The sequence below is a fragment of the Coturnix japonica genome, chromosome 3 (genome assembly GCF_054131305.1).
Source record: "Coturnix japonica strain WE chromosome 3, WE-NBRP24, whole genome shotgun sequence".
Taxonomy (NCBI): domain Eukaryota; kingdom Metazoa; phylum Chordata; class Aves; order Galliformes; family Phasianidae; genus Coturnix; species Coturnix japonica.
In genome coordinates this window covers 21,935,200-22,046,360 of record NC_140665.1, presented here as the reverse complement: position 1 = coordinate 22,046,360, position 111,161 = coordinate 21,935,200, and the positions used below count along the sequence as shown (strand labels likewise).

At 41.2% G+C, this 111,161-nt stretch overlaps 2 protein-coding genes across 6 annotated transcripts; both read left to right on the top strand.

Moving 5' to 3' along the window:
• Positions 1-24,259: 24,259 nt before the first annotated feature.
• SUSD4 (sushi domain containing 4) lies at positions 24,260-85,174 on the top strand. 2 transcript variants are annotated; one of them, XM_015857237.3, is made up of 8 exons: positions 24,260-24,948; positions 59,208-59,420; positions 66,579-66,758; positions 69,800-69,988; positions 80,967-81,158; positions 81,618-81,762; positions 82,821-83,203; positions 84,089-85,174. In XM_015857237.3, the coding sequence occupies exons 1-8, from the start codon at positions 24,354-24,356 to the stop codon at positions 84,115-84,117; spliced, it is 1,926 nt and encodes a 641-aa protein (XP_015712723.2). In that variant the 5' UTR covers positions 24,260-24,353; the 3' UTR covers positions 84,118-85,174. The 2 variants fall into 2 exon arrangements, with proteins under 2 accessions (XP_015712723.2, XP_085397308.1); XM_085541182.1 differs by lacking the exons at positions 66,579-66,758; positions 69,800-69,988 and having other exon boundaries at positions 24,282-24,948.
• A 2,496-nt stretch (positions 85,175-87,670) lies between these two features.
• Positions 87,671-107,417, top strand: TLR5 (toll like receptor 5). 4 transcript variants are annotated; one of them, XM_085541179.1, is made up of 4 exons: positions 87,671-92,296; positions 97,095-97,295; positions 101,209-101,320; positions 103,645-107,417. In XM_085541179.1, exons 3-4 carry the CDS (start codon positions 101,304-101,306, stop codon positions 106,232-106,234), a joined length of 2,607 nt encoding a protein of 868 aa, XP_085397305.1. In that variant the 5' UTR covers positions 87,671-92,296; positions 97,095-97,295; positions 101,209-101,303; the 3' UTR covers positions 106,235-107,417. The 4 variants fall into 4 exon arrangements, with proteins under 4 accessions (XP_085397305.1, XP_085397306.1, XP_015712717.2 ...); XM_015857231.3 differs by lacking the exon at positions 101,209-101,320 and adding an exon at positions 94,137-94,243 and having other exon boundaries at positions 92,186-92,296; XM_085541180.1 differs by lacking the exon at positions 101,209-101,320.
• The last annotated feature ends 3,744 nt before the right edge of the window (positions 107,418-111,161 follow it).

Sequence of the window (111,161 nt, the reverse complement as noted above, 5' to 3'; positions counted from 1 at the left end):
GCACAGAAGGTGTGCTCCTCTTCAAGCTCCTTTTCATTCCTTCACTTCAGACAATCCCACTGAACCTGACTCAACGCTGTGTGGTTCTTCATTTCCATACAGCTCAGACAACCTGGCAGGCCTGGAAGTGCTAAGATACTGTGAGCATGCTTTTCCTCTCCATTTTATTGAGGATGCATCCAAAATCCCAGCCTGCTGTTGTTGTTATCCCAGCTTAAGCTTATGGGCTGAAAATTCAAATGAAGTTCATAAAAGCGAGTGAGATTGTGGGTGCAAAAGGAACCCGCATTCCAAAGCTTTTGAAGTTCCTCCACCACTAATGATGTCCCCAGTGATAGTTAATCTTAAAGTAGTGCCCTGCTGCTGCCTGACAAGCTTGTTGCCATGGTGTCTGTCTCTCTCTGTATAACTGGCACGTACAGCATAAAATCCTCCCCTCCTTTAATAGAGCAAATTACTCCAGTTGTTAGAATTGGCCACTCATTAACTCCTTCCTCTGTCTTGGAAAGCCTTGTTGTAGCTCCCACCTGAAATGCAGGATCCCATCGGCACAAACCACCTGTGGCTGAGGGCAGGAGGGCTGGCTGGTGTGGTGTCTGGCAGGGACTGGGCATACCAGGGTAAGATGGTGGCACAGAAAATAACCTGTAGGAACAGTCCCTGGAGGTGGACGAAAGAAGCACCTGAGCAAGTGATGGAAAAACATCCAGAAAGAAGCAGAATGAGTCAGCCTTCAGCGTACAGGAGCAGGATGATGCCAGGAACTGGAGAATAGTGTTTCTTCTTTGGTTCTTGCTTCTTTCAGGGAAGAAGACGTGCATTTTGTTCATCATACACTGGGCTGACTCAGAAAATCAAGTGCTCTTCTCTTATTTGGAAAACTCGGCAGACAATACTGTTCTAATCTATTCACTCAGCACTAACCGTGTGAAAACTCCATCGCTCGAGAAATGATTCATGTATTTCTTCTAATTCAGTTCCTATTCATACAAAGGAGGAAAAAAAAAGCAATAATGCTTTCTTGAAATCCAAACTAGCTGCTCTACTTCTCACCATGATCCCTCAAGCAACCTATGTTGCCTAGACTAGTTTAAATGGGCTGTCTTGGTCTTGATCTTCCCGTAAAGGCAACAATGAGGGACTTCTTATTTCATCTTACAGCATTTCAGTTGTCCTGACTTTTCCACACCGCTTTTTATATCCTCTCCCTTATTCTCCTAATTACAGAGACGGTCACATTTGTATCTCCACTGTATGTTTTAGTTTGGCTGATGTGGTAAAATATTCCACCATTCCTCTCTTTTCATTAAAACAAGGAGGGGGAGGGAGGAGCTCCAGACAACCTGGGCTATCAGTTGGGTTGTGGAGTGGGACATGGTAATCTTTTCTAGAGTTTCGCTTGTGCTGCCTAATTCATACCTAATTCACCTAAATTCACACCTATTTTCTGTGTTTCTTTACTCAGCCCTGTAGCTCCATGGGGACACCACTGAGCTTCCCCCAGGGATGGCCCTCCCTTGGCAACGGCACAACAGACTATGCAGAGAAAATAAGCAGCTTCAGCTCCACTGAGGGCCTCCACTTAGACTTAAAAGCAAAGCAGCTGATTTATTGCCAGATGTGGTACCGAGAGGCATGGTTTATTGGGCATGGTGGGATTGAGCTGATGGTTGGACGTGATGATCTTAGAAGTCTTTTCAGCCTTACTGATTCCATGATGATCCATTTTTAATGCCATCAGTGTAGGCTTGACCAGGAAAGAAAACCTTTTACTAAAGGCTTGGTACCAGAAATGCACTTGGCACAGTCACTAAGCTAACTAGCTTGCATGTATTTGCTAAGCCATGTATGTTCTCATGGGCTGTAATCATAACTTTGGACTGCTGCATAATTTGCCAGTGCATGTGCCAAAGCAGATAGGAATCCTCAGTATTTTAAGAGGCTTTGTGTCTGACGCAGTTTACAGTAAACTGTATTTTAGAAGTTCTCCATCCTTGTTCATTAATATTTAGTGAGTCAGGATGAAGAAATGCAGTGTTGATTCAACAGAAAGCTGTTCTCCTTCAGTGGTGGTGCAAGGCTAAGTGGACCAGCTCAGATATTGTTGGGTCTTCTCCTTCTCTGGCCCCTGGTGGGAACCTCCTGTCTCATGTAGAAGGACATTGTGTTGTGTAGCTGCTTCTGGGGAAGCCCTGGCTAGGAAATGGGAAATGTAAATGCAAAAAAAACCCAGGAAAATATGCTCAGTTTCAGAAAAAATCAGGAAAGAATTAATGAAACAGAAGAAAGGAGGTTAAAGTGACATGAGGAAATGACAAAGGAGCAATCTGGTCTCTAATTTGTAAAACATCTTCAGTGAAAGTCCTGAGAGAAGGCACTCTCTGAAGCAGCAGTTGTGAACTTAATAATAACGAGCATGTAGTTGATTCCAGCAGAGAGTGCCAGCCTTCTGCAAGTTAATTTAACTGTAAGTCGTCTTGCTTTTGGGTTGGAATTTTTCTTTTACAGTGCTTTTACAGGGACTGATAATGTTTGAATTTCAGACATGCTGGTCTGGTGCATGAGAGCTTGAAGGAGGAATTATCTGACCTGAATTTTAGTGCCCAGGCTGACAAGGGCACAAACAATAAACAAACTTCTTGTAGAGAGACAATACATTTTGCAGATCACATCCTGCCTCATATGGTAACACCAGTAAAGGGGGAAACTGGGACTTCAATAGTGGTGTGGGTTACCATGTTAGTAACACTAACATGGTTAGTAATTTCCTTGTGTTCTGCCAATAAGCAGACAGATTCAGCCTTCAGGCTGAGTAGTCTGATGTTCTGTTCTCCTTTTCGCTAGTGGCTTCCAGGGCAGGGCATCCTTGCTGTACTCACTCAGACTGCCACCACCTGAGTTTAGAACCTGACTGAGGACCTCAGGGCTTAGACTTGCCTGTGTCCTTTTGCCATCTGCCTGTGGGGATGCCTCAGACTGGAGGTGCTGCATTCCTTTACATGTGCAGAAATATTATAGATTTGACAGTTTGGGGCATCTAGCTCAGAATCAAGGACAACCAAGTTCCAAGTACAAGGTGTGTTTCTAGAAAGAAGTCCTCTGAGATGTTCAGTCCCAGATACACATCACAGTATGTCTGCAGCACATCAGGAGGATACTTTTCTTTTTGAAATGAAGTGATAGCAACACTTCCACCTGAGATGTGTCTATGGGGAACTTGTTTCCCTGCCTCACAATCTTTTCTTACCCTTGGTGATGCAGTGGTTTAAACCCTTGAGTAGGATGCAATAAGCTCTGTTTCAAACCTTTCTTTTCTGCAGATGATTCAAATCAGCATCTCCTTTCCCCAGGACAGGCTCTACTACCTTGCCCTGTGGTGGTCTTGGAGGGGATGCTCCTCTCCACTCCTCCTCTAGAAGCTACACCACTGCATTAAATAAATACAAATACTCAGTAGCAGAAAAACAGAAAGCCAAAGTGAGAGGGCACCCTGCAGGTGGTAAAGACTCTCCATAGAGCTGTGTAGCCCGAGGTCTGAACCCCAAAATAAGGGCTATACCATTTTGGAATGTAATGGCACTTCATAATGGTGATGTTCTGTTGTAGGGGGTGGGGGTGGGGGGTATGTGTTTAAAGACAAGATACATTTTCTAAGTGCCACACACGGACAGGTCTTGAAATGTCAAGCAGTTGTCAAATTAGGACATTGCTTCTCCAAATTCCTATACACTGAAGAGCCAAAATTTTTACAGATGTCAGGAGTATTATTTTTCCATTTCAGTTTTGTCTTAATCCAAATGAACACTTCAGCTTTGGGATTTCTATAATTTTAAAAGGGTGTGTAAGGTAGCATTGCCCAGATGCCTTTATTTCATTTAGAAGTAGATGGCATTATAATGGTAATTGGCTTAGGGATGCTTAGAGAGGAAATCTTTCCATCCCTGAACTCAAGTTTGTTACATGGATGGATGGAGACAACTAAATCAGAATGGAAGCCTGACAGAGGGTGTTCAGTTAGAACCTGATCAGACCATGGAAGTTTGCTGCATTGAGCAAAAAGTGAACTATGTTTTTTGATATTGGTTTTGGTGAGTTGGAATATTTTAATATGTGTAGTAAAATATGTTACATGCCATTGGAGTGGTCAATAGAGAAGTCTAGGAATACAGTTCATTTGGAGTCATGTAAAACCAATTAAAATACGATCAGACCTTTAAAGTACCACAAAACCTAGACAAGACTTTGCTACAGCGTTTTCAACCTGCACTCCCTGAACATTTACTTCTAATTAATTTTCTTAATTGCATAACAGTGCACTTCCTAATTACACCTGGGGAACTGGTCTTGGATTGTAACAGGGTCTTTATCTATTGCTTGGATTGTTCCGGCTGTTGCTTTATCAGCGTACTCCCCAGCCTAATTTTGTGCCAGCCTTTATGTCTGTGAGCACAGACTGCTTGGGGAATGCTCGACCGATCCTTCAGCTGATGCAGCTACATCTCCAAGGACCAGATGGATACCCTTATTCACACTGAGATACTACTTGAGCAGTGCCATTGAAAGCGATGGGATGACTGCAGAGACACTTACTGCTTGATGTAAGGGTTTTGTGAAGAGCTCATACAAAGAACAGCCAGAGGAAGCAGTTCACAATGCACATTCACAGTTTTATTGGTCCTACAACACCCAGGAGGTAGACTATGCGTTCTTGAGTGCTACCTAATTTGGAGACATAAGTAAGTCCTAATCAACAGATGGCATACTACTGAAACATGGTGCGCAGTCAGCACCCAAAGTAGTCATTTCCACATGATGCTGACAGAAATGAACAGCCCTACACCCCCAGACACCTCTGCAACTCTCCAGCCTTTGTGGCAGACGTACACAGCAGTATAGACAGGCACAGAAAAGTAATTACAATCAAGCAGTAAAAAGACATCAATCCAAAATCCTGGAGCGAGGAATCTGCTTTTGTTTCTGTAGGAATGCATGTCCCAGTGCTGCCAAATATTTTGGCTGGGCAGTAGCATGGTTTGTTTCAACCAGATATGCATGTGACAGAGGGTAACATTTTATAGTGAATTCCAGGTTTTTCAGCAGCTTCAATGTACTTTAACATTTCCACCTCTGAGAAGAAGCTGAAGTCTGGTTCTATTTTGCCCCATTCTCACATTTACCGAAAACATCCCGGCTTTTCATAATAGTGTTCTATTATTTTCTATTCTATTTTATTATTTTTTCCTCCTTTATTTTCACATTTTGTAACACCTGACTGTTGAGCCAACAGGTTTACTGGGAGCTCTCCTAAAATTCTCTGCTTCACCTGAGGAGAAGCAGTATTCAATATAGCACCGAAGAAACAAATTTAAACCTGATCAAAGTTAATATATTCTGCAGAATATCAACTAAAGTGTAGAATTTATTATTGCCAGATCCTGTTGCTGTGCAAGGCATGATAAGTGATCAAATACTGTGAACCACACCCTCAGAGCCCAGTTTAGGCCAGTTACTGAATTGGCTGAAAAAATGTTTAACTGGTAAAAATAACCCGAAAGCAGAGGATAACTTGTAAAGGGTAAATTGCCCTTTCCTATGAAATAAAAATAAATTACAAAGTGGCAGCTTGAAGACTCCAAGATAAGCAATAAAAATATTTTGCATAATCTCCATCTTTAGCAACTGTGAAAAACCTCTCTGGATCTCAGGCTCTGCCCCAGCCCTCCCTCAAAAAGCACTGCACTGGGACAACCCACAGCTCTAACCTTCAGATCTGGTGATAATGGTGACCGTGGTTCCCAGATCACCTGAAAAAAATACCTCCTTTGTAAGTCCTCTCTCCTAGCAGCTCTAGAAAATTACTTTGGGGATGGAATAAAAACCCTTTAGAATTTTAAATAGATGTCCTGATAAAGACCAGTCTCAAAAGGGAAGAATCTAGGTGTCCAAAGGGACAAATACTTTTATCTGTAAGCACGTTTCTTAGTGAGGATAATTACGCAGGCCCTACAGCTTCCTTTTCATCTGGCTGTTTTAACACAGCAGCACATTGCTTCAGCCTGAGTTTTGTTCTGTTGCCCATTTGAGAGACCGAGATCTGCGAGACGGATCTGCTTTCAAATTGGATATGACGTGTACCAGGTGCCGCATCCATGAGCACCGCGCAAACAATGAAATCCAAAAATTGCCTTTCAGCGTTGCTTGATTAGCATTACTATAAAGCAGCAACACGGTCTGCCCAAGCCTCAGGGCACTTCAGCTTGCACTGCCAGTGGCTTTCTAACCATTGTAATTTCTAGGAGTGTGAATGGAGTAAAGCAGCCTGCAAAAGCAAAGGATGGCTGATGTTAGGCCATAGCTTGGGAAGTTCAGCTCTCTGTGTTGCAATAGACTTGCATGATTTTGAGGAAAAAATAATTTCATCTCTCCTAGAGTCTCCATTTCCTGGGCTTGTAGAATCATAGAATGGCTTAGGTTGGAAATTAAAGATCACCTATTTCCAACTATTGTCCTTTCTTCTGTGGCTTGTCTCTCCCATCTACTTAATTGAGATCTGAACTACTGTTTAGTCTGCATTTCTGCTCTAGGTTCAGTTGATGTGTTGACATGCTTCTATCTGATGGTGTAACATGACCCAGATCATCATGATGAATTGATCATAGAATCACAGAATCATTTGAGTTTGAAGAGGGCTATGAGGGTGGCATTACTGGCTCATATCCACTTTGCCATCCAGCAATGCCCCCAAGTCTTCTTTGGCAGGGATGGAATTGAGGTTACACCAAATAAAATAGGCACTGAAATTTTTTGCAACCTGGACCCTGAGTGACATCTTTGCTTTAAGTGAATTTAAGTATTAAGTTGTTTGTGAACTCAGTAAATGATTCCCCTGGTGATGTAGGAGGGGAATAAAATCTGGATCACACTTTTCAGAGTTAATAGGAGTGAGAGGAATAAAAGGTGATAAAATGTGAGTTATCACTGAAGTCACAAGTCTGATACTAAAGGTCAGACCAGCTAATAAAATATTCATTCTTGCCAGTTCAGACTAGGATGCTTTAATCCTTAAAATATCCTTGCTGAATTTACTCACATATGCCAGTGCCCATGGCTAACTCTAAAAATAAGAACGATGCCTTTCAGCTTTGGACATCAGTTGAACTACGAGGATCACAACTCACCATGTGGGTTAACTTCCTTAACCCAGAGTGACTGACTCAGACTGATTTATCCTTGCTGAAATGTTCTCTGTTTGTTCATATTCTAACTATCTAATTTCTTTCATACATATGGAATGTATTATGTCCCTTCCTATCCTGAATGCAATGCTTTTTCTCTCTAAACAGACATGGGCAGTTTGCAAAAGCTACATGGTATTAATTTTACTGACGATGAACTTTAAATCAGAGCTAATTTCTAAGCACTTGTAGATAATTCTGTGAATTAGTTTTTAAGAAGAACCCCATCAAACATACCAAATAGGTATGGACCTTTTCATAAAATAGCATAAATCTTATGATAGTCAAATTCGAATATAGTAGGGATATGTATATTTTTCTCTTTAGAAAAAAAAAAACATGCAAAATGATAGGGAGTCTAAAGATACCTAAAATGTCATTTAGAATAAGGAATTCCCCCTGGCTTTCCAGAAGGTTGTATCTTTTATTTTCACCTAAGAAGAAGAGGTGCCCTTGACTTTGGGTTCAATATAGTCATGCTGCCAGTGATTTCTACCCATGGCTGCCCATTGGAGCTTTCTTGCAGAGACTCTTCAGAAGGTGACAGCATAACACTGATAACAAGCAGCGACTGTGCATGGCACTTCCTTGCCTGCAGTGTGGGTGACACAGGCATCTCCAGCTGAGTCTTCCAGATTTGCACCCCCATGGCAATGAGCCTGAGCGGGAGAGCCAACAGCAAGACTCCTCTCCAGAAGGACCTGTGGTCCTGAGGGCAGGGTAAGCACGGAACATGAAGACAGACAGATAAACTGCTAGAAATTCAGAGGCATGGTATCAAGGAACATTATTATGCTGTTTTAAGATTATAGTGCTGTGTTTTATAAGCAGCCGACTGTCACAATGAAAAACATTTACATTTTGAAGCATAAACAGAGTCTTTTTTATTGCTAGCTTGAATCCTATGCCTTTGCAGTGCCCCAAGGCCAACATTTCACACTGATAATGTATTCACTTCTTAGTCCCATTTTATTTATTTTGCTTATTTGATAAACATCTACCATGTGTACCTGACCTGAGCAGCACAAGGTACATTTTGGTTGGGTAAATTTAATGAACTGTGGGAGGCTGGGAGATGAGATCAGGAAGTATTTGATGACAGTGTTTATATTTCATCTGGTGTCATGGCAGCTGAAGTTAAATTCTGATTAATATAGTTCAGTAATAAGTAATTGTACTGACCTTTGATTGTTGATAGTTTTTCAGTATATATCAGGAGTCATATAAGACTATGGAGGTATAATCAATAGACACCACAGGGAGAAAAGAGAGTGAGGGTATTACTGTGTTACCAAATGTACGTGCTCACTATTTAACCATGGTTCTTTCTACCACCTAACTTTGCGCAGCCTGAAGCTAATAAACCTATCATCTGGAGAGATAACATAACACTGTTTATTACAATGTCACCAAATAACTAATTTTAAGTTAATTATATAGCATCCTAATAAGACCAGCTCTTGACTCCTCACTTATAATCATAGAATCATTTGAATTGAAAAGGACCCCTGAAGGCTGTAGCAGAAATACTAAGTTATGGCTTGAACCAGTGATGGAGCACCTGGTGGTAATACAAGGCCAACTCAGTGAAGCACCAGGTGTACACAATGCTCCTGAGTGAATGGATCCACTCCTTCCCAGACGTCATTTAAGGGACTGGGTGGGGGACACTGAGGCCTGAGTAAAAGCCTTGCTTTAAAAGCAGTACAAAGGGAATGCCCCTGCAACCTTGAGAGCCCAGGCAACATTGGCTACTGGTGCAAAGGTAGGTTTTGAAAATAATAAGCATGGAAGTTTCTGCTGTGAATGTTTAGAATTTGTGTGTGAATATGGCCTTGAGAATGAAGGAATGGCTGTTGCTTATGGCAAGCAATCAAAACAATTCTTCTAGTAGATTATTTGAAGATGGGTATATGGGATTAAATGAAGGGTATGAGAGTCGTTAATTGAATAATAAGGAGTAACCAGTGATGGGTGGAACTGTTGCAAAGGGAAAAGACCTTCACAGTAGAGTTTTGCAAAGTGTTAAGTGTGAAGACAAGGAGAAAGGGGGGCAGGGTTTTATTCTCTCTTTCTGTTTGGTTTAAGGTTTTCTGTCTTCGCAGCAGGGGGTCAGCTGAAGCTCTGCTTCTGAACATAGGGAGATTTTCATTGAAATATAATATAGCTTTGAAGGAAACCCTAAGCACTGCCTTATATTTACAGCTCTGGTACAAAGCATAGGAATAACAGGCTATGAGAATGGCCATGGCAACCAGATAAGATACAGAGAGATTCTAAATCCCAGTGGCCCACTGGATAATAATGCTGGAGGCATATTCATGCTGCAATTTGTATTCAAAACCTGAATGCTACACAGAGACCATTTCCTGTACCTGGAATTCTGAACAGACCTACTAAAAGTTGTGGTTGGAAGTTAACAGACAGATGTGATCTCTTATCCCTTAATATGCAGGATGAGTCAATTCAAGGTTTAATCTTCTCTAGATAATATACAACAATCTAGAAGAGGAAGTGAAAATTGCAGAGGTAAGTAAGGAAAGATGATTTGCTTTTTCTTATAACACAGGAATTAGCAGAAAAGACATGAAATTATTAATGAAAATAATTGAATGGAAGAACATCTGCACACAATATGTAATTGAATTTTGTACCTCCTTGCCACGGGATGTTTTGGTTATCATAAGTAAAAATGGGCTGAAGAAGCAATTAGACAGAATCAGGGGAGAAAGGTCTCTCATGAGCTATTAAGCGCTGGCAAGCAGGAGCAGCCTCCAGAAATCCCTATATTAGTGACTCTCTGTAGAGTGAGGAGACAGCAGGGAAGGAGCGTGCTATGCTTATTCTGTTCCTTATGCTCTTTTCCTACAAATCTTTTATTACTCAGACTCAGAGACAGGATGCTGAGCTAAACAAGCCTTTGCTATGACCCTGTGTGGCTTATCCTCATGAATTATACAATACCCAATCCCATACACGCTATGGATGCAGTTCACATCCATGCAGAGTGCTGGCTTCTGGCCTTGCAGATTCTACTGAATATTTACAGCGAGAATTTAAGGAGAACCTAAGCAGCTGAGCTGATGGGTTCATATGATCCCATTTCACCCCACCTGGAATTACATGCTGCCTCTTCTGCGAGTGTTCTTTGGCTTGGGTGTAATTTGATATACAATTAGTCAAACATCCTCTCCTACAATATCTGTCCTGTTGTGAACAATTAGTGTTGCATAAGGGAATTCATTCTGAGGCTCCAATCTTGAGGATTCCTGTCAATTTACATTGAAAGTGTTCTTATAAGAAAGAAGCAGACAGCTCCAGCTGGAATTGAGTGGTAGTATCTGCAGATGCAGCCACACACCAGCCCACAGATAGTCCATATCTTGCTCATATTCTTGGCTTTGCCTGCTTAAATTATCCTTTTGTTTTCATGTAATTTTTATGTAAGTTATAGAGTATGCCTAAATGTCCAGGAATACTCTTATCAATATTTCAGATGTGGGTTAAGACCACAAGTAGGGCTCTTAGATACCCTAACATGCAAACCACAGGAAAGAAAACCTTTAGGACAATTTCTTCTCATCAGAGAATAGGGGGCAGTTGGTGGAAGGTTGAACAAATGCTGATCCCTGGGTGGCTGGATGGCCTGAGAGCAAGTCATCTGATGAAGGGAGGGTTTATATCCTCCTTTTGCTTCTAACAGTGGTTCTTATGGTGGTGAGGTTTTTCTCCACATGAAAGCTGCTCATGAGTAGATGGGTATCTTACAAACCCTTGCAGAAATTATTTCTTGAAAGTATGTTAAACTCTCCTAGACCAGAATGATATGTTCTGAGGGGGAGCTGGAAGAAGTCCTTGTATTGGTGCTTGGAGCTCATGTGTTGGAAATGCTATCAGATGCTGTCTTTTCTTAGCTTTGTAAAGCTGTTTAGCTGTGTTCTGGAAGTAATTGGCTTTTAGTACTCCAGCTAATCAGATCCCTTCTTGGTTTACACTGAGCTAATTAACTCTCATCTTTTCAAATTATTCCCAGTGCAGCTGATCACCTAAAGACCTCTTGTCTCTGTACAGCAGCTGCTGTCCATCACTGATAATGTGAGACATCCTCCTTCACGAGATGTCTTCCAAAACAGAACCAGAGCAAAGTGCTGAGCAGTGCTGGAGCACTGCACCAAACAACAGCCTTTTCTGTAGCTGCAAATTTTTGCTCTCTGGGGAATGCTGCCTACTATTCTGGATGATGGTTTTCTATTATACAGGCTGCGAAACGTTACCAGGAAACAAGACTCCATGCATGTGGGACAGCTCAGCTTGATTGAATGTCTTTGACCTTCAGTGTCTGATCCGTGTGTGGTAAAAGACTACAGCACTACATAGGGTGCAGAACGCAACATAATTTTACAAGCACCAATAGAACCACTGGGTTACACATTATTGTGCTTTTCTGAATCTCTGAGGCAACGGTTCTAATGCAAGGAATGGTTGAAGTAATTGAGGTTGTAAGAAGGAATCCAAGTCAGAGAACAATATTAAAACACAGGAACTGTTGGTTCCAATACTTTTGTAAATGTCAGGCACCAGCTATCATCAGCTATTTAGTGCTAAAAGATACAACGAAGTGGGCTGTTCTTCAGAAAAGAGAGAGTCGAAGACAGCCAGTGAGGTTGGGTTAAACATGTTTATGAATAGCACTCCAGGAGTTACATGTATCCAGTCAGTTGTGAATGTGTTTGATTCCCCAAAACACTCAAGACTCACAGAGAAGCTGAAGAAGTTGACTGCCTGAAAAGCTTGTGTAGACTTGCTCTACCTGATCCTAAAAGAAAGGCTGTGTTGCTCCTGTGTTATTACTTCAACTGTAAGACTGATATTCAGCATTATGATAGGGAAGGTACAAGGAAATACTATTCTTAAGTCCTTTCTTTGTCAAGGAATGATGGTATCCATTCACGAGATTCAGTTTCTCTCTCTGCCCAGTTTGTTGTGGAGAATCCCTTGTTACCTTTTTGCGTTACACTTATGCTAGGCACATAAATGACTCAAAGCCCTCAACATTAGAGTCACTGGGTCTGGAATCATTTTCTGTTCAATCCCTGACACCAAACCCAAACTTTTAGAAAGGGTCCCTTTGCAAAGCATTCCAAAACTTAGATCTCAACAGCTGCTGCAGTCCTGAGTCTGAAATTTGTCTCTGGATCTGAGTGTTGCAGCATGGCCTGCAAATCTGTCCACTATTAACCTTCCAGATGGCAAGCTAAGGAGACGTACTTCAAGAGATGGGTGTAGTGTAATTTTAATTAATAGTCACTGACCTTTAAGAGCTAAGCATATCAGTCTATGTTCTGTGCCAGATACCACAAATGTCCCAGGAAACTGCAGGCACTGGCTGGAGTGTTGGAAAGAGAGATAGGGCACATTTGCTAATGCATCTACATCTGTCTACCTCAGATTTGAAATGCTGTTTATCTGCATTTCTCTTAGATAGCCTAGCACCTTCTTGCAGATCATGCCATAATGCTTGGATGGTTTTCAAGTCTGGATTGATCATAGTCTCTAAATCTGTCCTTGAGATTTACTTGTCCCAGGACATGCATGGGAAGCTAATCAACTAATTAAGGTTAAACAGATAGAAATGTGAGGTGATAATTAATTGGGAGGAAATTTTTAATTGTATGTTTTTCTTTTCTTGCTCACATCTTTCTATTCTGTGTGATCTAAAAGTCCAGTCATGTAAGTCGTTATTCTTCACTGAGCTTCATTGTTAGGTTTTAATGATGAACTTGCTAACGTTACTGTTTCCATATACCTGTGAATCTTGGCTATGAGCATAAGAATACTTTGAACTACTACTAGTAAGCAACATCTTCAGCTTTTCTTCTGAAGATGTTTATAGCATTTTGCCATTCTCTCTATGCCTTTACATAATGGACACCTGTACCAATTACATCTAACCTATTTGATAAAACAGCTGGAGGCAGAGTCAGGATCACTACTTGAGCTCCAGACCGGTAACTAACTAGAAGGATCTGAATGGAGAAGGTTTCCACAGTCATTTAGTCTTACCCACCAACCTTTGCCCAGAGAAACTGATCTATAGTGAGGACCAGGGGATAATTAGATTTCCACCCCCACAACTTCTGAATTGTTATGACTCAGTGTGGCCAGTTCAGCTGAACCGAGTTCTCCTGCTGTTTAGGGATTCAACTAAAGAAAACTCATTATATGAATGCAAAGTAAAATGCATTATGAATTGATACAGCAGGCTTTTGTACAACAAAAAGGAATTAATAATTTCTGGCTCATCCAATTGTCTTTGTACTTAAATGGTTGCAACAAAAAAACACTCCTGTTGTAAAAATAAATTCATTTAACCATACCAGTGTGGAATTGCCTGTTTACTCTATTCAAACATAAAAGTCTTGTTCTGTGCCATAAAATTCAGTCATACAGTTTTTGAAAGGAAATAAATGGTCTGACTACTAAGCTATTAAAATCTTCTACTGCAGCACAGAAAAATGTTCACATACACACAGTATCCTCATAACAGTGGGATCTGGTATTTCACAAGGATCTGGAGACTTAGCTCCAAGCCTAGGAAAGCTGCAGATCAGTTACAGGGCAGAATCCTGGATCTCATGGCCAGGGAGGATACGTTCTTCATTAGTTACTGCAGACAAAATAGAAAATATGAATTGTGGGAAAGGTAACATTTTCCAACATCATGAACCTTCATGTCTTTAAATTTTGGTTATTCTATCTGTGATGCCTAGAAAATATCTGACTATTTTCAAGCTCAACTAGAATGAGACCACTCAGATGTAGATGAAGTAATCTTTTTGCTGTCTGTATTGGGATTCACATTAGAACATGAGAATGTGGGGAAGTGCTTTCAGAAGTTATTTGTAGAAGTTAGTGAATGCTATGTACATAATGGCATATTTTTGCAACTGGGTATGAGATACGATTTCTATTTTATGAGTATTCTGCTTTAGGCATTTTAGTACTGCTGAAAATGACAGCTTATAAGGCTTTAAACAAATTCTCAGTTAAATATAGAAATTCTTTGTTGTTGTTATTTAGCTTTGAAGGCTGCCCATGGAGGTTGTGGATGCCCTGTGCCTGGAAGTGTTCAAGGCCAGGATGGATCAGGCCCTGGGCAGCCTGATCTAGCACTTGATTTAGTGGTTGGCACACTTGCCCATGGTAGGGAGTTGGATCTGGTTGGTCTTTAAGGTCCCTTCCAAACTAAGCAGTTCTATGAAATACAAAGTTTCTTCCTTCTGATCTTTTCTCTAAAGAGAAAATCAGGAGCTGCTCTTGCCAGAGATAAAGTCACTTCAATGGAAAACTATCACTAAACCATCACTGTTCTTCATAATTATTTTCTTTCAGAGCAAGATTTTTCTCTACAATTTACAACTTCAGTTTTAGTCTGTTCAAATAAAGTATTTCCTCATAAATGAAAATAAAATGAGGATTATGCTATGGAAAATTGACTTTTTATTATCTCACAGATCAACTTTCCCAGAGTTACTGTTAGGTGTTACATTCCTCAACAGTTTCAAACAGTGTGGTACAAGCATGACAGTGATAAGAGGCACTTCTGGGTGACAGTCATAGAACTAAATCTTCTCTAATCTTCTCAAGTGTAAATCTACTTACTTCAGCCATGTAACTCTAGAGAGTGATTCCAGTGCAAGAAAACAAACCAGAGATGCATTGACTCTTTGCTTGTTTGTTGTCTTCTTTACAGTTTTACCTGGTAGTTACAGCACAGTACAGATAAGGTGAAACTGTTATTGTATAACCTCAGCTAGGACTTTGCTGTTTGAAATACCAGTATCTGTGATCAGGTATAACAGGTATAATCATCAACAGGACTTGTGTGAGTATAAATGGGAAAGCCTACAGGTTTCAGTAGCAGTCCTTTTACTACAGAGAGGAAACACAAATCCTCATGAATTTCAAAGGACCTGTGATTTAAGTCTCTAGCAGGTAAGTAAAGCTGTCATGGCAAACCTGCCCTTGCTTGGATAACAGTGAGAACCATGGTAACTTGGAATCCTAGAATGATTTGGGTTGGAAGAAACTATAAAAACCATGTAGTCCAAAGCCCTCTGCCTTGAGCACAAAGCCCCATCCAATCTGGTCTTGGACACTTCCAGGGATGGAGCATCCATGGCTTCTCTGGGCAATCTTCTTTCAGTTTAAAGCAGACACCTCATGTCCTGTGACTGTGCTCTCTGATGAAGAGTCCCTCCCCATCTTTCCTGTAGGCTCCCTTTCAGTACTGGAGTGCCACTCTAGAACTCCATAAGGTCTCCTTGGAGCCTTTTCACTAGGCTGAACAAACCCAGCTCTCTCAGCCTGTCTTGTGGCCCTCCTCCGGACTTGCTCTAACCAGCCCATGTCTTTCTTGCACTATGGGGACCCCAAGATAGTCAGAATACTCCAGAATAACCAAACTTCTGAAGAACAGGAGAACCTTTCTATGCCAGTACAATTAACCCATTATTTTTTCTTCCATGTGTGCTGTTTTTATGTGTAGAATGGCTAAAACATTGTTTTCCTCTTCCATTATTTAATTACCCCTCCCTACCAACTTTTGAGTATACTGACTAATTTAAAATACAATGTAAATAAGAAATGAAGCTGTCAAAGATAGCAGTTTTCTATGTTTACATGCCCCAGCACATCCAGGATGGCCAAAAGAGGTGCCTGGGATGGCAGTGGGGCTTAAGGGACATGGACACAACACTGGCCCCCTGCTTGCAGAACAACTCATAAATTCATCACCATTGTTTTTTTGGGACATACTCTGAGCAGCCCATAAATTGTTATGACTAAAACTGTTCTAGTCAGCATGGCAGTCAGTTAGCATTAAATCACCATTGTATATAATCCAGAAGGTAAAACCTCTAAATCTTTTAAAAGGTTTGTTCTTTTGACTAGTAATTTAACAGTCTTGTAAGAAGCTGAGATATAAGAGCTTTCTGGCAGAGAAACAGAGGAGAGGTGAAGAAAAAAACATCATGTACTTCTCTGAGTCTACCACAGTTTCTAACTGCATTTCTAATGAATCATGAACTTTGAGATGACTTATTTCTTCTTTCTTCAATCTAATCTATGCCTTGATACTGTGATTACATCTGTACAGAGCCCTGCTCCCTGACACGTGCTTTTGTTGGATACATAGGATTTTTTTCTTGAGTAAGATACAATACATATGATCAGGATTTCTGTGTGATGGACATACTCTGTTGCATTTGTTTTCCATGTTCTGGACATGGTTGTAATGACTGTGATCATCATTATTTGCTGAATAACTTATTTTCAGCACTCCCTTACATTTCTCTTGGGCTCCACTTAGTTTGGGTTTCTCACTGGCATTGCAGATATATTCTAGAAGCTTGACCCAAATCCCAAAGAAATAGATAAGAATATTTCATGGGCCTTGAATAACTGAGGATCCGGTCTGTTGCCTTACCTCAGCACAGCTCTTCTCCTCCTGGCTCAGGCAGCTTTCAGTTTTGCTTTTCCTATATTGATATTTTTCCTCAGGGAATCAGTAAGTGTTGCCTAGAAACACCTGTGTCTCAGAAACAACAGAAGTGCAGCAAAATAGCCACAGAATTAAGTATGTGCAAAAAGCCCAGCTGTTCCCACCAAGCTGAATTTGAGGAGGTAATTCACATAAATATATATATACTAATCAAAAAGCTCTTCAATGATTTTCCTCCTTGAAGGTTTTTAACAGCAGCTCGCATCGCCCACGAATTTACTAGTGAACCTTACAAATCTAATAAGTGCCAGTGCATTAATAAAATATTCTGCTGGCTTCTGGATCGGTATAAGTAAAAGTTTTAATTACTGAAATTATGCAGTTGTAAAAGTAATTTAATGAAATTATTCTTCCTATTTGCATTCACGGGCTCCCTGTATTCAGGCATTGTGAGAAGTACTAAATTGCACTGAGCTGTGGTAGAATTACTCTCAGCCGTGTAACTCTGCTGAAGGAGTGTGCAAGCTAATGGCTTCAGCTCTGAGCAAAACCAAACTGTGGGGAAGTACATTCAGCCCATTGTAAGGAGGATTAAATGTAGCGTATAGCTTTTGAAGTTGTGATCTTATGTTTTTTTTTGGTGGACCTATGACCTTGGCATAGAAAAATCATTTCCACATGAAGCTAAGAGGACTAGTTTCTTGTTCCAGTAAAATCCTTAACATAGCAGCTTTTGCATTCCCTGGTGCAGAATGCGTCCCTTGCAAATGAAGTTTTCTGGATGATGCCTTAATTAAAGTGCATTCTCTCTAATCTGAACTGATGCCTGTTTATTTCAAAACCAATCATTTCATTATGTTTTCCTCTGCTAAAAAATCTTTCCTGCCTGAATGAGACTGTAACCTTTTAGGGGCAAAGACCACATGTAATGAGATAATGATATGTTTACTAAATAGTATACTTAGAGGGAAGTTTGTGATTGCAATATTGACTTAATGTTTGCGATTCATTTTCAGGTATAGATGAAATTTTACAGTTTATCCCACATTTGCAGTCATAAATAATCTTTGTTCTCAGATTCATAAATAAATCATCAGCTGAAATCCATCCTGCCACCCAAATGGTCTCGAATTCTCTCTGACTCAGCTGTGACAGATCAAACAAGAACTCCTTGAATCAAGTCATTTGCAACAAAATTTCTCATATAAAGCTCCTCTCTTCTGTGTAAGCTTTGTGTATGTGAAAATCTGCAACAACCTCTGTGGCTCTTCAAAGGCACTTCTTCTAAAAGTGATAATGTGAACTTTCTAACTTAGAACATCCATCCTACACCAACTTGATGATGAACCCTTCTATGACAAATAAAGTTAATTGGACCAGACGGCAGCGGTCAGCCAACGAATTGTATTTGCTGCTTGCTGATATTCAAAATGGGCAAAAAGAAAAGTACTCATTTCCTAAAGGTGAAGAAAATCCAGTGAGACTGATAGTGTGAATAAAAAACATCATAAAGAGCAAATATGATTGAGAACTGTGAGCTCTCTCAAGATGAGGTCAATAAATAGCCAAAAAGCTGTGATTCCTTGATTCCAATTCCAAGAAAGATGATAGAGTTACCTGAGAGGCCTTCTAGAATCTGTGAAAATATGACAGCAGCAATTAAGAATAAGAATTGATTGGTTGTCAACTCAAAAGCATAACAGAACAGCCAATTCTATATGAGAATTTGTGAAGTATGGAAAATGGAGAGAGGGGAAAAAAGACAATAATTAATTCTTGGTGGCATAAGGCAGCTAGAGATTTTATTAGGAGCAGAGTGTGTACAGACAGTGGTAACTCCCTAAAAAGATATCACTGGAGGTGATGGCTGCCATCACCTAACATGGAATAATCCTTTTGGGAAAGGGTCAGGCTTCTCAACAGCAAAAGCAAGCCTGAGATTTGTTGCTCCAAAGAAGAGGATTCACCTTCCAAGAGAGGACTATCCATTAGTCCCTGCTTTTCCCTTACTGCCACTAGTCTCTAGTAGCTTGAGCAGGTCCAGATCACAGTTAAGAAAGTATTCTTACAGCAGAAGAAAAAAAGGTCAGAAAGAATCAGTATATGGAAGCTGAAATTCGAACTGGATAGCTGAGGATCTTATTTCCACATGGAAAGTAATTAACTTATTTGAGCAAGCTGCCACAAGATAATGGGGTGTGCTTATTGAAGCATAGGTTTAGCCAAACACCAATACTCTTCAGCATACTGAACACACTGGGCTAAATGAGAGGTGGTCAGTGACATTTAGAAGGTCTGATTAAATGAAGATACATTTAACATTACATTCTGAGAGCCTATAATCTCAAGCTATTGCCATCATCACCACTATCCACAATCCCAGCCATGCATGCTATACCTGATGCTTTATGCACTAAAAAATACGTTAACATTTCTACCCTGGAGAAAAAAGTTTGTATTTCAGCTTGTGGTCTGCAATCTGAGGAAAGCAATCACCTCACATAAATTAACATTAACACCTAATTACAAAGAGGAGAGATGCCTTAAGATGGCACTAAATAAAAAGGAATAATTAATATTATGTCAATTAACCTGTTGATGAAGACTAGACCTGGATGGATTCACTTTCCATTAGCAAGTGTAAAGAACTGAATGAATTCTATAGGGATTCAAAGACCTGAAAGCCATCATACAGTCAGTTCAAGATAGTCCTCTTACTGCTACGAATTTCAGGGTGGCCACAGAGTGCAAGAATGGTGATCATGACTTTTCTAGTTAGCTTTAGATTTGTTATCAACTCACCTGATCAGAGCTGCCAGGCAGCGAATCACAAAACACAGAACCAAAAAAAGGAGAATGGATCGCATGCAGGGAAAACCTGGATGAACCTGAACTGTTTTCTGTACCGGAAGCCAAAAGAAAGACTGAGACAGTCAGCACAGCTGAGTGGCAATATGGCTATAGCTGTGTTAAGCTACTTTCTGTGGCTACATGAAAAAAAAAAAAAAAAAAAAAAAAAAAAAAGTAGAAAAATAGAGAAGGAAATTAGAGATGACAACAGCTCACATCCAAAATCCTGCTTCTTCCAAGTCTCCTAATGTCAACTAGCCAGTATGTTATTCCTTTTGGACTCTTTCTTTTGGCTGTAACAATACACACTGTACTTAATTTCCATTGTGGATTGTTCTCTAAAAGTTTACTTCATGCCTTGGCTTTTATCATATTCATCAAGGAACAGGTGTGAATGCATCTGCTTTGTTTCTTTCCTCCTCTCCTCTCATGGGGAATCCTCTCCAATCCCTCTTTTCTCTTTTCCCGTGTCCTGAAAGAATACATAAAGCTGCTCTTTACAGGAGAAAAAAGGTAGCACACAATCACAGAATGGTTTGGGTTGGAACAGACCTTTTAGATCATGTACTTTCAACCCCCCTGCTGTAAGCAGGGACATCTCTCTCTGGATCAGGATGCTGACAGCCCCATCCAGCCTGGCCTTGAATGCTTCCAGGGAGGAGCATCCACAGCATTGCTGGGCAATCTGTTCCAGTGTCTCACCACCATTGCAGTAATTTTCTACTTTCTTAGTGGTTATTCAAATGCCTGAAGGTAAACACAGTGCAGACAGGAGATACACTCACCTGTATCCCATTGGGTCACACAGACCATTCCTTTTGCAACTGGGTGGAAAGCTTGGCTTATTGGGTTGTGCGAGAGAAGGCACCAGTTTTTAATTAAAGTTGATGAGTACCATTTGTGTTTAGAATGGTGTTGCAAATCGGATGCTGCATTTTGTGCTTGCTCTCCTCTTGTCCTGTGGGATGAGAAGTACTCATAATAGATTTAAATTGTTTCTGATCCTGGAACTGCTTCTCTTCACATTCATCTGATGGAAGTTGCTGCCTAATGGAAAGTAAGGGCCAAGCGCAGTCACAGCAGTGGTGGTAAGCACAGTTTGGCAGAAAAGGACCAATGTTCATGTGCTCATGAGCAAACCTTCCAGTAAATCCTGTGCAGTTTGGTTCCCCAGCTGGCCAGGTAACATTCTCTGTAATCTCCTCTAAGCTATGTTGATGGCAATATAAATAAGTATCATTCTATGCTAATTAAAATGCTCTTTAGATTAGGGTTTTTCATTAGTTATGTGAAAAATGTCAGTACAAAACATGTAGGGCAAACTCCACCTTCCCTATGCTACCAGTTTTTCTAATAAAATGTAATCAGTACTAATTGGTAAAACTACGTTGGTTTTATCATTGTTAATGCTGGTGAATTGGTCCCAGATGTGGTTTTATGGTTGTAAGTGATAATGGCTTAGAGAAAGAGAAAGATTTCTCCTATTGTCTTGCCTTTTACATCCAGGTGCCATCACCTCTGAACAACAGTGACTGTGTTTAAAGAAAGGGAAAGCCTCGGTGCCAGCCCTGAGCATTGGCAGGATCAGACCTCAGCTATTTTAGGGCTGCTCTTCTTGAGCCATCGTCATTGTTAGTGCTTCAGAGTTTATCAAAATAATTATCCTCCTCATAGCATATCTGCTCTTGAAAGCACACTTATGAGCCAAGCTTCTCTTCAAAGCAATCGCCTTAAAGCATTCTGTTTAGAATAATTGCTTTCCTGCAATCCCTGCAATTACTGCAGGGACGGCAATCATCTTATTCAGGAAGACACAGGTGAGAAAGATGGCCTTTTTAGACAGGGGTGAAATGAAGTGATGAAATCAAGAACTCCAGTGCAAATCTGCCTAGATTGGAGTGGGGGAGCCTCTTGTTGAAACAAACACAGAGACACTCTGAAGAGGAGATTCTTCAAGTGGGCTCTGGTAGGAACCAAAACACACTTGGAGATAGAATGGAAAATACTCAGGGATTCATTTGTTCACAAATACTAACGTAAAGGTGTTAACATCAATATTAGCTCCAAAGAAGAGGAAAACTTTCCTTGATGACAATCTGGTACGTTCGCACAGGTTAATGATGTGTATCTTACCCCCACACACCTTATTTTACTGAAATGGAAACTCATCAGTTTTTCTAAGTTAAAACAGCAATACAGCATACTCCATGTATGAAGAAATTGCATGAAACTTTTACCTGATTTACAGAGGAGGCTTAAACTGAACCGGTAAAGTCAGCAATGATTCACATATTTGTTTGAAAAGGTTTGAAAACTTGAGCCTGATAAGAATACAAGAAATATCACATATCCCAGGTTATTACCTGCTGTAACTGCATGACATGATCGTTATTAAATCTTAGTTCTTAATAGCTTTGTGCCTTGTAAGGCAGTCAGAATTCTTCTTAGCGCACCACTGCACATTTCTCCTTGTTTTCACTAGAATTTAGTTCAGCAATGTGATGTAACAGGGCTGGGAAGCAATTGCTCTTTCCTGTGGCCCACGAAAAAGGAAGCTAAGTTGTGGCCAGGAGGCCTGGAGGACATATGGCAACAATATGGACTCACAGCCTGGGGTGATGTCCTGCCAGCCAAACCTCAGCGTCAGTTACTGCCATGTTAGATTTTAGAATAATTCACTGCAGGCTTCTGGAGTAAATTGCACTCTTCCTCATGGACTGAGCACCCCTATACTCATTCAACTGCAAGTAACCTGCCTTGCTGTCTTATTTACTATCTACCACTACCACAAATGGCTTGTTCCAGTCTCCTTAGCTCCAGTCATCACTGTATCCCTTCATCCTTACCAGAATCTAGCCAAAGAACCTACCCAACAGCCACATCACTGGGACAGTTCCTTCTGACTTTGTTTATGAGCAGGTAAAACCCATCTTCATCCACTAGTACACAACTTTCTGGGCTATGTCTCCGCTAGGAAATCAGAAGTGTTCACAATACTCCTAGGCAGTGGGTTCAGCTGGCACAGGAGGGTCGATGTCCATATCATTAATGTTCATTTACTTTCTAAAACTGATAAACCATATGCAAGCTACTTCCAGGAAATGGTCTCTGGCCTATGGTATCTCCCATACCAGACCTGGAAATGTTAGGCAGCTGGAGCTAATGCTGTGCTAATAATTTAATAAAGAAAAATGAGACTGTATATCCTAGAACTGTCCGAAGTTCTCATATACAACTCATAGTTGCAGCTGCAGTGCTTAAAGCATCTACGCTCTAACAAAAGTTAGGAGAGAGGGGTTTGGAATCCCTCAGAGTGCAGAATTTCTCTGTTTCTGGATGAGAGCTCTGTGAAGTTATCCAACAAACACGGGTAGGACCACATTATTCTAAGCAAAGCCTGACCTAGTTTGCACACAGTTTGCACTGTGGAAAGCCTGAGCTGGCTGGCACACAGAGTGCTCTGCTGGTGCCAGTCACACACAGCCCTGTGTGTGTCCCCTGCTCGTGGGCAGGATCAGGCCTGCCAAATATTATCTTATATTATACCATAAGGACACATCACCTGTCACGATATAATGGCCTGTGAGCAGACTCTAGGTGAAATGCTGTAAGAGTGGGCCCGGTGTTTAGTTCTGTGCAGGGCTCCTGTTACTTGGCCTGGAGAGAGAGATCACTTTTGGGGTCGGATCTGTTTGGCTGCATGTTTTGATCAAGCAGAACCACACACCCAGGTGAGGAAGCCAACTGCAGAATCGGGGGTTAAATGGGAGCTATCAGTACGGACATTATTTCACCCATTTCTTCTTCCTCATGCAGTCTGTACCAGGGTTGTAGTGCCCCCATCCGCACTGAAATCTTTGCATTTTAATCTGCACAAAACAGGAGTGGTGCTACCTTGCTTGGGATGTTACCTTTTGCTGTTTGGACTTCAAAAATCAGAGTTATCAAACCAGTGACACAAAGAGAAGGGTCTCCTATTACAGAGAACAGAAATCGTGGTTTCATTGCTCAGTCCTGCCACCTGTAGTAACCAACAGCTTATCGCCTCGGAAGCATCTCCATCAAATAATTGCACCTGTGTCCTATTTACTCAGCTTAGGTGACCTGTCAGTAACCTTGCTGGGCTGGCTGAGGAGGTGAATGTCATCTGGTCAAGCCCAGGTGAAAAGGCTCTACAGCTTCCACATTTTCTTATTGAAAAGGAGCAGTAAAGTGATAAGAGTCACTAGGCTCAAAATCAGCAACATACTTTTTCTTCCTTAATGGAAGACCTGTAATTCCCTACGAGATGCCCATTCTCTCCAGGGGAGAGTATAAAGAACTACTCTTCTTACACTGCTCTTTAGCCAATGCATGATGCACTGACTTGAGCTCAAATCCCCCTTGAATTGCTTTAAGTTTGAGCTTGGAGGAGCCAGCATCAGGTAGCTGAAACTCGAATGGGACTCCAGCCCTATGCGTACTTCTAACAGCACGGAATATTCACCCTAAAGCACCAAGGTATGCTGTTTCCACAGTAGGGCTGTTGGTAGGAGCCCGCAGGTCTTTGGATACGGCCTTGCTTCGGGACGTTTTGTCACTAGCGTGTTTCCTCTCGTTCCCGTTACGACCTTTAAGCTGATTTCCATCCCATCGGGGTGGAATTCCATTGGGATCCCGCACGGGTCCGTCGGTCCTTCCCTGCCCAGAAGACACCAGAGCAGGGAAATGCCCCGAGCTCTGCACGCTGTAGGTGGCAGCAGGAAACATCCACCGCCGCCGTAGACATGAGACAGCGTTTGACTCACTGCTGCTCGGCGGTGAATTTCAGACCGACTCGATCTTCCCGGCCTCCGCTTCCTCCCGGCCGCCCGCTCCGCGCCCCGCTCGGGGTCGTATCCCCGCTGCAGCCATGCGTGCGAGCGGCGGCGCCTCCCGGTCCCTCATCGCCGTGCTCCCCGGGGCCGGGCAGGTGCTCGCTGCGGCTGCCCGCCGCCCCCCGCGCAGGTAGGGCAGAGCCGCGCGCTCGTGTGCCTGCGCGCGTCCGCGGGGCCGCCCGGCTGCGTGCCGCCCAGCCGCAACGGCGGAGGGGCCCCGGGGGGCGGCGCGGGGCCGCTGACGGCGCCGCGGGGAGCGGAGGCGGCGGCGGGGGCGCCCCGCGGAGCCGGCGCGCAGCCCCGGGCAGCGGCGAGGCGGCGGAGCGGAGCGGATCTCTCGTTGCAGGCGGCGGCGGCGCCCCGGATGCCCGCGGCGGGCAGAAGATGTGTCATGGCAAGCAGGCGAGCGGCGGCGGTGCCCTCCCGGCGGCGAGGCGGCGGGCGCTGGCCGCCGCGCTCTGGCTGCGGCTGGCGCTGAGTCTCGGCCCGGGGCCGGCGGCGGGCGGTGAGTGAGCGGCGGCGGCCACCGCTCTGTCCGGAGACCGGGCTGTACCGCCCCGGCCCCGGGGTTGGGGGGTTGGGGAGGGGAGCGAGAAGCGGGGAAACTTCCTCCCCGTGCGGCCCCGAGGGGAGCGGAGCGGGGAATCCCCCCTCCGGGTCACCCCGCGTGCGCCTCCCGGGAGGACGCAGCCTCAGCCGGGTCCCTGCTGGGGAGCGGAGCGCCGCGTGAGTACGGCGCGTTCCTGTTATTATTTCGCACCATTATTTTAAATAGCCTTTCCCCAGCCCGGTGCCCCTCGGACGTCCCCTCTGATCACTCTCGGTGCCAGTCCCCGAGCAGAAACGCAGGGAAGGTGGTTTGGGTCCAAAAAGGAACGCTTGGAACGTCCTTCAGCGCTCTCCTCCTGGAGGAAGGACCGAGTCGCGGTTGGCCTTTTTCGTTTTAATTACGTTTGTACGCTATCTTTTTAAACTATTGAGCCTCTGAGATATTTCGAGCAGGTACATTTAATTACAGAATTGCTTGAAACTGATTCCGTAATTAGACGTGGATTGCGGGAAAAGTCTTAAAGTAAACTGCTTTGCTGCAGAACGAACTTAGCTGTGATAACGAGAGCAGCTTCCCATTTCCACTCCGGCATGGTGATATATTTTTGTACAGGGGGAATAAGGCGGCTCGTGATTGAATCACATCGCTAATGGCAGGCAGAGTTTGATACAATAACTGCACGGGCTTCTTATGCCAGAGGGTTGTGACAAAATATTTGGGATGCCTGAGAGCCGGCAGCTCCGATCCTGAAGCATTTTCTGCCACTGACCGTAGAACTGCTGAAATACGGCCGATGAGGACCTGGAGAGGTCGCCCTGTCCATCTTCCTTCTGATTCTATTCAGTCGTAATTTTCTCTCAGGACTGTAATGCTATTTTCCAATAGAAATCTCATGACTGCGAATGTGATTCCAGCTAAACAAGCTTTTAAACTGTTGCGGTCTCTGAGAACCCCTCTTTAGAAATCAGTGGCATTTTGTGCTCCTGTGTTTCCCGTGGTTTCCTGGCCAGCTTTCATTCCAGTGTGGGGATTGCCATCCTTGTGCGTTCCACGCAATTGCAGTCGGGTGAGCTCCTGTCGTTCCCTACTTCCTTTTTATGGCTCCATTCATAAAACAGAGTGTGGCCCAAGGACCCCCATCTCCCCAGAGCCGTGTGCATACTGCAGTTTGCTTGTCAGCATTTAGTTGGCTGAGCAGTGCAAGAGGTTCCTCAAGGTGCAGTTTATGTCTCCCTTGGATGTAGTAGTTTTCATCGCAGCCTGCTATAAATTCTTCCGTGATGCTGGTTGTTATTAACACTGCTGCTGTTCACCTCGGCAATGTGGCTGATTCTGTATCAAATTATGTTTGTCAGGCATTTCAGGATCTTTCAAGACTAAAATCTTGCCCGGAGTCAAGGGAAAGGTTACACACTGACCGCTTGTGCATGGCTAAAATAACCAGTCGGAAAGATTCATTGCTCTTTCTAAGTTATTGCTGCTGTTATTTTCTGTGGGGTTGTACTGGGAAGTTACACGTTATAGAAATACCTGTAAGTGCACAGATCTTTCATGTGATAGAATATATGATTGTTGATGTTTTTTTTTTTACCCTGAATCATCCGAGGGGTAAAATAATGACTTTTGTAATTAGATCAGAGAACTGCACTTTAGGATTCCTCCTATTTTATGGCCTATTGTACCTGTGAGCGAGCTCGCTTTGCTTGCACGGCTCCCTTTGAAGGCTCAGCTCATGTTCCTCAGTCTGCGACCCAGAGTTTGACAACTTCCAAGCACTCTCTGTCACCAACCAAAGCTGTGGCTTCCTTGGACCTTTGCATCTGTTGTTTCTATGTAGATAGAAGGCACACGGCACTACCAACTGCTTTGGAAAACGTGGCCCCGCTCTCTTTATATCTTCTCATTATCTGTTAAATAAGGATAATCATGCTTCTTGCAGGGAATTTGAAAAGAGCTCCAATGACATTTAATAAAAATACTATAGAGGTGGAAAGAATTTGTTTCAAAAGATTTAGAAAAACAGCATTGACAATGCGTTAAAATAAAAAGCATCTTGCATATTAATAACGAAAATGAATGGTTTAGCTTTTTTCTGTAAATCCATCCACTGCTTACGTTTGGATCCCAGTTATAGCTTCCTCCCTTCTTTATCTGATAGGAGAGTTTGGCTCCTATAACAACCCTGTCATGACTTGCGTGACTCCGTCTATTTTCTGTCTGACTAAGCCCTATTGATTGTCGCGTCGTACCATTTCACCCCAAATCAATACTACTTATGACTCTTTTTTTTTTCCTTGTCAATAACCCTACAGAGAATAACTCTGTTTATTACATTCTGACTTTCTCCAAGAGGATCTAGCAGAAAATTTGCTAGAGAAGTGAACTTAGATGAACAAACCTTTCAGATGTCAATATGCCTGATTCCTCCCAGATGTATTTAAGTTTGCTGACACCGAGGATAAAGTAAATCTCTCATACTCCAGCTTTCATCTCATCATCTTTGTTTATCCTACTTTTTGCCATAATTCTGTAGTGAAGTAAGAAAGAAAGAAAAGAAGAAAGTAGAAGCAGGTTGGGAGGGCTAGTAATGGTAGGCTTTATTTTCCTGGGTTGGTGTTGTCCTGCAGCACTGATCCCCTGCAAGGCCCATGGGGAGGATCGGGGCTGCATCACCCAAGGGCCTGCATCTCTGTAGGCATGGAGCAGGCCTTGGGCTGTCACCAGGCCTCGTCTCAAGGCATGATAGTGCCCTTCTGGGCAGGGGCAGCGCTGCCCATGGGTTTGGGTTGGGGATGGGTGATCTGCTGCTTTTTGGGTGTTGTAATCCAGTTGTTGAGTTCCCCTGGCATGTGCTCTGCAGGCAGCATCCCTTCACATCACTGGGTGCTTTTAAGATGGGAAGCACACAACACTGTGCAGGGTGGCAAACAAAGTCAGTGTGTTGTATAGTCTTTAAACATTACATTGAATACCAGTGATACAATGCACAGTAGTGCTTTTTTCCCAATCTAAAGCTGCATTTTGGTAGCTTTGTGGTTTTCATGCGTTGCGTTGGAGTCTTGGTTATGGTTGCCTTTGGAAGCAGTGGCTACCAAAACCGGATCAGTTTGTTTTCTAAAAGTGATATACTTGGAATAAGATGAATTTTCTGTGTGGTAGTGATGAAGACCTGCACTGGAGCTTACCTTTTGTCTACCTGTTTACCTTGCTTTTAGCAAAAGAAAGCTACCAAAGTTTCCCCGTAACTGCCTTACATAAACTTTTGGCATTGTTTATAAAAACTGTTCCATGAAATGCCAGAATGAAACTGTTCTATGAAATGCCAGAATGCTTCCTGATCAACTCTCTCTAAGCCTGTAGTGAGTGTATTTTACTCACTCCCTTTCAGTGTCTGCATCACTTGTCAAGCAAAACAGTCATTTTAGCCTAGAATTGTCCACATGTTTTGCAAAATCATCAGGTAGGTTGCAGTGTTGTTCTTAACCTCCAGCTCACTGGAGGATCTGGACATTCTGCAAGGAACAGATTTCACACGTCCTGGACGTATATCAGTTCTGATCCTATATCTGCCCCATGCAGCTCCCCTTCCCTTCTCTGAGACTGAAGTTGACGTTTCGGTTCCATTTTATATTCAGATGGCAAGGCCAGCAACATCCAAGGATGAGAGCTCATCATCTGTCATAGTGGCACATCCTCCCACCTGCAGCTTTGCAAGATGTGGGTGTTAGCACCCTGCAGTGTGGAGGTATGGCCCTGATTTACCATGGGATATGGAGTCAGAGGTTAGCTTCCCCATTGGCTTTCTTGCTTCCAAAATCACAATAGTCTGTATTATGATCTCTGTGTTATGGATGATTATAGCTTTAGAAAAAGGACTTATTTATTCTTTGTTTGATTTTTCTGAACTATAAAGTAGATAAGCGATTTATTTCATAGACTTCTTATGAGGTGGTTGAAGAACCTCACAAAGAAAATGTGGCAGGAGTGAGAAATACGAATTTTGACAAACTATAAGCTGAAGTTTACTGCAGTGAATGGTTCTTTAACTCCTTTTACTTTATTATTATTATTTACTTTTTTTTAGTATTGGTTATTAATTGAACAGTCTTGTAAATAGATGAAGATTAGGAAGAAGTTTTCTTTCTTTGTTGTTGTTATTTGGATTTATTTATTTTTTTATAGCATGGGTCATATGCTTCAGGTTTTTTTTCCAAGCACCTACTTCTGGTTCAAATTAATTCTTTATCAAGGAAACACATGTTATTTAAAAAGTAGAAAGCATTACACTTGTGCTGTGCTTTTCGATGAGGTTTTAGGCATGAAAAGGACAATCAATCATCGCCCAAGTTCATATTTGCTATATGTGAGTGCTAATATGAAAGAAAAACTGAGCTGCATCGAGTGTTGAACTTAAATTGGTCAGAAAATGAGCTTGTGGGATTAAGTGGTGTAGTGTGTACAATTGGATTCAGCAAGTGTAAAAATTAGCTTTGCTTGTATATTAAGGGGGCTGAAGGTATATGCATCATACCAAATTCAGCAATTTAACTGTAAAACAGGCATCTCTTTGCATGGCTTTACATCTTCTCAGCCGCTTCCTTTGACTTGGCACAAGCAGAGCATAATGAAGCAAATTTCAAGCAGTACATCTAGTAGTTTTTGTAGCGGAGCTGCGCATCATAGCAATTGTCAACATGCACATTTGCAACTTCTGACTGTCTTACACTCCCAGCATCTGGGTTGCATGTGGAATTTGCCCAAACTGTGGTGTTTTTTTCCCTGCATATTGAGGCCAGCGGAAGAGTTTGATGCCATCTGCATGTATTGAGCACCTGCTGGCACAACACATGCATTCATGTTCCTGATAGGTCACCCTTGACTCACACGGCCTTTTAGCTGCTCCGAACTGAGTGGTGCCCATACTGGGTTGATCTTCTGCTCATTGGAAAGACTCAGTGACTTAAAGACACGTTTCACGTAAGAAACAAATCCTGTAGACTGAGAAGAGATCCTCTGGGTCTTAGTCTAGCACTTTCTTTTATAAATAGAACTTGGGGAAATACCTAATTCCTATTTATATGGCACAGCATTTATAGTAGGAATTTTTGATTGTGACTCTCCTCTAACTGAAATGAGCAGCAGATTTCCTATTCTTGTAAACTGCTACTTAAGCAAATCACAGAGGCAGCTTTTCCAGTGTAGCTTATTTGCCTTATTCCTTTATGTCTGATATAGCATAAAGCATTTTTCCAGACCCTGAAGGCATCTCCTCCTGAATAATAATAAAAAAATAATAATGAAAAATTGTAAGTTAGGGTTAAGCACTGAAAAACTGTATCATGCAGTTTCTCATAGTGAAAAGCACACATTAATGGGAATGTTTCTGCCTTGCTGGATCATGTGATTCACAATGATATTTTACACGGAAGAAGATTAGAAAATCATTACCTGTGCCTTTAAAACTGTTCTACCGTACTTCTGCTGTTAGGCAGGAGAAGAGCACCGCATGACCACAGAGCTCTGTTTGCTCATGAAACGTAAGTTATAATGTAGAGTACATAGAAGGATTAAATAGATACAGTGACTGATTCCTTGCTGATTGCTGTGAGAAATCTCTGACTGCAGGTGGTGAAGTTGTATGAAACGTGGAGATGAGAAGTGTGCCCAGGACAAGGGTGCAACAGAACTTCTAAGTAAAGCTCAATTCTGTGCTCAGTAAAAATGTACAATATCTTTAAAAAGGTTGGGTTCGCTTGGAAACTGAAAAGAGGAGACAAGGCTTACAATGGACTGAAGAAAAAAATAGGCTAGGTTGCTGAGGATTAGATTATTTCAAAGTTGGGTTATCAAGGGGATCATGAGATAGTGTCCTAAAAATACACCTTTGTGCACCACCAAAGAGAAAACGCAGAACACAATGCAACCATGAATCAAGAGAATTGCTGTTTTGCTGGACGCTCAGTCCTGAGTCCAGCAGAACAAACTGAAAAGAAGAGGCTGAAAGCACAAAGCCTTCAGATCTTTTTTGGTAGTGCAGAATGCCAGCGTGCATAGTTGTTGATTTGTCAGAAGACTGAAGAGCACTACGCAGTTTCAAGAGAAAAGTCCTTGTACGTGCTGGGAGAGAGGAGATGATGCGCAGAAGTAGAAGCCTGTAATCTAGGTGCTCTGCTCTCACTTCTGTCATTATTTCTGTGTTTCTGGAGGTAGGTAGGGCAATAAGTTTGAGAGCAGAGTTATAGAAATGGGTCTGGAAGACACCTCAGAAGCACTTGATGCTCATCCTTCAGCCCATGGCCAGGATTCTTGGAAGTATGTCAGTGAAGTTACTCAAGATTTTTTTGTTGGAAACTCTACAGTTTCCCTGGTTATCTCTTTGAGTGCTTTACTTTCTCAACCACTGAGAGGGTTTTTCTGATACCTCTTTACTTCTGATATCCTCTGCTGGTGTGCCAGTGCTGTGTCTCTGCCTGTCCTGATTAGGAATGAAAGAAACCTGACTGCCCCTACCCAGCAAAATGTCTCTGACAAACTAGCAATTAGTTAACAGTATGAGAGCTAAGACTTACTTCGTACCCTACGTTCATATATTGCTGCTGGTGCAGAAGGAGTTGGCATGGTTCTTCATGGTTTAACTTACATTTTTCTGGTTTAGTTAAGGTGACAGCAAAGTTTGTCTTTAGCACTAGGTCAGGTATCTTATCAGCAGCCATCAAACCAGCAGCCTTGCTAGTTTGGAAGGAGTTACAAGGATTTTCCAAAGCTATGATTGGAAAGAATGAGGAATGAATCTGGGGACCTCCTAATAAAAAAAGCCTGTTTACATAGTCTGTTATCTTTGGGGACATTAGACCAATCATTTGTACTTGATCACAGTGCAAACAGCCTGGTTAATCCCACACTAAATTGCACCAGAATTTGTATTTTATTTCTGTAGACTTGAGTGAATTTGTATGAACTGAATGGCCCATGGAACTTGAGATCCACACAAAAGCAAGTCAGTTGTTTAAGACTTCCATCTGTATTTGCAAATAAACAGTTTTAATGAGAGGTTTAAGGATCAGCCACTTAGAGCTGATCTGCTTCTATGCCTCAGTAAAAGGAGCACTGGTGGTGGCTATCCAGGAAGACTGTGTACTTCAGCACTCTGAGAGGCACAGGCAGCGGTGGATTGAGAATATTAGATGATGTGTGGGAAATCATGTCTTTCTTAGACTAAAAGATAAATCTGAGCCATTTAAAACAACGTGCAGAGCTGAATTAACAAGAAAGGACTGCGATGGTGTGGGGATTGAAACTGAGAAGACTTCTTGCTTGAGGAAATTGGATCTTTTAGCTGTAAGAACTTCACAGCGAGGAGTATGTCTTTCATCTGTTTCTAATACCATGTATAAGCCTACGTGCTATTACTGTGTTTGTGTAGTAATGATTTGTATTCTGAAAATCACGGGTGCTTGTGAGGCAGAGTCATTTTTCTGTATCGCTCTACTTAGACAAACAGTTGATATTTTTAGAGATGTTTTCTATGCATCATTTTACTCAGAGAAAACACAAATGATCCACTTAGAACTGAAAATAAATAATAAATAATTTGGTCTCCTGTAAATTGGACTTGTAAAATAGCTTGATTGCAATTACTGGCTTAGAACCGATCTTGAAAGAATTAAGATAAAATGGTGTTGTTATGAGTAGGGGTAAAAATGAGAGTATTCCACTGTAGTGTGGCCTTCTGGCAGTATTCAGATACCTGTCCCAGTGTAATACCCACACTTTAAAACTCTTCCTCGCCCTGTAAGGTTCACATTCCGAAGAGAGGGGTCTTTTCAGGCCTCAGCCTCTTCCCTTTGAGCCCCTTCCCTTTGAGCCCCTTCCCTTTCCCTTTGCCTTTTTTTTTGGAGGAATTGTTGCTCAAATGGCAGAGTCTATCTTTCGGGTACAGCAGAGACATTCCCTGCCTGTTGTTTATCTGCTGCAGATGCCCTCATCCAGCGTGTTTGTCTTAGAGACCAGCAGAAGAGGGATGTCCTCTAGTACTTAATTTGTCAAGACCAAAGTGATTTGCAGACGCTTGGATACCTTAGTCCAAAGTGAAAATCCCAGTGCAAGGGCTCACCAACCAGGATAAGCATATGTGAGTAGGTAGAGCCCAGCTCTGTTATACCAATGAACTTCTTGAAACGGGGTCATCATGGGACATTCCACTCTGCACAATGGCTGTAAAAAGTGTAGTAGAAACAAACACAAGAAAGAGCATGCAGACTCATGGGACAACCTTGTTAGTAAGGAGGGGCATGTAGCTGTCTTCACATACAACCATGCATCAGTGCATTAGAGTGTGCCCACATTAATCTTATGTGTAGATAGCTAGCTAGATGTCTGCATATATGCAGGAGATGAATCAGAATCTCAACAAACAAACAAACAAAAGACCCAAACCAGCAAAGAAATTGTAAAAATGTATACTACTGTCACAGACAGTTATTTTGAGATTCTTATGTTGCTTCTTACAGCAAGGTTTCTTTTCACACTGTAAAATGGATGACTGTTGCCTTTAATGCTTCCCTTTAGGAGAATATTGGATTCATGTGAGGGATGGAAAGCAGAATATTGTTGAGTGTATTTAGATTCTATTTCATTTTTTATTTAGTATGTAAGTAAATAGTAAGTAAAGGGGATGACTTCATTCCTCAAGTATATTCCATTTTAAAAATAAATCCATCAGATAAACTTCATTCATTGTGGGGAGAAGGATTTTGTCAAAACCAGGCTGAACAATGTATTTTTGCAATGCCTTGACCTGCTGGGGATTTCTTTCCAGGATGCCAATCAAAGTCAAATTTTTCAACTCTGGTTCTGCTTATGTGAAAGTTTCTTTGTTTTTCCCAACCAAGAAGATCTCTTCAACCTCCAGCCTCTTCAAAACCTTGTCCTTAGAGCAAGTAGGTCTAGGAAACAATGTTTCAGCTGTATATTCACCTTGACACTTGATGCTTAAGGTCAATTTTTGGTGTAGTGGAATCTGTTTAATTCTTTGGTAGTTTTAATAGAGAAAAAAGTCCTTCAATGCTGTATACACAAACATAGTTAGAAGAAAATCTTCTCTGTATGCTGATTTTTTTTTTTTTCTGTCTCTGCAGTCAGGTGATTCTGTTATCATAAAATGTACGGAACTGAAACAGCACAAGCAGCTGCAGCAGAGTTTAAGGAGCCAACATGAATGGCAGCTTACTGAGGATATTAACACGATGCTGCTATTCGCTACCTTGGAAATATCATTTGCTGTTTTTCACCTGATCTGAACTTCTGTGGAAATAGGATGATGCTATGGGAGTTTTCCTTTTTATCAAGTTTCCATTTCTTCTGTGAATTTCCTTTTTCCCTCAGAAGCTGTCCATTGGGCTCTGACCAGCCAGCATCACTGCCAGTACCTACAAGGGATCTTTGGCTCTTTCACTTTGTCTCTTTCACTTGACCGTGACAGTTGAAGAGGTAGGGATGATCGGAGGTTGTATGAGATGAGATTTGGCCTTATGACATTGTTCTAAAATAAGAGTCCAGATGTGGCTCAGAGGCATCTGTCTGATGTAGATGGGCAGTTCTACCAGCCCAGCTGGAAGGTTCCAGTGCTTTGCTCTCTGATGTGCTCCTTGGGATGCTGTCTGTCTTGGTACCACATTGAGTCTGTGTCCATGCTACTATCTGGTAAAATTTTCTGTTGCTGGGCAGGTGGGTGAAATCTGCCCATCTGTTCTCTGTCTTGCCCAATCCATACTCTGTGAGGAGACCTAACTGTGAAATTGCCTTAAGCTGTGTGGAGGATGCTGGCTCCTACTTCAACCAGCTCTTTGTATACACTGGTAGAAGGGATGCCTTAAAGTCCAGCACTTCCCATTTGTCCAGCTGTTTCCCAGCTCTGGGGCCAAGAATTCTTCCTTTAGGCATTCCTGCCCTTGGCTTCTTCAATATACTCAGTTGAAGAAACAGGTTTCAGCATTTCCGTAGTACCTTCTCTACTATTTTTGTAGGCTATACAGCCTCTCCTTTCAGCATCTGAAGACCACTCATTCTTGTCCTTTTCCCATGGAGCCTTGTCAGTCCAGTTATTTCCTCCCCTGACCCATTTTCAAAATAAAATGAATGGTTGGATGGGTGCCTTTTTTTTTTGGAGATTCTCTGGGAAGTTACAAGACACTTCACAGTGGCAGTAGTAATTTCAGTCTTGACTCCCATATTGAATTTGACTGTGTCACTTTTGTTTAATTTTGAACTATGCGTTGAGTTTTGAAACCTTTCTGGTGGTGATGTTCTTACTATCATTTAATGTGTCAGGATTAGAATATTTCTGTACGTATAAGCCTAATGACCCGAATTTGTAAAGCTAAACAGCCACACTGCTGCTGGCGTGACTCACTATTATTTTTAGCTCTGAAGGGGAGGTAGCAGATCAAAGGTTCATCTTTCCTTACCAGGAAAAGTTGTGTCTTTTGTTGAACGAACTGGACTTAGTGAGAGGTTTAACTTTTGTGTATCTGTTTTCAGTTGGACTTGTGCAAGATGCTACACATCTCTTTGGTTTCCTTTCATAGCAGCCTCGTTCTTTGAGTTTTTGTGTGGCAGGGGTCCTTGCTTAGACACTCTGGGACCTGAACTGTTGCTGGGAATAGTCAAAGCAGAAAAGGTGACTGATTTTATTGCATGTGGAGGAGAACTCAAATCCTGGGCTGCTCTGAGGGACAGGGCTGACTGGTGAGGTGCTGCGCCTTTTGGATACTTGCTAACAGGATGACCAAAGCAAAAGGCTTCATTCAGATTACATGGGTTTTAGGTCTTAGATAGTAGCTCATAGTGGCTATGCAGCGTATTTGATAAGGAGATTACTGCATGCACGTACGTGAACGTGAAGAAAAGATTTACTTTCCATTTAAATCACAGTGGGAAATGGCACTTACAGAAACCTCTTCTTGGGAAAAAGAATAAAAATAATAAATAATAAGAACAGTTTTTAGACCTAATTTGAATTATTTCTTAAGAAAGATGTATGATGATGAATGTCAGTTCAGTGATACTCATATGTTCTCCATAATCAAGCCTCATTGTGCTACATATGGGAGATGTATCTGAGCCAAAGAGGGCTCAGATAAAGGGTGGAGAATATGGAATACAGGGGAAGAATGTGCCTTGCATTATCAGGGGACTGCAAACTTAGATAAAGCAAGACACAGACATTTTGTCAAAGAAACGGCGTATGTAAGTTTAAAGCTTGCTCTAGGCAGTTTTAAGTCAGCCAGCACTTAGAGCAGCTGATAACCCAGAGTGGCACTGACCTTGGCAGATGCACAAGGGTAAGCTTTGCATGGGGATGACTTATTTCTTGATCAGTCACTCAAGTATGAGTGGCACTGTCTGGCATTCCTTCAGTATTGATTATGGATGTTTTATCCCGAAGCAAACACATTGATTGCAGATAGTGGAATCAGAATCAGTCTCTGTATATCTGAGCTCTTCTGTATCCATTCTGTGGTATCCTGGGGCACAGTGATGCCGCTAAGCTTATGCTGCATAATTCAATCTTCTTGCTTTTTTTTTTTAACCGATTCCTCTTTAAAGTTGCATTGCATAGAATTGGAAGCATGATTTTGCTCAGTAACTACCATCAGGCTCTTTTGTCTGATTATTGTTGGCTTTTTGCTTGTTGCATTCATGTCTGGAGGATGTCTCATGACCTTTGCTTGTGGACATGCAATTGCAGATAGTTTTCAGGTATCGTAAGGGGCTGCTTTGAAGTTGTCAGTGTTTAGAGACACAGTGGAGGCAATTTAGCCACAACGACACTATTTTTAATCCTTCTTCTGTGTGCTGAATCACTGTACCTCTTGCTAAATATGTCAGGGTCTGTGGGTGTTGAATGCTGCTGGGATGCAAATCCTTTTTCTTGTCAGGAGCTATCCAGGCTCAGGAAATAAAGTGCCACGATGGAACAGAGCTCATTTGTACCCTCTCCATGCAAACTGCAGCATTTTCTAGTTGCTGAATAGTACAGCTCTAGAGTCACACCGTAATCCAAACCCTTGTCTGGAGGGTCATCAACTGTGATCCAGTGGACGGGGCCTGCTGTCAGTGCCAAAAGCCCCATAGATATTCTCATTTTAGGCTAAATACATGAAAATAAAAATTTCTGAGCTAGAAAAATGTATCTGTTATCTGATACCTTAGGGAATCTAACAGCTCAAGTATCCCTTCTACATCTTTTATTGGGTGACTTGATGGGTTCAGAGGCATGTTTGTGCACACTGCACTGCCCACCTGCACTCCCAGCTTTCTCAGATCCTCTGCACAGTCAGAGAAGCGAAACTCAGAGGATTTCTGCTTTCCCTGCTCTTCAGAGAAAAGAAATGGTGTCAGCTGCAATACTCCACTCGGACACAAAAACCTGAGCTGGCAGGAAAAAGCAAATAGCATTACTGGTGCATAAGGCTGGTTGCAAAAGGATTCCTGGGTTTTAATAGTGGTCATTGAGTTACAGATCAGATGGTAAAGATTTTGGACAGCTGCATTTTTTTGCTTGCTTGTTTCTATGTTAGACATTTGAATAAAGGATGCAATACTGTGATGAGAAATGGCTTTATTTATAGGATTTTCTTTAACGGCATGGCCTTGCATTGTGAGATTCAAGTTCTTTGTGAGCTCAGTCTCTGCTGATAGCTCGTGATTGCTTCCATTTTGCAGATGGGACAGGTTTCCTTACTGTGCCTCAGCCTGTCTTCTGATGGCTTGCCCATAAAACTAGCCACTGTCAAACCAAGATGTTAGTATGGATGAACGCTTGAGCATATGCGTTTACACATATGTGAACACCCACTGCTTACTCAATTGCCTGAGCAGAAAATATACATTATTATCTTGCTTTTTATACATATATAATGCAGAATGCAAAGTTATGCTGCCAGAAATAGGAGCAGGATTTTGAAAGGTTCACTTGTAATAAAATCAGAAATGAATATGAAATTGGTGTGTGTTAAAAAGCAGGCTGAGTGCTGCTGGGATTTGTATATGTTCATTGATCCCTTCAGCAGGTCACCACTTGTTAGCTCCAGATCTACAGCTGCTTTCCTCTGAATGCTTTCTTTTACTGGGATACCTATCTACCTCATAGTCCCAAGACACTGACAACAATTACCAATAATTATTGTCAGTTTTGAAGGGAAAACCAGGACTGAATGGGCCAAGAGACAGCATTGCTCTCCTGTCCCTGACAGTTTTACATTGACAGCCAATTGTCACACAGGGCTGCTGCTGTGGCCTCTCTGCTGTACTTTCTGAATGTAAAGACCATTATACTTGGCTGCATCAGAAGCAAAACATCAGAACTGAGTGAACAGAAGAATTCAATTTTCAGTTTTTTTCTTTTGGCTGTATACTTCTAGCCATACAATGTTGACATTGAAAATATTTTAAAATATAATATCTAGTACATTATTCAGGTTTTTTTTTTGCCTCAATGCCAGCTTTAGGACTTGTAGTAGACTAATACCTAACATGAGAATTTTTTTTCTGCTGTACCTCATACTGTAATTTATAAAACTTAGCATAAGAGACTCTTGGTGTCTCTGAAAACTGCACCAGGTCTGCAGTTTATTTGGAAACTGATGACTTGGGTTTCATTTAGGTCCCAGAGTTCCTCCCATAAGTATTAATATTCTCATTCAGTGTAAAAGGTTTGCCTAAGGCTGAACCCTAACAAATGAGGTAACATCCTGTAGTCATTAAGGTTGGAAAAGACTTCTATGATCATCTAGTCCAACTGTCCACCTACCAAATGTTATTAACATAAAAAGAAAGTGTTGGAGAACACAGGTGTATGGGGAACCATTGATCACAGCCTGAATCTCTGATTGACCACCTGAGGCAAGCAATGAGTCAGCTGCAGGAGCACAGGTGAAGGCAATTCAGCTGTGCTACCAAAAGGAGTGGAGCCTGGCTGCACCTCTCCCAGATCTCATTTAATGGCTGACTGCCACTAAGGCAGGATCTCTTTCTCTGGAAGTCACTGCTGTGTGGAGTTTACTGTGAACCTTCAGCATTGGTGAGCATTTCCCATTTTTCATAGATTATCTTTCTATCACAATAATCTTTCATATGGAACATCAGTTTAACCTCTGTTTGCTTATTGACTGTATAACTGCACAACAGGTTTAACCAAAGGGCTTCATTTTCACCAGTGATCTCCCCAAGTTTGTAGTAAATGTAGGTGAAATCTGTGGTTTCGTGCTATCTTAGGAAACCAGATCCAACCCCAAAGCACCTTATAGCACCATCAGTGGGAAGTGACTTCTGGCCGCTGTACTGAAATATCTTTACCAAGATATCATCTGCTCAGTGTTCTGGAAATACAGGAAATATTAATTACAAAATATTCTGACAGCTCTGTATTTGTAACACAGCTGAATGGGGCTCATTTTATTTACAATACTGATGTTGATCAGAGTAGCACTACTGAACCATTCGCATCTGAATATTAGACAAAAGGCGTGTATTTTAATAATACATTCAGTACAAATTTGCATGAAAATAGTGCTGTTGCTGAAGAGTGTATTATAAAGTGCTACATAAATAATCAGCTTCTAAACAGACTCCAAGTATCTATTTATGCAACACAGCAGTTATAAAAAATTAGTTTGTGTTTTAAGACTGACAGTAGCTTATTGTGTTTAGCACCTTCGGTTTGTATGGCAGAACACTTTTCCCTTAACAACATGTTTAAAAAAAACAAAGCAAATACCAAGATACATGCTGTGCGCACACACCGTATTTAAATATAAAGTTCAGCTTGCATAATGAGCCAACTACAGCCAGGGAACTACTAAGTGCGATGATTTGTCAGTAAATGTTCTACAGTGCCTGCATGTTATACAGGTTGTTCGTATATATATGATATTATAGATGGATAATGCCACCTGAGCTACAAGATGGGTGAACTAAGGCAAAAGGGTTTCCAAATAGGCAAGTATGGTTGGCTTTACCTCTTGTTTGACCATTAATGTATCATGCTCCAAACATCAAGTTTAACAGCCCAGTTGCAGTTATTTAGTAGTTGGTTAAATAACACTGCTACAGATTTAAGCTTGTGGGGTTTCTGTGTGATATGCTTCTGGTCTGGAGTGAAATATTGTATTCTACCTGCTTATTATTCAGTTCTTCATGCCAGTATATGCTCTAGTGTTTGCTGGAAGCAGTGACTTCTTAAATCAAGAAATTGTGTTTATTTAAGTGTGGATCTTCTACCCACTCCACTTGTGATGTGCAGCTCATGTCCAAAGGACGTGGACTCAAGGCAAGCTGGGTGTGAGGCTGCAGTGTGTTCCTAACATAAAGAAGCAGCTGAAAATCAAAGGCCTTCTATTTGAATTTTTCAGGTTTATACATCAGGATTTGTAGGTATAGTCCTCACGCGGACTGTTTTGCTCAAATTCAAGAGACTGAATGATCCCAGCCTGAAAATAGCTCCTAGGAAATATTTATTTTTGTCAGCACGTAATCTACCTTTCCTCTCCCTTTTCACATGTGTTATAACTTTATTCCAGAACAAATATATAGTGCTTGATCAAGATGAAACAATTTAGCAACACTTTCAGTACAGAGTTAAAGCCCTATAGTGCAATGTAAGTAATGGAGTGACTGTTAGAAAATAAAAAGCTATAGAGACGTAAGTATGGCCTGATACTGTGGTCTGTTATTTCTCTTATCATCAGTGTTATTGCTATTATGACTGACTGAGGTGTTTTAACACAGTCTGGCTACTATTCTCAGCTGAAATTAGGAGTGGTTTGTTGCATTATTTTCTTTATGAAACACAACGTGACCGTATGCTGCCTTGGCGCAAGTAGGACCAAACTGTTAAGGCACAGCTCACGTTCTTCAGTGTCCTTGTGTTGTTGCTTTTATAACAGAAACAGATGGCTTAGCAGGAGTGTTTCTGGCCTTGGTAAAACAAAGATGCAGAAGGTCATATGAACTGGCTTTTATTGGAATATGCTGGCTATTACAGTTAGCTGTTTGACAGTTGATCCTAGATGTACATCTCCGTTGCACAGATCAGATCGAATGTCTCTCAAATGCAGGCAACGGGGAAGTAAAGTGAATGGTTTTAAGAATTGTGATGCAAAATAACTGATTTCATAGGCATATATACATTTCTGAGACATTTCTGCTTATATCTGGTCCTGAACACGCAGCAACCACATTTTGGTTGCGTAGGAATAAAATGACTGCTCTGTTGGAGGCATGTCATGGTTGCTTACATAAAAGCCATGATGGCCTTGAGACCTTGAATCTGGACAGAGAGATAAAAATATGGTTATATTTTAAGCTCCTGATTCAGTGACCTTAGTTCAACAGTGACAAAAGATTTCTGCCATCTAAGTAGGTATTAAAGGACCTCGCAAATGTGAAATGGATTTTTCATTTGCTCAGGCGCCTGCATCACGCTTTCCATCCTCGTGACCTTTCACAGAGCCAGCAGAGATGCCAGTTAGGGATGAGAAACTGAACTATGCTTGGCATTAGAAGTTAGGTGTGTGGAGACGGGGAGCTGCTGCTGGGACCGTGGAAGAAATCTGTATGTCTTCCTCTGCTGAGCATATTGATATTTCAGTTTTTAGCTTTTTATATCCATGCCAAATGGAAAATTTGATTTATGCTTTTTAGACCTTGTTCACTGTTGTTTATTCACTGTATTTTGGCTTTTCCTGTATATGACTGGGAGTAGGCTAATGTATGTCAGACACGTGATTGCCGACAGTAGGAAAAATAAGTGCTAAGAAAAGGTCTGCAAAGTGACTTTATCTCATTTTCTTCTTTATTGCTGCTGCATTAGATTGATCTACAGTGTCTTCTTTGTTCTGACATGTATTTATTCACCTTTTAATTTTCTGCATAAAATTTAAATAGTTACACACTTATTTTTATATATATCAAAAGAGAAAAGAGATCAGTGAAGATAGTAGTGCTGAGAGGGAGAGAAGAAGGGCTTTTGGAAATACACTTCTACTTTGATTACATTTTGCTTCTGGTTCTAAATATAAAATCTTTCCAAACTTTCAACTCCAGAAACCTTGTTAGGTCATATTCGCAATCAAATATTTGGCCAGGATGCCATTAAATGAGTATTTTCCAGTGCAAAATTGTAGTAAGGACAATGAAGCAGGGTTCATGAAGAAGGTCTTGCATGCCTGTGAGGTGGTCCATTTTTAATAACAATCTTAATTACTCCAGCAAAATATATTTCTTTTCCCTGCAAATATTGCCTTAGTGCATACTGAAGGCAATCATAACTTCAGCAATATTAGTGCTGCTCTAAAAGTCACAGCTGAATATGTCAGTGGGAGTGAAAGTAAAAGGTGCTGTAGAAATGTTATGAATTATTATTAAGATACATGAAAAACCTCTGCAGGGAGGAATTGGGACATCCTGGGAGACAGTCTGCAGTCATCCAAGTGGGAGAGCTGGAGGTAGCACGTTAATAGAAACGTTGTTTTTCAAAATCACCATGACATCAACTTTTATATCAAGTGCTGGGGCTGATTATATAACAGTGATTATCTTAGGTGTGATGAGCAGCTGTGTAGATGAGAGGGACTGAGATGTGTTAGGGAAGATAGAGTTGGTGGTGACACCTGTAGCTAAAGCTGCTTCATTAGGAATCCTTGTTTTCAGTGCCCTGTAACATGACAACTGTTAGGCTGAAATTTTCTATGCTTGGTTTCTTTCTGCCTTTGTAGCTTAGGATTCCTGGAAATGTTAGAACAAGATTTACAAAATATATAATTGTGCCCAATTAAGTTACTTTTCACAGTAAGTAATTTGACGTGTTGCTGTATTATGGGTTTTTGGAGCAGGGACATAACTTGCCCAGGTGCGAGGCCTGAGTACTAGAGATGTGCTTTATTGGCAGTTTGTCTGACAAGATTGGATCAAATGCCAGTGTTCAGTGCATCAGGGTTTGCAGATACTTAATACTTGCCTTTTTGCCCAGGGGAGTGTTGGTCAGAACAGAGCTGCATGAAAGAAAGCATCAGTTTGCTTTCTTAAAGTAAATGACATGCTGGAGGAAGTTGAAAGGACATTGGATTGTACACTCCCTCGGGTTACAAAAAAGCTGAAGTCAGCATTGCTCATCAGGCCATTCTTCCAGCCTGCTTATGTCTAAGCCCATTATGGATACTTGCGTTCTTTCTCAGAGCAATCACCTACTTTAACCCTCTTTAACTCTACTATGAGGAGTTATTTCAGATAAGAGGAACAAAAGCAATAATACAAATAATCATTGTTACCAGTATGGGTTCCAGTAGGGTATTTACTTTGCATATGGGAAAGAACTGAAGTCCCCTAGCATATAAGAGAAGCATCTTGAGAAAGTATGGTATGTACCACACATCATCTAGCAAAACAGCCTCGTATTTGCTTAACAACATTTTCCTTCTTTAGTAGGAACAGAAGGGAAAACATCCCAGTTCCACCCTAAGTAATCTAAAACCGAAGTTATTATGATTGTGAAGTAAAGCCCCTCTGGCAAGATTTCTTGGTTAGAAGGATGATAGTTAAGAATAATGACATGCAAAGTCTTTATATGGCAAGCATCTTCTCAAAAACAGCATAAGCAATTCAGAAGTAGTTCAGAGACTAGAACAAGTGATGAATATTTCAATAAATGCACTGCGGAAGTTACCAGACACAAACATACTATATCCTCTTTCATCCTCTGAGCAATATATGCTTTAAGGCAGATTTCTTCTGAAGAGCCATGGAAGGACTAAGGTATAAAACACAGATGCTGCTTCCTCGTAGTGTACTTTTAATATTTCATATTTTTAATGACATTTTGAAGGTCAGCTGTCTAGGGAGCTTGAGGGAGATTGTGCAAGATGTTGAGAGGTCTGAGAAAGCTCTACTCTGTTCTTTGAAGAACTCTGCTTTCATCCATCTGTTTGGCAAGGAAGCCATGATGCATATAAAACCTGTATACACAGAGGCTCTGTGCATAGGAAATAGGCTGTATGTTTTCTTTTGCAAAATCTGCTGAACACTTTGTATCTAGATATTGAAAATTTGATAGCATTTTACTACCTCAGTGTATTTCTGTATTAATATCCAGTGTTAAAAGGCTGGCTCACGTGAGTAATCTAAATTGCTTGTAGCTACTCGCTGAGATGGAAGGTTTAGTGCATTTTTAGATGAGGCAACTGTTAATCAAAGGTGCTCTTATCACAGTCTTATTCTTGTCCTTCCTTTGCATGCTTTCCATTTTCAAGGGAGCAAGTTATACCATAAATTCCATCTTTTTAGAAAACCTTTCACTGAAATAGAATTTGGTCTTGAGGCGAGACTGCTGCTTCTTGGAACTCCATTTCTCAGCTATAATTATTTTCATTAATTTCTCTGTCACTTTCAATAGCTCTTTATTATTTATAAAGTTATCAGAGGCTCCCTCTGGTGGTTATATTAACTTAAATAAGACTAGCGTTCCAAAACTAAAGAAGCAAAACCAAGAACACATCAGTCGTGCAAGAGCAGCAATGCAGTTTTACATGGAAGAGGAAAAAGGTAATTTCTTGCAGGGATAGCTGAAGAATTTTCAGCATAATATGAGCCTTACTTTACAATATTTCATTTACCACTGCTACTGAGTAGTAATTTCACGTAGGAGCAGAACACGAGATCTACTGTTTGAAAACATAGCCCCCCTTTTTGACTATTTAAAGAATAAGAGCTGTTATCTCACCTGGTGTGGAAAAAGTCTGTAAGCTTTGACTTTTCTTTAAAAAATAAAAATAGTGTAATGTGCAGATTTTTTTTTTCTTTAAATAATGATGTTGCTTTCAAAAATGCATCTCTCAGTTCCCATTTGCTTCATCTGTTGTATGTTTTTTCCCTGAGCTTTCAGATCATATGTAAAATATGGTGGTGTGAGAGGCAGGCCTGGCATCTCTGCTGTGTTCCAAAGCAGGGGCTGGTTTTAAGCACTGCTTGAAAAGTGCTGTTTATACTTGTGTTGTCCATCTATTTTTGTAGGCTATGAATAGATTCTCAGAAGGTTTTAGTTAAAATGCTATATTCCTTTGGGTCCTTGCAGTCTGCTGCTCTAAGATAGGATAAGAGGTAATAGCCCTCAGGTTGCACCAGGTGGGGGGTTCAGGTTGGATATTAGGAGAAATCTCTTCTCAGACAGAGGTGATGCAGTAGCACAGGCTGCCCAGGGAGGTTATGGAGTTGCTGTCCCTAGAGATATTTGAACCATGGGGATGTGGCACTGGGTTAGTGGGACGTGGTTAGTGGGCAATATTGGTGGTAGGTGGATGGTTGGACTAGATGATCTTCAAAGTCTTTTCCAACCTTGGTAATTCTATGATTCCCCCTCTACCCTCATCTGTCCCCAAAGAACACAGTTGTGAATTAGGGAAAAATCTCTTTTGATGGCTCGCTGCTCGGTACAAGTTTCAACAAGTCTTGTATCTACTATGTAAATAAAACCAAAATGGAGAGGTAATTGAAGGCTATTACCTGAGTTATGTACAGGCCTGGTACTCATGAGGATTTCACAGTTTTGCTGAATGTTGAGATAGATTAAAATACTTTGGAAGCTGACTCCCAGAAGAGAAAATGTATCACACAATGTCATTACAAAAAGAATGTAACTCTTCATTACTGTTATAAATCCCCCTAAAACAATTTCCTCCCTCATTTGAGCGTGCCATATTTCAAAAGTAACTGTAACAAGATGGGATTTTTGCCTGTTAGACAGAGTTTGCCTGATTACTGTTTAAATGAGTTCCAAATATATGATGCATTCATCCCAACTTGGTGTATCTCTACTTGTAATTCTTCCATACCTTGCAGAGCAGCTGACAGAGCTGAGGCAGCATCCCTTGCTGCCTAAGAGAAAACTGCAGTGTTTCAAGCAATCTGTGCTTACAGAAGCTTTAAGGTATATCAGCATTCCCTCAGTTTTTCCATGGGATACAATCCTTTGACCTCCATCTTCACTCCATTTTCAATTAGGCTTTTGTATTGCGCAAGTGGTGTATGGTATGGGTAATCATATATATGAAATGGGAAACATGCTGAGTTTTAAGATGTACATTAAAGCTAAAACCTAGAGTACATATTTATGGGTGTGAATACATGCACGTGGTGTGCAGGATATGCCCATAGCTCCTTTCTGAGCAGCACACAGGTATGCAGTTGTGCTCACATAGTCAGGCCTAATTCTAACACAACAAAGCATTCAGGTTGCTCCTCAGGCCATTTTAACGAAGGATAGTAGATGACAGTTGTCCATATTCTTGTAGCTGAGGAATATCTGGGCTATCCCTTAATTTTTATTTCAATCTTAGTCTTAAGCAGACAATGTGATGTAACAACTCCATATAATTTTGTCCAGCAGCAAGTTTCTACATGATGCTGACAGCACACAAGGTGCTGTGTTTTAAGAGAACAGTAGGTCTAAATGCATGGAGGATAGGCATGCCGTGTGTGTGGCAAAGAGCAATAGGTCAAGGTGTATAATTCACACCATGCAGCACTGTCTCAGTGTGAGAACTGCTAACTACTGTGGGTGGTTGTGGAGGTCATTTCTGTCTGACATGTGGTGATTGATGTGCCTTTGGTGAGCAGCATGTGGGCTGTGAAATGGCTTGAGTCAAGAATCAGCAGCAGAGTGGTACTTTTTGTACCAGGAACAGGTATTTATAATCTTGACAGTAAGGCAGATCACATCAATGGCAGCCTCTCTGTTTGTAGGTACAGCAGTGTATTCATGGAAAATTAATAGCAAGCGAAGAAATTCCAGAAAGTGACTGTGACGAAATGCAGAAAATTAATTAAAAGCTGAAAAATTTCAGGCCACAGATAGGGCAGATGATGTAAGAGACCACCAACTGTGGAAAGATGTTTTCTTGTCATTGGATTTTACAACCTAAACTCAAAGGCCTCATAGATAAAAACCCTCAAAGGGAAAGCAGCTGGGTCTGGCACCCAGAAAGAATAAATGATGTAAGTGGGGCTTTGAGAGGGGCTTTAAAAGACAGTGTGATGTGTGGGGAGAAATGGAGGGTGGGTAGGTGGTGTAGAAAGATAAATTTAAGCCTAAGAAAAAGCAAGGCATCTTAAAGCATATCTTGGGGAGAATGCAGAAGAAAGGTAGAGCACAGAAAGAACTGGGAATAGGGAGGACAGATGAGGAACTTGGACTTTGCACAGAAACAGGAAGGGAAAGCAGTGAAGGGAACTGAGGACGTGTGTGTCCTGGCTAGTGGCAGGAAGCAGAGGGAGTGGGGCTTTCCACAGAAGAGGAGCCAGGAGCTGAGGGTGACCCCACCATAACCATTTCTTTACCAATACAGTCCCAAAGAGTCCCCCTGGCTCCAGGGGGGCAGAGCTGGGTGCTGGTGATGGTGCTTATCAACCACCCAGATGCAACCCAAGGCACCCAGTCAAGGCAGCAGGAGATGGGGTTATGACATGGGGCCCAGGAAGATGAGGTCAGAGACAGGAACACCTAATAGTGTAGCCCAAGGATGGTTTGGGTGCACAGGGCTGAGACTTTTGGATCTCCTGGTTCATGGGCAGAGGGTATGGGCAGGTGTCCCAGGTGAGGTCAATCAGCACCATTAAGGTCTACCAGTGCCCTCAGGGTCCTGGTAAGGTTTGTATTAAGAGTGGAGGTGTTAGCAGCTCCAGAAAGTCAATTATGATACCATGCATTGAATGCCGATTTGTAGTGGATGAGTCCTATTAAGTAGAATGGCAAGAAAGAAAGGAGATTTTAAGGGAGAATTTTGGAAGGCAGCAAGGAATGGTCAAGAAACTGGGACTGGGACTGCATCAGTGTGCTTCGTCAACAGATAAGTTGAGAGTTTTGAAATGAAGCTGTTCTGAATTATTGGCGACAAAAGGTATCCATGGATATTGTACAGAATAGAGCAAGGCTTGCCTAATCCAATAAGGCCTGAACAAATGATATTAATATTAACTTCCTAAAGCAGTTCACTTCTTCTCTCAAATGAGGCTCAGAATAGTGTCAGATAGAAAAAAAAATATATTTTTCTTCTTTATAAAGGTGGCCAGAAAGTGAAGGTAACAGTATTTGTAGGCAAGTTCTGCTCATTTAACCTTAATATGGTCATTGTGTTGGACAGGGTGCTGGCTGAATGGAAACTAGGCTTTCTGTTCACCACCACATTATTAGCCTGTGCTGTTTTTGACCTGACTCTGTTTTACTGAGTGCCCCTCATGTAAATTGGTAATATACATGCCTGTCTTGGTTATACAGTGATTTGAAGGCTGATAAGAGAAGTAAGAAATGATTTATTATCACAAGATCGGTATTGACGTGCTGTAGCCAAAGTAGATACTGAAAGACCATGCTTTCTTAATAAGCTGTTTAACTATCTCTGTAGTTTGGGCTGCGGAAAAAGGTTAGAGATGTGTACACATCATAATTAGGAAGAACATAAATGTCCAAATAACTGTTTATGCAAGTCCAGAATCTTGGTATGTTGCTTGTATTAGTAAAGACTGCAATTCATCTGACGCTGGAAGGCAGACTTGGAAATCTGTGGTATTATAAAAAGAAATGACTGAGCCTAATACTTTGTAAGAACAATGTAAGCTTTGAAAAGAAAATTCCTGAATACAATCAAGCAACCCATCATGTGTGTGGCTGAAGTCTATGGTGTAAGGAGGGAGCTGGACTCCTGCATTTAAGTCCGCTTACAACATAATTCAGGGTAGTGGGGTGAACTAAGGATGAAGCATTAACTTCAGCTTAGAGTTTTTATTCTGATCACTGGAGCCTAAAGTTATTAAAAGAACAAACACAATTATGATATCCTAGGGGACTGGCATCCTTATGAATCTGAGTATGCTGCCTGTTTCTAGCAGAGCATGTATGTATGGATCTGTGTACTGCATGCTTGTTATTTTGACTAGGTTTGCTGCAGCTGTTGCTCTGCAAAGAGCCATTTAATTGTCAGGGGAAAGAGGAACTTCAGAAATCCTCAAATCTATGAAGGAATATAACTTCTAACTAAATTCATTGTATGTGTGGTTAAAACTCTTATGCCTTGAATAAGAAGGAAGAACAATCTCTTTGCTAGTTCCAGACCTTTCCTAGCTCCCAGCTAGTCAATTTATAGCACCATAAAATATTAAGTAACAGCTTCCTCTTCCTGTAGTCCTTCAAAATGATGAGAATCTGTTTTCATGATTGGGAGGGATGTGATTACTTTCTGAAGAGCATATGCCTGTATTCTTTAAATTTAACCAGTGTGTGTGATTTTCAGATTGGCTTTTATGTAAATATTTTGAGCATCAGATATCTCAGCATTACCTAATATGCGTTCACAGGAATGCTGTAAAGTCCCAGTCTTTCAAGTGCCTGCCAGCAGATTGTATTATATAAAGGGCATTAGATTTCATCTGACAGCTTCAACTTCACTGTTGTCAATGCAGAGTACATTGTAGTTTTTGGAGGTGTCAGCAGAAAAGCAAAACAAAACAAGAAGACAGAACAACAGAAGGAAACATCAGGTTTTTCTGTTCCAAAAGAATGGGCTGTTAACTCTTGAGAGGCTCTCCTGGTGCATTAATAGACTCCAAAACTGTTCTGACTCCATCAGTTTCTTCTTGGTATTGAAGACCTTGTCTCAGTGTGCTGCTCTTCCTCTTTGCTCCACTGTCTGTGGCTGAGGGTTCTTTACCTTCCTGTTCCTCTCCAGCTCCGTGTTTAGCTTATTGGGAACCCTCCTAAAACTGCTCCTTCTCGTCCTTCTCTCTTCTCTCAGTGGTAGCACCATGCAAACCGCTGCCAGCTGGTTTCCAGGCAAACATATTTTTGTATGTCACTACATCTTATCACTGTGCCTTTTCCGAGTCACTCCTGCTGTTCCTCCTCCAGTTTCTCTTCTGTCCTCAGCTTCCTCCTGTTCTGCATGAGTTCGTTGTCATATGCATAGCTGAAAGTTGGCGACTTCCAGCAGTGCCCTAAGATAGTATCTGTATTACCCACAGAGGAAAACAAAATTGGAAATCTCTGTAATCTGGGAGATTGTGAAAAGAGAACTTGGTTCTCTCCAGCTGAACAATTCACCACACTTTAGAAATTAAAGAAATTAAAAATCTTGCAGGTACATTAAGAACGAAATAAAGCATAGATGTACTAAAGAAAGGTTGTGTCAGATTAATCTATTAATCTCTTGAGGCGACAGCTGGTTTCTCAGGCGGGGAAAATGCAGCAGATAGTGTCTGTCTTGACTTTAGTAAACTGCCACCAGGGAAACTCTATGTGAAGATTTGGATTAATAGGAGAACTGCACAACTGATAAGAAAATGGCAAGAGAGGAAGCAGATTGTGTTGAAAGGGGAAATATTGGACCAGAGGGTTCTTTACACACTAAAGATTTGTAAGATTTTCATCTTAAAAACCTTGCCACAAATATTGAGAATGTGCCTTTGACGTTTGTCACTGAAACAATTTAGAAGGCCCCCTATGGAGAAGGCCTGGAAAATTGTATGTGGAAAAGAGGGATCTAGGGAACCGTAGAATAATAATAATTATTGAAGTTGAATAATTATTACTAATTGCAGTTATGTAGTTATTACTAATAACTGTGTTTACAAAGAAAGACAGCAAAGGTGTGAAGGGTCTGGAGTACAGGTATTATGGTGAGCAGCTGAGGGAACTGGGCTGGTTCAGTCTGATGAAGAGGGGTCTCAGGGCAAACCTTATTGAACTGAATTGAAGTGAATATGATTCTGAGTCAAAAGGGAAGGAATAAATATGCTTCTGCATCATCTGCCTGCCTCTGATTTTTTTTTTTCCCAGTCTTTGCACTATGGACAGAATAACTCACAGGACAGGGCACTTAAAATGAATAATTATAAGTAACAACTGTTTCACGATGATGACAGTGCTTCATTATCTGTGCGTCTTCTTTTCTATACAGTTTGGTGGTTTTGTCTTGTTCTGTCAAAATAAGAAGCAATCTTGCTATTATTCTTGTGAAGGCAAACAACAAACTAAAACTGGTGCCTAATGCTGGCAGCACTAGCAAAATATAGGCACATAAAGTCACTTTTCAACTTATAAATCAGAAGTTCTCCTTTAGTCCATACTGGGGCCAAAATCTGTCAGTGTATTTTTTTCCCATGGATATTATCTGAGTAGAAAGCCTATTCAAGTAGAAGTGTTTTACTGTGTGATCTGGAACAAAGTTGAAAGGGAATGTGGCAGTCCTCGCTTGTAAGATACCAAGTGGGCCAGCAAAACCACGGCTTACCAAATAATTAGGCAGCAAGCAATGCATCCACTTCTTGCCTGTTTATTGGTTCATTGTTAAGCCCTTGTCAAAAGCCAAGCAGATGAACTCTGCAGTGTTGTAGTCTTCCAGATTGTTCTCAAATAGTGCACATTCAAAAGAAGAGGAAGATGCAAATAAGGCATGGATGACTGTGATGCAGTTCACATCTAAGAGGAAAGGTCACAGTTTCTAATACTGTGGATAGGTGCATGCAGAATAAAGCACTGTAAGGCATAAGAGCTGTCAGAGTATACAGAAGCATCAGAGGACTTATAAGGAATCAAGTGCAAGAGCTGGAGTTACTGTCTGCCTGCTCTCGTGCATTGAGTATGTACCAGCTTTTAAAATCCCATGTCTCCCAGTTTTCTCTACTGTGCATTTTATTAAAAAGTTACAATAATTATAATATTCACATATTAATCCTGATTGTCTCTACATGCAATTCTGCTTGTTCTTAGGGGGAAAGTATAAATCAATTTCTATTTCACAGCTGAAATGCAAAAAAAATGTTGAATTACCATACTACTGTGTGCAGTAAACATGTGACACTATGTAGAGAAGTCTGTAACTGATTCAAGAGTAAATATCAGCCCCCAGAATGATGGTTCTCTACTGGATGTTGTAGGTGGCATTTCATTACTTCAGATTTGCAATGATGAATAATGTTATACGCTGTTGGCCTACGAGAAATATTACTGTAGTAACTCATGATCCATTTGTTATGTTGCTGGGTTTGTTTGTTTGTTTGTTTTGCTATATTTCCTAAGGCGATGCACGTCTAGACTAAAAATGTTTAAACCAACTCTTGGTAAAGGTAATTAATTTTCCCTAGACTACAAAACATAGGGAACTGATAAATGACAGAGCCTATAGATACTGAAAAGTACCCCTGGCCAATAACATTCTTAAAATTATAGGAGTATTGCTTTATTTTATTTGGCACTTTTTATTAGTAGCTTTCTGTGCTGTTATTAATCCTGTTCAGTGACCTAAGGCTGGATTCCCACATTGACAATATTGCAACTCTAATGAAATCGTTAGACTCATAATATATAAAGTGTTATGTGTGAGGAACAAAATACAAGTGGGGTTGGTTGATTTAAATCAAAATAATGAGCTTGCCTATACATTTGGATCAGTAAAAAGGAAATCTTGGCCTGAGCAATATGTTCATGTGTCATATGTTTAATTTTTACTTATTTAATTCCTTATGATGGTTCTTCTGGGTCACTAGGAAACAAACATGTGTTGGCAAGTGTAACCTTTATTATAGTTCCTTAAGCTGAATGAGAGGATGTGTTAGATATGTGCTTGTTTGTCGAAGGAGAGGTAGAACTTAAAGTGCATTTACTGCATCCTTGGTTTTATTATGGTAAAAGATTTTGATTTGATTGATTGATTTTTAATCAGATTGTTTAGAAAACTCATCATCCACTTCAAAGTGTGTTTGTCTGAAGCCACAATTGAGAGTTGTTCAGAATTCAGATAAAAAGCGTGGAAATAGCATTCGGACAAAGAACCACTTTGAAGCAGTTAAGATTAATCTATGTGGTAAACATTGACAAAAATAAGTGTATGTAAGCAAATTCTGTATTTAAAATCCAGTTTGAAACCTGAAGTATTATCAGTAAAAAGAAAAGAAGAAAACACAAAGGAACTGAACTGGCAGGAGTTGCTCATTTTCACCTTCTTCTTTTTCACAGCATAGAAAAGAAAAATCCAGTTTCATCCTTTTTGAAGTCCTGCTAGAGACTGCAGCTTGAATAGAAGCAATCATTAAACTGAACTAACTGTATGAATGGAAAAGAAGAAGATAATTTACTTTATATCTGCAGAAAGTTAAGCAGGCCCTGGTTTCAGATTTTCACTTATTTCTGCTTAATGCTTGAGCAGGACAAGCCTCAGGTTGGGCCTGAGCATGCACGTGCCACCATTCTAAATTCTTCCAGAGCTAAATGCCAGTATAATAGTATAGGATGCTGTGGTCTTCCTTCTGTGATAAGTTGGCTCTTATTCACCCTGACACACACCAGGAGAGCAATGATGACTCTCTGTAACCAAAATAAACTATGGTGGGAAGTGCTCGGCTCTGTCAGTAGAACCACGGGCTGATTTAACTTCTGCTTTATTCTGTTTTATTTAAGTGATGCTAGGTTCAGAGGATCACGGAGTTGCATGTGACATTTCATATGGATTCATAAATTATGCAGCCAGAGTTGTGAGACTACAAAGGGCTGGAATCAACAAATGCTTCCTGCATTATAAATGAAATTCTTATTTACAAAGATGACATAGCTGTATTAATTTTAAGGAGTAGATACGATTAAAGGGGCAGGCCTGTGCTGTTTAAGGTATTAATAAGAAGAAACTCATTTTCAAGAAGAAACTAACACATTTTTAGTGTTTCTTTGAGGTTTACTAAAGTGCTTTGCCAATTTTATTCTACATCTTCTTCCTTTTCCAGCAATTTAAAGTGTGGTTTTTTTTTTGTTTTTTTTTCTTTTTCCACTTGTATTAGCTTCATGTGCAAGTAACAAAGGGACAGATCCTGTATCAGGTTTCACATACAAAACTATAAATTGTCATCACCTCCATCAATATAAAAGTCAGCTTGTTCCCTGCTGCCCTATACTGGTAGGCACCAGCTGCAGTGTGCTGTCATCCCTGAGTTCTGATGTGTAATTGGAATGCCTAATTGGAGGCATGGCCCCTGAAATAACGATGCTGTTATGGCATCTGCTGTCACTGATGCAGTGGCTTGAGCCTGACATTTGGATGCAGATCCTTCCCCTTTCCTACTGGTGGGTGTCCTGGCCAGAAGCAGCTCTGGTGTGACTCCTGGAAAACCTCTCAAACCCTGGTTTGTCCTGGCTCTATCTCCTTGCCTTCCATTTCCCGTGCCTTCTGTCTAGGGAGCAGCAGTCGTGAGGCTTTCCAGGGATATGCCAGTTTGATTTAGCACAGGAGTGCCCAAGGACATGTCATGCCTGAGAAGGGATTTTGAGGTTGACCGTGGCTCTTGGGAGCATCTCTGAACCGCTACTCCTTTTCAGCTGTTCCTCTAATAGGACTGTGCAAGGAGTGGCTGCAGGCTGCCATCCTCATTAGGATGGCACGTCCACAGTGTCCTCTTGACATAAAGCAAGCATTACCAAGTGGGGGCACAGACATCGGCATGATGTGCAAAGCTCCTTGGGTGAGGTACATGTGGGAGCACCGGGACCTCCTCTGGTCTTAGAGGGTGCAAGGGTTGGGTGGTGAGTCAGTTTGAAGCTGGTTGAAGAACACAGGGTTGGAGGAGGAGATGACATTAAGTGGAATAATAAGAATAGTGAGTCATTGTGAGTGAGGCAGCCTTTCAGCCTTTTTGATGGTGGGTTGCCTCTCTTGGAACTAGTTGCTGCTTGCACAGCTTGCACGTTCTCTGTTGTTGCACACAGATGTTTTAGTGTCTGTGATGTGTGTTACACAGTGACTGGTTTTATTTTTCTGGTCTCACTCCTGGTTCATTTGAGGAAGAATGGAGCCTAATGATTTTCTTGATTGTATAGGTATAACTTGTGGATTATGCCCAGTACCCACCCCCAGAACTTTTATTTGCTGTTCTGTTTCTTCTCGGTAATTTGAACATCTCCCTCTCTTCCAGCAGCTTGTTGTGCTGCGCTGTATAAGGCTCAGCCAAGTGAGAAGGGATATCCAACTATGCTGAGGTTGGGAGCTTTCTGCAAGGACAATCAGTGAGGCTGTGATTCACATCTTAAACAGGGCAGGTTTTCTGAGGCAGCTGAAGCCTCAGGGAAGCTTAAGCATTAGTGACCCTTATGGGATTAAAGAGAGTTTAGATTTTCACAGGCATTTCACTAATGAAATTACAGGTTTATAATTTCATTTCACTTGCAAGGCTAGATGCTACTCTGAGCACATCCTTCCTTTCCTTGTTACAGTGGTATGTGGATAGCTCAATTAACGTCACCATCCACAAGGAAGCATAAACAGCCAAAGGCACAAAATGCTGTGCCTGTGTGGCTTTCACAGAGACAGGCAGAAACTGTTAAAGGGATGAAAATGACTTTTCCTTTGTATGAGACGAGGAAGCCCTCAGTGCTTTTGCACTTGTGGCCTTTCTGCCTTCATCCTAATAAGGCTTTTTACTGTGAGCTGGCCTAAGATAACCCACTTTAGCCGTGTTTGCAGGCTCCTCTCAAAATGTGCGTGTAGGCAGCCTGGTCCTGACACAGTCTGCAAAGCCTTAGAATCCCCCTGCTGCATCTGAAATAGAATTTGGTGATGGAGGGAGCCCAGGTCCAGGTATTGGTGCATGAGAAGCCTGTCTCCATCATACTGTCACAGCTGAAGACAAATACAGAAAGCAGGCCATATCTTTAATATTATTACACATTTTATATCACTCTTCCTTCACTGTGAGTATGTAACAGACTGAAATGAGGGTGATGTCTCTCTAGTGCAAGTGCAACTGTTTCTGAGGTAACAACATCAGCAGTTTGTCAGTGAATTGCTGTACAGCAGCTTTGGAGGCACAGAAATGCATCAGATCTCGATTGGAAATCACCTCAGCAGCAGCATGAATTTACAGGATGCAGTAAGATGTGGCGATGAGGGGAGAGGGAAATGAGGAAGACAAAGGTGGAAACTGAGAAAAAGATTCTGGGAAATGCAAATAAATGGAAGGATTCTTCCCCCTGCTTTGTTTCAGGCATATCTGAAATTCAGTTGTGGCTACATGTGACTGCAGATGCATAATTTACCCCTTGCCTTTCTGTCCACTTGACTTCTGCTGGGAGCACTCTTCTAGCAGTGGAGTGTGGCTGTCTTTGCAGCTCACTTCAGACAGAGCAAACTGCTCACAGACATACAAATGTGGTGAAGTGTGTCTGTATTACCCTGGCATCGGGAATGGGAATGGCTATATTTGTCAATGAGCAATTTGCCAGTTTACAGACTTCATTAAAGTCTGTTTTCCAAAGGAATAGTCTGTTAATGGAGATACTCATGTTGAACCTCTGATCGGAATATTTTATCGAGACTCCAAGCTGATGTGAGAACACACTGTATGAATTTGCAGATTGAGCAGTCTATCCAGTAGTGTGAGGAGCTGTTACTTTAATTCAGAACTGAACAGGATTTGGGAACTTCTGGCATTTTTCAGATAACAGCCTTCTGATATTTCAGGCATTTCATCCAGAGACAAGATGAACTGTTGTATGTGAGAGAACGTACAGTGCAGGATTCCAGTAATACACTCCATTCGGATGGACTGTAACTGTTTTACACCCCAAGGAAAGCACTGCTTATTTTTTGGTCTTCTGATTCATTTGCTATAATTTTTATCTGACCAACAACACCACCAAGTATGTAAGGTAAATTAAAAAGCCATATAAAATACCTCCACTCTATCCAGGTTAAAAGAATTGTCACTTTCTGATGGCCTCGTGATGGTCCAGCAGTAAAAATACAATAAATACCACAACTGAAGTACATTCTGTACCAGCTGCATGTAATGGCAATGATTAATTTCAATGCTCCTGAGCCTCATCAGAAAGTGTTATTGCTTGCTGTATTTTAAGCAGAATTTCTTAAAGGTGCCATGATACAGAAAGTCTTCTAATTAGATTAGTCTAACTAAGGGATTTAATGCCATAGAATATCATCCCATAAAATTGGTGCTAGCGACACAGTGCTGATTATGAAGATGGCTGCTGGCCTTACTAAATTTTTGCTGTTGAAGATACTATGAAAACTGACTGCTTTAACTGATAGGTGTTCTGCATAGTTTTTACTAGCAGACGCTGATAATCCCTTTTTTCACTTTTTCTAACTATGAAAACAGTATAGGAGACAAAGTGAAATTTCATTCTTTTCTTCCCCGGTGACTCACTGAAGGGTTTGTAAAGAAATAGAATTCATTGTCATTCTAACTTATTTTAAAACTTATTTGATATACTCTTTCCTGCTAGATAACACTTTTCTGCTGTAACCATGGCTTTCCCATTTATGAGATTGTTATGGTTCTTTCACAAGATTTATCTTACGTCTCTGGCTGAAAACACTTTTTGTCTGATTTATTCAGGTTCTAAAATGACCAAAGCAAAAGATGTCCAGTCCATGACATGATATTGCTCCTTCCGTTAAATAAAGTACTGTATCACAATTTTGAGTAGCTGCTTGTAAAAACATAGCTTTGATAACAGAAAGAAACCAAAGATGACAAGACAAAAATACTTACTATACCAAGCTGCACATCAGATATGTGTTCACTCATTTTTGACAGCGTAAGATTGACCTTAATAAGGTTATACTATATAGAAATTATTGTCATGTAAAGGGTCCAGCTCTGATGTTACTGAGGTCAATTGGTACACCACAGCTCTCAGGAATGTTCTAGCATTGCTGTTCTTGAACACTGTGCCAGAAGTTTCAAACATAAAGTGGAAAGCACTGAGACTTAACTCTCAGCTAAATAAGCTGTTGAAATACCTAGTGTGCAATACTGTAGTGCAAAGAGTGGAAATGCCAGTGGCATCTCCTTAATTGAAGTGCCATTGGTATGTGAGCATTGCAGAGGCTGGAGGTCGGGGGTGGCTGCGTGGATGTGGGCATTGATACTGGGTTCTGGCCATCCTGCTTTCAGTTCACCTTCTGAAAATGGTAGCCTGATGGGAAAGTTCAGTACAGTGACCTTGACCCATGGGATGGAATGAGGAAAGTGTCAGACCTTCTGGTGGCTCTTCTGAGCCTTTCAGTGGTTTGGGAAACAAATCTGTTTTGAAAAGTCTTCTGCTGTAATACCTTAATTCTCCCTGACTGGACGATGGAGGCCCTTTGTGCTTATGACAAAGGAAGTAGCTGAGGCTTTCCAATGCTATTATTTTAAAATCAGAACTTTAAAGGCAGAATGTGATGATTTATGAGTTCTCCAAGCACCTCTCCCACCAGCATTAATTGCCCCCCTGCTGTTTCTCCTGCAAAATTCTTTTGCTCTTTCAGTATGCAGTACTTGTTCAGTACTGTGCTAAACCATTGCTAGTTTGCAGTAAAAAAAACAAGCTCCAAAAACCTCACTTTATGCAAATGATGTTGAAATAGGTTTGATTAAGTGATAAACAGGCATTTAATGATTGCATCTGTTGGCTTTTCGTTTGTTATTTTACAGTTAGTTTTATGGATATAAATGGCTCTACAAAATCCCTTCTGCCATGAATGCTGTAATACAACACTCTCATAAAAGTGTTTTAAGAGTTTAGTAGGGCCACCAAGCCAGATTCATAGGGAAAACACACATCTCCAGCATTAGAGTGTCTTTTATTCCTTTGGTGGATGTCCTGTACAACTCAAAATCTCGCTGTGCCTGGCAGCTTGTCTTCTGTTTAAAAGCGTGATGTAGTTAGGCTTCATGCCCTTTTCTTTATTCCCTCTTCCACTCTGCTTCTGGCATATTATTATTCTTTCCAGTAACTGTACAAGGCCTGTAGAACCCAATAGTCCCCAAGAGTAATTACAGATACATTACTGTGCTATCCCCATGGGTAGATTGAGTCAGTGCTTAATTTTTGTATAGGTCAGCTGTTGAGGAATGTTCTTGCTCTTGCTTCTTCCATAGTTAACTATGTATAGTTAACCAGACAGAAATATTTCTGTCTGCCCTGTATTTGTTCTGTGGTTGGAGGCTGGTCCTTTCCCTAGTCTGGAGCACCCAGTACCCACATATAATTGATAATGAACATTAATGGAAGATGTAAGGCCTGTATGGAGAGCAACCAATGGGGAAGCCTAGACAAGGTGTGATTATAGCTGCATGAGGACTGAATGAACACAATTTGATTGTATCTTTGTCTGACATAGGGTTTGATGACCTCCATGCTTGTGCGGACCCTGGAGCTCCTGAACATGGATACAAGACACCCAGTGCAGGTGTTTTCTTTGAAAGCGTGGTTGTCCGGTTTCATTGCCAAGAAGGATACAGGCTTAATGGTACTTCAAAAAAACTTTGTGTGAGACACTTTAATGGCTCCCTTAGCTGGAAACCAAGTGATAAACCTGTGTGCCTACAAGAAGGTAAGTCAGTTTTCTTAAAGCAGTTCACCAGTGTTAGTGCTTCTCATTTGTATGTGTACCTTGTCCTTGTTGTGGTTTGTGCTGAGACACAAGCTGGAGTCTGGTGTCCATTTTAATGGATCTTAGTTGGTACATACCAGAGTTTCCCATCTATGATCACCATTCCTCTGTTAAGTTTGTACTGTGAGAGGTTCTGTGTGTGTGCCTATGTGTTGAAAGGGACATAAAGGATTCTGAAGAAAAAAAAAGTAATATCTTACTCAGTTACAAATTGATGCAGAGAGAAAGAAGAAACCAATCTCTGTTATCAGTAAACTGTTTATAGCTATTTGTTAAAACTGCCTATTTAATACTTCTTTCTGTAATATCTTACTAGGAAAATATAATTAACTTCCATTGCCACTGTTCCTGCTAATCAGGAGTATTAAACAATTGTATTTTATGGCATGTGCATGGTTCAAGTAAGAAAATCAAATATGCATGAAATGCAAAAATTTAAAGTCACTGTAGAAGTTTACTTTGAGATAAGTCAGACTATTATGCATAAAACAACTTATTTTTATTGTCGTGCATTTTTGAATTTGCATTTGGTTTTAACTAATTAGGGCATTAAATTACTCTCTTCTTCCAGGAATTTTTAGAAGCAGGATTAATATGAATATCATAAATATAAATTTTGGCCAGAAATACCTCAAATCAGTCTGAAGTGTTTATTTAGCTAAGTATATCAAAGCTATAACTTGTTCTTTATGTTGAATTATTTCGGTCAACAGAGCTATTAAAATTGACAGATGTGAAAAGTTTTAGTTAAATCAGGTGTGCATATTTTAGTGTTGTGTCTTCTCCACTGAAGACATCAGCAATTGCCTCCCTGATTTCAAGGTGGAGGAAGATAAATTCTATTTCAGGAGGCCTTCTATCATTAAATCTAAGATAAATGGACAGCCTTCATTCAAATGTAGTTACTTATTATCTGTAATCCAGAACCACTCAGCATGAATAAACTCTATACCCCTAGAGTTTAGTGGTAAATTATAGGAGGAAGTCCAAATGACAACAGTGACTACTGATATCTAGAGGGAGCTGACTGTGCAGTGTAAACACATCTTGTGGTTAAATCGCCCTACCCACAGCACTGAACAGATTTTACTTGATTTCCAGTGTTGAAATTATATGCAAGTTTGAAGAAATTTGTAGGTCATAGCTGAGAGAAATCAACTTGATAGGAAGAAAGGGGGTGATGGTCATTTTATCAGGTGGTGCTTGCTGAGGAACTTTGATACCTAGACGTCAAGTACATATGTAGATAGGATGAAACCCTGACACGAGTCATGGAATTATTTGGAGCTGTCATAATCAGTGCAGCATGAGACCAAAACATGCACTTGAGTTATCAGCCTCACTAATAATATGCATCCCTGTTGATAATTATGTCCTCAAGCCATTTAGCTACAGATACAATCAGGCTGTTGAAAGAAGAAGAGCATCAAGGCACTGATGTGTTTAGATATTGGTGTTCAACACTGTCATGCGGTACAATCTTTTTACAGACCACAAAAAGAAAACAGTGATGGAGTTACCATAATAGAAATTTTGAAATAGCACCTGTATCATCCACATTATTAAAATAAGCATTGACCTGTATTATTGAATATGAAGTGCTATAGTGGCACCTCTTCCCAGCCCCAACAGTCCAAATCTATGGAAATCTGTGAAAGAAGTTTCAGATCACAGTGCCTTCAATGGCAGAGCTGCCAGTAATATCACTGTGATAAAATTTTCCTCCAAGTGTTCTTTTATTAAAAAAAAAAAAAAGAAATTGGAAGATAAGGACGTGATGGATGATGTGACAACAGGCGCTTAGGAGATAATCATTACTTTTCAGCACAGAACAATTTAAAACGGTTGCAAGCCACTGCTCCGATCAAGCAAAGCACTTAAACTTGAGCGTAGCTGTAATTATGTGATTAGTCCTCTTAAAGTTCTATTCTGAAAATTAAGCGTACAGAAAAATACTTTTGATTATTTAGACTGAAGAGTAGGACCCTGATATAGGATTTAGTGAGGCAAGCATATAAGTGCTTTCCTGATTAATGGTGCTACCCTCAGGTATTTTTAAAACAATTCTAGGGTTTAGTTAAAAAAAAATAAAAATTCTTCTTTCCCATGCATAATATAACTATTGATTCAGAAGAAATGCTAAACAAAGGCTCATTGGCAATCATGGGACCAACCCATTTATTAAAGTGCTTTTCAGAGTGGTTCTTGTGTGTACCAGGACCAGAATCATGAGGAAGGAGCACGATGGGGAGGTGGGGAGCACAGGAGCAGAGCAGTCAAGGAGGAGTTTAAACAGTGTTTGTGGGAACAGGCTGCCCAGAGAAGCTGTGGTGCCCCATTCCTGGAGCTGCTCCAGGCCAGGTTGGATGGGGCCCTGGGCAGCCTGAGCTGGGGGGCAGCCCTGCCCATGGCTAAGGATGGGGCTCTAGCGGATTTAGGGTCCTTTCCAACCTAGGCCATTCTGTGATTGACCTATGATTTATCTATGATGTAGGTAGAAGTCTTCATTGCAGAAATTCCATAACGGCGTTTGAAATTTGTAAGGACTGTTGCTGAAGTAGGAAGTTAATATTTTAACATGTGTCATTAACTTATCACAGGGTGAAACAAGCTTTATATGACATTCACCCGGTTAAAGCAGAGGCTGATTGCCATGGCTACTGGGGTATACTCTCCATGCCTCTGCTGTTATACTGTACTTGTAAAGGTCAGACACTGCCATCTGAGCTCAAACAGTAAAAATGTTCAGTATCTTGCAGCTGATTTTTAAGTTAATTTCATGAGTTTGGATTCAGCTAAGTGTAGTTGCATATGATTTTGTACCTATGTGCTATGAAGTACTATTGTCTTTATGCTTGCTAGAATAACCTCTAATCAGAAGTTAATGGTATTTACAAAAGGAAAAAAGGAAACTTGTTTCAGAATGTAAACAATCTTAAGAACGCTCTTCACCCAGTTAATTGGGTTTTATAACTGTCATTTTTGTGAAGTGGCAGGTGATTTTAAGTGTCAGTGCAAGAATAAAGTTGCATGACTAGGCGCCAGTAAATGCACTGTCAAGAATCAGCTTGTTTAGAGTTATGCTCTCATGTTGATCTATGGCCTGTTGTGAGTGTAACTTCCATCAGTTCTAATACAGTTATGCACATAAATGCCAAAGCTCTAAGGTAGGAATTTTGTATTTACTGTTTAAGAGCAATATGTCGTGTTGTTCACACTTTAATCTAATCTTCTCCCACTGTGATAATGTGGCTGCCGAGACTGTTGCCCTACTTGTAACAAATGCTGCCTCTTTCCTATGAGATTGAATCTAAATTTACAGTCTGTGTGGGGATAACAACTAAGCTGAGAACTGTGTCCTGCTCTCCCAGTGCTCCTGAAGGCAGATGCCTTTGAGATGTGCTCAGTGCCTCATTCTCCCAGTGGCAGGGATGATGAACAGGCAGTAAATGTAATGGGCTCAAACCGTTTGGCCACAATTTCCTTGTATGACATTCAGCGCTCATTTCTCTTAGCCTTTGTCCCTGGATCTGTGAGATGACCAAAGACTTTCTTTTTTTAATCTCCATCTTTTAATACTCTTGCACAGTGTTTAATTCTTAAGCCTGGTCACACACACCTCATCATGCATGTAGCCTGCGTTTGGTATGATGGTTGCTAATCTTGGGAAAAGCCACTGGGTGCTGTTGGAATACAAGCAAAGGCAGCAAGGAGAAGGCCTTTGATATGCACTGAAATCTCATGCTTTCCATCTTCAGAATGATTCTACTAGCACATTAGTATAGATTCAATGCTACTGAAAGATAATTTGGATCTTAGTTCTTTGTTTTTAAGAGGATAGTACGCAGATGAGTTGTTCCCTCACATGGTGTGTTCTTCGTGACTATTTCCATACCCCTCCAGTTGAGTTACTTTAACACTATAGGTGCTGCTGTAAGGAGAGAGGGTGGCCCTCCTCCCTTGTGGGCTGGAAGGAACAACTCTGAGTGATGCTTGAGGCCAGGCTGAATGGGGCCCTGGGCAGCCTGAGCTGGTAGGCGGCAGCCTTGCCCATGACAGGGGATTGGAACTGAAGGGGCTTAAAGGTCTCTTCCAGCCCAAACAATTCTATCATTCTGTGATTCAATGTTCCACTGCATTGTTTGCATACAAACTAAAACACTTGGACTATTGAGTTTAACAAATCTTACATGCTAAAAAATATCCTTCTTTGACATGTGAGAGCATGATTTGCTGAAGCCATGTGTATCTTCATCCTAATGTGTATCTTCATCAAGAGTAGGCCGGGATGACATTAGTGTGGGACCTGTCAGCTTCCCCCACCTGCACAAGGACTGCTGCCTTTGTGCCTCTGGAAGAAAGGGAATGTGTTCCTAACCAGGGCATGCACTGGGCTGAAAACCATTTTAATATTCACACATTCAATATAAGCAGATTGTGTAAAAATGGCAGAGAAGATTGTAAGTCATAGCCATTACTGTTTGATGCTGGTTAAAGGCTGCGTATGCCGTTAAATGGTTTAGTGGCTTCCATGGATTTGCAGGAAAGTACTTGAAATTAAGCAGTTTATTTTCTAGGATGGGACATCTTAAAATTCAGTCACTGCTTCTCAGCTTTTCCTAGCAGAGTTTGTGCAAGCTAATCCAGTTGTTTGTGAAGAGAGGGTGTCTGCGGTTTATTCCTGGCTAGTGCTAAACAATACAAACTCAGCCAGCAGGAAACCATTTGCTCAGGAGGCATCAGAAAAAAGTGTGTGACTATTGTCATATAAAAGTCCCCTGCTTAGCTGGGGCTTGTAATGGGGCTGTTATCCAAGCCAGCCAGGATCTAGTGAGCATATAATGGTACAGTGAGCAACTTTGCACAGCATCTATCTGATTAAAGTGATTCGATCTATAGCTGTTATTTGGAATAACGAGAATGAAGTTGCTATTATAGATCATTGTTACAGAATCAATTTCCCCCGCTTTGGAAGTGAAATCTCGTATGTTACTGCAGCACAGATATAAGTCTTTTTTTCTTGTGTAGCAACAGAAAGCTGTTGTGCCAAGAGAGTGAGCTGCTCATTGACATTATCTTCTGTTATCTATCTCAGCCCTCTTCCAGCAGGGCTGCAGAGCAGTATCCCCATCCATCCTGTCCCAGCCATGGAAGGTACCAGGGGCAGCCTCTGCATGACAGCAGATGAGGTTTGCATCAGGTGTTTCTTATGGGGCAGCCTCTACTGTCTGCTTCACTTATTAACTTGCCTGCAAGAGTGAAGAATGCTCAGTTTTGGAAGGGGGATGCCTGCATTCATAGCCTAGTGCATCTTGTGGATTTCTGTGTACTGTGTCCAGTTCTGGGCTCCCCAGTACAAAAAATACAGGGATCTCTTGGGAAGAGTCCAGCTGAGGGCCACAAAGATGGTGAAGGGCCTGGAGCATCTCCCCTGTGAAGAAAGGCTAAGTGAACTGGGTCTGTTTAGCCTTGAGAAGAGAAGACTGAGGGGGAACCTGATCCAGGTCTATAAATACCTGAGGTGTGGGGAGCAAAGTGGCAAGGCCAGGCTCTTTTCAGCAGTGTGGGAGATGTGGCACTGAGGGGCATGGTTAGTGGGCATGGTGGGGATGGGCTGGTCGTTGGACTAGGTGGCCTTCCAAACCTGAATGATTCTGCGATTCTATGAAGACATCATGAAACGTGCTTGCCCTTAGTAGTTTGCATGTGCTATGCTAAACTGCAGTTTATCTTGCTTAGAGTTGCGTTTCTTAACAAGGAAGCATGTTTTTGCTTTACTTTGTATGCGCTTGCTGTAACCTGCTATGAACAAACTTGGAGTTCCCTCCACCTCTTCAGCAAGAATTGCTGCTGGAAATGGCAAAAACTTTCATTTTTATGCAAATCTCAAAGGACTTCTGAAAATTCTTTTTAGTAAATACCACATTCCTCAAATGAAGGTGATTACCTCTTGTGGTAGAAATATTTGAGAAAACAGCATAAAACAGGCTTGCAATATTTTTATTTGCTTGCTGTTATTTGAACCACTTCATGGGTTTTGATGCCTGGAAATTTATATCCCCATCTGTGTCATGGATTGACTGCTGGCAGAAAACCAGATAATTTTGATTATATTTTCCCGGTATGTGATATTTTTCCTCTCTTCTGTTTAGTCTCTCTTTGCATTCATGTGGAGGATGAACTTTGAATAACCTGGACTATTCCTTCATATCCTCTTGGCATCTCTCTTAATCTTTCAGCATTAGTGAAATGTTTTTAACTGTGCCTCACCCTTTCCTTCCACTGTCCCACAGCATCTTTCATTTTTTAGTCACTGGGGTTTTATTTTATATTTTGGTGTTTTTGGCACCAGCGTATACCATGAATTGATTATAGCACCTGATACATGTATCTCAGACAGTTAAGAGAGCCCATACCTGTACCCATACCCATACCATACTGGAGGTTTGTAGCCAATCCACTTCTTGAGAGTCTTTACAAGCACCTGAGATAGTGCTTAGTTGCTTAAAATCTCACATGCTCTAAAGGCATATGAATTCAGGCACATAAAATGGCCTGATTTAAAACAGAATCAATGAGATTAACATGAATACATTCTCAAAATGAACTCTGTGGAATGGAGCCCTGGGTAAGCCCTTGTAGCTGTACCTGATTTTCATTCTGTCTCTCTGCTAACACTGCAGTTTCCCCTTGTTCCTTGTTCATATCTGTATTTTATCTCCTCTTTCATCTTGTCCTTGGTGCTGTCAAAGAGTCTGCCGTCGCATGGACCGTCGTGTAGTCTCAGTGTGCGGTGTAATTTGCACTTGATGAATGGAAGGAGAGAATTAAAAGGAGACTTCCTAAACTATCTTAATTGTGTTTGTTTAAAAACGTCTTGGGGAATGATCCATTACTTTAACACATCAGATTCTAGTACCACACTATAGACTCTGTAACTGATGGTTAACTAGGGAAAGTATATATTTGCTGAAATGCATTTTATCCAAATGGTTTAAGCAGAGCACTTATATTAACTGATAATTTTTGCTTAAGAGCTTGATTATTGAATAGCTAGCAGTGCTATTTTTAATTAAGTCAATTTTTTTCTTTATGAAGTCACAGATTGCCTTGTTCCTCATGTTGAAGATGCAGAGATTCATAACAAGACTTACAGAACTGGAGATAAGTTAATAATCAGCTGTCATGAAGGATTCCAGATCCGTTACCCTGACTTAGACAACATGGTTTCAATTTGTCAAGACGATGGAACTTGGGATAATCTGCCCATTTGTCAAGGTTTAGTACACGAGAACATCCTGTTTTATAGTTCATGTACCTTGTCATAGCTTGCTAGTATTTCTTCCTGGAGTTGTAAGGGTGACAGTGGTCTCTTCAGTCCCACTGTAGAGTATTTGAGTAGCTCTTCTTCTAAGATACTTGGGTTTCTCCACCCGACTGTTTGCTGCAGAAAAGAAGATGCTGGTTTCTGAACACAGCCATACTTGAATTACGAATTGTTTTTATTTGATAGTTTATGATCTTACAGAGATGCATCACGTTTTTAGAAGAAGTCAAGGTTAAACCAGAATATCAGAAAAAGATTTGATGGGCAGGTGACATTTTTGTGCCAATTTATGGAGAGGTGTAAGTTTCTCACTGTAATTTACCTTTGCTTGCCATGTGCAGTGGGCACAGGTAGAGAAGATCCTGGAACCTATTCATCTCTGAGTTTTCAGCAGAATCAATAGTTGGGTTCACAGTCCATTAAACTGATTGGTATTGACTGAAAACTCAGGATTCTATTTTGGCCAGTAAAACCATTAGTTGTAGGACTTGTAATATTAGTAGTTTGGGAACCCAGCTTTGCTTCAACTGTGAGAAGTAAACCAGCTTTATTTAATGAGAGCTAACTCTCATTCTGTTAGTATTTCACCTTTCTCACATGCATGCTAGTACCGTTGTTTTTTAAACAATTCAAGCTTGGCCTGCAGAAGTGCATCAAAAGATTTTATCTGGCTGTGCTGATAAGAGTGGCTTAACCCATGCCAACTCACCATCCCTAAGAGAGAGATTAAAAAAACAGGACATTAGAACGTGCAGGTAGGTGAGGGGAACTCTTACAAGGTGGATTTGAAGATACTGTGTTTAATGAAGATCCATGTGGAAATTTTGTGACAGCCAGCATTAAGAGGGAAAGTAGAAGTAGCCCTCGGTTGTTACTTTCTTCAGTTGCTGTATTTATACAATGAATACCAATCAATTGCTACTACTCAATACTCAATGTTTAATTAGAATGACTTTAATTTTAAAAGCAGTAGAGTTATGAAGTCCATTGCATGAGGGCAAGGTGCTGGAACTGCCAGAGAGTTACAGAATAGATAGCACAGATTCCAGTATCTTCTATATTTTGCTAATTTCTATAATCCTGTTACAGATTTAACTCCAGAATCATTATTATTACTTTGGCCTTATTAGGCACTAATACTGTCAAAGGCCCTCAAGTACTTGCAGTGGGGAGCCTGACAATTACATTTATGTGGCCCTTTCTTTATAACAGGCTGGAGACTCATTGATGCTGAGATGTCTTTTTTCTGACAGAGCAGTGGGAAAGGATTGTAGAACAGAGAAAAATGAAGCCTCAGACTATTTTTGACATGTAATAGTCATGATAATTACTGATCTGGAATGATGTGAATTACTGGGCAAAAAATGTCAAAAGGAAGTTTCCAGGCAGCTGGATGTGTTTAGAGACTGGGGATTTTCACAAACCCTTAGAATTTTTACAGATTCCACTAAATCTTGATCCTGCACTGCGAAGACCTTTGTGGGCATTAAAGTGCTGAGTCAGAAAAGTGAAATCTTCCCCAGTGTAGTGCAAGCTTGGTCTTGCTTGGGCAGACAGCATTCCTCCTTTCTGTCCCATTGGAGGTTGCTCATGTCATCCTGCTCTGCAGGCTGCCTGGTTTGCAGGAGCAGTTAACACGAGGGGCATGTGTGATTGGGGTACAAGAAACAAATAGGAGATAAGATGCCTATGGTTTATTAGGCCAAGGAGATAACCCACTAGTAAAACAGCTGTTGAAGTAATTGCTTTGGTAGTAAAGTGGGCTGGAAAAAGCTTTCAAGCTTTACTTGCATTTGTTTTCATCCCTCTTCCTCAAGTGGCCATTGGAAGGAAATAATTACTACAAGTACTGTGGACACTTTCCCTTTATAGGTAGTAGCTGGGCATCCACAGCAGTGCTACCACCTTATAAGAGATGCTCTCAGTCTGGTTCTGGTTTCTCTGTCAGGCTTAACATTATGTGAGCCTTTGCGAATATCCTTCATAAATTCCTTGTAGTGGCAAGAGACCCGTTTCTGGGTTGCCATAGTGAAACTCATGCTTGTCTCCTAACTTTGTAATATTTATCATTCCCTGATTAGTAATCATCTTTCCTTAATATCGTTGCAAATTTAAATCAACACAATTATTATCCAGTGGGTCATTTCTAATACCATGAGGCCTTTATTTTTTTCTGTATTTTTTTCTCTAGTACAATATCTTCTCTAAATACCACCTCAAAGCAAGCCTTGAATATCTGTGAATAACCTGTCAGAAAGCCATGCTATCTATTCGTTTCACTGTTGTTTCCTCTTCTTTGCTGTACCAAACACAGCTGGTGACCACTTAACTGTCACAGTTGAGTACCACCCATGTCACAAATCCCTTGAGAGTAATTCTAGAGGTAGAATAGAGATGCTGACTACATTTAACATTTCTGTTGGTAACAGGTATTTTAAACCTTTGATAGTCTGATCTGAGCCCTCTCTCAGTGTTTATCATGTGACTGCTCATAGGAAATGACATCCCTCTAGGCTTTCTCAGTTTAGAACCATGAAATCATTAATTCTGTCTGCATCTCTTTTAAAGTTGTGTGCACAAGAGCAGTTTGAGTATTTAAGGTATACCCAACAGTTTTAAGAGGAGAAATAAAACTCATGGTTTATATGAATGACAGTCTTTATTTATTGAATATTCTACCTCAAAAAGGGATTGCCATCTGCTGAAGCAGCCAATATTTGTGCAACAGAATACTGCAATTTTCAGTAAACCTTCCTTGGATTTGTTGGGACTGAATCCCATACTAACAAAGCATGGGGGTTAAACAATAGAAGAGTTTCAAAAAGAATAACGTGGCACATGTATCTGAGGGAGAACATGCAGTCCTGCCATTCATGGTAGAGAAGGTGAAAAATACTGCACTCTTCAATCTAGGAATTCTTACTGGGGTGTGTTAAAATGACTAAGGTGAGCACCTTCTAATAAAAGATACCTCCTTCTTCTTAATTTGCAGGTTGCCTGAGGCCATTGGTTCTTCCTCATAGTTACATTAATGTATCTGAGTTCGAGTCCTCCTTCTCAGTAGGAACAGTGGTGTATTACCAATGCTTTCCTGGATATAAACTAGAAGGGGCAGAGTTCCTTGAGTGCATGTATAATCTTATCTGGTCAGATAGCCCACCTAGGTGCCTTGATGTGGAAGGTAAATGTCTTATTGTTTGTTTATCTTGCTTTTAATTTTGCAAAAACCAGCATGTTCAATATGATTTTAACTCAGGCTATATATGCAGTTCTACTCTGTACAATGTTCCTGAAGGCTGTGCTGAAGTCACTCGCTTTATGTTGCATGCAGTCAACTGCTGGGGTTTTCCAGTTCATGGCTTCACTTGTCTCACTTTCAGCATTATATGGAGTAGCCATCTCACTAAAGCAGATATATGTGCAGGATTGGAGGTTTGGGCGTACACTGTGATCTGATAGCACTTCAGGTGTAGAGTCACAGTAGCTGAAGGTGGGAAGGAACAATCAGCTTGTGTAATCCATCCCTTTCTTCTACCCTGCATCATGCTTTCTGATGCTCAGCTCTGTCTTGTTTGCAACATGGCAGGAGCAGAGCTTTCACAAGCTCTTGTGAGAAGCTTTTTTATACTCAGGACATTTTCCTAATAGGAAAAAAAAGATATTTTCTGTGTGAGGATTGTTTTACATGGTACTGATGTGCAGTTAGTACTGCAGTGGTGCGCAGTGGTTTCTCAGAAGCAGCTGCTAGTTCTGATTGGGGAAGTTGTTACAGCTCAGGCAAATGAGGATGCCGCTAGCACAGATTGCCAAGTATTTACTGTTATGAGATCCTCTTCTTAAATGCTTGTAACTTTGCCAAATTTAAAACATTCACATTGATTTTCGAGTGTCTGCCTGGAGCTGAATCATTTGAGAAGCTTCAGTTAAAATGGTTCAGCTATATGAGAGAATGGTGCTAGAGGAAACTGTGTTATTTCAGCAGTGTTTGAAATTGTTACAGTCATTTGAAGGCTAAGTTGAAGCATCTTAACACTGAATTTTCTTCTTTTATTCCTTGATTTACACCTTTAACTTTCTTTATGTTGTTTTTTCTTCTGTAGTGAAACTCCATAACTATGCAGAAGTTTGTTAAACTTCTTTTGAACTGAAACTTCATAGACAGTACTAAAGATATATGAAAATCAAAGAAAATTGTTTATTTAGTTATTAATATGGTTTATTTTTTTAAATTACCAGTTTGGGGTTAATTATCCATCTGCAGAAATTAATGCGAGTTAGCAATTGCCTTCTGTAAAATCAGTTATGCAAAAGATGGGGGAAAAGAAAGCATAAATTGAAGATTTTACCATATGTTGTATAAAAATTTCCTGTAAAATGTGATGGTTTCCCAAAATGTTGGAGGTGAGCAAACACTTGAAAATGTAAGGAAACTCTGGGAAAAGACGTGGATGGCCAACTGCTAAATAGAAATATAAAATGTCTTTGAGGTGAATAAAGATATTACAAAGGATTTGGAAAAATTAAAAAAAGAAAAGTCTAGCCATTAGTACTGGGAGAACATGATCTGCATATGATTACCCACCTTGCCATCTGGACTCTCCATTTTAATCTTATTCCTTTTGGAAGACTTCCAACAAGATGTAAAGGAAAGCTCTTGCAGAGTGTGAGAAGGGAATCAGGCAAGGCAAGGAAAGCAGGGGAAATTTGCTTGTAATTCTGATGCTGGAATCTAAAGCAGTGTGCGCATAGTGTAATCGAGTAATCCTGGCTTTATATTTAAGACTATGAGGGAAAACAAGTTGATTGAGATAGCAAACAGCAGATGTGATTCTATTGTCTGGAATGCCTGATTTCAGCATCAGCCCAACTGAGCACAAAAGCCGGAAATCAGATACACTGAGATATCAAAACAGTTCTGAAACTAATTCTGCAGCTAGAACTGACAGATTCTTGAGCTAAGGTTAAGCTTGAGTATGTAAAACAAAGTATTACAAGTTCTTGTAAGTAGGTTTGACTGAAAATGTAGCAAACCTGAGTAACAGAATTTCAAAACTGGTACATAAAACCACTTCATTATGAGTGGGGGTGAGGAGTCATAAAAGCATGCAACTGCTGGTTACAGAAATTAACAGAAACTGAGGGAGATGGGAGATGGAAGGAATTTAGAAAACTTCCCAGCAAAGTCAGAAATGAAGCCAAAAAAAAAAAAAGCCCACAACAATCTACATAGAGCATTAGGAAATTGCTAGAGAACAAGAGGGAGCTGGTCATGTAAGAACTGTTACTGATGAAGCATGCTACAGATATAAATGTTCTGGGAAAACAGGCAACCATACAGGATAGTTTTTGAATGATACTTCTCATGAAGACTCTGAGGATAATACAGTGAGACAGACCCTAACAGAGAGGATCTGATGTTTGTGACATTGAATGTAGGCAGAAAAAAAGTCATGAGTGAGCACTGGAGGAAGGTGTTACTGCAGGTGAAATTCCATAGCCACTTAATACTTCAAAACAGTGGCTTGAAGTCTCTAACCAATTGCACACAGGATACTTTGAAAGAAAGCTTCAAAATCTTCATTCTTACATAACAATTACTGATGCCAAATACTATAATCAAGACTGAGTTGTACATTTGATATACTTTATCCTTAAAATGTTTCCAATTCTTGATGGAACATACAGCAATACACTGGGGAGGGAAAAAATGAAAAGTCTGTCTGTAATCAGTTTACATTCAAGAGTCAGAATAAAGTAAGCAACCCTAAGCCTGAGATATTATACATTAGCACAAAAGGATTTATCTCCATGTTTCTTTGTTGACTTTGAGAAGGCTTTAGATAAATTCCAACATGACAAACTGAAGCGTGCTCTCAGGCTTCATAATGTTGAAGCAGCAGATCTCAGACAGATAAAAATCCTGTAGGGGGAGCACAGGGCAGCAATATGAGCCCTTAGTAATGTGCTTTAGCTTTTGATTAGCCCTCACAATATTAGTCAGGTGGACTTGATGATCATTGAAGGTCCCTTCCAACTGAACTATTCTATTATACTCTGCAATATTAAGACATAAAATTCATATATACTCTGATTCTGTTCTGTGCTTACAACTGTTGAGCATGCAGCCGGGAAGGAGAATAAGGTAAATATTGCAAAACAGGTTATCCAAGTTAACTGAGTTAATATTAACATAAGGCACATAACATCCTTGTTTTTAGCTGCGCTGACTGCGGTGGGGTTTCAGAATGTACTCAGTGTCTAGAGAAATACTTCTCAGAGTTGGCAATCAACAGTAAGTGCTCAAGTAGCAGCAGCAAACAACATCCGTAAGCTCCTTTACTTGGGGAGCACCTTTTTGTTGGTGACTACTTTCATCCACTAACTAAAGGACAAAATAGGCTGGTAGTCTTCCACACTTGGGATGTTTGAGTCACAGGAAGCAGATGTGATAAAATTACAAGGAAAGTTTTCTTAAAAAAAGAAAAAAGGTACTTCAATAATACTAAGGGTTTCTGGACCATAGATCACCCAAAGCTGTAGAAGCAGTGCATGTGTCTGGCCACTCTGTACGAATGTAGAGGCTGAATGTGTTACAGAGTTGCTCAAAGATGACTTGGAATGTCTGTATTTTTGTGCTCTTAGAGGATTCTGCCTTTCATCTGTAGACCTTTATCCACAGCTGGAGACGTGTGGAGAAGAATTGAATTCGGAGAGAGCAAATTGACACAAAATACTCAGCAGACAAATCATATTGTTCTGCGGATGTACTGCTTAATAATTCTCAGATCATTGAATTGCAGCAGGTGTATTTTAGAGTAAAGTAGAAAGAAAACCAGAACACATCACAGGACAGGATGATAGACAGAGGTGGACATTTTACAGCTCTCACTGGGGGTGGGATGAAGAGACAGAGAATTTAGGGAACTGTCTCCGAGTTGAATACATTGTTTGAAGATGATAAATATGATTAATTTCTAAGTGACTGCACTTCTTTTGCATTGCAGAAATCTTCTTTGATCTGTGCTGTGACTGAAGTAGATACATTCTGCACTGTTCATAGATTTTCAAGAAAGAAACAGAACAACCTGTAATCTGTTTCTTTTATGTCTTCTGTTTCTGCCTGATGCATGGGATTGTCAGAGTAAATCATTGTTTTACACCTGCTCTGTCACCTGTGTACCTTTCAGAAACTCCTTAGCATTTCCTGAATCAGCCAGACATCCAGACTCTTTTATAGAGCCATAATTTCTGTCCTGCAGTTCCATGTTAGCTGCCAGATGCATGTAGTATTTTATCCATAGTGCTTTAAATATGCTGAGGATTAGGTGGGGGAAAGCAGACAAAATTTCTCCCCACGGGCTGTTTTATAGTATTAATCTTTAACTTAAATCTGGCAGGGCTCCTCAGAAGGGAAAAGATCACTACATTGTCTAGCTTGGAATCAAATTTCTCTGTGCATTATGGACAGGTTCATTAAATTTGGCTATGCAGTGCAGTCACAGGACATTTTCCACGATTGATGAGAAGTATAGATATAGATTCTATACAGTGGAAGGTCTACCTGCTGTGTAGGTTTGTTCACTTTCAGAGATAAGAACTAACATTTAAATAGAGATAATTTCACCAAACAGCATGGGTATGCACTTGGTAACTATACATAAATAACAGAAACTGGTACTCTTTTCACTTCTTCCTAGTTTTGTAGGCAGGCTTTGAGGTATTATCAACTACTGTTTCCTCTACCACTACTATTTTTTTTTCCCCCCTAGTATCACTGTATGGGGGATGGGTCTTTGTGTTTTTCCTTTTTCCAGAAGGTACGTTTTGATTTCCTCAGCCTTCAGCAAGGCCCTGGAGTAGAGCTCTCTTATCCTACAGGTGCAGCTGGATTTAGCATTCCTTTCCTCCATCAGGTCCTACTGGCAGGTGTAGGTAACACCAAGCAGGCTCAAGAGATTATTTCTTACCAGGAAAGAGGGATAGCAATTAAAGAGGGTTATAATAATATAACAACCCTGCTATGTCTGTGCAGTCCCCACCTAAGCTCAACGAATGCAATCAACACATAAGCATCCCAATCACAAGTCAATAAACAATAGGTGTAGTTTATTATATCCATTGCTCATAGAAATTGTCACTTAACTGGGAAGAAAAGACTTCCCGGAGTGATCTTTCTCCTACCCAAGAGAAGTTTTTCTGTTTGATGATTTCTTTAACAGGAATCCATCTTCAGTATTTATCTTTGTTTCTTTTTGGGAGCAGCTGTTAACAGCAGGTCACTGGAGCACAGTACCTGATGGCAGCTGGAACTCAGGCAATCAGATGCCATAAAAGCATCAATTCTATAGAAAAATTATTGCAAGCAGTTGGCTCCACATTCAGAAATGAGGCCAAGTATTCAGTTTCTGCATCTCAGTGTCTTAAAAAGACCGTTAGTGGTCATAAAGTCAGCCAGTCTTGAGAATGGGAAGAAACAAAACTAGAACTGAGTGATGAAGAAAGCAAAATTGATCTGCTGTAAATGAGACTGTGATGTTTCAAACAGTCCTCTGTGAGTAATTAGTATAAACATTTCCTTGAAGATAATTGTGGGCATCTTGCTAAAAGAACCCTATGCTCTCCATTGGTGCAAACTCAAAATCAATTTTTGTAGTTTAAACAAAAACTGCACTTTAAAAAATATAATTTATAGGTGAAAGCTTCCTCTAAGTATGTTTCTGCTTATATATATTGTGAAATGCGTTTGAAACTGAAGGCTTTGGCAGTAAGATCAGTGTTTCACTGTCTGTGTGCTGTGGATGGAAGGATTGTTGAGGGTGACTGTGGAGTTGGTCTGAAACTCCTTGTAGGAGTTTGGCTGATTGGAACTGCAAAATGGACTCCATAATCTTTAACTCCAAGGAGCAAGGAAGCTCTATGTGCAATATATGGTTGTAAATCACCTTCTGTTTGCTTTTGGGAATCAGTTAAACTACCATTAAAACTATCATGAAACCAGTTTTATAAGGTCTCACTTAGGCTCAACCAGCTGGTATCAGTGTTAGTGATTTTCAGCAAGATGGTATTGGTCAGAGCTAGACCAGAGAAGTAAGTTTTCATTAAAAACTTGATTATTCAATTCATTTCACGCTTTGTGGAAGGTGAAAAGTGCTTTTCACTGTGCTCACACTGAAAGATTTCCCTTGCCGTTTTAGTGAGTACCAAGTTGTTGTTTAAGGGTGAGAGCAAGCAGCCTGGAGTCACAAGATCCAGGGTACAACTGCCATTGACTTGCTGAACTGTCAAGGAGGAGTTGCTTAACTGACTTTTCAGTGGAAAATAATGTGGGTGGTACTGTGAAGGTTAAGTACTGGGAGACTGGAGAACAAGGTATTTTGAATAATTCTTGCTGTAGAATAAATAAATAGATTTGCTGGCAACTTCAGCACTGAAACAGGTTGCCCAAGGCGGTTGTGGATGCCCCATCCCTGGAGGCATTCAAGGCCAGGCTGGAGGTGGCTCTGGGCAGCCTGGTCTGGTGGTTGGCAGCCCTGCATATGGCAGAGGGGTTGAAACTAGAAGAGAAAGTTATGAGAAAGTCTTCTTGGCTGAATATGAAACAAACAGGTTTCATCTTCTGTGTTATTATTAAAAAAATAATAATCAAATTGCACATACACAAGGATGTGCTTATTCAAAGATATTATAGGGAAAAGGACCCTTACTAGGCTTAGATGGGAAACTGGGTCTCTGGGATGCACACTGTGGCTTTCTCCTGCTGTAAACAGTGATTGGGATGGAACTGATTATACATATTCAATATGCTGGAACTGAATTATGGATTTTAGCAGTTCTGACATGAAAATGCAATTTAGTGAAAAGCAATTGCATCTTCCAACTGCTCTCTCACATTCTCCCATCTGGTGGCCAAGCATAGGACTGTCAGCTGGCCTTGTGGCTGTATGGGGGGATGAGAGGACTGGAAGGCAGATAGCCCGAAAGAAATACATATAGGTCACTCCAGTGTGCTTTCCAGGGCAGTAAGAATTTGTGTTCTGAGAGAATTGAGAGCTTTTACTGAGTGTCCTGTTCTTGCTTAACAAGTGTGAGGAGCTGAGGGTGCTCTGTGCACTGCAGTGGGAGGGATACATCTACTTCAACTGTGTACAAGGCAGCCAGGCGCACACAGAGCTGAAGACAGCAAGGCAGGAGGGTAGCAGTGATGAGTGAGGGCTCCCAAGTGTCTTCCTTATCATGAAGTTTCATCTTAATCTTTTTTCACTCTTTACATAATAAGAAAAGAATTGTGGTGCATTCAGAAGAAGCTTTATTTTTGATTTGGTGCAAGTGTCACCAGCACTGTCTATTCCTATGTGAAGCAGAAAACAGCTAGCCTTACACTGGGTTTTTCTGTTAACCTAGCTAACAGAGGAACCAGTATGATACATGAAAGGCTGGAGGAGAAAAATCTCTACTACACAAAATATCAAAGCTGGAAAACAGGCTTCTTGCTTCTTCATAGCACTTCAGTGGCCAGTATTTCAAGGCGTCGCTGCATTTGTTGCTTGGCTCCTGTACAAAAACTAGGCAAAACCTGAATAATTTACATCATGCTTACTCTGAGCAAAAACTAAACTACTAACCACAGTGCCACTGAACCAACTGACTAAAAATAGAATTTGAGCACTTTATGTATCTGCAGCTTCACTGTCATCTCTCTACCACTGGCTTTGAGAAAGTGATGTGACACCTTTATTCTGTGCCAACAGTGTTAATTGAGACTGTGCTAATGCCAAACGTTTTCTCTGTCTCATGCAGTCCTAGTGTCAGCAGTGCAGATTTACTGTAGCATCCTCTGAGCAGAGCTTAAAAAGCTCCTTGACCATAGCGAGTAGAAAAAATGAGAACTCCATTCATTGTTCTGATGTACAAGTGCCCACTGGCAGTGGGTGGGGAGCAGAGTCACTCTTGCCTTGTACTGGGCTGTCCCTTGCAGAGGACACCATAGATACTTCCTTTGCTTCCAGGACATCAGCACTAGGATATATTCTTGTCTTTTGTTAATAACTATCTCCTATAAGCCTGAAAGAGATCCCCTTCTCCAAGGCAATATGTGACTGTTTGGAATGCAAGGCCAGTTTTTAAGTTCTTCATCAGAGTACTAATCTTTCTGTAAAACTGGTCAGAGCAGAAAGCCCATAGCTGGAGAGACCTTAGATCCAACTGCTCCTCAGAACAGGAGAGGTTGGCTGTCAGATCCAGTCAGGAATTCCTCCCAATAGCTTTCCTGAGCATCAGCAGTGCTGAGCTTACCAAAGGGGATTTATCTGTGATATGAACACATTTGTTCATGCTTTTTATTTAACAATTTCACATTTTGACTGAGAATACTGCTGTAGAGTCTCTGTGAGCCCCCTTACATCCTGTGGCCAACTGCTCTATAAAGACTCATCCAGAAATCCTGGATCCAGTGCCCAGAAAATGTATTTCATGCATTTGCCTGAAGTCCACAGCCTGTGATTACCAAATAAGCCACAGAACGATCACTGAGGTTCCAAAAATTTTAACTTTCCTAGAAAACTTCAGTGGGCTGAAGTTTGTCACCTGAGTTTTAGTTCACATTGATCATTAATCAACCTGATCGCAAATGCATGTGGGGGCCAGTTTGCCCATGCAACTGTTGGAGGGTTCCTTAAAGTTGATGAACATAACATTCATAGGAGGTGATGAGGGAGAACTCCTGTGACTCCAAAACCCAGATTCTGACATCCCAGCTGTTAGAAGAAAGCCTTGCTTCTATTGAGCTTTAATCCTTCATTAGTTGCAGTAGATGAGCTTAGTGGTCTTTCCAAATGTAATGATTCCATGCTGTATTTTGAAACCCATTCCATTGAAACCACTGTTGTAAGAGAGTTCAATGCAAGAGCTGTTGGGATGTACAACCATTTAAAACCTTACTCCAACTCACAACGAACATAGTACAGCACTTTACAGAAATGTTTACAGACATTTTTGGGCAGCATCAGTACATGATCGTTTCCCTTGAAAAGGAGAGGGTGTCAATGGGAGGGGTGGCACCCGCTTTTAGCACAGGGAACATACCCTACACTAAGAGCAATGTTCTTATCCTCAGATTTTCTAAAGCACATCTCCATTTGTAAACAAACTGACAGCTCCGCATATGGGCTGTACCCACAGTGCATGGTTTTTAATCTGATTGGAAAATATGTCATTCCTGAGCTGGGAGACCAGCTCTGAGGCCATAGTTTATTTATTTATTTATTCATTCATTTCAATTCTGAAGGCTGCTTTGGCCCTTAATGACATTAGAAGGTTTGGGTTTTGGTGTGTCGCAAAAGGCAGCAGGTGCATGGCTGGAGAGCAGGAATTTGTTTATCAGAGCGGTTGCCCCCTGTGATAAGACATGCTCTACTTTCCCTGTAGCTTGGAGGGCTGTGTGCATCCACATGTCTCCTGCCGCCTGTCATAGTTTACCAAAACTCAATTGCAAAGGAATTTAAGTTACTGTCTTTGTTCTTATACTATAAATGTGTATAATAAAAATATATGAGGTTTCCTCACTGTAGGCCAAAACTGTTGCTTTCCAATGATTGTTTTCTTTGTAATAGAGGAATGATCATTGATATGGACAAAGGTGCTATTCTGCTATTTCAGACTTACACCTTTGCCCTATTCTTAAAAAAATTGTTTTCAGTCTTGAGTTGACCTCTCAGTAAACCCTTCCTATTTCTCATGGACCTAGAGACTTTGGAAAGTATGCAGAGTATGGAGGATGTGAATTTTTATGTGAATTACTTGCTCTGATTTCGAGTTATTACTGAGCCTTGCCAGTGAAAATACAAACAAAACAGTGTCTCCAAGGGATGGGGGAACAGACACTGCTGCACATTGTAATCAGCTTCTCTTGAAGATTCATTTAATATCTTGTGTATTTTTTTATGAAATACATTATTCATGTAACAAGGCTCGTGGAGAGAAGCAGCTGCATTGTAATTTCCGGGAAGATTCTTCTTCAGAGAGATGGAATTTTCATTCTTTAAATCAATGCAGTAGGGCTGGGCTGTGTGAGGGATACACAAGATGGAGGGGTGGGCAGCCCATAGATGGGCCCCTGATCCAACTCCTTACTGCCTTTGAAGGGAAATAAAACAATCCAGTTAGTTGAATTAAGCCCTCTCCGATCAGCGTGTGGCCATTTTAGACATCATTACACCTATTTTCCTTTGTGTTAGGAACAATGCTTAAGAAAATAATAATCAACAAATACTTTTTCAGTAAATAAGTTTCCTCTCTTATAAAAGCACTGCCTGCAGGCTACTTTATTGCTGCTGCAACCTAAGGACTGCTCGTTCAGCTCTGTTGAATTATTAATTTCCCAGCAGTGTGAGGGGGCATTTCTTCTTGTGTCGGGATCTACAATAAAAGTTCACATGTTTATGTTGTAATTCGGTCTTATTTACATAACCTCATGTACACCACTGTACTTAATTAACACAGTCTCAGCCTCTGTTCTGTTCAGTGCCTCACCTCAGCAGCAATCCTGCTGAAATCACTGGGGCTGCTCAGAGATAACAAAACACAAATAGCGCTGGTGTGGTCTTAGCCCAGTGAGACAAAATTACAGTGGCACAACTGTAATTGCTTAAGCAGCGTCCTGTGCCGAGCATCTCTTCCAGCACTGCTGATAGCAAATTTCTTCATAAAACTGAATATTTCAGAATTTAATTAGTGAATGCAATCAGCCAACTGTGCTAATGGAAAAAAAAAAAAAAAAAACAAAAAAAAAAAACTGAAAAAAACAAAATAAGATCTTACAGCTGAATTTGAGATGCTTCATAAGGAAAGAGATTGCCTTTATTCTGACCGTCCCCCTTCATCTCCATGTAGCCATTCTACAGTCATGCATGTCCTTTTCTCCCTTCCTCCCCTCACCCAGAAGCTGGAGGGTTTTACCAATGCCATCTTTCATGTCTTTAAGCAAACAGACAGCAGAGCTTTCTGGTGTAAGCCAAAAGTAGGAGGTGTGTGCATTCATCCACTGGTGCCATGCAGATGTACCCACCCACAGGGCAGGGAGCCTGGAGGGGGATTTTGAGGCACAGTGGTCAGTTGCTGTGGTTAACTTCTTTCTCCTTTTCTCTCTGTTTGTTTTGCCCAAGTTTGTCCGCTACCTCCAATGGTCAGCCATGGAGACTACATCTGCCACCCACGGCCTTGTGAGCGCTACAACCACGGGACAGTGGTAGAATTCTACTGTGATCCCGGCTACACCCTCACCAATGACTACAAATACATTACCTGCCAGTATGGAGAGTGGTTCCCCTCCTACCAAGTCTACTGTGTCAAAACAGGTAAGGAAGCAGCCTATGTTCTTCAGTAGCACACCTTCTTCTGAGCAAATCAGGAGGTCGGTAATGTCTGGTGAAACTCATTATTTCATGCTTAAGTGACAATCATTGATTTAAGATGCCATTAAATGCAGCATATTTTATTTCCTGAATGGTTCTAAACCATTTCAATATTTAGCTTTTCAAGAATATTGATATTTTAACATGTAGATAAACTAAATTTATGATTGCATGCATAAAAATAATATCACGGGGAAAAAGCAAGGTCTGGCGTCAGCGACAGCTTGCTGTTAAGGCTGTTTTGGTGTCTGGAATTAGATTAACGGGTGTAAATTTGATTCATGTATATGTATATACATATAAAACATACATATAAGAAATCTCTCATTCTAACTGGTCTTTCTGAGTATTGTTGAATTAATATAAACTAGCAACTGTGGTATTGTTGTCTTTTTGTTACAGAACAAACCTGGCCAAATACACAGGAGACTCTACTGACTACGTGGAAAATAGTGGCATTTACTGCTACCAGCGTTTTATTAGTACTTCTACTGGTCATTTTAGCCAGAATGTTCCAGACCAAGTTTAAGACACATTTCCTTCCAAGGTTTGCACTGTTTTCTTCAATTATTTTATTACGTTATTTTATTACTATTTTATTTTATTGCTTTATTAGGATTGAGGCCCTTGATTTCATTTCTACATTCTGATCTACCTGTCCCAGTGGTACCTGGGACCAACTCCTTCCTGCTGAGTCTCTGTTGTGATCTAATTGACTATAAAACAGATACTTCAGGGTTTACCACACCTTCCCAGCATAGTATAAGTGTTTTGTTTTTAAGGAAAACCAGCCTAGTGCTAAATGTCCTCATCCTTTGAAAGCAAGAACTGAAGGAGGCCAATATCTGGCAACAAAACCCTGCCATTCATTAACAGCCTATTTACATATGATGCAAACAGTTCTTTGCTCTACCCCACATCTTTCCAGGGGTTCAGACGCTTGTGACTGCTGAGTAACATCTGTGATCTCATATCCATGATACCTACTCTGCGTGGCACAGCAAATGGTGCTCCTTATCTCCTCCAAGCACCTGTTTTCTTTCCCTTCTCTAAACTGAGCTTCACATTACTTGTGTCATTTATCCGATTGTAACGGGTTCCACCTGATTGTCAATCTGAACAGATTTTTGCAGACCTGTGAGGCAAACATTTCCATGACTGCTAATGGCCATGTAGCATCAGTCTGTGCCATTAGGAAGTGTTGTGTTTCCTTACGTTCAGCAGTTGGTCCAAGGTGCTTCAGAAACCCAGTATCTAAAGGGGGTCTGTAAGAAAGAAGGGGAGAGACTCTTTAGCAGGTGTGTTGTGGTAGAACAAAAGTAAATTGTTTCAAACTAAAAGAGGACAGATTTAGGCTGGACATAAAGATTTTTTACAATCAGTGTGGTGAGGCAGTGGTACAGGTAACCCAGAGAGGTGGTGGGTGCCCCATCCTTGGAGACATCCAGGATAAGGTTGGATGGGGCTCTGAGCACCTGATCTATCTGCACGTGTTCCTGTTTGCTACAGGGAGTTTGACTAGATGGTGTTTAAGGGTCCCTTCCAACTCAAATGATTCTATGAACCCCCTGCCTTTTTGTGATTATTTTCCTGTGTTTGTCTTAGAGGCAGCCAGGAGGGCTCTGTGGGTGACCCCGACTTCGTGGTAGTGGACGGTGTTCCTGTCATGCTGCCTTCCTACGATGAAGCTGTAAGCAGCAGCCTGAATGCTCTGGCACCTGGATACTCAGCCACAGTGGACCAGGGGCATATTTTGCAGACAGAAGATCAAAGTCCTCCTGCTTATCCTGGCCCCAGGATTACAGACATGCTGCCAAGTGAATTTGAGAGCTGTGAGAGTCAATCAGGCTCCTCTGAACTGCTCCAAAGCTTGTACTCACCCCCGGCATGCCAAGCGGCAGCGCTTGCTGGCTCAGATCGAACTGATGCATCCCAGAGCACTGTTGAGGAGGCTGTGTCCACGAGCCCACGGATTGATATTACAGATGGTGAGTCACACATGGGTGCCATACATAAGTCCTTAGACATTTGCTTGTACAGACAGGGCAACAATAAAGCCGGCTGACCTGCTTTTTACTTTCACCATGTATTTCATACCCAGTCAGAGTTAGCAGTTAGTTTGCTGACAAGCTCATGGTGTCTGCATGACAAACTTCAGTCTAAGGTATGTGAGACTTTACATATACTATATGGACATGGGAGTCACAGTATGAGAACATGCAGGAGAGGACCCTGTATTAGAAGGGAGATCATCACGTATTATTGTCTGCATTTAAATAATGAGCATGCATTGATAGAATTTCATTTAGTTCTAACAGAGCCTTCTCAACTTAATAAAGAAACTAGTTAGCATTCCTTAGAGACATTTGAAGAAGTGTGGGTGAAGACTGGGGTGGAAGAAGTCTCCTGCACCGTAAGTTTGGGGCTGACTTTTAATGGCATCACAAGTGGGAGAGGACAGCTGGAAGGAGGTGGGAGGAATGATGATGATGCCAGTAAGGCTCTGCCTACTCTGAGTGCCGATTCCATGTTAAATGTAGTAGAAAGTATGTTTGCACTTATGTTTGGTGGGCCTAACTTGTTTTAGGAAACATGGATTGTCTAAGTAGGTTAATCTGAGCAACCTGATCAAGCTGTAGGTGTCTCAGTTCATTGCAGGGGAGTTGGGCCAGATGACCTTTAAGGATCCCCTCTAACTCAATTCTATGATTCTGTGATTTTCATATAAGGTATAGAATTGGAGACTTTTTATGTATTGTTCAGATTTTTGCATTTCTATTTCTATTTTTTCTGAATTGCTAATAACACTACTCTGAAAATATCTAAAGGGAAGTCCCAGTCAGTAATCAATACCATTTCTCTTTTTCCTCTAGAGATTCCTTTGATGGAAGAAGACCCTTAGCCTGAATGGAGACATGTCAACATCACATTGCATTGTTGGGTGACATGAATCCTGAGCGCTCAGAGATAGAAAAGACTGTCTGTGGATCTGGGGAGGGTACTTAACAATCTTCCACATGATGATGTCACCAGATTGTGTGCACATCTTAATCCACAGTGGAGATAACAGCGTCAGCACTCGGAACAGCAATTTTATGAATGAATCCTGGGGATTTGATGAGAGCAGATGTAGAAAAAGAACTGTGGCTTTTTAGAAACAAAATGTATATCTGCATCGCAGAAAGGCATATGGTTCTGTAGAAATACTGTTGGATTTTGATACTAACTGCCTCACAAAAGCATGTCAAAGTATGTAAATTTGCTTATAAAGACTGCTCTAAATGATCTGTGGACCTCTAATTTATGAAGAATCCTTTCAAACTTTAAAAAAAAAACAAAACCCACAAAACAACAACAACTAAACCCCTAGTCCTGAAACACACACGCAAAAGAGGAAAGATCCTCTTTGACTTTCCTGTGTTAATCAGAAAGCGAATGGTTTGGTTATTGGTTATTTTGTTTCATACCATGTCTGCAGAAAATACAACAGAAACGATGGGATTCATATGTACCTTGATGTATGATAGCAAATATATAAAAATATATATATAAATATATATATATTTAAAAACTCTTACAGAGAAAGAAAAGGAAAGACTCCAGATCTCATAATGACCTGGAGATTTTTTTTAAAGATAAGGCAGAATTTATATAATATACAATATTCAAGGTAAAGTATCAATATTTGTATTTATGCAAGACTTCTGTGACTACATTGCATTTGATAAACCCTGCTATCATAAGACCTAGAAAGCATTAAAATAATGAAATATTTGCTTAAGAAATGTTGAACTGCCACGTTTCAACCTTCCTTAAGCTTTGACAAATACATGCATTAGAGTAATCTACAGTCATAGCCCAGAGCACTGCCTTGTCCCTGTGTGCTGCGGTAGTATTCTGAGCCATTATTGTAGAATACTTTAAAAAAAATAAAGTTCAGTTTCGATTCTTTTGACTTACTGGACTGTGTCTAGGTGGCCTTTTTTCCCCCTTCCTTCCTTCTTTCACCAGCTTCCTCCTGAAAGATGGGATGACAGTAGAATCCCCCACTCTACAGCATTTTATATCCATTATCTAGCTCCAATTGGACAGACTGGTTTTATTTAGGTAGAGCACATGAAATGGGTATAGCAGGGCCACAGCTTATCTACACCTGTTATTGTTGGCTTTCCTTTCTTCTGCATGCTACACCAGAGCATTGTGCTAAAGACTGTAGGGATAGTTCAGCCTTGTGGTATCACAGGCCATTTGTTATTTGTCAGGAAAAATTCCTGGCTGCTTCATGTGCTTCTTGAAAGCCAAGCAAATTTCCCACTTTATTTATGGTATTGCGCAAATGAAACATATGTTAAACTGGCAGTGTTTTAAGGAAGAACTCACCATATGTTAATGGTAGAGATTGCCACCGTGGGCTTATCCAAAGCAAAGGGAAAAAATGAGACCAAGTTCTGATTTGATATTTGAAGTAAGTCTATGATATCTCTCTTGTAGTGACCTTCTACTTAGAAGAAGTTGCTCTTGTGTGGTTTTTTTGGTTTTTTTTTCTTTGTTTTTTGCTTTTTTTTTTTTTTAATGATTATTTAATGATTTCTTTGCACTGTGGCAGCATTTACTGACCCCACTCATGAGTTAGGGCAGCATTATGATAGACTTGAAGCTAACATTCAAGAAAGTGTTTATAAGCACCCTGTCAGCAAAGCTATATGCCAGTCAGAAACTAACTGAGGCCAGAAAAACAAAAACAGCCACAAGAATAGTGTGCAGCAGAGGCAATTATTAGCTTAATCTCAGTTATTCCCCTGTATCATTGATGAGATCATTCTCAATCTCCACCAGGGAGCAACCTCCAAAAGAGATGCTGCCTTAGTGGTGGTCAGCCCTTAAATGAGGTCTAGAGGAGGTGGAGTCAAGCTCCACCCCTTCCAGGAGCACAGCTGAATTACTCTCACCTGTGCTGCCTCAGCTGACCCAACACTTGCCTCAGCTGATTAATCAGAGGTTCAGGCTGTGATTACCAATTTCCCATACACCATCCTTTATTGGGTGTGAGAAGAAATGCAGTGATTATAGATATGGATAAGGCTGAGATACTTAATGCCTTTTTTGCCTCAGTCTTTAGCAGTAAGGAAACTGCTAAATGGAGTAGGAAACTGACCTACTATATTATTTGAACATTCATAAGTCTTGACACTCCCCAAGACTCAGTACTAGATCTGGTTTAATGATCTGGATGAGGGGAAGTTCACAAGTGAGACCAAGTTAGGTGGGACTGTTTGTCTGCTTAAGGGCAGGAAGGTATTGAAGAGGAATCTGGATAGAGAGGCCACACACAGATGTATGGCATTCAACAAAGGTAAGTGCTGGGTGCTGCATTTGACACATGCTTGGGGAAAGTTGCCTGGTAGAAAAGGTGCTGGTTGGCAGCAGGCTCAACATGAGCTAACAGTGTGTCTAGGTGGCCATGAAAGCCCATCCAACCTTGTATTAGAAAAGGTGTGGCCAGCAGGAGCAGGAAGGTAATCATCCCCCTGTACTCAGTCCTACTGTGACCACATCTTGAATGCTATTCAATTTTTTTCAGGTGAAATTTTCAGTATTGCCACCATATCTATCAGATATTGGTACTTTCTTTGCCACCTCCTTTCTTTTTAGGTCCCATGCTTTCCAGACGTATTTGCACTGTCAGCTGAAGTTCCTTATCATCACACCAGCAAACAACCTAAGAGTGCTATAAGACCAGCTTTGGAGTACCTGGCAAGCCTGTGGTCAGCTAAGTGATTTTTGTTTTGTAATGTCATTGAAGCTTGAACTTACTATAGGTGCTTTGCAAAATGTCATGCAATCTGCCTTAGCTGGTCTTTTAACAGTTTGCAAAATCTCATTCCTTATGAAGTTTTTGGACTTCTATTTCATTAATTTCTGTTGTAAAAGCTTCTGGATGATACTTAGAGCTCTACAGATTGACACTGCTGTGTGCATTGTATTGCAGACATTCAGCTAAGGAGGTCAGACAGAGTAGCTCAATAAATTTAAGTTTATGGCTTATTAGACCATTGTTATTTTAAAAAGTGCAGAATTGCACCTCCACCAGAAAACGTTGATGTACTGATATTGCTCGACAATCCTTTGATAGTTATGTACTAAATATAACTTGCAAAGGTGAAAAAGAGGTTTTACTCTTTGCTTACAGGGCTTCCTGAAAGGGTATTATGGGGAGAATACTTGCATGATTTGCATTTAGAGGTTTTGCAAGCTTGAATATTCAGGGAGAACAGAGGACTGTTTCTGCTTTTCTTTTGCTTTGGGCTGAAATTGTCAGGAAAAGCTCTGCTGGACCCTGTATCTGCACCCACACCCCAGCTTGTGAGCTGGTTCCCAGGGATGAGGGCTGCCCCCAGCCCTGGCCAGAGAACTCAGGTCACTCAGCTCCAAGCCAGAGCTTCTGGAAGGTGGATGCTTTGGATGCCCTTAGGGATTGGAGAGCTGCAAAGATCATGACAGTATGTTCCCCGTGCATGCAAAGCCAGATGGGAGGAGGAGTGCCTCTCATGCAGATCTTGAGCTGTTTTCACTCAAGCTGTCTGGATGTGAATGAAAAACAAACCCGGGTAAACCTTTGTTGGTGAGGGGAGAAGCAGCATGTTAGCGAAGACAAACAACCCGTGTGCTGTCAGCAGAGGGAGGAGGGGGTGCATACTGAGAACTCCAGGAAAGAAAAATATGAACTAGCTTTGGCATGCTGTTCCTAAAAAAAAATGAGGAGGAGGAAAAAGTGAGCAACAGGGCAGCCTTCAACACCAGCTTACAAACAAGGGCTTGACCTGCAGAGCACTGGGGGGAGGGTGGGGATGCAAGGTCTAGCAGCAACTCTGCAGGGAGCGAATCACAACCTGAGCATGACTCAACAGGACCTGGCTGTTGTGAAAATGTTAAATGTCAATGTGAGGATGTTTACGAAGAACAGTAACTTTTAAAATGCATGAAATGATCCTTCAGCTCCACTCAGCACTAGTCAGGCCTCAGCCAGAGCGCTGTGTCAAATGTTGAGCAGTTTTTTTTCCCTCTTCTAGGAAAATGTGAAGTGGCTGGAGGGGAGCCAAGCAGAGAGAATCAACAACTATTGGAAAAGCCTGCACTCACAGGTCATGTTAGAGATCACGTAGTGCTGAGTGTAAACAACAGATGACCAGAGGGGACGGAGAAATTTGGTTTTCTGTAAGAAGCATACTTTGCAAAGTAGAAGGGAAGCATCCACATAAATAGGACAACAATAATAGGCTTAGCTGCAGCAGAAACTGAGGTTAGATATTAGGAGAAACCTTCCAGCCTTAGGGATGGTTACAGGCAGGAGGAGATGGTCTGGGAGTTTGCCATAAAGCTCTGTTGTGACAGATTTCAAATAAAAAGGGGCTGACTGCATATCAAACTGATGGTGCTGGGCAAACCAGTCATGATTTATCAAAGCCAGAAATATTCTCTATTCCACCAAAAGAAGCTTTTCACGTAGCGTGTGCTGAACTCCAGTGAAATCCTGTGCATTAAGCCCTATTGCATTACAGTGACATTGATTTCAGAACTTTGTTCTGTGACAAATCCAAATATGGGATTTTCTGGGTTTTGGATCTATCTCAGGCAGCCAAATGAATGCAACCCCTCTAATACTCCCTGTGCATTAGGTGAAGTAAATCCTCTCTTGGCAATTATCTGAAGACACCTATTGAGTTCAAGGGAAAACAACAGCTCAGGTGCTGTAGTGCAGAAACCATTGTCATGTTTATGCAAAACTTCCTTCCTATGCCACAAAAGCTGCTTGTTCCAGTCTGTGCTGTGCTGCAGCTGTTGGCACAGCTTAGCATATCGGCTGTCAGATGAGGAGCAGCAAGGATGAAAGATGCACATCTCCAGCTCCTGTCCTTGGGCTCGCAGTGATTCTTGGGAGCAGAAAGAGCCAGAAAGTAAGTGAACATCTTCCCCAAGCCCAGTAGCATGTCCCCTTGTCAAGGGCATTTCTCATCCCTTCAGTGTGGTTCTGCAGGGGATTGCACTGAGGTAGGGTGAGGCCCTGCTTTGCAGTCGCTGTCCCACGTCAGGATGTGCAGCCACACACACACACAAAAAAACAAACAAACAAACAAAAAACAGTCAGATCCCAACGAGAAATTTGGAGGAGGAAGAAAGGATGCTTGCATTTTAATAAAGTCTAGGGCAATATGTGGACAAGTTCCCCATGTCCTCCAGAAGGAGCAGAGGGAGCTGTTTGGTTAATGTAACTGGTTCAAAATAGAGTCAAGCAGCAGAGAGGAAAGACATGCTTCCTTGTCTGGAGGGGTCAGCAGCCTCTTTTGCAAGCTTCCGCTTGCAAAATACTCTTCTGCTCCCCATGAATGATATGCTCTTTTGTTTTGGGTCCGTGTTTTTCATTTTGTTGTTTGCTTTCTGTTTCCTCTCTGTACATCTTTTGACTGTCCTCTTTTTCTAGCTAGCATTGCTCCTGTTTCACCCTGCAGTCTCAGACATGCTGGGATGTGAAACAAGTTGCTTAATTGCTGCACAGTACCCAGCAGGCAACATCCGATCCCTATGAAGAGGTTGCTCATATTTGCCTTCCTCATTTACACTCTCAGCAGAGAGGACAAGAAGGGACACAGCGCTCCTCGCTCTGCTGACAAATGATGCGTGGAAATCGTTAGAGAGGGATGCTGAGGGAAGCCCGCATCACTACGTGCATGATTGATCTGTCTGCTGAGGCCCTGAGCTTGTGAGCTCACTTTCATTGGCCCTGAATTCACAGGTACAGGTGAATGCTCCTCCATGAGTATACAGCCAAAGGTTCTCAAAGAATTAGCTAATATTTTAGGGGGTTCAGTGTTTGAGGTGTTAGAAATACCCTCTTTTCCAATAGCTTCAGAAAACGGACACTGCTGGCCCAGTTCAGGGAGTGCAGGGTGCACAGCAGGGCACTTCATTTGCCCGCTTCCTGGTGCTCCAGTATGGATTTGTTATCCTTGGGATAATTGCTAGAACTAAACAGCTGCCAGTTGCTGAGCTGTCAGGTTCATGTCTTTTCTTCTTTTTTTTCTCTTAAATACCTAATTAGACGAGATTTATTTTTAATGCTGAAATGCCTTATTACCATCAGCATCTGACTCCCATCTATCCACTGCTGTGTACGGGCTGCTGTTCCTGAAGCAAGAGTCTTGCAGCAGCTACCTCAGTCCCCCATCACTGTCCCTCCCTGCAGGAGCTGGCATTTGCTGCTGCCATCCCTCCTATTAATTCCACCACAGCCCATGCTGTTTGCCTGCCTCATTTGGTGCTCTAGAGCTAATGACTGCACAACCAGTTGTTCTCTCTTTTGTAACTATTACCATCGCTGCCTGTTGTTGATAATTCAGGGTTAATTACTTACTATAAAGCTTTGCAGAACAATTTAGCTTAGCTGAGCCTGTTTATTGATGAAGACTATAAATGTCTGCAGTCTGTCACTGATATAAATGTTACTGAAGGTTGTTATAACTGGCTTTTGCTGGGATGCTGCAGCAAACAGGTTGGTTTGCCCAGTGCCACAGCCCGATGCCCCTGGTATTTTGTACAACCACCACACCAGGTTTGCTTACGTATGCATTCACACTGCAAAGTGTGTGTAGCTCCAGTACAGCTCCAGCAGTATTGAAGCCAGACACTAACAGGACATTGTGGCAGTTGTAAAAAGTCCAGCGTTTTAGTTGAGCTTATGGTGCTGTGCTGACAGGTCATAAGTGCATCTTACTGGAGATAGACATGGCTACTAAAAGATTTAGGTGATAAAGGCTGAAGGAGCGAGCTTGTCTAGCCAGGAGAAGAGAAGGCTCTGGGGAGAGCTCATTGCAGCCTTCCAGTGCTTGAAGGGAGCTTATAAGCAAGTGCAGGGACTGACTTTTTATGCGGCCTGATAGTGATAGGGCAAGGCAGAATGGCTTTAAGCCAATAGAGGAGAGATTTAGATTAGATGTTAGAAGGAAATTCTTTACTCGGTTGGTGGTAAGGCCCTGGCACAGCTGCCCAGAGAAGCTGTGAGTGCCCAAGGCCAAGCTGAATGGGGCCTGGGGCAGCCCTGCACAGTGGGGTGGGTTAGGGCTGGATGATCTGTAAGGTCCCTTCCAACCAGAGCTGCTCTATGATTCTATGATTATGTTCTCTGTTTTATGGAATAAGTGGGGGAAGAATTGCCAAGTGCTCAGCCTAAGGCCACCCCTCTGGTGCTGCATCTCCAGTTAGCTGAACTGAGGCTATTCTGCATTCATGGAAGCCTTCACAGTGCGGTGCTATGCAATAGTCTTCAGCATATCATCAATAGTCTTCAGCAGCTCCAGGCACTGACAGCTGCTCACTGGGAAAGGACAGTTTCATTACACCATGCGGGACGCTGAGGCTCCAGCTGATTTCAATGAAAACAAAGCCACTACCCTCTGAGGCACCTTTTAAATTCAGCAAAGCGTTGTCTTCATCTTCAGATGTCAAATTATCCCAAATATACCCAATATCTTTGTGTGACGTCATGAGTGAGGAGGTGATGAATTGTTCTCTGACCTTCAGTTTCTTCATTTAGACTGTGTCACCAAACCATATTTTATGTCACTAGGAGACAGCAGATGTAAATCAAAGATCTGCCTGCTCTAGAATAGCTAACAAGGGAGGAAATGACATCCATCCATTAACACGAACACATTGTCTTGAGAAGATTTTCTGCCTTCCAAACCTGGTTTTAAAATGGGATTTCATACTCACAGGCTTTGTGTTGGTTTCTAGCACGAGGGGTGTTGCCCCAGTACTTTTGCTGGAGAGAAGCAGCCTCAGCCATGTAAGTACATATTTAAACACAGCAGAAAAGATTTGATTACTGAATGAGAAAGGCATGCACCCCAGGGCATTGCTCAGAGAGTTGTGTGTAATAACAGAAACTGAAAGAAGTTTAAAGACCCTTGGTGTTTGACTGGTGTTTTTCTGTTTTGCAGTGTGAAGGGAGTGTTTTGTACTTTAAAAGGAGGATGAACTAAGGCTTTAGTTGGAGAAAGAAATGAAGAACAAGTCTGTGGAGAACAGTGAGTATATGCTGAAAATGTATGGGGGAGCTGCTGCCAAACAGTGACAGATTTAAAATTCCAAATGTGGATAGATTTAGATGTAGATAGGGATGCCAAACACAACTGTGATTCCAAGAAGAAAGTTGGAAATGCAAAGAGCACAAATCTGTGGTAAATGGGAAATACTCTACTTGAGACTTCTCCATCAGCATCGTCATGGAGAATTGTAGGCTGTAGGCCTTGACCCATGCAGCTCCAACAGTGCAGAGAAACAAGGAAAGTTTCAATCATCTTTGTCAGGTTTAAAAGGAATGGGTGAGGTGTGAGGTAACAGTGTAGTAACAACCAGGCCCTTCTTGCTCCCCATTCTCTCCACCTTTCCACCTGCTGCCTCTCCTCACTAAGCCTGGCCTTGCACAGACTCACACAGCGTGACAGCGCTGCGGGCAAACCAGCTGGAAATGCAACAGTAGTGCAAGTATAGAAAACATAATCATCTCAAATATATAAAGGAGAAAAAAAACAACAAAGCAGCAACCTTTGTGGTTGCTTAGAACAGCAAGCATGCCATTTTGTGATTTCTGAAGTGATGGTTACTTCACAGACAGTGAGTCATAGCCTCTGCAGTCTCCCTCGTTTCCTTAGGCAGCACTTTCCACGGTGGGAACAGGTGTAGATAAGAGCAGTATTTTTGGGCTTTTGCCGATAGCACAAAATGAGCAGAAACTGCTGTCACATCAAAGCAGAAGATAATAGAATCCAAGAAGAGGTCATACAAATGTGAAAAACACTTCCTATCAGACAGATTGAACTCTCAGGTGCAAATGAAGTCAGGAGCAGTGGGACATCTACTGAGCTGCCTCATGCTCTAAGCTCTTCCTCCAGGTAACTCCTGGACAACAACCTGCTGTCAGGATGAAAGCAGCTTGGTCAGAATGGGCCCTGTGTGAGAAGGAATGAAAGGAAACAGGGCTGCAACAAAGACACCAAGACAAGGCCATCACCTCCTTGTAATTTCCTGTGCTTTTTCTTTTGCTTTCCTTGGCCTCTGTGTTTTTGAATGGCAAAAATGACATGTAGCAATTCAGCTGTCATTTTCACATTTGGAGAAGTGGTCAGAATGAAGCAACAAGGCATCCCCATTGAGTATGCTGCTGTTAAGTGACAGATATCTTGAATGCAAGAGGAGGCACAAGGCTGTCTTGGAGGTGCTGACTTTTGAATCCCAGTTGCACGCAGAAACTTGGCATATTGTCAGCATGCTCAATTTTCAATTTCACGGGACATTTCTTTTGGTGTTACTGGTGGATTTTGTTTTACCTTCATGTCTCCTTTTTGTTAACGCTGCAGGAATTACTTCTTGGGTTTCTGTCTCTCTTTAGCAGCTGTCTTACCTGATACTGCTCTGTGATTCCTGAGGTGTTTCCATGGGTAGAGACCTGAGTTTGTGCAGACACGCATGTGTGCATATTCACATACAAATGTCGGATAATTCAGCAACACAGGAGCCAGCACAGACCAGTATGCTACAGTCCAGTTTTCAGCTCAGGTCAGAACAGGGAGAATAGGGGGAACAGAATAATGCTTGGCTGCTTGGCATTGAGTGAATGAAGGTCTGCTCTGCATGGCCATGGGGGGAAGGAAGTTGCAGCTGTCTGTCTTGCCCAGCAGAACTGGGGTGTGCCCCATACAGGTGTGGAATTAAGGCAGTCTGGGGCTGTGCAGTCTGAAGGCTAGACCCTGCAGCTTTAAGCATGGGAGCACATTTATCTCTTACAACCTACCTTTTGTACCTAAATTGAACCAGAGTTGTGCCTAAAACACTGTCCTTTGGTGTATTTTTTGCCTTGTTTTTCAGAATTCAAAGCTCAGTAAGCTGTCTTACCAAGATCTGACCACACTAATTTCAACAGATGAAACTTCAGTCAGATAATCATCTTCCATTTTAAAGCAAGTGTTGAAATGGTAATATGGGAATTTTTAAGCTGAAGCATAGCATGTTGAGTTACTCTAATGCCAAGATTGGTAGAGAACTTTCATAAACTGATCAAACTTTGCTGATCTTTCTTTCCTTTGCTCATATTAACATAATCCTTTTTCTGATTGAACTCGGTGGCGGCCAAGGCTATGAAGACATGAGTGCAAAAGCTTTCAAGCTCAGTAAGAATGGAGCTCACTGACACATATATAGCTCAAGATTGATGCTACCTGCAGCAGAACAGTATCACTTGTAGAAGCTCATTTTAGATCCTTCTATATGCACAAAGGAAAAATAATTATCTTTCGACATGCAGAGATGTATCTTGTCTTATTCTATCCATTCTGTGGACATACTTTTGTTCACTGCTTTGATAATACCTTTCTAAGACACAAGTAATTCTCCACTCAACAGCCAACAGCTTGACTTTCAGTTTTTAAAGCAGGATGTTTATTAAGATCCCAGATTCGTCTGTTTGTTGTGAAATCCAGGTGGGGAAAAAAAACCAAACACCAAATAATTCTTGATATTTCACATGATAATTCTAACTGAGACTCAAGGTAAAGAGACCTAATCTCATTAGCTATGCAAGACATGAAAATGCATATCTCCAGAAATAATGACTTCATTACAGTGTTGATCTTCTGTGGGTAGAAACCTGCTTTAGCGGAAAACTGGGAGCAATGATCATGTATTTCACCTGCTTATTGTACGTTACAGGAGAGCCCAGAGGCACAATAAGAAATACATTTGGTAAGGCACTTACATACAAGAAATCAGTAATTTAATGCATTAATCACCAGAGCGCAGTTATAGGCCTTAATTTAGAAAGCATGAGTCATTTGCCATAGATAACCTTCTGTGGCTTAGAATTTCATAGCTCGAGTTCTTTACAGCTGGCAAACATCGTTTGCACAAGCAGCACACGCAAGGGCCTGCACTTTAGCTGGAAGCACATTTCTCCAGTATTAAATCCACTCCATTAAATAGAAGGGAGAGCATGTGTTTGGATCTTATTTCAGTAAAGATTATATCCCCGTTGCATTTTAAAGGGGCTTATAAAGATTGTAGATTATTAATATATTTTATGAGCGTGTTGAAAATGGAGTGGTATGCACTGAAAGTCTTACAAGCACAAGTATAGAAGACATCATAGCTGGTAATAAACTGTGGCAGTAAACACCCTATTAACCTGATGAAGTCCTTACCAAAACATGAAACAAATGACTATTTGTTAAAAAGACTGCTAACACTCATATTGGCCTTTTAGAACTGAACTTTCATATAAGATGTGTTCTTGCAATCACTAATATCCTTAATTTTAAATTTATAAATGTTTAAGTTCAAGAGGCTGCAAAAAATTGAGGACATGGTAAAATTCTGTGAGTGATTACGTGTAATTTTTAGTGTTTTGATGTGCATAGTAGAGAAAATGTCCTTTCTTTTCCTTTTTTCCTAACCCCATATGGTGACTGGGATCCCAGTCAGAGTTTAGCAGTGCCTGACTGAAGCTCAGTATAACTGCAGGCAGTGGCATCTGCAGGTGAGGGTATCTCACTCACCACACGTATGTGACCTGCATAATGCAAAGGGGAGCTGGGAGCATCTCTCTTCTTTGCACAGATACAGTGCAGGTAGACAGCTTTGGTTTGAGTTTCCATCATTTCTAGCAAACGACAGAACAACACGAGATGGTCGTGTAGGAGTTCGTTTTGTAATCAAAACACAACACGCTCTGCATCCACTTGGAATTACATTGCTTCCTCTGTGCAAGAAGGCATTAAAGATGTCAGCACAGTGCTGTGATGTGCACGTGATGTGTGTATGTCAGGGAGAGTATGAGAAAGAAACAGGCTGCTAAACAGACCATGGAGCTGTTTCATTTCTTTCAGGAGCTGAATGTGTCAGCATCTTTGATAGAGCCCTGTGAATTACGTATTTTAAACTCAGAGGTTTTTAATAATTGAAAAGAAAGGATTTAATTCAGAACCAAGATTTCACTTGTAGTAATAACGTGTAAGCACAGTTTTATTCAGAACTTCAGATATCCAGTTCCATCTCTTCTATTACAAAAGAGAAAAGCAGGACTAAGCAGAAAATTAGTATTATATTACCTGGGCTTAAGTATCACAACTATTTCCTCAAGCTGCAAATTTGCCCAGAACAGACAATTTTAATAACCCAAGTGATCTGACAGAATTTTGTAGCATTTTTCCTTGGCTGTTTTATTTGGCTTTATCTAATTCCCTGTGTTCCATCTAAATGCAGTATTCCAAACTTAGCACAATTAATCTCTAGCTACACAAGTACTGTTTTCTGTGGCTCTGGAATTATTCCTTCAGTGCCTGAATGCCTTGCAATCTCCCTCCTGATTTATCACAAGTGGATCACAGGCAACCAAAGAATTGCATTGATACTGTTAAAATACACATATGTACTGTTACTTATAAGTACCTAATAGAGAAGTGACAAAAATATCAGTAATTCACAAATTGGTGACAAAGATCACAGAGCAGTTTGTGTTGGAAGGGACCTTTAAGACCACCTCATTCCAACCCCTGCTATAGGCAGGGACACCTCCCTCTAGACCAGGCTGCTCACAGCCCCATCCAGCCTGGCCTTGAACGCCTCCAGGGAAGGGCATCCACAGCCTCTGGGCAACCTGTGTCACTGTCTCACCACCCTCACAGTGAAGAATATCTTCCTGATAATTAGTCTAAATCTGCCGTCTTCCATCTTAAAGCCATTTCCCCTTGTCCTGTCGCTACGTGCCCTTATAGAAGCGCACATTTAGCACTTAAAAGCTAATTCCACTGCTGCGGTGCCTGCCTTCTACAGGTGCTCCATCACAGCCCAGCACACCCCGCAGCAGGAAGGCCGCCCTCTGGAGGCATCTCCGAACTGGTGCCGCAGCGACCCGTCCCGCCCCACGATCGCCTTCCAGCCGCAACAGGCGTAACCCCACGCAGCCCCCGCCGCGGGTGGGGTGGGAAAAGAGAAGGGACCCGGAGACGTATCCCCGGCAGCCGGCCGGGAGAGGTGAGTGCCGGCGGAGCAGCGCGAGGGACGGGGATAAACGAGGTATGGGCGTCCCAAATTGCACTCAAATATTATCTGCGTGTCCCGTGCTGCGGGCAGCGAGCTGAGCGCTTACCCCTATGCTCTGCTTCTCTGGGCTTCATTCTGCAGCGATGTGAGCAGGAGGGTTGATGCTGGTTGCCCCTGTGGCAGGTCAGACCACATGCCTGTCCCGCAGGTGTCCTTCTGGACGCCCTTTGCAGCCCGTGGCTGTCCAGGTGCCGAGCTGCTCCTCCCACCTCAGCCTTCCCCCTCTGAGCCGTTAGTTGGTATCCACCTGAGTTGCACTTCACCTGTTAATAAAGCATTATGTTATCCAGCAACTCACCTCACCCCCACCCGAGGCTGGCAAAGTTACCAGGGGAGCTTCAGGTTGCGTATGAGGAAAAATTTCTTTGCAGAAAAAGTGGCGAGGTGCTGGCAGACCTCAGGTGTGAAATTCCTAAGAGGTACAATAGGCATCCAAGGCAGGACTCGATGAGGCCCTGCTTCACCTGCCTGGTTAGCAGAGGAGTTCTCTGCCCTATTTTTGTCACACTGAACTGTCCGAGCATGCAGCATTTTGTGTATGCCCAGCAATGCCAAGGCCAAGCAGCCTGCATCTAAAACTGGGTATGTAACTATTTTGATGTAAGCATATTTCTAGCTCAGACAATACCCAAATGCAGTAGTGAGTGCTGCTTTGTTTCAAAGTGCATCGATCTGCCGTTACAGTACACCTATAATTCTGTGACTTACCGCAAGGAGCATCCACCCAGGTCATGGGAGAGTTCATCCAGCTCAACTTTATGCCGGAGGGCAGATAAGACATTGTCTTCTTCCTAATTAGTGAAAAGCTTATTGCCATTCTTCAGCTTCTTTCTGAAGCCCTGTTATTGTGCAACTACTTCTTGCGTCCCAGTGAGTCCAAAGTAACCAGTGCTTCAGCACTTAGTGGGTATTTGTTGACACAGGAGGGTTTGGCACTGCATTGTACAGGTGACTCACCAGCTACTTCATGCAGGGACTGTTTCAGGCAAGCCAAGCGCTTTTCTGCCTTCTTCACTAGCTACATCTCCTGTGCACAACGGCTTTTAAGAACAGGCCTCTTTCAACTCTACTTACAGATACAGTTCGCACATTTTTCCACCTCCAATGGCAAGTTACAAATAACTTATTCTTATTTCTAGTCCTATTGCAAAGAAATTGAGAAAGTACCATTTCAGTGTCTGAAGGAAAGAGTGGAGCGGGTTTCTAACTTCAATTAAGTTGCAGCTTATGATGTTTCAATAGTTTTTAAATATATTTGTGCAGAAAACATGCTTGCAAAAGCAAATATTTTTTTGCTGTCTGTTATTAGCACCTGTCTTTATGATCTTTTAATAATTCCTTAGTAAGTACTCTGCTCAGACTGGGCTGGAGGTATGATGGAGGGACCACCATGTCACTTCCATTCCAGCCAGCCATTGAGTAATATTTGCTGACTTCAGCTACCAGCCCTTACTGCTGCTTTCAGCCTGACCACCAGTTCACTGGCATGACAGTGCTGCTTAGCTTTATTACAAGATTAGCTTTTTAGGCAAGGCTGTACCGAATTTTGCCTGTGACCCTCACAGTTGCACTCTGACTGCCTTTCTCCACTCCTTCCTTAGGGTTTTCTGTCAAATCTCTGAGTGCTGGCCTCTCTTAAGTGAAAACAAAATGCAACCTCCAACCTAGCTGTCATTCTTGATAGTTACTTCTTATCATCTCTTTGATCTTTCTCAGGTGAGAGTGCTAAACCTGGCTGCTTCTAATTACTGTGAAAGCACAGAAGAGTAGAAAAATCATGGTCCTTGAAGTGCACATGTCTGCATCTCACCATATGATCTTAGGGCATATAAAAATGAATCTAAGTGATGAACAGGAACTAGATAATTACATCCACTATTTAGCTTCTCATTACCCAAACCAGTGGTTGTTTTTTATGGCACTTATGCTCCGTCAGGTCATGTAACGCCTTATTGCTTTAGGTCTCCCATCTGTGAAAGGAACTGCCTCACTACTCACCTGCCATATAGCATGCCTTCTGATTTTAAGTTGAAAAATGTTGTTTTTGGATTAAGCATCCTATAGCAGCTCAAGGGAGAGGCTGAGGAGGTTGGAAGGGCACATTCATTAATCATCTGATTTTTTTTTTTCTTTTTAATTTAGACTGTAATTGGCCAGTGGGGCCCCACATGGACAGTTTGTGTACATTGCACAGCTTTTTACAAGCCCAAGTGCATATATTATGATGGCTTAGAGCCAGGGAAAAAGCATGGAGCCTTATTTTTGTTTCAGTAAGTAGATTTGATCTAATAGGACAACAGCATAAAAATATTCTCACAATAGCATATTCTCACTGCCCTTTATGTGTCTGGTCTTACAGTCTGTGATCTTACTTTAAGATCTCTGCTTTGGCCTAGATACGTGTCATAAACAAACTCCTTGTCAGCTGGCTTACTGTTAGATTAAAAGAATGAGGGTGCTTCTTGAAGGTCTTTGGTTTTTTTTCCCTAAGAAATTTCACCAAACATCAAATCCAGGTTGCCCTTCAGTCAGTGTGTATAATCAGTCCCTTAGATAGATGCCCATAAGTGATACCACGAGTGAAGAAAAACATGTAACATTTTAGATAAGGCTACTTTCCTTGATCTGCACTTTCTCCAAGAAGTAAAAATGACTCAGTGTTCTCCACAGCATCAGGATGTGGCTGTATCTACTAAAGATGCTGCTTTAACCACAAGGTTATAAGCACGTATCTATGTCAGGTAACAGTATGTTATATCTTTCCTACTGAAGCTTGGCTACTGTGCAAACAATGCAAGAGCTGGGAGGGCTCTTCTGGAAGATGATAAACTCCTGGAATTACAATAATGGTTGCTTAATTTTGTTTTGTTGAATTGAAAAAGCTAGTTTACCTTCAACTTCAGAGCTGAGTACAGAATTAGCACCTGATGTGCCTGTTGTCTTCATGTTGCCCGTACACACTTCTTTAGCATAATGTTGCATTCAATCAGTATTTCCTTCATTCTGCAAGACTGGAAAGCTGTAGTAAACTCTTTCCCAGTTCTTTCAGTGCCTCCTTCCACTTGGATGCGTCATTTTCCAAAGTTCAGAGGCTGATGTCCTGCAACTTTTGTCAGTAACGTTGCATGTCATGGAGAGAGAAGCACTGTGTGTCAGAAAAAAATCCTACTTAAGACTACAAATAATTCAAGTGGAATTCAGAAGCTCTATCTGGGCACGATCCTCAGTTCATTATATAACAGCTCCAGCAAACACAGAAGAGGGACAGAAGATAGAAAGAATGTATTGTATCTAAAAATCAAAACCGTAACATTTGAAATGATATGATTATCTACACAGAAACATCTCTTGACGATTGGATTTAAAACCAATTTGTCAGAAAGCAGAGGTAGGGCTCCAGTCTGTCTAGAAACTTACGCACAGAATCTATTGCAAACTCTGTAGTTGTAGTTAAAGGAGTATGAAACAGTCTCTGTTCAGTCAGTCTGGCTCTGGATATGTGCATACAGGACTTGGATTAAGTGTAATTTTGTAGACATTCACAAGCAAAACTATAGAGTGATGGTGAAATCAGTGTGCAGATTAATTTTATGTTAAATCAGTGTAATTTTTTAATACAAACCCAGCTCATTATGGATGTAAAATCAAAATGGACAATTTGTCTCTTGGGTATGGAAGGGAAAGAAGAGGGCTGGACTCTGTGCATTAATTTTACAGGCAAGAAATACATGCTGATGTTGCTTGAACCTATATTTTTCTTCTCTTTCCCTTGGGAGCTTTTGTGGTGCATGTGACAGCTAGTACACATCAGGTGAACTGATATGGTGGTTTATATCTGACCCAGGGGTTATGTGGCAGAAGCAGAGGAGGCTGCTGAGGAGAGTAAGCACGCTAACGACTACGACTCAAACCCACTTCTGAAACTGAAGTTTCCCTTTTATGTCAATTTTATGCAAGTAAGTGAACATTCTCAGCCATCAGCAAAAACAGGGTACCTGACTCATTATTTCCCTGTGCATACTGCAGCGCATTTTTGCTGGGGGCATGGGAAGGGGGATGACAATTTCTTTGTGGCTTTCCACGGACAGCTACCTCCTTTCTGGCTCATATATATTACAAAGGTCACAGTCTCAGTCCCCCTCTTCAGCTGTAGTTCAGGCCCTGCTCCCTGACAGCATATGTGGATGTCCTAAGTTGTACAGAGCTGAGATGGACAAGCACCTCTGCAGCTTCCACTCTCAGGTACTCTTAATTTCCCTTCCCATTTTTTTTGGTGCCACAGTACAATCACAGAGATCAGTTCCAGGCTACTCAAAGCAGCTGTATCTGTTTCCAGAGATCCACATGCATACTTCCTGCGGAGCCTGAGACCAAAGCTATAATACATACACTCTGTATGCATTTGCTTGCTACTTTTAGATCTGGATTGAATATTTACCTTGCATTGTAAAATATTGCTAAGTAGTAAACCCTGATTAGGACTTTCAACCCTGTAAGGTGGAATGATACAAAGATGGTAACAAAGATAGTAACAGATATTCAAAAGATTATTTATGAGGAAAAACTCACCGATATGGATGCCTTCACTGGGAAATGCTGAGGCAATCTCCACCAGGGAGGAATCTCCAAGAGATGCTGCCTTAGTGGTGGTCAGCCCTTAAATGAGGTCTAGAGGAGATGGAGTCAAGCTCTATCCCTTCTGGGAGCACAGCTAAATTACTCTCACCTGTGCTTCCACAGCTGACCCGACACTTGCCTCAGCTGATTAATCAGAGGTTCAGGCTGTGATTACCAATTTCCCATACAGACCCCAAAAGCATTTGCTGTGTTTTTCCCACTATTTATTACTTCTCCCATTCCCTTTACCTCTTATTCCTTCTCTCATCAATGCAGCAGAATGAAACAAAACCCAACATGCAGAGCTCTGGATCTCTGGTTTCTGAAAACCAGCAGTAGCATTTGAGCAATTAGAATAGTTGTGTCCTTTTTAAAAACAGCCTACAACATTTTGTTGTAATGAAGAAGACTTACAGTATTATACAGTTTGCTACTTAGAATGCTGTGTGCATAAATCATAACAATTAATGGGATTTACCTCTTTTTAATCACCAGCTTAAAGCCCAACTCTTTTTCCTGTCTGGAACAGGTATACCTCATAGCTGTTTGGTGGCCATCAGAGCTGTTTGGTTCCACCAGGATTTACACTTAGCAATTTTTAAGCAGACTGTGCTGGAGGTCACCAAAAACCTTACGCAGTCAGTAAATCATTTCAATGAAGGTTGTTTAAAAAGGGGAGACAGATGGCTGCAATCTTAATTAACTGCGGTGGTGTTGTTTTTTCTACCTACAGTACAGAAACAACTACTCTGGTGCTAATAATTTGCTCTACTCTACATCATGCTCAGTAAAAAAGACTCGCCTTGTTTTGGAGAGGTTTTTGCCTGAGAGAGAGACAGGCAGACAGATGGCATAATGCATGGAAAATCCACAGTAGGAATAAATTAATAAATGGATTAATCAATGAGATACATAAATTATGCTGTGTACCTTTTTGTATAGCTTAGAAATTTACAGTTCAGCAAATGTAGGGTTTTTTTGTATCCTGCAGCAGTTTCAGGCTACCACGTTCCTATTTTCCTTCACTGCTAGCATTAGTGCTGCCCATATTAAAACGATTTTACTACACTTTCAAGAACAATTTCACATTGCGGGGCTAATCTCAGAGTCATAGTCAAGTCTCCCTTCTAAACATTCATGGCTGCTAGGCACTACTGAGCTGCAACAACCTAATTTCCAAGTAGCATTGTTGCCAGCACAAGGAGAGAGCTGAGGAAGAGAGCAGCATTGGCTTGCCCTGTTGTGATGACTTGGTGACTGCACTTGTGCTTTGGTAATCCATACTGCTTAAAGTTATTTGGATAACCAATTAAGGAATTAAGCTAATACACCAGAGTAGTCAATTCCATGATGCAGATTAAATAGCTAGACCAAGATTATCATACTTAACTAGCAGAGTTTTGGTGCTGATCTTAAGACGTGTTGCAGTGGGGTTACTTTTCACGTCTTGAGAGCTTGTGTCTCTTCAGGACCCATATTTTGAGAGTCAATCAGACAATCAGATGACACCTCATAGACTTCAGAGAAAGTGATCTGGGATTTATCTTCATGTCATTTTTAGCATGACAGTAGTCATTTGTTCTACAACAGTTAAAAAGCTGCTATCCAACTTATTGCACAGACAGTCAATAGTGGAATTAATATTTTAATTTCTTTCTTGCAGATTCATGATGTTACACCAGCAGCTAATAATTGCCTTTGGAATATTAATAGCAGGAGATATATGTGCATCTAGGAGCTGCTATTTAGAAGACCAAGTTGCCATGTATAATTCCTGCAACCTCACGAGTGTTCCACTTGTGCCAAAGGACACTGCAAAGCTTTTTCTAACTTACAACTATATCAGACAGGTGACTGCAACTTCATTTCCACTGCTGGAGAATTTGTTCTTGTTGGAAATTGGAACACAGAAAGTCTTTCCTCTTTACATAGGAAAAGAAGCTTTCAGGAACCTGCCAAACCTTCGTGTCTTGGACCTGGGGTTCAATAACATTCTTCTGCTGGAACTTGATTCTTTTGTGGGTTTGCGACGTTTGACCATACTCCGTCTGTTTCAGAACAACCTCGGAGATTCCATCCTGGAAGAGCGTTACTTTCAAGATTTGAGCTCATTGGAAGAATTGAATCTTTCAGGAAACCAAATCACAAAACTTCACCCACACCCCTTATTTTTTAATCTAACCATCTTGAAATCTGTGGACCTGAAATTCAACAATATATCCAACCTGTGTGACAGTAATCTTACCAGCTTCCAAGGAAAACACTTTTCATTCTTTAGCCTCAGTTCTAACGCTTTGTATAAGACAGATAAAAAGGTCTGGGCCAAGTGCCCAAATCCTTTCAGAAATATTACATTTGACACACTGGACGTTAGTGAGAATGGCTGGAGCACAGAGAGAGTCCAGTATTTCTGCACAGCTATTAAGGGGACTCAAATCAAATATTTGTCATTTCGCACTCATATAATTGGCTCAGGATTTGGCTTTAATAACTTAAAAAATCCAGATAAGAACACATTTACAGGACTAGCAAAAAGTGATCTTAATTTGCTTGATATTTCCCGTGGATTCATTTTCTCTCTCAATTCTTTAATCTTTGAAAGCCTTCGTAATCTGGAATTCCTAAACCTTTTCAGAAACAAGGTAAATCAAATCCAAGAGCAAGCATTTTTTGGCTTGGAAAACCTAAAAATTCTCAATCTCTCAAGTAACCTTTTAGGTGAATTGTACGATTATACTTTTGAGGGGCTACACAGTATAATGTATATTGATTTACAACAAAATCATATTGGGATGATTGGTCCAAAATCTTTCAGTAAATTAGTAAATCTGAAAATAATTGATCTCCGAGACAATGCCATTAAAACACTCCCTTCCTTTCCACATCTGACTTATGCCTATTTAGGTGACAATAAGCTGATGTCTGTAGCTCACACGGCAATAGCAGCAACACATATTGAATTAGAGAGAAACTGGCTCGCAAATCTGGGTGACCTGTATGTTCTCTTCCGAGTTCCGGATGTGCAGTATCTCTTCTTAAAACAGAATCGTTTCTCTTACTGTGTGAAACATGGTAATGTTATAGAAAATAGCCAGTTGATTTATATGGATCTAGGAGAAAATATGTTACAGCTTGTGTGGGAGAGAGGTTTGTGTTTGGATGTATTCAGGTCACTGTCTAAACTTCAGGTTCTACACCTGAACAACAACTACCTTAGTGCTCTTCCACAGGATATTTTTAATGGTCTAACATCTCTAAAAGGACTTAATCTAGCTTCCAACCTTTTGTCTCACCTCTCTCTCGGGGTTTTTCCAGAAAGCCTAATAAACCTAAACTTGTCTGGAAACCAGCTTTTTTCCCCTAAGCCTGAAGTCTTTATGACTTTGAGTATTCTGGATATAACACATAACAAGTATGTCTGCGACTGTGCTTTAAAAAGCCTACTAGTGTGGCTAAATGAAACCAATGTAACTCTAGCTGGCTCAAAGTCTGACAGGTACTGTGTATACCCACCTGCATTAGCAGGTGTACCAGTGTCACTTCTGACATATGATGATTGTGATGAAGATGAACTCCAGCAGACACTCAGGTTCTCACTATTCATTTTCATCACTGTCACCCTTCTGATGTTTCAGATGTCAGCCATTATTCTTACTCGCTGTCGGGGGATTTGTTTTGTCTGCTATAAGACCATCACCAAAACTTTGATAGGAAGCCATCCACCAGCAGCAGATACAAGCGAATACATGTATGATGCATATTTGTGCTACAGCAAAAATGATTTCGAATGGGTCCAGAACTCTCTGCTGAAGCACCTGGATTCACAATATTTTGATAAAAACAGATTTACCTTGTGCTTTGAGGAACGAGATTTCTTGCCTGGGGAAGAACATATCAACAACATTCGTGATGCTATTTGGAAGAGCAGGAAAACAATTTGTGTTGTGACCAAGCAGTTTCTCAAAGATGGGTGGTGTATTGAAGCCTTTAATTTTGCCCAGAGCAGGTACTTCAGTGATTTGAAAGAGGTTCTCATTATGGTAGTAGTTGGGTCACTTTCTCAATATCAGCTGATGAAACACAAACCAATTCGAATTTTTTTACAAAGGAGTCGATATCTGCGTTGGCCTGAAGATTATCAAGATATAGACTGGTTTTTAGATAGCCTTGCTTCCCAAATTCTGAAGGAAAAAAAAGTGCAAAGGGATGTCAGTGGTACAGAGCTGCAAACTATAGCGACAGTCTCACGCTGACATTGATGGCTTGCTGGCTTTCTCAATATGTTCTATTTTAGCTGTGCTATGGGAGGACAAAAGAGATCTGCTTCATCCTTCCCTGAAAAAGCAGGTACAGGGACAACTGCTTTGTTTTAAGTCCTACTAAACTTGGAAATAACCTGAGAGCCAAGAAAGTGCAGTCACCGTATGGACAGTGGGCATTTATTTTCAGGAGAATTAAATGAATCACGAATGCCTCACATTTTGGATGCTCAGCTTCAAACAACTTACAGTTGATTTTCAGAGTGCTGCATATTTCAGGTCTCTGTTTTCAGTGACAGGAGGATGCCCTTTTTTTATATATCTTTTTTATTCTTTTCAAAAAGAGACCATTGTACTGTGTGATGATGCCTTACACCTTTATGTTTTAAAATGGTGCTATATAGATTTCATTTGTTTCCTACTCAGCTAGGCTCACATTCTCAGCTGCAACATGCAACCTTTTAACTTCATTCATTCCTTTCCCTTTTTCAAACCTTCTCCTTGGGTGGTGAAGCCACAGTCATTGGGCTGCTTCATTTACTGCTGTTTCATTTTCTCAGCTAAGAGGAGTGGGTATCCCCTTCGGATCTGAAGCAAGCCTGAAAATCAAACAAGAAACTACCTCCATAGCCATGAGTGGCTGCCAGGAAGCTGGAATATAAGTGGAATATATGGATAACTTGTGTATCCTGTGGGTTGTTCTTGGTACATCCTGTGCCCTGACCAATTAAGATCTTTTCTCCCTTTTTTTTTTTTTTTTTTTTTTTCTGATTCTATTGAAATAGTTTTATTGGGTGATAAATGTCTGGTACGCTCTTTCTTCTATCATTGTTTTACCTTTCTTTTCTTAGGTATGCATCTTCAGGGGGACATTCAGGGTCATTTTAATAAAATTCAAGGTCCATCATTGTGGTTTAACAACAACTGCAGCTCAGCACTGTGCAGCTGCTTGCTGCAACAGCAAAACATCAGTGTGTTATCACCACTATTTCCATCAAATATCCAAAACACAGCAACATATGAGCCTCTGCAAAGAAAATTATCTCTATCCCAACCATGACAATCATGGACTGTTATAAATGTATAACCTGCACCCTTTATTATGAATGTGATATATTCCATGAGTGGATTGTTGAACTAGTTTTATACATGTACTCAATAAATCTTACTAAAATAATTCCAGGATGTGCTGGGTGAATTCTTCTCTGTGTTGAAGATGCAGGAATGGATGGGTTTATAAACTGCAAACAAAAACTACCATCTTAACTATTATCATAGAAATAAGGAAGTACAATCTATTGTGTGAATGCAGCCGTTTGATTATAGAAACACCTGTGAATGATCTAATTTACTTTCAATATTCTATTAATACAACTACTACAATAAAATATTATGTCCGTCTCAATTAGTGCAGACATTCCTGGACAGAAAAGGACTAAATCTTGTAAAGTTTCTTTGGGGCAGAGGGACTGAAAAAGGGACCGGGCTGTGCTCAGAAAGCCCTGGGTGTCGCTGTTGGCTCAAGTAACGGCAAGGGCTTCTCTATACTCCTGCCTCTGTCCATTGCAGCCACTGACATTACAGACAAAAGCTGCTGCAGAAGGTCAGAGAAAGAAGCAGCAACCCCAGTCTCCCAGAGACCCTGCAGGCTGTTAGGAAAGCCATCGCTGTGCCCTTCTTTCAGCTCTCTAAAAATGTCAAACTGTTTTGGTTTTTTTACCCCAGTCAGTGCAAATACTTAAAGGCGTTCTTTTAAGTCAGAGGTTATGTCAGAGAGTACTGAATATCACTCAGCATCACTGACAGGCAGCCAAAGGAGGAATTAATCTGTACAATCAAGATCATATGCAGGTCTAGACTGTTAGCTGAGGCATCTGCACATGGTGTAAGACATGGCAGTTCTAAAAGCATACTTAAATTACATCTGAATGACTTTCACAAAACATTTCTCGTTGTAGTAATAGAACGCCTTCTTCATTTTGGGCCTTAATCTGTACTTATAAGACACTTTTTATCATTTCAGATACTTAAAACTTAATGCAGCTAACATACGCAGGAACTATTGAATGCAAGTGGATATAGTTTGCTAAGATGGCTTTAACCAAGGCTTTGCCGCTATGTTTTAAAACCTTCTCTCTACTGTTTTTGCCATGGGTGGGAGGCAGCTTGATCAAACTTGCACGTACTTCAGACTTTGAACAGGTCTGGCTTATTACACAGAGGTAATGAAGACTTTGGATGAAATTTCATTGCGTGCCTCCATCTTTATATTCCTTTTTGGAATCGTAAAGTGATCACAACTGTAAGGAGCAGCTGAGAAAACATCCTTATACCACAGAGGTGTCATAAAAACAGAGGCAGCCCAGCCTTGGTCTGCTCTGCAAATTCTGCTCCAATGGGCTGGCAATTGCAGCAGAAAATGCTATTGAACCATTCCTGATTGCAGAGTGGTTTGCAGGCATATGAGTAAATGCAGGGCGAAACTTTAAGGAAATCTGAAATAACTTTCTTTTTTATTCTTTGTGAAACCACTCCAAGCCTGAGACTCTGAGAACAAATGCAGTCTTCCCAGTTGGCACAGTCTGTCCTATAGACTGAAAAATAGACTTCGAATAGATCATAGGACTCTGATCACCACCACAGTGGAGTCACCTCTTCTTAAATGACAAAGCCAGAGGAACTGTTGAGAAAGGGCTTATGCAGACTTCATACTGCTCTGCTCAGCAGAAATTGCAAAAGCATCCTGTACAAAAATGGAGAACGTCTACGCTTGATGAATTAGGGCCATAAATTGAGCTCCAACCTCATAACTATTGATCAGATTCCCTTTAGGCTTGCTGGGAACATTACTGCTCTATTAGGATTTTATGGCTCTTCAGTTAAGGATACTCTCATCAGTTTTACTCATCATCCTCAGTAGAAGACATTAACTTGTTGGAGAGTGTCCAGAATAGGGTGTGAAGTGTGACACTGGCTCTAAAACAAGTTATTAGGATGGAATCTGATGAATGTATTTGCAGTAGCACCACAGCAAATATTCAGAGGACACTGACTCTGTGCCACATGGTATCAGCTGAGATACTTGATAGTAAGACCTCACTTCCACCATTCCAGTGTGTATTATAAACATTAACCGGTCAAGCTCCCCTTCCCATCCACACACAGTGGGCTCATCAAAGTATCGTCCAGTTACATTTGCTAACCCCAGCTGCTAATGCCTCCTCAGGGAGATGGTTCAGTATGCTGCTAGGGCTATCGCCTTCTTAATTTACACTTACTATCTGTCATTGCTCCCATTCCAGCAGCTATACTATCTCTGTGGTAGCACAGATAAGACTACAGAGTTCACTCTCTCGAGTGGGACACTTAGGCATGTGTTACTCAGAATCATGTTGCCTTCCTTTTTCTTGTGCTACATCATTATCTCAGCTCATTTGCTGACTTCTGGGTCTTTCTCAGCATAACAGCTCTCCTACTTCTTACTGCCAGAGACCATCTGGGTTTCAGATTATTGTATCCCACCTTCTCAATTTCATATGATACTGATTATTTTACAATGGCTTTTAATGTGTTGTCTTCTTGCTAGAACTGTGAATTTCAGCAGTCCGGTTAAATCACAAAGCAAGACCCATACCTGGCAAAGTACTTAAAGATGAAGAGCAATACACAACTGAGTGGCAGGAGTGAGTGGTGAAATACTGCAAATGAAGCAGGAGCAGCACATATGGATCTCTGGGACATCACCAAAGTTAGGAATGGTATATAAAACAGCCTCAGCATCTTCTCTTCAAAAGGAGATTTCATTGCATTCCATTCCAAGTGGAAACTAGTAGAAAGCAAATTCAAGAGAAGGAACAAGATTTAATGTCTGAGTCTGCAAACAAGATCAAACAGAAATCTCTTATACTTAGAGTAGATTAAGGAGGACTACCACTAGCAAATAGTTGCTAAGTTTCATTGCGCTCTACCAAATGCAATCTTACAGTTCTGTGAAATAGGGCATTCAAAATCAGAAGACTGGTATATTAAAAAACAAACACACAAAAAAAAAAGCTCAACAGATTACAAAACAATGATAAGTGTTTATCATTTTACTCCATAAGACCACATCTTTACACTTCCTCTGTGGTCATGAGGTGGAAATTCATTCAGTCGTGGATACAAGAGCCAACGTTTTAAGAAATAATCCAAGTATTTCAACACTTCCACTTAAATAGGAAGTGTGAATAAGTTGGTCAGGCCTTGAGTAAGGAATGAACAACTTACAAGGAGGGTGGTGAAGACAACACAGGCCACCTTTCCAGAACTCCCTGGGTGGTGGCCTTACAGCACATAAGTAGTTCAACTGTTCAAAATGTTGCAGTTATTGATAAATAGGCTCAGCAAAAAATGAAATAACCTGAGATAGAAATGACAGCACAAAGACTTCCCACACAAACTCACATCAGCAGTCCTTACAAAACCTCTGCTGGTGATATTTCCATTAGGCTGCTTGGCAGTCTCCAGGAAGGTACAAACACCTTTGTGATGACAAAGATTTTGTTCTGCTTTGGGGTACAACACTTTTGCATACACACCTTTTAGTTACCTGTTTTCTATTTCATCCTTTGTAAAGATGAGCTGGGCAACTTGGTCTTCAATTTCACTGTGCTGCTCCTGGCAGCCATCAAGATTCCATACAATAGAAGAGAACTGCAGATGCTGCTGCACTGGTATTTCCTTCAACACAAGGCCACTGTGAGCACAGATGTCAACCACAGAGAACACTCCATGCTAAACACAAAGTAGAAATGTTAAATTCAGACTATTTATTCAATCTGGTACCATACCTAGGCACTACTGTTGGGTCAACCCAACTTCTCAGTGATCCTCTCTTGCACAGGGATTGAAGGAGGGTTCTCTTCCCTGTCTAACATTCCTT

Coding starts and splice junctions, on each gene's coding strand:
- SUSD4 (XM_015857237.3), top strand. CDS start 24,354: ATGAGACAGCGTTTGACTCACTGCTGCTCGGCGGTGAATTTCAGACCG. Junction 81,159..81,617: donor AGTCTACTGTGTCAAAACAG/GTAAGGAAGCAG, acceptor TTTTTGTTACAG/AACAAACCTGGCCAAATACA. Junction 81,763..82,820: donor AAGACACATTTCCTTCCAAG/GTTTGCACTGTT, acceptor TGTTTGTCTTAG/AGGCAGCCAGGAGGGCTCTG.